This window comes from Carassius carassius, chromosome 9 (genome assembly GCF_963082965.1).
Source record: "Carassius carassius chromosome 9, fCarCar2.1, whole genome shotgun sequence".
NCBI lineage: Eukaryota > Metazoa > Chordata > Actinopteri > Cypriniformes > Cyprinidae > Carassius > Carassius carassius.
The window spans coordinates 35,399,585-35,516,359 of record NC_081763.1 but is presented as its reverse complement, the minus strand read 5'-3'; the positions used below and the strand labels follow the sequence as shown (position 1 = coordinate 35,516,359).

At 41.4% G+C, this 116,775-nt stretch overlaps 1 pseudogene; it reads left to right on the top strand.

Annotated features, from left to right (window-relative positions):
* Window positions 1-14,458: 14,458 nt before the first annotated feature.
* Window positions 14,459-112,575, top strand: LOC132149793 (uncharacterized; annotated as a pseudogene).
* The last annotated feature ends 4,200 nt before the right edge of the window (window positions 112,576-116,775 follow it).

The window sequence follows — 116,775 nt, the reverse complement described above, 5'->3', positions numbered from 1 at the left end:
TTGTGCCAACAACTCCTCCAATCGAAAGTTGACCGTATTTAAGCCTGAGACAAACGCTGATTAATTACGATGCTCCGTCCTCGCGAAGGGTAAGCAAAGTGGATCTGTACAATCAAAGTTATTCATCTCCCAGCAATCAGGCAAACCTCACTCCTAAATCCACTCCAGCAGGACGGCCAATATTTTGAGCAAGCTCGACACCAGTGTCGCTCCGCGGTGCACAAGACCCGGCTTTCCTTAAGTGCTGGGTTGCAGTAGCAGGCGTCCTACGAGCCGGGGCTATTATAATTCGGGTATCAAACTGCCCAGCTACTTAACCCCTTTGCGGTCAAAGATCGTGGACAAACTGTGCATCAATTCAAAGTTTAAAGACTCTAGCTTCGATATTTGACCAATATTTTGATAAAACATTGTTGCAGTGAAAGTTATTTGGTAATTTATGTCAGGAGTGCAAAATAATAAATCCGTATTATGCCAAATTTTGAATAGAAATCCACCACTTATTCATATTCAGTCACGTCTGCAGTGGTCTATTTGTGTTCACATAGATTCACTGAACAGCGTCAAGAAGGATTTATAGACCAAAGATGCATATCTGCGGAGATATATGGATATATTTACTGATGTTTACTTCATATTTCTTCAGACAGAATCATCATTTCTATTCATTTTCCACTGCGCAGTTTAGCGTAGTTATGCTATAACAAGAACAAAGATTCTCTCTTTTGCTCTACCCATGCATGATAATATTATGTATCGTCAATCTCACGGGCTGATGATATGACGATTTGACAGATGACCATATCGCCCAAAACTCATGGATCCAGATTCATGGCACTCATTTGGGGTACAATGGCACAGGAAATTTGATTTTTTTTTATGCTTAACTTACTAATGCAAAGATTTTCTGACATATTATCGGAAGCAGCTCATTGGATTTGTTAAACAGTTACGCAAGTAATCCTCATAGTGTCTACCGTTTTAGACAACCAAATTGTTCTTAGTATTGAACTCCCTGTCAGACGCTGCAAGAGTGCTCCCGGTCGAGCAAACTTTGCCTTTTCTGTTCAACTACCAGCAAAGCTTACCCGTCTGATGCCGCGAGTATTAAACTCCCGTCAGATGCTGCAAGAGCTTTCCTGGTCTAATTAATGTTTTTTTTTCAACTAACAATGTTGCTTCTCCATCTGTGCAGTGAGTATTGAACTCCGGTCGAATGCTGCAGGAGCCCTCCCGGTCAAGCAATCTTGGCCTTTCCATCCGACTACCAATGAAGCTTACTCATTCGTGCCGTGAGTATGGAGTTACCATCTGTTCATCCTATGGTCAACAAGGCTTACCTGTCCGATGCTGTGAGTATTGAGCTCCCATCGGATTCAAACGAGAGCCTCCCGGCCACGCACTTTTACCTTTTCCTCCTACAGTCAGCGAAGCTTACCCGTTGATGCCTTGAGTATTGAGCTCCCATCGGATGCCGACGAGAGCCCCCTCGCAGCACAACTTTACCTTTCCATCTTACATTCGGAGAGACTTACCCGTTCGATGCCTTAAGTATTGAGCTCCCATCGTATGTTGGCGAGAGCCTCCCAGTTAGACAATCTTCCCTTTTCCTTTCTACGGTTGGCGAGGCTTACCCATTTGATGTCTTGAGTATTGAGCTCCCATCGGACATCAGCAAGAGTCTCCCAGCCACATAAACTTTACTTTCTCCATGCTACGGTTGGAGAGGCTTACCCGTTCGATGCCTTGAGTATTGAGCTCCAATCGGACCTCGGCGAGAGTCTCACGGCCACCTAACTTTTCGTTCCTGTTTGACGGGTGATGATGCTTAGCTGTACCACGACAAGAGTCTCTACCTCCCGTCAAATGCTGTCCAAATCTTTTCCCCCTGCCTGGTAAGGCTTACCCATTCGATGTCCTGAGTCCTGATCTTCCATCGGATGCTCTGAGATCCCGCGCAGTCGGGTTTTCCTTTGCTCGCTCCCCGGCCGGCGAGGCTTTCCTGTCTGATGCAGTGAGTATTGAGCTCCCGTCAGATGTCGGCGAGAGTGCTCCCGGTTGGGTTTTCTTTTCTTGCCACCCACAAACAGGTCTTATCCATCTGATGCCATGAGTATTGATCTCCCGTCGGATGTCGCAAGAGTCCTCTTTGTCGGCTGCCCAAAGCCAGTTTATCTGCTCAACTGAGAGGACCTACACCTCCGTCGTCCTGAGTCTTAACCCTCTGGAGTCGATTAACGTGTATACGTTTAATGAGGCATTTGCTCCTGATAACCCTGAAAAGAACTTAAATTACAGTTTCAGTTTTGATCATACAGATAAGAGCAATACATCAATCAAATCTGTAAAGTGTCTACTTTTTTGTATACAGACATAATAACAACAAAACTTTGTGCACTTATAAAATAAAGATAACAAACAAGGAGTGCCGTCTGCAGCCTTGGTCTGCGCTAATCTTCATTGAGAATTGTGTCATTAAAATGAACTGTAACTCAGTGAATACTCAACTAAGAGACATGAGACATATCTATAGAAAGCCTGACATGTCTACCTTTAAACTAAACAAGGTCTGCCGAAAACAAATATTCTGTGATAAAGTAATCCATATGAAAACAACGCGATGTCAGTTTTTCACGTCTCCCTCCATCATCCTCTAATGCGACCACGCGCACGCGCCGAACGCGTTTTTGTTTCAAACTGAAGCGCGCGGCTTGAATACGCCTATACAACAGAAAACAAAGCAGCAAGACTGTTCTTCAAGTTTATTTTTACTGCTTCGCAATGAGGACATAATTCAACCCAACAAGATGTGATGTGGTTGAGGATTTGAGATTTGGATTTCCTCAGCAAAAAAGAATGAAGCACTTTATTCAGCAGAGATCATAAACATGAGTAAGTCTTTTTTTAATTCATTTAAATATTTGTATTAGTTTTCACATAACGTGTAGACATTTTACTAGTTAGACTTTTTCCAAAAACTTTTACCAAACTATAAATCCTGATTAAATGTATAATCAAGTGAAATATTATGAAGTTTCAATAACAATATACACTACTATACCATTCAAAAGCTTGATGTAAATAATATAAATGTTACAAATAAATGTAACTGTAACAAATGTTACAAACAATGCTGTTCTTTCAATTTATATAATTCGGGTATCAAACTGCCCAGCTACTTAACCCCTTTGCGGTCAAAGATCGTGGACAAACTGTGCATCAATTCAAAGTTTAAAGACTCTAGCTTCGATATTTGACCAATATTTTGATAAAACATTGTTGCAGTGAAAGTTATTTGGTAATTTATGTCAGGAGTGCAAAATAATAAATCCGTATTATGCCAAATTTTGAATAGAAATCCACCACTTATTCATATTCAGTCACGTCTGCAGTGGTCTATTTGTGTTCACATAGATTCACTGAACAGCGTCAAGAAGGATTTATAGACCAAAGATGCATATCTGCGGAGATATATGGATATATTTACTGATGTTTACTTCATATTTCTTCAGACAGAATCATCATTTCTATTCATTTTCCACTGCGCAGTTTAGCGTAGTTATGCTATAACAAGAACAAAGATTCTCTCTTTTGCTCTACCCATGCATGATAATATTATGTATCGTCAATCTCACGGGCTGATGATATGACGATTTGACAGATGACCATATCGCCCAAAACTCATGGATCCAGATTCATGGCACTCATTTGGGGTACAATGGCACAGGAAATTTGATTTTTTTTTATGCTTAACTTACTAATGCAAAGATTTTCTGACATATTATCGGAAGCAGCTCATTGGATTTGTTAAACAGTTACGCAAGTAATCCTCATAGTGTCTACCGTTTTAGACAACCAAATTGTTCTTAGTATTGAACTCCCTGTCAGACGCTGCAAGAGTGCTCCCGGTCGAGCAAACTTTGCCTTTTCTGTTCAACTACCAGCAAAGCTTACCCGTCTGATGCCGCGAGTATTAAACTCCCGTCAGATGCTGCAAGAGCTTTCCTGGTCTAATTAATGTTTTTTTTTCAACTAACAATGTTGCTTCTCCATCTGTGCAGTGAGTATTGAACTCCGGTCGAATGCTGCAGGAGCCCTCCCGGTCAAGCAATCTTGGCCTTTCCATCCGACTACCAATGAAGCTTACTCATTCGTGCCGTGAGTATGGAGTTACCATCTGTTCATCCTATGGTCAACAAGGCTTACCTGTCCGATGCTGTGAGTATTGAGCTCCCATCGGACCTCGGCGAGAGTCTCACGGCCACCTAACTTTTCGTTCCTGTTTGACGGGTGATGATGCTTAGCTGTACCACGACAAGAGTCTCTACCTCCCGTCAAATGCTGTCCAAATCTTTTCCCCCTGCCTGGTAAGGCTTACCCATTCGATGTCCTGAGTCCTGATCTTCCATCGGATGCTCTGAGATCCCGCGCAGTCGGGTTTTCCTTTGCTCGCTCCCCGGCCGGCGAGGCTTTCCTGTCTGATGCAGTGAGTATTGAGCTCCCGTCAGATGTCGGCGAGAGTGCTCCCGGTTGGGTTTTCTTTTCTTGCCACCCACAAACAGGTCTTATCCATCTGATGCCATGAGTATTGATCTCCCGTCGGATGTCGCAAGAGTCCTCTTTGTCGGCTGCCCAAAGCCAGTTTATCTGCTCAACTGAGAGGACCTACACCTCCGTCGTCCTGAGTCTTAACCCTCTGGAGTCGATTAACGTGTATACGTTTAATGAGGCATTTGCTCCTGATAACCCTGAAAAGAACTTAAATTACAGTTTCAGTTTTGATCATACAGATAAGAGCAATACATCAATCAAATCTGTAAAGTGTCTACTTTTTTGTATACAGACATAATAACAACAAAACTTTGTGCACTTATAAAATAAAGATAACAAACAAGGAGTGCCGTCTGCAGCCTTGGTCTGCGCTAATCTTCATTGAGAATTGTGTCATTAAAATGAACTGTAACTCAGTGAATACTCAACTAAGAGACATGAGACATATCTATAGAAAGCCTGACATGTCTACCTTTAAACTAAACAAGGTCTGCCGAAAACAAATATTCTGTGATAAAGTAATCCATATGAAAACAACGCGATGTCAGTTTTTCACGTCTCCCTCCATCATCCTCTAATGCGACCACGCGCACGCGCCGAACGCGTTTTTGTTTCAAACTGAAGCGCGCGGCTTGAATACGCCTATACAACAGAAAACAAAGCAGCAAGACTGTTCTTCAAGTTTATTTTTACTGCTTCGCAATGAGGACATAATTCAACCCAACAAGATGTGATGTGGTTGAGGATTTGAGATTTGGATTTCCTCAGCAAAAAAGAATGAAGCACTTTATTCAGCAGAGATCATAAACATGAGTAAGTCTTTTTTTAATTCATTTAAATATTTGTATTAGTTTTCACATAACGTGTAGACATTTTACTAGTTAGACTTTTTCCAAAAACTTTTACCAAACTATAAATCCTGATTAAATGTATAATCAAGTGAAATATTATGAAGTTTCAATAACAATATACACTACTATACCATTCAAAAGCTTGATGTAAATAATATAAATGTTACAAATAAATGTAACTGTAACAAATGTTACAAACAATGCTGTTCTTTCAATTTATCCCCCATAAAAAACCTGAAAAAAATATTCTCAGCTCTTTTCAACATTAATAATATAATATAATATAATATAATATAATATAATATAATATAATATAATATAATATAATATAATATAATATAATATAATATAATATAATATAAAATTAATTTTATTTGTAGAAAATCAGATTGTTAAAAGTATTTCTGAAGGATTGTGTGACTGGAGTAATGATGCAAAAAATTCAGTTTAAAAGTCAGCTTTGATTGTTCCTAATAAACTGTTTAACTGCACTCCCAAGTGGATATTAAATTATGTTGTGGGATAATTAAATATATTCTAAATAAACTACAAAGATAAAATTGTATAGATTTATTTTGTCCTCAGTTGTAAATCACAATGATATTCATGATAGTTGACGCCTACTCACACATGACTTTTACTAACAGAAAGTGTCTTCACATAATTTAGAAAGAAAAATTCTAGGCTACAAGCTCCATTTCTCAAAAGTCCCGGGAGCCTTAGTCTGGTGGCTGTCCTTTCCGCTATTGTTTTTTTGGGGGGTCCTTTAGGTTCGGGCCACTCCCAAGCTCGGAGCCCTTCCCCAGACAGCACGCCAAAGAAGCATTATAAATACTTAAGCTAATTGTATGTAAGTGTGAACTCGTGAACTGAAATTTCATTAACAAGGTTCGGGAAAAGCACGTCAGATACTAAGCCTTAGCCTAATTAGAACAGGTGGAGACCACTTATAATACATCTTAAGATAATCAACACTAGGGTATAAATACAGCTGACTTACCTGTCTCCATTGATGGTTTATCAGCATCCCCCTTTCCACCCCATCTCCTCCACTTAGAGTTAATTTTACACTTTTATATACGGGGGGGGGGGGGGGGGGGGTTCTCTACTGTACTTCTTGAGCTCGGAGCCCTTTCCCGGACAGCACACCAAATATGCATTATACATACTTCAGCTAATTTACGTGTAACTGTGAACTCGTGAAAGGGCAATCTCTGTGCACAAGGACGTTTAGGAACGTTTTTTCATTATTTTGGTGAGTGCCCCTCTCTCGCACCATTTTGGACTCAGCTCTCACAGGACCTATTTTATTTTTTGGATACTGGGATATGTTTGACTCCACACCATTTTTTTCATGAATGACTCTTGGGACCTTATCTTGTCCATCAAACAAAGATGTTTACTGTAAGCTGCTCTCACAGCAACAAAAATGTTGTTCGTCAATGGACAGATGAACCTGGACTGTGTATTTGTTGGACATTATCTTGATGGAACTCTCAAATACTTGTACCCATGGATCTAATGTAATGTAAATTTATGTCTTTCAGTTTTTAATGTTGTGTCATCTTTTCTAAAATCTTTGTAAAAAAATATTTTATTCTTATGCATTAATATTACTTAATTTCTTTTTATTATTATCTATTTATTTATTTATTTTCTTTATTTTGAAGTATACCAGGGGGTGGGACGGGTTGGGATGGGTTCTAAATTTGCACAGTGTGTAATTGTGTAATACTACTTTTCCCAGAAGAAAATTTAAATAAACAGTTGTTAACAAAAAGAATTATGAAAACTCTCACCAGCTCTTTTGTTCCAAATCACCTGAATAATAAGAGCAGGAAGGAGAACAGCTAATGCACCAACACTGCCAACCATCACAATTATAATCACTAATGGAAAGAAAGTCACAGAAGGAGAGAGCACTGAAAAACAAACTAAGTCAGATCACGTTAAAAACTTTCTTCAAATAAACTGTTTGATCATGACATTGTCTACTGGAGAGCAGTTTAACGGACCCATGTGCAGTTAATTTATACAAGAACAAAGTTAACAAAAAAAGAAGAGTGCTTGAAATGGACATGGACCAAACAACAAGATACATAACATCAAAGCTAGACAAGGCATAATGAAAACATGAGGGCTATCTATACAAGGACTAATGACTAAACAAGAAAGTAATCAACATAATTAAACAATCAAAATGTGACATGTAAATTGAGCTATCTTCTGCTTTTTTGTGCATGGATCAATAAATACATAATTACATCAAAATGCGCATTTTGGGGAATATCCTAGTTAACACAGTCGGTTAGGCATGTCTTAACATTAACAATTCAGAAATTAAAAGCATGTGTATATTAAATCTGTGCTTGGTTCTTAAAGTGAAAGCAAACTAATAATAAATCTAATACTGTCAAAGAAAAATACAAGTGCTCACTGCTTCTGAAAAAATAACCTTTGTAACATCAAAAATGATTCATATATATTTAGTTAGTTTTAAACAGTGAAGACTATGCACTTATTTACATTTGATTATTACATTTCTGTAGCTTACCTTTAAATTGATTTTAGACTGAGATGAAAAAACCTGATAGGCAGTTTATTTAACTGTTTTAAAGTTTATTAAACTTGTGTATTTGTTGTATTTTATTTATTTCCTGCTATTGCTTATAATTTGGTTACCTGTAGAAAAGATTTTTTGCACTGAGCCCATAGTACAAGTAGTAGCAACCAGAATTGTAGTTCCAATTGTTTATTTTCTTTATTATATAAAAGATAAAAAAATTGTGTAGGCTTATTTTTTGTTGTTGTGACTCTCCCAATCGAGGTACACAATGTGAAAATTTCAGATAAATGTTCATGTTATATATTTTGGTTGCATTTGGGAGTTAATAAAAATGTAGATGTATAATATCAAAATATCAATATATTAATCGATATACCTCTGTATCAAATCGAATCACAATCATATCGTAGAAATTTCTGAGGTGTTGGCAAATATCGTATCGCTGGGTATGAGAATCGATATTGTATCGTATCGTGACGAACCATCCGATTTACACCCCTACTTAACACTATGGGGAGCCCTTTTATATTACAACTAGGCTTAATGACTTAACCCAAGCTTAAATTTGCCTACTCTTTATTTTTGAATAGTAACACTCAATTAAAAAAAAAATTGTGTGCAAACATGTAAATTGCACATAGTGCAGTTTTTAAATTAACTTATAAATAATACAATTTCTATGCTATTTGTTAAAATATATTCAATTACACACTGGCTGTTTTTTAGCACTTTTCATAACAGATTAATTTAAACTTATATTAAATAATTAAAGCAGCTCAACGCAATTCTTGTCGCTCTAGCGGTTAATAAACAGAACTGCACGCATCATGTGGAAGAACATTCTAGCTGGAGATACTTCTCTATTAAACGTCTATTGCGATTCATGCAGGTATGTGTTATTCCGCAGTGGTGACGACCCAGTCAGGCTACAGTAGTCCAAATATAAACACTTATTATAAGTGTTACATAGTGATAAGACAAATGACATTTGTCAAAAGACATTTGAAGATGAATTCATGGTGTACTCGCCCATTATATACATTTAGCAAATTTTGTACATAGAAAAAGATACATAGTGCTGCTTTAAGTCTAACAGGTTTAGTAAAATATAATGTATGGCAAGTCATTTTACCTTTAAATATTCCCAGTGTTACATCAATGTGGCTTGTCATATGCTCCTCTTTAGACTTCATTTCTCTGGTGAACTAATGAGCTGTAGATACTGGTCAAGTCAAGTCAAGTCACCTTTATTTATATAGCGCTTTAAACAAAATACATTGCGTCAAAGCAACTGAACAACATTCATTAGGAAAATATTGTGTCAATAAATCAGAATGACAGCTAAGGCAGTGCATCATTGAATTCAGTGATGTCATCAGTTCAATTTAAATAGTGTCTGTGCAATCATTTGCAATCAAGTCAACAATATCGCTGTAAATGAAAGTGTCCCCAACTAAGCAAGCCAGAGGCGACAGCGGCAAGGAACCAAAACTCCATCGGTGACAGAAAGGAGAAAAAACCTTGGGAGAAACCAGGCTCAGTCGGGGGTCAGTTCTCCTCTGACCGGACGAAACCAGCAGTTCAATTCCATGCTGCATCAAAGTCAGATTGTGCAGAAGAATCATCTGTTTCCTCTGGTTTTCCCGGTGGTCGTCTGAGACAAGGTTTTTTACAGGGGATCTGTATCTGGGGCTCTAGTTGTCCTGGTCTCCGCTGTCTTTCAAGGCTGTAGAGGTCCTCTCTAGTTGCTGATCCACCATCTGTTCTGGATACATATTGGATCCAGGATGACTGCAGTGACCCTCTGATCTGGATACATACTGGATCTGGTGGCTACGGTGACCTCGGAATAAGAGAGAAACAGACTAATATTAGCGTAGATGCCATTCTTCTAATGATGTAACAAGTACATCGGGTGTTATGGGAAGTGTTCCCCGTTCCGGTTTACCTAATTAATGCAGCCTAAAAATCCTTTAACAGATTTGGATATTAGAAACACATTAGTGTGTTATGTGTAAGCCAGGTTAAAGAGATGGGTCTTTAATCTAGATTTAAACTGCAAGAGTGTGTCTGCCTCCCGAACAATGTTAGGTAGGTTATTCCAGAGTTTAGGCGCCAAATAGCAAAATGATCTGCCGCCCGCAGTTGATTTTGATATTCTAGGTATTACCAAATTGCCAGAGTTTTGTGAACACAGCAGACGTGGAGGATTATAATGTAACAGGAGCTCACTCAAATATTGAGGTGCTAAACCATTCATGGCTTTATAAGTAATAAGCAATGTTTTTAAATCTATACGGTGTTTGATAGGGAGCCAGTGCAGTGTTGACAGGACCGGGCTAATATGGTCATACTTCCTGGTTCTAGTAAGAACTCTTGCTGCTGCATTTTGGACTAGCTGTAGTTTGTTTACTAAGCGTGCAGAACAACCACCCAATAAAGCATTACAATAACCTAACCTTGAGGTCATAAATGCATGGATTAACATTTCTGCATTTGACATTGAGAGCATAGGCCTTAATTTAGATATACTTTTAAGATGAAAAAATGCAGTTTTACAAATGCTAGAAACGTGGCTTTCTAAGGAAAGATTGCTATCAAATAGCACACCTAGGTTCCTAACTGATGACGAAGAATTGACTGAGCAGCAATCAAGTTTTACACAGCGTTCACAGCGTTTAAGACAGCGTTCTAGGTTATTACATGCAGAGTTTTTAGGTCCTATAATTAGCACCTCTGTTTTTTTCAGAATTTAGCAGCAAGAAATTTCTCGTCATCCAGTTTTTATATCGACTATGCATTCCATTAGTTTTTCAAATTGTTGTGTTTCACTGGGCCGCGAAGAAATATAGAGCTGAGTATCATAAGCATAACAGTGAAAGCTAACACCATGTTTCCTGATGATATCTCCCGAGGGTAACATGTAAAGCGTGTATTTATAGACTTCGAGATTGGTCTATAAATAACTAGTTCTTTGGGGTCTAGTTGTGGTTTTTTGATAAGAGGCTTAATAACAGCCCGTTTGAAAGTTTTGGGGACATATCCTAATGACAATGAGGAAATAATAATAGTCAGAAAAGGATCTATGACTTCTGGAAGCACCTCTTTTAGGAGCTTAGATGGAATAGGGTCTAACATACATGTTGTTGGTTTAGATGATTTAACAAGTTTATACAATTCTTCCTCTCCTATAGTAGAGAATGAGTGGAACTGTTCCTCAGGGGATCTATAGTGCACTGTCTGATGCGATACTCTAGCTGACGGCTGAATGGTTACAATTTTATCCCTAATAGTATCGATTTTAGAAGTAAAGTAATTCATGAAGTCATTACTGCTGTGATGTTGACAAATGTCAACACCTGTTGATGCTTTATTTTTAGTTAATTTAGCCACTGTATTGAATAAATACCTGGGGTTATGTTTGTTTTCTTCTAAAAGAGAAGAAAAGTAATCGGATCTAGCAGTTTTTAATGCTTTTTCTGTAGGATAGGTTACTTTCCCGCCAAGCAATACAAAATACCTCTAGTTTTGTTTTTCTCCAGCTGCGCTACATTTTCCAGGCTGCTCTCTTTAGGGTGCGAGTGTGCTCATTATATCATGGTGTCAGACTGTTTTCATTAGCCTTCCTTAAACATAAAGGAGCAACTGTATTTAAAATTCTAGAAAAGAGAGAGTCCATAGTTTTTGTTACAGCATCAAGTTGTTCTGAGGTTTTGGATATGCTAAGGAATTCGGATACATCAGGAAGATAACTTAAAAAGCAGTCTTTTGTGGTAGAAGTGATGGTTCTACCATACTTGTAACAAGAGGTAGAATTTACAATTTTGGCTATATAAATTTTGCACAAAACTAAATAATGATCGGAGATATCATCGCTTAGCTGCATAATTTCTACACCAACAACATCAAGTCCATGTGACAGTATTAAATCTAGAGTATGATTTCGACAATGAGTAGGTCCTGAGACATGTTGTCTAACCCCGATAGAGTTTAGAATGTCTATAAATGCTGATCCCAATGCATTTTTTTTCATTATGAAAAACTGCCTGTATACAGTAGCCAGTACAAACATCACAGGGGATTTATCATTAGCATTTGTTTCTCTGGATAATGTTATATGAAGAACCATTACTTCAAACGAGTTATACTTGAAGCCTGCCCTCTGAGAAATCCTGAAAACATTGTTATAAATTGAAGCAACACCTCCCGCTTTGCCTTTTGGCTGCGGCTCATGATTATAGCAGTAATCTTGGGGGGTGGACCCATTTAAAATAATGTAATCATCATGTTTTAGCCAGGTTTCTGTCAAACAGAGCACATCTAGATTATGATCAGTGATCATATTATTTACAAAAAGTGCTTTTGTAGAAAGGGATCTGATATTCAATAAGCCAAGCTTTATCAATTGTTTATCCATATTGCATCTGTTTTTTATTTGTTGAACCTCAATTAAATTGTTAATCTTAACTTGGTTTGGGCTTTTTTTGTATTTTCTAGTTCGGGGAACAGACACAGTCTCTATAGTGTGATATCTAGGTGAAAGAGTCTCTATGTGCTGAGAAATAACTGACCTCTGTGACGTGAGGCAGCTAGCAGACGGTCGGTTTAGCCAGTCTGTCTGCTTCCTGACCTGGGCCCCAGTTAGTCAAGTATAAACACTAAGACTATTTGCCATATTTCTAGACAGAAGTGTGGCGCCACCCCAGGAGGGATGAAGACCATCTCTTTTAAACAGGTCAGGTCTGCCCCAAAAGCTCGTCCAATTGTCTATGAAACCTATGTTATTCTGTGGGCACCACTTAGACATCCAGCCATTGAGTGATGACAATCTGCTATGCATCTCATCACCACGGTAAGCAGGGAGGGGACCAGAGCATATTACAGTGTCTGACATCGTGCTTGCAAGTCCACACACCTCTTTAATGTTATTTTTAGTGATCTCCGACTGGCGAAGTCGAACATCATTAGCGCCGGCATGAATAACAATCTTACTGTATTTACGTTTAGCATTAGCCAGCACTTTTAAATTTGCCAAGATGTCAGGCGCTCTGGCTCCCAGTAAACATTTGACTATGGTGGCTGGTGTCTCTATATTCATGTTCCGTACAATAGAATCACCAATAACTAGAGCACTTTCATCAGGTTTCTCAGTGGGTGCATCACTGAGTGGGGAGAACCTGTTTAATGTTTTGATCGGAACAGAAGAGCGGTGTTTTGACCCACGACTACGCTGCCTCACCGTCACCCAGTTGCCCTGCTGCTGGGGCTCTGTTTCCGGGAACCGAACAATGTACAGGAATCCCTGAGCTAGACGCATCCAAAGCCGTATCTAGAGCCCTAACATTTTTACTATCCTCAATTAAAGTTTGGATACATGTCTCTAATTCTGAAATCTTCTCTGTCAGCCTAACTATTTCCCTGCATTTATCACATGTGAATCCCTCATCAGCGACAGAGATAGATAAACTGTACATGTGGCAAGAGGTGCAAGAAACAATGATAGGAGAAGCCATTACTCACCGTGCTTGATGAAATTTTTTACTGCGGTTGTTTGATGAACTTGTGAAAAACTGGAGCGAGGGAGAGGAGAAAAGAAAACAGCGATAGGTTCGAATGAAGACGCTAATGACAAGCTAACGAGTGCTAACGCCTTGCAGGTGTACTGCACTCACGGAAATAAAATAAAAGTGAACGATCAAAGTTAATCTGATAAGATTGATCGATAATATCAGAAATATGGTGTGAATTAAGTTATATTTTACCACTTTAAAAAACAGAGAGTGATAGTAAGATAAAGATTCTAGAGAAAAAAATAAAATAAAAACAGCTATACGGAGCTACAATTTGCTACAGAAGGCCAACAGGAAGTAGAGAAAACACTGTCCAACGTAATGATAATTTGTAACTGATACGGAACTTAATAGGTAGCCAGTGCAGAGTAAAATTGTAAAACTGTAAAATTGGGGTAATATGATCATATTTTCTTGACCTGGTAAGGACTCTAGCTGCTGCATTTTGGACGACCTGTAGCTTGTTTATTGACGAAGCAGGACAACCACCTAGAAGTGCATTACAATAGTCCAGTCTAGAGGTCATAAATGCATGAACTAGCTTTTCTGCATCAGAAACAGATAACATGTTTCATAGCTTGGCAATGTTTCTAAGATGGAAGAATGCAGCTTTTGTAACATGGGAAATATGATTTTCAAAAAACAAGTTGGTGTCTAATATAACACCCAGATTTTTGACTGTAGAGGAAGTAACAGTACATCCGTCTAGTTGCAAATTGTAATCTACAAGATTCTGTGTACTGTTTTTTGGTCCAATAATAAATATCTGTTAGCTTAGATAATTTAGAAGTTTAATCTGGTCTCGTTGAGATATACAGCTGAGTATCATCAGCATAACAGTGGAAGCTATTTCCGTATTTGTATGATATATAATAGATAATCATCTGTGTTTTTCCTATATATCTCCTCTGCCTGTCCGCATGTCTAAAGTTCAGCTCTGGCTCAAGTGTGTCTCTGCAGGTAATGGAGCAGAAAGTCTTTACGATCAGTCACAAAAGCTGCCTGTTCCACTTAAAGATGGGCCATAAACTTTAACACTATTGGCCTACAGATTAAACTCAAATCCAGCACAGACAATATCTGTGTACCTTTTAGTGATAATACTATAAAACCAATTCCCTTCTCTCACTGTAAAAAATGCCAAATTTTTATTAAACATAATAAAGCTGAAAGTATCTTTGGATCTTGGATGGGTTACTAATGTCATCACCACTGTGAGTTTGTTTTGGTTTTATAGTGTATCAATAATCAAAATCATAAAATCTAAGAATAGATACATAGATATTTTTTTCATAATATTTTATAATTATTCAGCTTTAGACTCTGAATGAGACCAGTCAATATATAACCATCAACACCTGATCCTAATTTCTCCTGGCGTTACTTACTATAACAAAAGTGTCTTTTATAAATTATCAACATCTAATTCCTTGTTAACCCTCAATAAGAACTATAGTGTAAATGCATTCACTCTGCACTATCCAGTGCATTACGCAACTTTGCCACACACATTTTGATAACCGGACAACGAAATAAAATGTGGGTGCAGACTTTCCCTTGCCCTGTATCTGCTCTCTCATTAGCTGTAGGTCTATTATGACTCCTCCCTCTGAACGTTCATTGGCTGTAGGTCTATGACTCCTCCCAGTGAACTTTCTCTTGAGCTGTATCTGCTCTCTCATTAGCTGAAGGTCTATTATGACTCCTCCCTCTGAACGTTCATTGGCTGTAGGTCTGTGACTCCTCCCAGTGAACTTTCTCTTGCCCTGTATCTGCTCTCTCATTAGCTGTAGGTCTATTATGACTCCTCCCCCTGAACGTTCATTGGCTGTAGGTCTGTGACTCCTCTCAGTGAACTTTCTCTTGCCCTGTATCTCTCATATGTAGGTCATCGCCGATGTAATTTAAATTCAAAACACATTTCACACTCCAGGACTGGAATTCTTGCCGAAGTATATGACAAATGCATAGTGAATTAAATGTTTCTCCAAGCATTAATTTTTAGAACAATATAATGGTAGTCCGGCAATTAAATTTGGTAAAGATGTGAATACTCAAGCGATAATAACTTGTACACTGTTGTTCAGTTGTAGTAAAAGAAGGGTGTTAATTTTTCAGTAAATTTCCAGAAACTTTCAGGACTATTTCAGAAATTTACTGGAAATGTTCACCTTTTTGCAACCCTAGTTATGGTTGGTCAGTATTAGTCCCGCTCTCCTCAGCTCCAATTGGTTGGCTGACTAGAAAGTGGCAGTGATGAGCGCAGCGTTTTACTCAGTTGAACGTCCTTCAACTGGCACCAAGAAAAAACGCCTGAACACTCGGTACATTCGGGAAAAACATTTTGGTGGACATGCGGTGTCGTCCGATTTCCGTATGATTTCAGCCATTTGTTGACAATTTAAAACTGTTGGTGACAGAAAATCAGGGCTAAAATCATGCAGTGTGAACCAAAAGAACATTTACTCTCTCTCTTGCTCTCTCTCTCTCTCTCTCCCTCTCTCTCTCTCTCTCTCTCTCTCTCTCTCTCAATTTCAAGTTTCTTTATTGGCATGACTTTTGTGTTACTAGATGTGTACAATAAAGAATATGATTACACCATTAAAGTAAAAAAGGAGATAAAAAAAGAGTAATATATGAGAGAAAATAAATGAATATTTACAATGAAATAAAAATAACAACAGCATAATAATTACACTTATATACAATGAAGGATGTCAAATAAAGCAAATTAAATAACCATTTCGTATGGTGTATATTTTGCAGCTAGTTTGAGCTAGTCATCCAGAGGAAAAAAATAAACTATTCAATACTTCAAATTGTAGATAGAATATTTGTTTTGTAGTTGTGTATTTGGGGCAGACAAGAAGAAAGTGTTTCTCATCCTCTATTTGATTCAGGTCACAGTGTTAGCATAGTCACTGCTCTCTCTGTATCCAGGGTTTTTTATGTCTTCCTTTTTTCTATTTCGAAGTCATGGTTACGTAAGTCAATATTTTGAAAGGATTTGTCTTTATTTTAATTCTTTGATAATTAATTTGCCTGTTACATTTAAACCGAATAACACTGGAGATTGGCTTGGATGTCCAATTCGTTTTTTAAATGTTTCATCATAATTATACTTAAATTTTGGTCAGTTGGTTTATGAATGTTGGGGTTGTGATTGGAGTCAGACTCCATTGGAGTTTCCTTCATCAGTTGAAGCATGATTGTATTTAGAGGATGATAAACTGCGTTGGCGGGGGGATTCATTGGCAAAAAGGGCTTTATATTGAATAGATTTGAGTGTCAGATTGAGCCAGGTGCCAGAACTGAACAGCTCTTTTTTTGTATTTCCATGTGTAAGCGGTATAAGCCCAGCTCAGCCCTGCAGGCATTATTAGAGGTGACTCTGTTTACCCTTAGAATGTTTTTTGCAAATTCCAATTGTGTTCTTTCTATTAAACTTTTGTCCCAATTTTTTACCTTTATTACTGGTTCCCAAATTTCACTCCCATACAGTAGGATTGGTTTAATAATTGTGTGATATAATTTGATTCATGTTTTAATTGGTAGTTTTAATGGTCCAAACCTTGTAGCTGCTGCTGTGTTCCAGGACTTTTTCTCCATAAATTAAACTGGTATCTGCTTACCTGAGACCTGGCCTTCTTCTGAAACACCATGACTCTGGTTTTGTCCAGGTTTACCGTCAGTGCCCACTCCTCACAGTACTGTTTCAGCAGGGCCAGGCAGGCTGTCTCTCTCTCTCTCTATCTCTCTCTCTCTCTCTCTCTCTCACACACACACAAATTAGTTGGGAGTCCAGAGATTTTTAAGTTAGTGGACATTGGTGAAATTGAGTTGACATCAGTGCTTACTTTCAAACTAAAGTACATCATGTTATAATAGGCTACATAAGATAAAATAAGGATGCAAATTTTGACAGCTAATAATGTCATTATCGATTTTTGACTACAAAACCAGCTGTATTTCACTTTTCTCTTTCCCTTTGGGGAAAACATTGTTTGCAGGGTTTACTGTACTTGGCCTCTCTGGTCCTCTGGTTGCTCCTCTGGGATCCTCCGTGGTTTTGCCCTGTTCTGTTGATGAACTTTTATCAGTGAAGGATCTGGAAGTGGAATGGAGAAGAACAGACTCTGAGACTTTAGTTCATCTGTATCAGGATGGTGAGAGTCGAACAGAATCCCAGGAGCAGGATTATCAGGATAGAGCTCATTTCTTACTGATCAGATTCAACGTGGAAACTTCTCCCTCCGGCTGGATGATCTGAGAGCTGAAGATGAGGGACAGTATAAATGTAAAGTTTACATTCAGCAAGAGTCTGGTGAGACTGTGGTTCAAATAAAGGTTAATGCTGGTGAGTATTGACCACATGAGCTCCTTCCTTCATTTGCATTGTGATTTTACAGAAACTAATTACTGAATGTATATTTACACTAATTGTTCTCTCAGAGCGTTTGAGAGTATCAGGATCAGATCAGCACATATCTGTGTCTGTGGGTGAAGACGTCACTCTGAGCTGCTCTGTAGACTCCCACATCCCACCTGGAGACTTTGAAGAGGTTACATGGACGAAAACAGATGAAGATATTCAGGTTCTACTCTACCAAGACAATGAGACACATTCATCAAATGAGCGATATATAGACAGAGTTGAGCTCTTCCCTGCTGAAATCCACAAAGGAAACTTCTCTCTCAGACTGAAGAGCGTCAGAACTGAAGATAAAGGAGTTTACATGTGTAAGGTGTTTGCTGGAGGACTTTCAGCCAATACGACTGTAGTAGTGGAGAGACTGGGTGAGTAACAGACTTATCATATTTTGTAAAGTGGAACATTTATTGACTGCAGGGTCATGCCGTGTCAAATCAACTAAATTTGGCAGAAAGATGGCAGCATCATTATCTTATTTTAACACAGAGATTGGAAGGTCTGTGTCCTTTAGTAAAATCTGTTGCTTTTAGCAGTCTATGCATTATATGCCAATAGTACGGTGGCTGAGAGAGCACTCTTGGCCTCCTTACAATAATAAAAAAAAAAACAATTTTGACTAAAGTTTGCTTGCCTGTAACTCAAGAATTGTTAAATATATTCCAATATCCTTTTAGATTTAGGATCTTTCTTTGGTTCTGTAGATTTTAGTTCAGGGCAGTCGTGGCCTAGTGATTAAAGAGTCAGAATTGTAAAGGCACTCTCTTCAACACCACGACTGAGATGAGACCCTTGAGCAAGACACCGAACCCCCATCTGATCCAGTGTGTGTTCATGGTTACGTTCCCAATTAGGTTTCTAGAGGCGAAGGGAAGTAACTTTTTAAAGTAAAGGTTTGAGCTGTTCTCAGTCCAAGCACTCAGTACACTTTGTAGGGCCCTATGATTTCTGAGATGCGGAAAACGCGGACGGAATCACGGAATCCAGTCATCAAAACGGAATCCACAGTTTAACGCGGAACGCCACAGAATTTGTCAATCTTTTAATGACTTAATCAAAAGTAGGTCATAACATTTTAATTAAATTGCGATATGGATTAGTATCTGTAAATATTAAGCTGCAAAAGTCGATTTTAGGGATGGGGGCGGGGCCGAGGGACGTGGGAACGAGGAGTGAGGCCGGTGGAGTGATTGGAGATGAGCTACACCTGCGACCCACCACCGGTCTCGAGTCCCACGTAGGAGATGGAAGGATATAAAACTGGAGTGACGACAGTGAAGGACGAGAGAGGACCAGGCCTGGGCTATATTTTATGTTTTGGTTTTATTTTGTGCACATCAGTCGTCCGTGAGGGGCTGATGCGCTGTTTTGTGTTTATTTTGTAATTAAAGTTTCATTTTGATTGTCCGCCGGTTCCCGCCTCCTTCCGGATGTATATGAAGGTTTTATTAATACAGTGTGCCAAAGCCCGGGAGAAGGAGAGACACACTGCTGAAGATCCCTCGCCGCTGTGGTGAATCCGCGGTGCCATCGAGCAGGCGAGGAGTGTGCAGCCATGGACGCTCGAGGCGGTGGGCTGGAGTGAATTGCCGGGGATGGGCGAGATCGCTGCCGGCCGCCCGCGATGTGGAGGGGCGGCTGCCGTCCGTGAGGGAGCGGAGGAGTCGGCGCCGTTCGCCAGAGAGCCGGAGCCTGCTGCTGCCCCCCTGAACGGGGAGGAGCAGGGAACGGGGGACTCCTGCCAGCTGCCCAAAATCGGAGGAGCCGTCGCCGTCCACCCGGCGACAGAGGAGTGTCGTGCTCACGCATTAAACATAATTAGGGATGAGTGCAGAGGTTAAAGCATATTGTAAGTTGTTCAGTTTGTTAATCTCCGCTCTAAACTAATTTGCTGCTACATTGCTGCACATGGATGGAGCATACAAGCTTGCACATAATGTAGCCTACAGATCGGGTGCATACATTCAGGAATGAAGAAAAACTGAAAAGTTACAGCATATTCTCGGTTTCTGAAAGGACTGCCCTCAGCTTTGCCATAGTAGAGAGAGCAGTCAATTAATCATTTAATTTGGACTTGGGCTTATTGTGGTGGACCAAAAACAATGTTAGAACTATTCCTCTAGTATTATGCATGTATTTTTCGTTTAATATAATTTCTGAAAAAAAAAAACTGATTTTTCAAGCATAGTGAAATAATGTAGCTGCGGAGCTGTGTTTCTGATGAGTGGAGTGTGAAGCAGGAGTGGAGTAATGTTTGAACGCTTGAGCGAGGAGGGGAAATTGTTGCTGCTCACATACTCGAGATGCTGCGAGACGTGAATTTAAATGTCTGTGTGTGAAGATACTGAATTAATGTTCCGAAGTGAGGTAAACTTCAACAGAGTAGGGAGCAAGGAACAGTGTGTAGGGACCATGTCAATGTGAATAGTTCATGCACGGAGCTGATGATCTGAATCAGGTGTGTTAACAAAGACATGCAGAGCTGGGGGCTCGAGGACTGGAATTGAAGACAGCTGACCTAAAGGAAGTGTTCTTAATAGCAATGCTGCTGTGACAATGGAGGTTTATTAAGCAATTATAATTTTGACTCATATCTTTTCTTATTTAAAGGCTGAAATGTGAGGTTTACCTTTTTTATTCAACTTTATCAAAACTTTATTTGAACATTTACATTAGATATCTCAATCTTGAAATCTTGAATGCTATTAAACTGTTGTCAGTCAAGTTGTCATTTAAAATCATTGTAATGTTATTGTTTTAGTGATTATGCAAACAAAGTCATTTTATTTGTTGATTTTTAAGTGATTTTTGTGCATGTTCTTTTTTGACATCTCCAGCACAATACCGTGATAATACTGATAAAAGTGATCATTTTGGTCACTATAAACATGATAAGAATACCGTTTCATACCGTTACATCCCTAGTTGATTTATTATGATGCAACAAACCCTTTCTCTTTAAGGCGTTACTCTGAGGGGGTTAGCAGAAAAAAAACAACTGGTACTGAAACAAAAACCACTTCACTCAGCAAATATTCACTAATTCTCAATTTTATTCTACTTGTGCATATAATTACCCCAACAATAAACAACATAAAGAAACCAGCAGTCTTTTTCTCTGTTTTTGTGAAATAATAATAATTGTAACTTAATGTTCAATGTCCAGTCTTTGGATGAGCTGAACAGATGATGTTGATGAAATGAGAATATATCCACAATGGTTATTTGAGAGCGTTGCAATGATTATCCAATAGTCCATATAAGAGTGATGAGTGAATGATAGTCAATGAATAGAACACTACTTCTTGCTTCTAGTTGTCATCCATGTAGTGGATCATGAAATAGTACAACAAAAAATGGTATGGTCCAATAGAGATAAGTACTAGTCAAGACAAATGAATCCTTTATTTGAGCTTAAACTCTATGAGTTCTCAAAAATAGGACAGATTTCAAATTAGTTAGCAGGTAGCATCCAAATCAACCATGTGGTTTCCCTCTACCAAACTGACTGACTTCTTCATGGGCTTTTAGGCTTATATCTGGTAGCCACCATGATCTAGTGCCCTCAAGTGGCTTTTAGTGGTAATACACTTGACTTGACTTAGATAACTCTTAAGAATTAAGGAAAATACAAAATAAAACAAAAGTAACAATAAGACCGTTACATACCCTTCCCCGTGGCCCAAAAATTTGACCCATGGCAAATTTTTAAATTCTGGGTATGATATGTGTCTACCTGAGTAGGATCAGCAAGCATGGTTACCTTGTAGTTTACAAATCCTAGCTTTTTTACTATCTTAGCTGGACCTTTCCATTTTGGTGAGATCTTAGCCATGAAAGCATCATCTGCACTAGAAAGTGGATGGGTTCGTACCCAGACTGGATCACCCTCATTGAAATTTTGAGCTCTTCTCCTGAGGTTGTAGTACTTCCTTTGTTTGGTCTGTGCCTTCTCTACATTCTCCTTTACTGATTCGTACAGACCTTTTTGGCGTTCCAGGGTACTGTAAGCTGGTTGGTCAGGATTTGGTGGATTCTGTAAAGCTCTCTGCAGAAGACCTTTCAGTTGTCGTCCCAGTGCTATCTCTTCAGGTGAATACCCTGTACTTTCGTGCCATGCTGTATTAAGTGCAAATATGAAGTCAAATATCCACTGATCCCAGGTACGGTGGTTTTGTTCGACGTATGTGGCGATCATGGTTTTCCAATTCCGATTGACCCTCTCAGTGAGGTTTGCCTGAGGATGGTATGCAGTGGTTAGTTTTTGGGTTACTTGCCACTGCTTACACACTTGGGCCAAAAGGTTTGATGTGAATTGTGCCCCTCTGTCAGACACTATGAAGGCTGGTGTAATAAGCAAACTCTAAAAGTCGCATAAGAGTTTTAAATTTACCCAAGTGACCACTCAAAGGGCTGTCATGTGCATAAGTTAACATTACTTCCTTCAATTTTGCAGGGACTACAATTTGAAATCTTTGGCCTTCCTTAGAGTCTGGAACACTCCTAAATAAAACCTCATTTTTAAGGACGTAGTGCATTCTCTTCAAGTCTGTGGATTTCTGTTTGTCTGCTTTAACCATCAATTCTTGGCACTCTGGGTCTAGTTTCTGTTCTGTGGTAATTTGTGACAAATCCACTGGCAGATCACACGTGACAGGATTAAAACCATGTTTGGCTGGTGTGTGTAACAACACAGCTGGTGACTCAACTGCATACCTCCTGGACAATACGTCCGGCACTACATTACATTGTCCTCTCTGTACCGTACAGAGAAATGATACCCTTGTAGTCTGATCGTCCATCTTTCTAGTCTGGATGAGGGTTTTGGATGTTGAAAAAGCCAAACTAAGGATGCATGATCAGTGATCACTTCAAAAGCTCTGCCTTCAAGGTAATGGTGCCACTTCTCTACAGCCCATACAACTGCAAGACACTCCTTTTCTGATGTTGAATAAGATTTCTCAGCCCCTCGGAGTAATCGTGACGCATAGGCAATTACTTTCTCCTGGCCATTCACCTCCTGTGTTAACACAGCTCCTAGACCCACATCACTTGCGTCAGTCTGTACTTTAAAAGAAGATTTAAAGTTAGGTGTGTTAAGAACAGGTGCCTTAGTAAGTTCATCTTTAATCAGTTCAAATGAATTTTGGCACTCTTCAGTCCAATTCCACTTTGCATCTTTTTCTTCAGTGCGTGCAATGGTGCCGTTTTACTACAAAAATCAGGGATAAAACGATGGTACCAAGATGCTAGCCCTAGAAAACGCTGAACTTCCTTTAAGTTCTTAGGAGTAGGAAATGTCTTTACTGCATCCACTTTGTCTGCATTCATCTTAACTCCGTCTGCCGTGATAGTGTGTCCCAAATAGTCCAGTGAAGAACAGATGAACTTAAATTTTTTCAGGTTCAGCGTGAGACCTGCGTTGTGTAAACTCTGGAACACTTGCTGGAGATGGTGCATGTGAGACTGGATGTCTGGGGAGTATGTAATGATGTCGTCGATATAGACCATGCAACATTTGTTCTTGTGTTCTCTGAGAACCTGCTCCATCAGCCGTTGGAAAGATGCTGCAGCATATTTAAGGCCAAAGGGAAGACATAAGAATTCATATAGACCTGAAGCTGTGATGAAAGCAGTCTTTTGTACACTTGCAGGGTCCATTTCGACTTGCCAATATCCACTCTTTAAATCCAGCGTGCTGAACACTTTGGCTCCTTGGAAAGAATCAAGAATATCCGTGATCTGAGGCATCGGATACGCGTCGAGGTGAGTTTTTGCGTTAAGGCCACATAATCAACACATAACCGGGACCCTCCATCTTTCTTATCTACGACCACCACAGGTGAAGCCCACGGAGACGTAGAAGGTTTAATGATTTTTAGTTGAAGCAACTCCATAATTTGCTCTTCAATAAAATCATTTTTGACTTTCGATACTCTGTATGGTCTCTTTCTTACAGGAAGTTCATCAACAGTTTTTATCTCATGCTTGATGAGGCTTGTACGTCCAAGATTGGTGGTACATACTGAAGGCCAATCAAACAAAAGAGCTTTCAATTGACTCTTTACCTTGACTGCAGCATGAGAGTGTTCTATGGCTTGGTCGATTAACTTCCAAGGCTTCTCACTGCACATCAACTCGTCTTCTCCTTGGGCAGCATAAAATCGTAAAGCAGGGTGCTTGTGTGTTTTATTAAAACTCATGGGATGACTAGAGTTAGTATCAGGCAGAGATATACGTGAGGCATTAAAATCAATGGTGACCTTGGCTTCTTTAAGGAAATTCAAACCTAAGATGATAGGTACTGCCAAATCCTCATCATTCATCACATAGAATGTGACCACATGTTTTGAGTCATACATCTCACATTCCCAAAGTATTTTCCTTGAGCTTTTTGACTCTGGCCGTTAGCAAGCATGAAAGTCTGTTCGCTTCTGGTCAACAGCTCATCCTTTCTCTTTAGCCTCTGCCATACTTTCTTCTGCATCAAAGAAAAAGTGCTTCCCGTATCAATGACAGCATTGAAGAATGAGTGATTTAAAACCAAGGGTGCTTGCAGAACATTATTACACTGAGAGCCAGGAGCAGGATCCATCAGCATCAAGTGATTAGATTGCTTTTTCTCACCAGCGGAACTCTTCTTCTGTTCCTCACCTTTCTCACGATTCCACCTTCTCTTATTCTCAGTCCAGTCCTTCTCTATTTTAGTACCGAGACGAACCAGCTCATCAATAGTTTTCACCGTCCCTCTCAACAGTGATGCCAACCGTGGATTGCAGTTTTTTAAGGTTGCCTGCACTAATTCGGCTTCAGGCAGCAAAGGGTTAATTTTTAGTGACATCGCTCTATAATTGAAAGCAAAGTCTCTTAGAGATTCGTTGATCCTCTGTCTGTAATTTGCCAAATTCTGTGCAGCAACTTCCTTGTAGTCTTCATTTAAAAATGAAGAGGAATTTTTCTTTAAAAGAGTCCCAATCTCTAATGTACTGTTTCTCTGCTCTCCACCAGCTCTTAGCGGTTCCCTTAAGACTCACTGATAATGCTGCCAACAACTCTTGGTGAGACATAGGTCTCAATTCATTATACTCTTCAAAACGATCTGTAAATTCAATGGGGTCTTCTGAAATCAAATTACTAAAGGTAGGTAAATCCATTTTAACAGAAGGCAGATGAGATGCTGAAGAATGATGTGTTACTTGACTCGTCGAATCTTGTGGTTTTGAAGTAATCTTAGAGGTTGCGTGAGATTGTCTGTGAGATACATCTGTGCTGAAATGAACAGGAGTGGACATGGCTGGCTGGATATTTTTTAACTTCTGCTCCAGCTGTTTGTAACAGTCTTAACAAATGTCACATAAAGAAAATGAAGGGGGATCAATCACCGTTGAATAGCATAATATATTTCTTTAAGGAGCACACAACATTAAATACCATACATGACTAACCCATATATTGTGTAACAAGTATGTCCCTACCTAGAGGCATAACCTTTTAATGTCTGAATATCCGCAAATGTCCTGGGTTCATCACACTCCCAGCTCACAAGTGTCCCTTCTCAAACTTCCTACACCTCTTATTCTCTGATCTAGAGAAACTTTACTGATAATAACTCCCTAATGCCCCCTTATGACTGGGAGTAAAATTACCACTCAAAATAAATAAGAAAGTAAAGTAACAGCTTACTAGATCTGTTACAAACCCCCCCTTTCAGAAGAAGGCCTGACCTGGCCGTAGAACCTTTTCAAATTTTCTACATGGTAGGTCTCAACTTGCTTGGGTTCGGTTGACATCTCAACTCTGTAATTTACATTATTCAACTGTTTCAAAACTTTGGCAGGCCCTTGCCACTTAGGAGCTAACTTGGCGGTAAAGGCATCCCCTGCACGAGACAACGGGTGAGTACGAACCCATAAAAGTTCCCCTTCTCGGAAGGTCTCTAGAATGGGAAGACCGCAATGGGAAGACCTCAACCCACTTACTACAGTAATCCACAGTGACCAACAAATACTCGTTCATCTTCATGCTCCTCGGAAACGGACCCATAAGATCAACGCCAACCATGTATCCAGTTTCTTTCACAGGAGTAGATTGAAGGGTTCCAGAAAGTTTGGATATGCGAGGTTTGTATTGCTGACAAACTTGGCACTGTTTACAGTAATCCCATACATCATGTTGAATTTCTGGCCAATACACCACGTTGAGCAATCGACGTAATGTTTTCATGCGCCCAAGATGCCCATTCAAAGGATTATCGTGGGCAAACTGGAGAAATTGCTGCCGTAGATCTTTTGGGATAACTACCTGCAAAATATGTCCCTTTTGACCATCAGGAATAGATCTAAACAGAAAGTTGTTTTGAGCAACATAGTGGATCCGTTGGGGGTCAATAGGGTAGAGCTTTGCTTCATCCCACAAAAGCTGCAATGATTGGTCACTTTTCTGGCTTTGACCAAGTTCTTCCCAGTTAATTGGTAAACCTCAATTCACATCTTTTGCTTGGCATACTGCAACACAACCGAGTAGCTCTTCTTCAGGAATTGCACGGGACAGTGTATAAGGCACTACATTACATCTCCCTCTCCGATAACTCACAGTAAAGTCAAACCCCTGAAATATGATAGCCCACCTAGTAAGTCTTGATGTTGGACGAGGATGGTTAAAAACCCAAGTGAGAGCGGCATGATCTGTAATTACCACAAAAGGTCTCCCTTCCAGGTACTGTCGCCATTTCTCAACTGCCCAGATCACAGCAAGGCATTCTTTTTCTGACACTGCATATGATTTTTCTGCTCCTTGAAGCAGCCGGGAGGCATAGGCAATGACGTATTCTCCCCTCTCTGACTCTTGAGTTAGTACAGCTCCCAGACCAAGATCACTCGCATCAGTCTGCACCTTGAATGACTTACTTGAGTCTGGGGGCACGAGAACTGGAGCCTTTTGTAGGGCATCTTTCAAATCCTCTAGAGAATGCTGGCACTCTTCAGACCAGTTCCATGGTACATCTTTCTTCTTAATTGCATGGAGTGGTGCAGCACGTTCTGAAAAACACGGAATAAAGCCATGATACCACCCAGCAAGACCTAAGAATCGCTCAACTTCTTTAAAATTTTTTGGGGTAGGAAAATTCGTAACAGCATTCACTTTGGAATCTTTGGTCTTGATCCCTTCTTCTGAAATGACGTGGCCTAGAAAAGTCAGTGATTTTTTTTACCAATTTACACTTTTCCAGATTAAGTGTCAAGCCAGTTGATTCCAATGCAGCAAAGACCTTCTTCAGATCTTGGAAGTGCTGCTGAATGTCTCTGGAGTATACGACAATGTCATCCATGTACACAAAACAGCACTTGCCTATAAGATCTTGCAGAACTTTATTCATCAGCCTTTGGAACGTTGCACCAGCATTTTTTAACCCAAACGGAAGACGAACAAACTCATACTGGTTGTACTTAGTGACAAAGGCAGTTTTCTGGATACTACTCTCGTCCATTGCCACTTGCCAGTATCCACTTTTGAGGTCCAGAGTGCTGAATACCATAGCTCCGTAGACAGACTCCAAGATATCCTGTATCTGAGGCATTGGAAAGCCATCCAGTGGAGTTTTAGCATTCAATGCACGATAATCCACACAGAAACGCATTCCTCCATCCTTCTTGGGTACTAACACTACTGGAGCTTCCCATGGGGAAGTAGATGGACGTATTATACTTTTACCCAGCATGGCCTTGACTTCTTCATCAATGAAATTTTGCTTATTGATGGGAACAGGATAGGCTCTTTTACGTACTGGGATAGAGTCGCTAGTTATGATCTGGTGCTTAATGATAGATGTTTGGCCCAACACATCTGTACAGACAGTCGGCCAGTTTAGCAGCAATCCTTCTAAACGCCTCTTCTCTGTTCAGGAAGCATCAGCGAGATCTACCAAATCCTTGATAACATCCACGACATCTGTGGATACTTGCACTATTGGCAGTGCATAGTATATATTAATTGAGGGTGCCTGATCAAAGCAAGAGAAAGAGTGTAATGCTTCCTTCTGTCCTGGAAATGAATATGTGGAGGTGTCAAAATCCAACTTGACTCTACATGATACAAGGAACTCAAGGCCTAAAATGAGCGGAAAAGCCAAATCCTCATCTTTCATGATGAACAGCCTCAATGGGTTTGTGCATCCTTGCAGGGTACACTTCCAGGTTACTTCACCGAGCCCCCTCTGGACATGTCCATTGGCCAGGGCAAATGTCTGTCCCCGACTGGATTGCCAAGACTCGGTCTCATCTTTCCATCTTTTCCATAGTGACTCCTGGATTAATGAGTAAGAGCTACCTGTATCCACAATGGCTTCACACGGTTGACTACGCAAAGTTACAGTCAAGGTGAGAAGTTTGACATTACCTCTTGTCAACAATGCCATTCTGTGGTGTCTGGGCTTATCTTTGCTGTACTTATCTGGGCCCCCTTTCCTAAAAGTTCTTTCTGCTTGCCGTTGCTTCCAGAAAGCTCTTTCCTCAGAAATATCTCGTTCTACCAAAGTTCCTGTGCGCACCAGGTCATCAAAAGTAGTTGCTGTTCCTCTTAAAATGCTTGCAAGACGGGGATTACAATCTCAAAGTAGCCTGCAGAATCTCTTTTTCAGTCATTGTTGGTTTAAGCCTAAGACATAAGGCTCTGTACTGGAAGGCAAATGTTAGAATATCATCATCAATCTGTTGTTTTCTCTCGCGTATCCTCCTCTCCGCTTCAACCTCGTGATCATCGGGTAGGAAGGACCGCAAAAAGGTAGCCTTGAACTGACTCCATGATCTAACATGTGCTTTTTCGGCCACCCACCAATCTTTGCCTGTATGTGTCAGCACAGATGGTAATGTTGCAAGTATCTCAGCATCACTCATTGGACGTACAGCTAAGTACTCTGCACACTTCTCAAGATTAGCTATTGGGTCTTCATCTACTGCACTGCCAAACTTAGGGAATTCCATTTTTACAGCCATTTTGTAAGGCAATTGGTGTACCATTGGAGGCAATTGATCTGACATTGATGTGGTAGTTAGTGTAGAAGCAGCTCCAGGTGTAAGACACAACAAAGACTTGAGATGGATGTCCCTCCTTTTTATAAAATCCATCACAGCTTTTCCCATCTCTTGCAATTAGTCTTCTAGAGATTTCTTCAGGAGGCTAGTTTTCTTTTCTACAAAATCAGTAAGCTTCTCCTCCAACTCTGTCAGGCTTTGGGTGTCAGGTGATGATTGTGTGGTCATTTGCTTTGCTAAATCTTGAATCTGTGCCTCTACAACAGTCAACCAACGGTCATACTGCTGAAAACAATTATGGATATATCTTTCCACTCCCTGGACACGTTCCACACCATCTTTCTCCATTTTGTCCATTCTGAGTGCAAGTTGACCCACCCTTGTTGCAATGGTCAGACTGATCAAACTTTCCTCACCCTCATCCAGTGGTGGTGGAGGCGGTAGACAACTTGAGTCATTATCCTCTTCTGGAGCAGTCACCTCTCCTTTTGGTTCTATATACAAGCTGCTAAAGGAGTGTATTAGCTCTTGAACTGGCTCACGCCGAGTTGTGAAAGGCTCAGAACTATAATCTGAATCCATTTTGTGAATAGACTCAAATGCTTTAGACTCAAATTTACAAATGCTTCCACAAATCAAATTGTAACCTACCACATGGGCAAACAAATGGGAAAAAGATTGGTGTTACACATAGATATATTGAAAAGACATAGCATATGATTGATTCAAAAAACATGCATTCAATTCACTCTTCAGAAAATTTGCTAAAGCGGTGAAACGGTCCCTGTTCGGGCGCCAAATTATGTAACAGTCTTAACAAATGTCACATAAAGAAAATGAAGGGGGATCAATCACCGTTGAATAGCATAATATATTTCTTTAAGGAGCACACAACATTAAATACCATACATGACTAACCCATATATTGTGTAACAAGTATGTCCCTATCTAGAGGCATAACCTTTTAATGTCTGAATATCCACAAATGTCCTGGGTTCATCACAGTATTGTAGATGTTTAGGCGATTAAAAGGATGAAGTCCAAGATAATCCACAGCGGCAATCCAGAGTAGAGTAGAGATCAATTTAGAAGAAAGTCCAAAGATGAAGCAGATTGTAATTAGAAACCTTGACCAGTTGAGTTGAGATGCCCTCAAAATTAAATGGAAACAAAAACCCTCTAGACAAACAAAAACAATACAACATGAGGTTCTGGAAGCAAAGTATATTGCCAACTATAAAACCTCTGACAATACTAAAGAAACAAAAAGTAACTTACATTGAGATGTAGAACACTAATGTTCCTCAATAAGGGTTTGGTTAAGCATGGGGAGAGCAAACACTCACAACCAGCTCACAAGTGTCCCTTCTCAAACTTCCTACACCTCTTATTCTCTGATCTAGAGAAACTTTACTGATAATGACTCCCTAATGCCCCCTTATGACTGGGAGTAAAATTACCACTCAAAATAAATAAGAAAGTAAAGTAACAGCTTACTAGATCTGTTACATGTTTATCAAGCCGTTTCAAACAATCCACCATGCTCTTAGCAAGGTCATCAATTTTAGCATAGCATTGTTGGTGAACTCGATCTATCGCTCTTTTAAGACCATAATCCATTCTCTCTTCATATGTTCTCAATTTCGTGCTCAATGTCTCTGAGGTAACGAAGTCACTGACTCTGTGTTCCAGATCAGCAAGGGGCTCTTCAATACTACTCAAACGTTGGATATTTTCATTATTGTCAAATTGCAACTCATCTTCTTGGAAATTAGATGGGGGAGGTAAGGGTAAGTCATCAGTTTTGTCATCTTGATCAAATCAATGGTCTGACGGCTCAACTCGACCTTCAATTTCTTCCTTTGAATCTAAGTACAATTCACTAAAAGTATCTATCAAATTTGCCACTGGTTCCCTACGCTGAATGAAAGCTTCCTCAGAATAATCAACGACATGCTCTTTTTCTTCCATTGCAGAGGATTGGATTTAGAAATATTTGCTTGTGAAGGGTCTTCAGTACAGTCAAAATTTATTTTAATACAAGGGAGTCTTCAAAAATTTAAAGACGTCCCTATTCGGGCGCCATTCTGCAACAAACCCTTTCTCTTTAAGGCGTTACTCTGAGGGGGTTAGCAGAAAAAAAAAAACAACTGGTACTGAAACACAAACCACTTCACTCAGCAAATATTCACTAATTCTCAATTTTATTCTACTTGTGCATATAATTACCCCAACAATAAACAATCTAAAGAAACCAGCAGTCTTTTTCTCTGTTTTTGTGAAATAATAATAATTGTAACTTAATGTTCAATGTCCACTCTTTGGATGAGCTGAACAGATGATGTTGATGAAATGAGAATATATCCACAATGGTTATTTGAGAGCGTTGCAATGATTATCCAATAGTCCATATAAGAGTGATGAGTGAATGATAGTCAATGAATAGATCACTACTTCTTGCTTCTAGTTGTCATCCATGTAGTGGATCATGAAATAGTACAACAAAAAATGGTATGGTCCAATAGAGATAAGTACTAGTCAAGAAAAATGAATCCTTTATTTGAGTTTAAACTCTTTGAGTTCTCAAAAATAGGACATATTTCAAATTAGTTAGCAGGTAGCATCCAAATCAACCATGTGGTTTCCCTCTACCAAACTGACTGACTTCTTCATGGGCTTTTAGGCTTATATCTGGTAGCCACCATGATCTAGTGCCCTCAAGTGGCTCTTAGTGGTAATACACTTGACTTGACTTAGATAACTCTTAAGAATTAAGGAAAATACAAAATAAAACAAAAGTAACAATTAGACCGTTACAATGAATCCTGCATGTTCTGAGTGTCTCTGTTAATGAAGGGCGCAGACGCAAGGTTTCATTTATTAGAATCAGAATCAGAATGAGCTTTATTGCCAGGTATGTTTACACATACGAGGAATTTGTTTTCGTGACAGAAGCTCCGCAGTACAACAGAAGTAATCTGCTTTTACATGACTTCATTAATCACGTTATTTTCCTTTAATGACGTCAAAATATATTTCTGTATCTGACTCCGATTATCTCATACGTTTGTCAATTGTGATGTTAAATAACTGCTCTCGGAGCAGTTATAGAGATGTTGTTAATGTTATTATGTCCTCATTTAGTAAGATGACAGAAGCTGAAATCGCAGCGAGTGTCCTCATTTAGTTGAGAATTAGTGAAGAATTTCAGAATTAGTGAATATTTGCTGAGTGAAGTGGTTTGTGTTTCAGTACCAGTTGTTTTTTTTCTGCTAACCCCCTCAGAGTAACGCCTTAAAGAGAAAGGGTTTGTTGCAGAATGGTGCCCGAACATGGACGTCTTTAAATTTTTGAAGACTCCCTTGTATTAAAATAAATTTTGACTGTTCTGAAGACCCTTCACAAGCAAATATTTCTAAATCCAATCCTCTGCAATGGAAGAAAAAGAGGATGTCGTTGATTATTCTGAGGAAGCTTTCATTCAGCGTAGGGAACCAGTGGCAAATTTGATAGATACTTTTAGTGAATTGTACTTTGATTCAGAGGAAGAAATTGAAGGTCGAGTTGAGCCGTCAGACCATAGATTTGATCAAGATGACAAAACTGATGACTTACCCTTACCTCCCCCATCTAATTTCCAACAAGATGAGTTGCAATTTGACAATAATGAAAATATCCAACGTTTGAGTAGTATTGAAGAGCACCTTGCTGATCTGGAACACAGAGTCAGTGACTTTGTTACCTCAGAGACATTGAGCACGAAATTGAGAACATATGAAGAGAGAATGGATTATGGTCTTAAAAGAGAGATAGATGGAGTTAACCAACAATGCTATGCTAAAATTGAGGACCTTGCTAAGAGCATGGTGGATTGTTTGAAACGGCGTGAGAAACAGCTGGAGCAGAAGTTAAAAAATATCCAGCCAGCCATGTCCACTCCTGTTAATTTCAGCAAAGATGTATCTCACAGACAATCTCACGCAACCTCTAAGATTACTTCAAACCACAAGATACGACAAGTCAAGTAACACATCATTCTTCAGCATCTCATCTGCCTACTGTTAAAAGGGATTTACCTACCTTTAGTAATTTGATTTCAGAAGACCCCATTGAATTTACAGATCGTTTTGAAGAGTATAACAAATTGAGACCTATGTCTCACGAAGAGTTGTTGGCAGCATTATCAGTGAGTCTTAAGGGAACCGCTAAGAGCGGGTGGAGAGCAGAGAAACAGTACATTAGAGATTGGGACTCTTTTAAAGAAAAATTCCTCTTTTCATTTTTAAATGAAGACCACAAGGAAGTTGCTGCACAGAATTTGGCTAATTACAGACAGAGGATCAACGAATCTCTAAGAGACTTTGCTTTCAATTATAGAGCGATGTCACTAAAATTAACCCTTTGCTGCCTGAAGCCGAATTAGTGCAGGCAACCTTAAGAAACTGCAATCCACGGTTGGCATCACTGTTGAGAGGGACGGTGAAAACTATTGATGAGCTGGTTATTACACACATACTGAAGCATGCGTGACACTCGCTGCGATTTCAGCTTCTGTCATCTCACTAAATGAGGACATAATAACATTAACAACATCTCTATAACTGCTCCGAGAGCAGTTATTTAACATCACAATTGACAAACGTATGAAATAAGAGTCAGATACAGAAATATATTTTGATGTCATTAAAGGGAAATAACGTGATTAATGAAGTCATGTAAAAGCAGATTACTTGTGTTGTCAGCTTACTGGTGTGCATGTTAATACTACTACTACTACTACTTTGTTTGCCAATCAATAAGTAAAATAAATTAAATTGTTTTATTCCTTCATTTGAGAACCTGAAAAAAAAAAATGCTTCGGTTACTTAATGTAACTTCGGTTCCCTGAGAGGGAACGAGTGTTATGTATGGGAAAACTCCTTTTTTCTTTCTGCTGAAGCCTGATTTGTTCATGTTTGTGTAGATGCACAAACCAATGGAGATTTAGCCCGTCAAAAGGGGCAGGGCCGACCGCTATATAAGTCGGTCAGTAGCGCCATTCATCAGATCATTTGACTGAAGTGACGATCATGGATTCATGCAGCTTGTAGTGTGGCAAGCGACATAACACTCATTCCCTTATCTCAGGGAACCAAGGTTACATTAAGTAACCGAAGCGTTCCCTTTCGAACATTCACTCTGGTTATGTATTAGAACGAATCCAAATCACACGCACTGAGAAACAATGCAGCTCTGTGAGCCCAGTATTAGAACACTAATAAGGGCCCTAAGGGACTTAGGCATTATCTCGGCCGAAGCTTTACAGTTGTTCAGATTGCCTAAACCGTTTAGAATGTTCCACATAGACTCTCAGAGCCCTAACAGCGCAGACAGCATTCCGTCCCTGCTCACTGTCTGCAGCGGGGAGCGCTAATAGGGATATTACTTGTGCTCTAAAGGGAGTAGAGAGCACTTAGGAACATAGCCGTGTCTCGGTTTCAAATGACCGCAGTCATTGAGCCCAAATTCAAGACACAAAGTGTGACCGACAGCGCTTGTAAGTCAGCCACATGCTTAATCGACGCCAAAGCAAAGAGAAGGACCATTTTAAGTGATAAGAGCCACAAGTCAGTCAAAGTGATTGGCTCAAATGGGGGTCTTTTTGGGGCCCCTAGGACCATGGATAAGTCCCAACACGGCACAGTCCGAGGGAGAGGAGGATTCAGTCTCCTCGTGCCCCTCAGAAATTTAACTAACAAGTCATTTCTGCCTATTGAATGGCCAGCCTCGAGAGAATGATTCGCTGTGTTGGCCGCCACATATATACTTTGAGTGTGGATGGGGCGCACCCCTTATCCAGCAACTCTTGCAGAAAAGTCAGCACGCCAGACACGTCACATGAAAATGGGTCTAATTGCCGTGCAGAGCACCAACTGAGAAATACTGACCATTTCTGGCCATAGTGCCATCTCGTGGACAGCGCACTTGCCTCAAGAATGGTGTTGCTTACTCTCGCTGGGATCCTATCAGACTCCCGTCGAGGCACCAGACATGAAGGCACCACAACTCTGGGAGGGGATGCCAAATCATGCCTTTCACCTGCGAGAGAAGGTCCCTGCTCAACGGAATGGGCCATGGGACCATCGTCACCAGCTGCATCAGCGCTGGAAACCAAGCCGGTTTCTTCCAGAGTGGAGCTACTAGGAGGAGGGAACATTTAGTTTCCTTGACTCGCCTGATGATCTGGGGAATCAGGGCGATAGGAGGAAATGCATACAATTGAGTCCTGGCCCAGTCGTTGGCCGGGGCATCTCACCGTATCGAGAAAAATGTTGGATAATGTCAACTCAATCAGTTTTATTTTTTATTTTGGGTTTGTCAGTTGATTGGTCCGTTCGTTAAATTAGGTTGTAAACCTTTAAAAACAGAACAAATGTTACCATTTCAAATAAACATTTTAATTAAACATTTAATTGTTTAAAAGTTTAATTAAGCATTTTATGTATTCTATGATGAATTACTCTTTTAAGCCTTTACATGGAATAAAGAACCCATTTGACAAGTCAATGCTGCAATGTGTTACTTAACCAATCTACACATCAATTAAACATAGCTTCAACATGTTATACAGCATTCCAAACACCATGAAAGTAAATAAAACATTTCACTGACCATTGGCGTCTTCTTCCACAAAAAGTGAAAAAAATAAATACAAATAATACTACTACCTGAAAGAAGGCAATCCAGCTTACCTCGAAGGATAAAACTATGTAAATGAAGATTTAAGATGTTTAATTATTTATTTATTTAATTTATAAAAATACAAATAAACAACATATTTATTACCTATAGCAGAAATGAGGACAAAAGAAAATGGCACCGATATTAAGCTCAAAACACACCACCAAGAGCACCACTCTGGTACTGGCAACACACTCATGAGCTTGGGAGAAGGAACATCTCACTGACTCACGCTTGATCTTCTTTAATACTGGTTCCTATTGACATAGACAAGGAGCACCTGGAAGGTCCAATCACCTAGATTAGGACAGGGAGGAGCACAGAAAACATACAACAAAAACTATAACTCCCAGAAGGCTGTTGATTCCACTGGCATTATACCATGAAAGAGACAGGCCATGATAATAAAACACAAATGCATATGTCCTGGGACGTAACACTACTCACTGATGTGTGTGCACTTGGATAGGTTTAAATGCAGAGCACAAATTCAGAGTATGGGACATCACACTTGGCCACATCCTTTCCTTTTTAAACTCTTCTTTTGGTATCTTCATTTTTATGTGGTATGGAAAAGTGCTGTTCTTTCACTCCTCTACCTACATCTGCTGCTGGTACTGAGAACTGAACCTATGGCTATGGTTATTAGTATGACTCTATAATCATTAGGCTAGATCTGCTCATTTAGAGAGAAACAGCTGAAGAGCTGAGGAACATTCACTTAATCTCACTGGTCTATTCATAATATGTTATGTTTGAATCAGTTTTAGGGAAATTTGGAAATGTTCTTGTCATAAAATCTGAAGCATAGTGATAGATCAAGTATCCATTGCTAAGGGGTGTATTTACCAGATTCACTGATAGTACATCAAACTTGAAAGATTTAAGGGAGTTCACACTTGACATGGTTAAACCTTACATCAGACTCTGCTCCTCTGCAGAGATTTCCTCCATCCTGGATTAAACACATCTACCTGTAACTTTGTAGTGATCATGAAGCCCTTGATGAGCTTGTGCAGATGTGTTTGATCAGAGCTAAACTCTGCAGGAAAGTGGATCTCGAGCTCCAGAGTTGAGGACTGCTGGTATAAATTATACCAGAAGATTCCAAACTGTGTTCCTGGGAACCTCTGGTTGAGTTCACATGGAATGACCCCGCAATTATAATTATACTTTTTTTGTTTTAGTTTATTTGTAGAGCACATTTCACAGTACATATTGTTCCAAAGCATCTTTACAAGTAAAAGTACCTTACAATCTATATATAATTAATTAAAAAGGCTTTATTTGAATCATTCTTCTCCTTTCATTTATTTCCATAACTCAATGAAAAACAGAGAAATCTTTAACAATAATTACTGATCCAGGATATCAAGAGATTTTATTATTGATTAGACATTCAGAGCAGTGACGTTATTACCTGAAGCAAAATGTGAAGAAACAGCAAGGTTATTCTTCAGGTTTATTAAATAGATGAACATTTGACAAAACATCACAACGTCAGTAGAAATGTTTATTTGAAGGATATATACTGGGAACAGTGCTATACACAATACTGTTCCTGTTTGTTCAGTAATTGTCTGTTGTTTTTCAGGTTTCTCTGCTTCACACATAATGATGCTGATTCTCTGTATTTCTGCGTCTGGATCTGCCCTTCTGCTCTTCTGCCTGATCTACTGCAGATCTCCTACTAAAGGTATGTGTATAACAGGAAAATATTCTTATCAGCTGTAATTCACTGGGTTTCAACTGTAAGAGCAGGGTGTCAAACTCAGTTCCTGGAGGGCCGGAGCCCTGCAGAGTTTATATTCAACCCTAATTAAACACACCTTATCAAACTAATCAAGTTCTTCAGGCTTATTTGAAACTACATTGTACATGTGCTGGAGCAGGGTTGGAACAAAACTCTGCAGGGCTCCGGCCCTCCAGGAATTGAGTTTGACACCCCGGCGTAAGAGTATGATCCAATGACAATTATTATGTGTAACAGTTATAAACTCTTTTTGTTGTTTTTCACTCTGTTTAGTCTTCTGGGGTCTCATTTATAAATGTTGTGTAAGCACAAAATAGGCATATAAATTGTGTTTGCAATTTTCCACGCACATATCAGGGATAATAAAAATAAACTTGGCACAAATATGTACACATCTTACGGACATTCTAGACCAGTGTTTCTCAACTCTGGTCCTGAGCGCCCCCAGCACTGCACATTTTGTGTGTTTCCCTAATCAAACACACCTGATTCAACTCATTAGCTCATTAAAAGAAATTAGGTGTGTCAGATAGGCGAGACATACAAAATGTTCAGTTCTGGGGGCGCTCAGGACCAGGGTTGAGAAACACTGGTCTAGACCATGGGTATGAACCCTTACTGTACAAGCATAGCTGCAAGGAGGTATTGATGCTGTGTGAAGGCATCTACATAACATTATGAAAAATATCACTGTATCTGAAGAAACAACTTGGAAGAAAATTTTTATTAGCATGTTTTATTTTTAAAATAGGCTTGTCAGTGACACACTGAGTCAGACAATGTGCACTGCAATAAATATAGGCTAAAAATAGCTAAAAGATGTCTACCTTATCAGCAAAAGTACAAAATTTAAACTTGATTTGAATTGTTTAAAACAATAGAAATACTATTTGGCCAGTGGAAAAGAACGAGACCAACTCTATTCTAACATATTTATCTAAGAAATATTTTAAAAGCAGCTTTTTGTTTTTATGGATTTTTATTTTGAGATATTTATGGCAAAACATAACAAGGATACTGGATGATTTTTAGCAATATAATTGTGTATGGCACAAATAGCATTTATAGTCCGTATCTCATATTTCCTTATTGTCTTGAACCTTAAACAGTGTTGGTGTCACGTGGATGGGAATATACATGGAAATGATATGCAGATGAGGTTATGCACAGTAAAACTAGGTGTTGTAAGCTCCATATATGCTGATTTAGGGGAGGAGTCAGGGTGGAGATGCACGTATGCTCATCTTCCCCTGACTGGGAGTTATAAAGGGGTTTTTGCTCAGGTTCTGGTGTACCATGGTTTTATAAATCTGAAAACTTTTGTGCATACGCAAAATCTATCTTTTGTGTGTATGTACATTTTTAGGATGAGATCTACGAAGAGATTTATAAATGAGACCCCAGGTCTGTTTAGTTCGTCTGTGCTCATATTTCGTTTTGTTCCTGTGCTAGTTTAGTTAACTGATTCAGTAGTTCTCTTTAGTTTATTCCCATCACCTTTTTGTCATCAGCTGCCTGCCTTATGTAAACTCACTCCTTTGTTAGTCTTTGTCCAGAAACTCATAAGAGGAATGTATTAATTTTTTAATGCTTTATTTGAAAATGACTGATCTAGATAAAAGAATGTTGGTGTTAGGGGGTATTCGAATACTGGATGATTTTTAGCAATAAAAATGGGGTGGTGTTGGCGCAGTGGATAAGACACATGCCTTTGGTGTGAGAAACCCGGGTTTGAATCCACTGTGAGACACCAATGTGTCCCTGAGCAAGACACTTAACCCCATAGTTGCTCCAGAGGTGTGCGACCTCTGACATATATAGCAATTGTAAGTTGCTTTGGATAAAAGTGTCAGCTAAGTGAATAAATTAGTAAAATGGTTTTGTGAACTTGACCCTCATTCCCAACCAGCAAGTGGCGATAATGCACCTTGAAGTTGTATGCCAACTGCCATTAAAATCTACAAGAATAAAAAAGTATTTGTCCGGTATTATGTTTGTATTGGTGTGTGTCTACACCTCATCTTTCTGGATTATCTTCTTCCTGGATGCTATTAAAGTACTTATTGATTCTATCATCGTTCTTGTGTGCCTTCCTCGACACAGCTGTGACATTATGATTCTAGTAATAATAATAATAATAATCATTGTTGGGGTAACAAATTATAAGTAATGCAAGTTACGTAATCAGATTTCTTTTTTTAAGTAACTAGTAAAGTAAAGCATTACTTTTTATTCACAAGAAATTTTCAAAAAAGTAATTCCAGTTACTTTGTTTTCCCTATTTACTGACTGACAAGTCTCCTGTCCCCATATTGGGAGAAATCAAAAGTACAGAGACGTTGTGCGCTGTGTGAACATGATGTAGTTATAGACTAAATGTGAATGTGCAACAATTCATCCCACTCGCAAAAATATTTAGTATTAATTAAAATTACTTAAAACAGTGAAATGCAAACTCAGAATATGATGCAAACCTGCAATAATTAAATAACACAAATGTATCTAATAAAATTTGATTAACTAGTTTCTTTGCTGCTGATCTTTGATGATCCAGTTCAACTATACTGATAAGCAAAAATGACTTTAGATAAACTAACAATTGCACATTTTTTTTTTATTGCTGAAGAGTGTTGAACCTTCTCCTGTGTTCTAATCTACAGACGAGAATTTACTGTTCCTTCAGCCTGAGGTTTATTCTTTACACTTTTTGGTGTGAAAGGGCTTTTACATTTGCTATACATATATTTTCTTATATTAAAAACAATCAAGCCCAGCTCATATTTAAAAAGCAACGTGAAAGTATCGCAAAAAGTAACATCTTGGTTACGTATGTGACCCTCGTTCCCTGATGGAGGGAACGGAGACATTATATCGAACGACATATGGGGTCTCACTTGGGAGGCCAATCATATCTGAGTTTAAAACAAAATGCCAATGAAAATTGGCTAGTGGATATAACATACCTGAGCCACTCCCCGTGCCAACGGGTATAAATAGGTGACAGGTGCATCCACTCATTAGGTTTTATGCTGAGGAGCTGAGAACATGTCCCGGCAACAGCGACCGGTTCAAGGTTGTGGCATGGGGACATAACATCTCCATTCCCTCCATCAGGGAACAAGGGTTACGTATGTAACCGAGACGTTCCCTATCTGTCGGTCACTACGAGTTATGTCGAATGACATATGGGTCCTATGGAAAACGCCACAACCTGAACACTGTCACAACCCTGTAGCGCTGCAATTGTCAGCAAGCCGTGGCATGTCACAAAAGCTATGCGTAAGGTCGTGGGAAAGTAACCTTCCCAAAGCCCCAGTGCAAATTCACTGACTTTGGTACCGAAGGGGCCAAAGGGGTGAGTACATCGGTGCTGGTGAAGGCCACGCTGCTGTTACGCCCCCACAAAGTTAGTGGAAGGGATTTCAACCTTCGGAGAAAGATTGCTTCAAATCTTCCCTATTTGTTCTTACAGCTTGGCAAGACAATGGGGAAGCGAGCCTTAGGAAAAGGTCGCTACGGAGACCACATCCTATCTGTAGGGAGGTGACATGTGGCGATACTGATATGGACTGACCCGGGGGGCAGTACTACATATGGAATGGGTCTCTGAGGCAGGTCCTACCTTAGAGTAGGGATTGAACAGCTGCCAGAAGAGACTGACAGAGCGGGTCTGTCAAGGGAAGACACGGGTTTGCCAAGAGGGAAACCTTACCGTGGAAGAATACACATATGGGATTACCCATAGGGAATCAAGCCATATGGACACCTAGCCCTTAACAGGGTCTGACCGGAACTCTGGGCATGCTAACACCAGTACTGGGCCTGGCGACAGACTTCTCCACCAAGTCTGACCACCGAGGGTGCTGGAGGATGCACGTCCAGGGTACGCCATCCCCTTGTTAGGAATGGCACAGCAAGTGTGACAACCAGCCATCCCTTCCTGCCAATTACCTGTTACCCAACACACGGGAAGAAACTGATTCTACACGAAGGTTGTAAAACCTCACAAAGGTGTAAGGTGTCGGCCAGCCCGCAGCTCGACAGATGTCTGCCAGAGAGGCGCCAAGCGCCAGCGCACAGGAGGAGGCCACACTCCGTGTGGAGTGGGCCCTCACCCCCAGGGGGCACGGCTCACCTTGGGAATGGTACGCCAAGGAGATGGCATACACACTCCAGTGGGCCAACCTCTGCCTGGAGACAGCCTTCCCCTTCTGCTGACCTCCAAAGCAGACCAGGAGCTGCTCAGAGCTTCTGAAGCTCTGGGTGCGGTCCACGTATATGCGAAGCGATCTTACGGGACACAGCAATGCCAAGGCTGGATCTGCCTCCTCCAGGGGCAGCGCTTGCAGGTTCACCACCTGGTCTCAGAAGGGAGTGGTGGGAACCTTGGGAATGCATCCCAGCCGAGGTCTCAGGACAGGCCGGCCGGAACAAAAGGCAGTCTTCACTTCCCGAAAATGCTTGGAGGTCCCCAACACTCTTGATGGAAGTGAGCACGACCAGGAGTGCAGTCTTGAGAGACAGGAACTTAAGCTCGACTGATTCCAGCGGCTCAAAGGGACCCCTCTAAAGTCCCGCCAGATCAATAGAGAGGTCCCAGGAGGGAATCAGGGGTGTCCTAGGAGGTTTTAACTTTCTTGCACCCCTCAGGAAACTAACGCTCCAACCTTTCTTGCAGGAATAAAAGCATGACTCTGACCAGACATCACCGTGTTTTCTCTTCGTGGGTGTTCCTGTAGCTCAATTGGTAGAGCATTGCATTAGCAGCGCAAGGCAAGGTTGTGGGTTCGATTCCCAGGGAGCACATGTTAGGTAAAAAAAAAAATGTTAGCCTTAAAGCACTTTAAGTCACTTTGGATAAAAGCGAAACAGCCGCAGTGTTGTCCGTGCAGACCAACACGTGCGTGTCTAGCAACAGCGGCCAAAACCGCCGTAAGGCTAGATGCACTGCCAGCAACTCCAGACAGTTGATGTGCCAAAGCAGTTGAGGTCCTGTCTAGGACCCTGAAGCTGCCTGCCCATTGCATGTCGTGCCCCAGCCGGTGTTGGAGGCATCTGTTGTGACAACAACATACTGGGACACCTGTTCTAACTTGTTCACTTGTCCCGTAGAAATGCAAGGTCCGACCAGGGGCTGACACGATGTGTACCGCGGCGCCATGCCCATCTCGGGAGTGCAACCAGTGCTCTGTCTCCGCCAGCTCCTGAAGAGCAGTCTCCCACATCTCTGAGTAGCCACAGCGGCCAAAACTGCCATAAGGCTAGATGCACTGCCAGCAACTCCAGACAGTTGATGTGCCAAAGCAGTTGAGGTTCTGTCTAGGACCCTGAAGCTGCCTGCCCATTGCATGTCGTGCCCCAGCCGGTGTTGGAGGCATCTGTTGTGACAACAACATACTGGGACACCTGTTCTAACTTGTTCACTTGTCCCGTAGAAAAGCAAGGTCCGACCAGGGGCTGACACGATGTGTATCGCGGCGCCATGCCCATCTCGGGAGTGCAACCAGTGCTCTGTCTCCGCCAGCTCCTGAAGAGCAGTCTCCCACATCTCTGAGTAGCCTGCAACCGTTCTCTCCACCAGGGGAATGTCCACATACCCCCTGGCTGCCCCGCCATGTAGGGTGGTGAGGATGGAAGAGGGAGATGGGCGGCTTCTGGCCATGAAAGGGGTCATCCACGACTTCATCACCTCTTAATGCACCTCCAGGAAGAAAGGAACCAGAGCAGAATGAGGTTGTGAGCCGCGCTCTGTGCCGAGAAACCAATCAATACAGAGGTCCCAGGAGGGAATCAGGGGTGTCCTAGGAGGTTTTAACTTTCTTGCACCCCTCAGGCAACTAACGCTCCAACCTTTCTTGCAGGAATAAAAGCATGACTCTGACCAGACATCACCGGGTCTTCTCTTCGTGGGTGTTCCTGTAGCTCAATTGGTAGAGCATTGCATTAGCAGCGCAAAGCAAGGTTGTGGGTTCGATTCCCAGGGAGCACATGTTAGGTAAAAAAAAAAAAATGTTAGCCTTAAAGCACTGTAAGTCACTTTGGATAAAAGCGAAACAGCCTCAGTGTTGTCCGTGCGGACCAACACGTGCGTGTCTAGCAACAGCGGCCAAAACCGCCGTAAGGCTAGATGCACTGCCAGCAACTCCAGACAGTTGATGTGCCAAAGCAGTTGAGGTCCTGTCTAGGACCCTGAAGCTGCCTGCCCATTGCATGTCGTGCCCCAGCCGGTGTTGGAGGCATCTGTTGTGACAACAACATACTGGGACACCTGTTCTAACTTGTTCACTTGTCCCGTAGAAAAGCAAGGTCCGACCAGGGGCTGACAAGATGTGTATCGCGGCGCCATGCCCATCTCGGGAGTGCAACCAGTGCTCTGTCTCCGCCAGCTCCTGAAGAGCAGTCTCCCACATCTCTGAGTAGCCTGCAACCGTTCTCTCCACCAGGGGAATGTCCACATACCCCCTGGCTGCCCCGCCACTTAGGATGGTGAGGATGGAATAGGGAGATGGGCGGCTTCTGGCCATGAAAGGGGCCATCCACGACTTCATCACCTCTTAATGCACCTCCGGGAAGAAAGGAACCAGAGCAAAATGAGGTTGTGAGCCACGGCCTGTGCCGAGAAACCAATCAATAGAGAGGTCCCAGGAGGGAATCAGGGGTGTCCTAGGAGGTTTTAACTTTCTTGCACCCCTCAGGAAACTAACGCTCCAACCTTTCTTGCAGGAATAAAAGCATGACTCTGACCAGACATCACCGGGTCTTCTCTTCGTGGGTGTTCCTGTAGCTCAATTGGTAGAGCATTGCATTAGCAGCGCAAGGCAAAGTTGTGGGTTCGATTCCCAGGGAGCACATGTTAGGTAAAAAAAAAATTTTAGCCTTAAAGCACTGTAAGTCACTTTGGATAAAAGCGAAACAGCCGCAGTGTTGTCCGTGTGGACCAACACGTGCGTGTCTAGCAACATCGGCCAAAACCGCCGTAAGGCTAGATGCACTGCCAGCAACTCCAGACAGTTGATGTGCCAAAGCAGTTGAGGTCCTGTCTAGGACCCTGAAGCTGCCTGCCCATTGCATGTCGTGCCCCAGCCGGTGTTGGAGGCATCTGTTGTGACAACAACATACTGGGACACCTGTTCTAACTTGTTCACTTGTCCCGTAGAAAAGCAAGGTCCGACCAGTGGCTGACACGATGTGTATCGCGGCGCCATGCCCATCTCGGGAGTGCAACCAGTGCTCTGTCTCCGCCAGCTCCTGAAGAGCAGTCTCCCACATCTCTGAGTAGCCTGTAACCGTTCTCTCCACCAGGGGAATGTCCACATACCCCCTGGCTGCCCCGCCATTTAGGGTGGTGAGGATGGAAGAGGGAGATGGGCGGCTTCTGGCCATGAAAGGGGCCATCCACGACTTCATCACCTCTTAATGCACCTCCGGGAAGAAAGGAACCAGAGCTGAATGAGGTTGTGAGCAGCGCTCTGTGCCGAGAAACCAATTGTCCAGCCGTGAGGGCTCGGGACTGGGCGGTGTAGTCACCTCCAGCCCGATACTCATTAGTTACTTTTTTAGGGAGTAATGCAACATTGTAATGCGTAACTTTTAAAAGTAACTTTCCCCAACACTGATAATACCCTGTATATCAAAATATTCTGTCATAAATATATATTTAACAACTTTGTTATATGGTTTATTAAAAAGTTTAATGTTTTAGGCTGGTAAATACTGGTACAAAAACATATTCTTATTACTATTATTATGGATTTAGGAATTCAGAAATGCACTATATGTACTATCTTGTAGTTTGTGAAGTCTGTGATGGTGAGGGAGCAATATATTTTAAGAGACAAAGAGGGAAAATGTTGAGGTGTCTACAGTAAATTAGGATTGGGACACACAGGATTCAAGTGTAACTCTCAGTTGTGTTTAGGCTTGGAAATGGTGATTGTGGTGTTACAGAAACTACAGAGCATGCTGTGGGAGTGACTATAATGTCCATCATAGCAGCAGTAGTCTGTTTTTATAGAGAGAAGCTCAATAGAACAGTGTTGTGATCTTGATTTATGCATCACGTAGGACTAATCTGAAGTGATGAGAGGCCATTAAAACAGAAGTTATTGTGATATTTGAGATCATTTGCCCTTTCTAGTACAAAGTTGGTCTGAATACTGAAATGATAAAATATATGAAACCATTGTTACTTGTCTTACTAAAAAGGTGTCATGCAAACATTTTTATTTTTATTTTTCAGGTTTATTTGGCCGGCAAACATATGACCATTATTTTAATCTGGGATCTTCAGTGGTTTTGCCCTGTCATGGTGATGAACACTTATTAAAGAAAATACTGAAGGTGGAATGGAGAAGAAAAGACACCAAGAATCTGGTTCATCTGTATGAAGATGGTGCGAGTCGATCAGAGAAACAGCACAAAGATTATCAGGATAGAGCTTATTTCTTTACTGACGATGTTCATCGTGGAAACTTCTCCCTCCGTCTGGACAATCTGAGAGCTGCAGATGCTGGAGAATACATATGTACAGTTCACAGTGACCTTTCTACACTGACCAGGACAGCAGAGACCAGTTTGGAACCACGTAAGTTGATAAATAAAAGAGAAAATCAAACAGAACCTACTGAACTGCTACATAACACATAACTATAGGGATTCACCAATCTTGATTTTTCACGGCCGATTCGACTGCAGATTTTTAGCAGACTCCGATAACAGCTGCCTATTTTTTTTAAATTTTATTAAAAGTTTTATTTTTTAACATTTTTTAAGCAAGAGACAAGAAAGAATCAAATTATGAGTGCATCACAATATTTATTTGCTATATTTCAGGCTGTTCTGTGGCCATTGAAAAAGGCTTATTCCAAATGGAGATGTTATGCAGATTCTGATATCGGCTGCCCTTTTTTTAAATTTTATTTTATTTTTAAGCAAGAGACAAGAAAGAATCAAAATATAAATACATCACGATGTTCATTTGATATATTGCAAGCAGATCTGTGGCAATTGAAAATTAGTGGCAACCAATGCTTTTTAATCAGAATACAAACAAAGATGCTAAATACATTTACATATTTACATATACATATTTAAATTAAATAAACAAAAACAGAATTGTCTGAATTTAGCTTTATGAAACTATGCTACATAAAACATCTGCATGACACAGAAACAGCAGACAGTCTGAATGAGAAGCAGATTCAGTCTCTGACAGCAGGTGGAGCTCATGAAACAACAGATACAGCCTTTTCCCGGTTACAACTGTAAACAAAGCAGCGCTGCGCTTATAAACATTACTATGCATTATAGAGAGGCAAGAATAGAAAATACCATCTAAAATGCTCTGAAGACATCATTCCCCTCAATATATCCTGCAGTTTGATTTTCCTGACCAAATGTTCTTACAAACTGTAAAAGGGTTCTTTAAAAAAGTTGTTGCCTCGTTTTTGCTTTAGTCTATCCTTCTGAGAAACTGAACATGTTATATTAACACTGAAACTTAAAGGTCCCATTCTTCGTGATCCCATGTTTTAAACTTTAGTTAGTGTGTAATATTGTTGTTAGAGTATAAATAATAACTGTAAAATTCTAAAGCTCAAAGTTCAGTGCCAAGCAAGATATTTTATTTAACAGAATTCGCCTACAAAAAACGACCCATTTGGACTACATCCCTTTAGTTCCTGCAGTAATGACGTCACTAAAACTGTTTTTTGACTAACCTCCGCCCACATGAATACACCAAAAGGGGGCGTGGCCTTTTTGCGCTCCGACGGAGAAGGGGAAGAGCTGCGTTTGTGTTTGTCGCCATGTCGTCGAAACGCTGTTATTTTTATCTCGGAGTCCAATCATCTTTGTTTGGCCTTCCCAGGGAAGCTGTACTTGGAGATTAATGGTTACAATTTATGTTTAAATCGGTTCCCGAAAATTATAATCCATGTGTAACCTATGTGCAGCACATTTTGCTGAGGACAGCGATCTTCCTCAATCTCAATCAGTTTAATGCCGGATTCGCACAAAGATTATTCTTGAAAGCTGGAGCTGTTCCCTCTTTGTCTGGAGAAGGCGTTGTTTATGGACCACAACTGGTAAGTGTATTTTATTATTTAAGTTGGTGCGTTCAATTTCTGTAACTTATTACACAAAGGGCAACACAGTTTAGCTTTGTTAACTAGATGTTAGGGCTGTGCAAAAAAAATCGAATGCGATTTTCATGCGCATCTCGTCAGTAAAAACACTCCTGTGATTATAAGTACATCTCAAGCACATGCTCCTGCCCACTTGCTTTGCACTCGCGTTTTGTCACGCGTTTCCAGGAGGGCAGCCTGTGCTCAGCTGCTGTCGAATCACAACACAGGAACCGCTGGCCCAATCAGAACTCGTTACGTATTTCTGAAGGAGGGACTTTATAGAACAAGGAAGTCATCAGCCCCTTTTTTGTGACAGTGAAAACAGCGGTGTACAGATAGGTGAATTGTATGAAAAATACTGTGTTTTTTTACACGCGAAACATGAACACATGTTATATTGCACACTGTAAACACAGTCAAAGCTTCGAAAAAGCACGAAAAACGGGACCTTTAACATATACACAACCTGTCACTGACATAAGATCACAGTAATAGCAAATGACAACAATCCAATCAACCAATCAATTCCAAATTGACAGAATCAAGTCCTGCTCTAAATTTGTTTTCTCATTCAAGAAGCAGTTTCACTTGGATATAGTACATCTCCAAGGGAAAGAAAATGCAAAGATCTGGATGCAATTTATGCTTATCCAAATCTTGTCCACATCTTTGTCTTTTCTCTCCTTTTGTGATATAGGCTATATCTGAGTGAACGGCTTCTTGAACGAAAATAAAAATGTAGAGCAGGACTTTTGGATTTGATTGGTTCACTGGCTTGTTGTCATTTGCTATTGCTGTGATCTAATGGGACAAGTTGCGTGTATGTTAAGTTTCAGTGTTAATATATTACTTGTTCAGTATGTCAGCATATAGACTGTAAAACAAGAGCAAGGCAAATATTTTGTGTACAAGAGGCCCAACAAAATAAGGGTCAAGAGATGGACATCAGAGGGCAGATATGTGATGTTTGTTTGTCATTGTTGGCCATGTGATAAACAGATCACACAAAGGCAGATGCTGCCAGATTACTGTAACCCATCTTCATCTGACAGTTTAGTTACTGTAAGAACATTTATTCAGGAAAATCAAACTGTGCGGTATATAGGCATTATACAGAAATGACATCACTGTAAGTGCAAGTAAAAGTTATGAAGTTAGTTTATATAGTTGATGATATACAAAAGTATACAGAGCCTCAATAATTTAAACTCAAGTCATGTTTAAAGCTTTATCTATTGATTCAGAATGTAACCTGTCCTGGAGCAGGTTAGCTATGGAGCATTACTATGGAGTTACTATGGACTTTAAGCAGCAGCTGTTGATAGAACAGCAACTGCTTCAGGAAGTGAAGTGTTAACTGTTATAGCCAAAGAACACAAAAATCACTAAGCAACAAATAAAGAGGATGCCATAATGCGGGGGTCATCAGACTCGGTCCTGGAGCACCAGTGTCCTGCAGAGTTCAGCTCCGACCCTAATCAAACACACCTGTAGCAGCTCAACAAGCTCTTTCTAGGTATGCTAGGCACTTCCAGGCAGGTGTGTTGAGGCAATGTGGAGCTAATCTCTGCAGGACACTGGCCCTCCAGCACCGAGTTTGGAGAACCCTGCCTTAATGGATCATTTAATCATTTGACAAAGTACAAAACATTACATTTAAAAAAGCAAGACAAGGGTTGATTTTGCCAGTAAATTATATCCAAATACCATTAAACAGTTCATTTACTTAATATGGCACACCAGCTATTCTCCCATAGAATACTTTTACGCCCAGGTCAGGAAGCAGACAGACTGGCTAAAACGACCGTCTGCTAGCTGTCTCACGTCACAGAGGTCAGTTAATTCTCAGTACATAGAGACTCTTTCACATAGATATCACACTATAGAGACTGTGTCTGTTCCCGAACTAGAAAATATAAAAAAAGTCCAAACCAATTTAAGAGTAACAATTTAATTGAGGTTCAACAAACAAAAAACAGGTGCAATACAGATAAACAAATGATAAAGCTTGGCTTATTGAATATCAGATCCCTTTCTACGAAAACACTTTTTGTAAAAAATATGATCACTGATTATGATCTAGATGTGTTCTGTTTGACAGACACCTGGCTAAAACCCGATGATTACATTATTTTAAATGAGTCCACCCCCCAAGATTACTGTTATAAACATGAGCCGCGTCTGAAAGGCAAAGGGGGAGGTGTTGCTTCAATTTATAACAACGTTTTCAGGATTTCTCAGAGGGCAGGCTTCAAGTATAACTCGTTTGAAGTAACAGTGCTTCATATAACATTATCCAGAGAAATAAATGTTAATGATAAATCCCCTGTGATGTTTTTACTGGCTACTGTATACAGGCCACCAGGAAACCATACAGACTTTATTAAAGAGTTTGCTGATTTTACATCTGAGTTAGTTCTGGCTGCAGATAAAGTTTTAATAGTTGGTGATTTTAATATCCATGTTGATAATGAAAAAGATGCATTGGGATCAGCATTTATAGACATTCTGAACTCTATTGGGGTTAGACAACACGTTTCAGGACCTACTCATTGTCGAAATCATACTCTAGATTTAATACTGTCACATGGAATTGATGTTGATGGTGCTGACATTTTTCAGCCAAGTGATGATATCTCAGATCATTATTTAGTTTTGTGCAAACTTCATATAGCCAAAATTGTAAATTCTACTTCTTGTTACAAGTATGGAAGAACCATCACTTCTACCACAAAAGACTGCTTTTTAAGTTATCTTCCTGATGTATCCAAATTCCTTAGCATATCCAAAACCTCAGAACAACTTGATGCAAACAAAAACTACGGACTCTCTCTTTTCTAGCACTTTAAATACAGTTGCTCCTTTACACTTAAGGAAGGTTAAGGAAACCAGTCTGACACCATGGTATATTGAGCATACTCGCACCCTAAAGAGAGCAGCTTGAAAAAATGGAGCGCAGCTGGAGAAAAACAAAACTAGGGGTATTTTGTATTGGAAAGTAACTTATCCTACAGAAAAGCATTAAAAACTGCTAGATCTCTTTACTTTTCTTCTCTTTTGGAAGAAAACAAACATAACCCCAGATATTTATTCAATACAGTGGCTAAATTAACGAAACATAAAGCCTCAAGAAGTGTTGACATTTTCCAACATCACAGCAGTAATGACTTTATGAACTACTTTACTACTAAGATCGATACTATTAGAGATAAAATTGTAACCATTCAGCCGTCAGATAGAGTATCACATCTGCACTATAGACCCCCTGAGGAACAGTTCCACTCATTCTCTTCTATAGGAGAGTAAGAATTGCATAAACTTGTTAAATCATCTAAACCAACAACATGTATGTTAGACTCTATACCATCTAAGCTCTTAAAAGAGGTGCTTCCAAAAGTCATAGATCATTTTTGACTATTATTAATTCCTGGTTGTCATTAGGATATGTCTCCAAAACCTTCAAACTGGCTGTTATTAAGCCTCTCATCAAAAAACACAACGTGACCCCAAAAAACTAGTTAATTATAGACCGATCTCGATTATCCCTTTTCTGTACAAGAAAATAGAAAAGGTGGTATCCTCACAATGGTATCCTCACAAATGGTATATGTGAGGATTTCCAGTCAGGATTTAGACCGTATCATAGTACTGAGACTGCTCTCCTTAGAGTTACAAATGATCTGCTCTTATTATCTGATCGTGGGTGTATCTCTCTATTAGTTTTATTGGATCTGAGTGCTGCGTCTGACACTATTGACCACAACATTCTTTTGCATAGACTTGAACACTTTGTTGGTTTTAATGGAAGTGCATTAGCATGGTTTAAATCGTACATATATAACCGCCATCAATTGGTAGCAGTGAATGAAGAGGTATCATATCGATCACAATTGCAGTATGGAGTACCTCAAGGCTCAGTACTAGGGCCGCTACTCTTCACGCTCTATATGTTACCCTTGGGAGATATCATCAGGAAACATGGTGTTAGCTTTCACTGTTATGCTGATGATACTCAGCTCTATATTTCTTCGTGGTCCGGTGAAACACACCAATATGGAAAACTAATGGAATGCATAGTCGATATAAAAAACTGGATGACGAGTAATTTCTTACTGCTAAATTCTGAAAAAAAAACCAGAGGTGTTAATTATAGGACCTAAAAACTCTGCATGTACAGTATTAACATAGAACACTGTCTAAGACTTGATGGCTGCTCTATCAATTCTTCCTCATCAGTTAGGAACCTAGGTGTGCTATTTGATCGCAATCTTTCTTTTGAAAGCCACGTTTCTAGCATTTGTAAAACTGCAGTATTCCATCTCAAAAATATCTCTAAATTATGGCCTATGCTCTCAATTTCAAATGCAGAAATATTAATCCATGCATTTATGACCTCAAGGTTAGATTATTGTAATGCTTTATTGGGTGGTTGTTCTGCACGCTTAGTAAACAAAGTACAGCTAGTCCAAAATGCAGCAGCAAGATTTTTTACTAGAACCAGGAAGTATGACCAAATTAGCCCGGTCCTGTCAACACTGCACTGGCTCCCTATCAAACATTGTATAGATTTAAATATATTGCTTATTACTTATAAAGCCCTGAATGGCTTAGCGCCTCAGTATTTGAATGAGCTCCTGTTACATTATAATCCTCCACGTCTGCTGCGTTCTCAAAACTCAGGCAGTTTGATAATACCTAGAATATCAAAATCAACTGCGAGTGGCAGATCCTTTTCCTATTTGGCGCCTAAACTCTGGAATAACCTACCTAACATTGTTCGGGAGGCAGACACACTCTTGCAATTTAAATCTAGATTAAAGACCCATCTCTTTAACCTGGCTTGCACATAATACACTAATATGCTTCTAATATCCAAATCCATTAAATAATTTTTAGGCTGCGTTAATTAGGTAAACTGGAACCGGGAACACTTCCCATAACACCTGATGTACTTGCTACATCATTAGAAGAATGGCATCTACGCTAATATTTGTCTGTTTCTCTCTTATTCAGAGGTCACCGTAGCCACCAGATCCAGTCTGTGTCCAGATCAGAGGGTCACTGCAGTAACCCGGATCCAGTACGTATCCAGACCAGATGCTGGATCAGCACCTAGAAAGGACCTCTACATCCCTGAAAGACAGCGGAGACCAGGACAACTAGAGCCCCAGATACAGATCCCCTGTAAAGACCTTGTCTCAGAGGAGCACCAGGACAAGACCACAGGAAACAGATGATTCTTCTGCACAATCTGACTTTGCTGCAGCCTGGAATTGAACTACTGGTTTCGTCTGGTCAGAGGAGAACTGGCCCCCCAACTGAGCCTGGTTTCTCCCAAGGTTTTTTTCTCCATTCTGTCACCGATGGAGTTTTGGTTCCTTGCCGCTGTCGCCTCTGGCTTGCTTAGTTGGGGTCACTTCATCTACAGCGATATCGTTGACTTGATTGCAAATAAATGCACAGACACTATTTAACTGAACAGAGATGACATAACTGAATCCAATGATGAACTGCCTTTAACTGTAATTTTGCATTATTGACACACTGTTTTCCTAATGAATGTTGTTCAGTTGCTTTGACGCAATGTATTTTGTTTAAAGCGCTATATAAATAAAGGTGACTTGACTTGACTTGATGAAGCAACAGTTAAAGTTGCACATGTGCAGTAGAACGCCGTTATAAAGCAGCTGCTGCTTAAAGTCTAAAATTATGGCCATAAACACTGTTAAATGCTAAGTCACGTACATGTTACCCAAGTCCCAGAGATGGTGCAAACTAAACTGAAAAGTACCTGGCTAACCAGCTATACCAGCTTCGTGGTACAGGCTCCGGGACTGGGTTCATATTTTAATCGATTAACTGTATATTACAGACATTATAATTTGTAGGCGAGACTGGTTAGAGAATATTTTGCTGTAAAATGTTTCTTTCAAAAACAAATATCTTGCATTGTTTGCTAAATTGGAAGAAGATCATTCTGTTGTGTTTTGCTGTTCCTAATGAAATCATGAAGGGTAGGTTTTAATGATCAACTATTTGTGTTACTGGTGTGATGTTTTTGGAGTTTTGTACCAAGTTCTTAAATATAGCCAAAAACTGTGAAAATATTGCCAACATTTTTAATAAAGGAGTTTAGAGAACCTCTAATATGAGCTTGTGCTGCTGTAGAGATGTAGTGTGAATGTGTTTGAGAGGAAATCAGAAATACAGTTTGCTCAGACAGCGAGAGTAATTGTCATCAACAGCAATGTAAAGTCTTTTTCAGACATTACACTAGACTGAATACATATCAATTTATTTATCTGTTTGTTTGTAGTTATTTCACATTATAAACTTTGTGTCCGTTCCTGTACAGGATTCAAAGTGAAAGGTTCCTCTGATGATGAGACGGTTCCTCTTGGAGGTTCAGTGGTTTTGCCCTGTGAGGTTGACAGAAGCTTGTTACAGAAAAGTCTGAAGGTGGAATGGAAAAGAACAGACTCAGAGACTCTGGTTCATCTGTATGAAGACGGTGAGAGTCGACCGAAGAAACAGCACACAGATTATCATCACCGAGCTCATTTCATTACTAAGAAGATTAAAGATGGAAACTTCTCCATCCAACTGGAAAAACTGAGAGCAGAAGATGCTGGAAAATACACATGTAAAGTTTACAGTGACCAGGATTGTGTGCATTCAGCCGAAGCAGAACTCGAGATACTGAGTAAGTGAAAATAACCGGACCTGCTGTTTTATACCTGGTCAATATATGATTTTAATTTAGTGGTTGTTACTATATAAATATTGCATTTCCAGATTTAACAAAATAATAATAGTATGATCATTTTAGTTACTTCAGTCATAAATATAATAGTCTGATGTTATGCACCACTGGACTGGTCCTATATGAATTGTTCAGTTTGAAAGTGTACCTCCTACAGGACTGATAAACACTTTTCTGATTGATTTCTGATGATTAATCAGCTCTGCTGTCGGTTTGTGATGCTGGAGATTGAGTGTGTTTCTCGAAGAGTCTGAGAGACATTTCATACAAACTTAAACTTAGATTTAAAAATAATTTTACTTACAGACATTGGCAAAAAAGTGTAAAACTACAATAATAGATCAATGTGGAGTAAAAAAATAAATAAATAACAACTTGGCACAATGTGTCTCCACAAAAGACTGTACAGAAACAAACTGTTTCATATTCAGGATGAATTCCAAACGGCTTTTTTCACCCTTGAAGGGCAGTTTGTGGGGATCTGTAGGGACGTACCAAACAAAAGTGATCAACTGAATCCCTTCATGAAGAGCATTTCCAGAAGTGTGTTACCGTAGGGAACATGTGATGTTCACTTCACTGAAGTGATTTCTGTTTGTGATCATGCAATCTTCATTCAGGAGATCTTGTGATGCTTTTTAAAATAAAGTTGAGATTGATTTAGACTTAGGCAAATTAAATTTGTCTTTTAATGTAAGACAAAATATTTTTCATCAGTGATAGAAATATTAAGATGGTAGTGTAAGCAAGTTTAGTATGAAAAAGTTTAATAGTGAATAAGACACTATTAGACAATATTTGAATAAAATAATAATAGGAATAAATATTTATTTGCAACATCAGATGGAGTGCAGAATGCTGCATGTTGTCAAGGTAACATTTGGTTACACGAGACAGTAATGTCCTATACCCTTCAAAGAACACACTTCAAGTTATCTGCCCTTAGAAGGGAGTACAATAGGGATGTTCACTTCTGTTTGGAATTCACCCACAGTATAGAATTATTCAGTTCTACTCATTAATATCTAGTTTAACTGCTTTTAAGTCTCTCAAATCATGATTTGCATTACAGTAAACAAATAAATAATGAAAAGAATACAAACAACAGGCTCTTGCATTTCCTGTGCACTTAAAAAATGTTTGCTCAAATGAAGAGAGTTTATACACAAAACACAAATCCTTACTGTTCATTTGTCTTAACAGGTATTTCAGATTAACCTCATTATTTGTTTATTTTTTGTGATAGGGTTTAATGTTCAGTGTCACACACTTGCTCCTCTGGGATCTTCAATGGTTTTGCCCTCTTATAAATATAAACCTTTATCAGTTGAGGGTCTGAAAGTGGAATGGAGAAGAAAAAACACTCTGGTTCATCTGTATCAGGAGGGAGAGAGTCGAGCAGAGGAACAAGATGAAGATTATCAGGATAGAGCTAATTTCTTCACTGATCAGATTCAACATGGAGACTTCTCCCTTCATCTGGACAATCTAAAAGCTGGAGATGAAGGAAAATACACATGTACAGTTTACAGTCAGCAGAAATCTGTGTTTTCAGCTTGGACAAATTTGGAACTGAGATTACTAGGTAAGTCAACAGATGAAAATACCTCATCTTGTAGTCTTAATCAATAGGTTGAATAGTTTAGTTTTATGTACTATATCTGTGCTTCCAGTAAACATAAAGTGAGTTTGGATCTTTGTAGAACTTGTAAAGCAAAGCGTAACTCTTACCGTCTCACACTACTTCTGTTTTCCATACATATTTCAACACTGCTATGAATTTTATAATATTTAAGAGACTGGACACATGATGTTCATACAGCAGGCGAAAAAGCGGGTGAAAATCCCACAGACTTTGCAGAGATGGCAAAAGTACACATTCTTCACTCAAGTAGAAGTACAGATACTCGTTTTTAAAAAATATTCTTGTTTAAAAGCTGAAGTACTGACTACACTTTTACACTCAAGTTAAAGTAAAGAAGTATTGGATCTGACATGTACTTAAGTAAAAAGTAGCCATTACTGATATGAACTCATTACTCATGTCATATAAACACCTTAATATGTAGCAACTTACATTTCAGATTTTGATAGTTTTGTTTGTTAGTTAGAAATGTAACTGGAAGCCAGAACCTGTGTAAGGACCTGAGGACTGGTGTGATATGCTCAGATTTTCTGGTTCCAGTCAGAATCCTGGCAGCAGCGTTCTGGATGAGCTGCAGCTGTCTAATGGTCTTTTTGGGAAGGCCGGTGGGGAGCCCATTACAATAGTCCACCCTGCTGGTGATGAAGGCATGAACTAGTTTCTCCAAGTCTTGACTGGAAACAAAACATCTCATTCTTGCAATGTTTTTTAGATGATAGTATGCTGATTTAGTTACTGCTTTGACATGACTATCGCAACTAAGGTCTTTCTCCAGAATCACACCAAGACTTGATTTTTAGTTGTTTGACCCCTAGAGTCAAGGTATGCATTCCCCTTGAAAACTTCATCTTTGTTTCCAAATGCAATAACTTCATTTTTTTCCTTGTTTAACTTAAGAAAGTTCTGGCGCATCCAACTATTAGTTTCACCAATACATTGGCAGAGGGAGTCAATGGGACTGTAGTCATTTGGAGATAAGGCTAGGTAAATCTGTCATGATACAAGAGGCGGAAGCAAAAATGCAAGTAAACTCTTTATTATGAGTAGAATAAGACACAGAGAAGTACTGGAGCTCGGTTGGGCTGGTGGTGCAGGGACTAGATGGTCAGCGTGCTGGTGAAGACAGGTGATGGTGAACATCCAGATGAGACGACAAATACCACAAGGACAGCGAACAGGAACTGGGAACTGGAACATGACTGGAATAGCACACGACGAACACTGTGGATACCAAAACAACGATCTGACAAAGAGAGGAGAGTGCGGTGAGTTTTTGTAGGTGAGTGAATTGGCAGCAGCTGATGTGGTGAATGAGATCTGCTGGCGTGCTGATCAGCAGTAAAGAGCGGTCACGCCCACTCACACATAGAACAACAAATACACGGGACACGAAGAAACCAGTGAATTCATGAACCGTGACAGTACCTCCTCTCCTAAGAACGCCTCCTGGCGTTCCTTACCTGTCGATTGTAATCATCAATAAGGGAGTGATCCAGGATGTCTGTAGCAGGAACCCAACTTCTCTCCTCTGGACCGTAACCCTCCCAGTCAACCAAGTACTGGAATCCGCGTCCCCTCCGCCTTAAGTCCAGAATACGATTAACCGAATATGTAGGTTCTCCTTCTACGAGTCACGGCGGGGGAGGGGGGGGGGGTTGTGGGGGGAGGGGCGTGGTGCTGGGACGGGCGGATTAATATGGGAATGAAACACAGGCTTTATTTTAGAACCATGGAAGGCGGAATGAGGCGGACTGTCACCGGGCTAATGGTCTTGGTGACAGTGAATGAGCCGATAAATTTAGTAGCAAGTTTATTAGAGATGAAACGGAGAGGAATGTTCTTGATAGAAAGCCACACTTTTTGACTAACGACGTATATGGGAGGCCTAGACCTGTGGCGATCGACTTTAGCCTTGGTGCGCGCTCCCGCTTGGAGTAGAGTCTCATGGGCTCTTGTCCAAGTGTGATGACACCTCTGGACGAAGGTGTAAGCGGAGGGAACCGCGACTTCAGATTGCAGACTAGGAAAAATTGGTGGCTGGTAACCTAGACTACACTCAAACGGAGATAGGCCCATGGATGATACTGGTAACGAATTGTGGGAGTACTCCACCATTGACAGTTGTTGACTCCAAGAGGAAGGATTCTTGGAAACCAGACATCGCAACGTTCTCTCTAAATCCTGGTTGGCTCTCTCAGTTCTCTCTGGGGATGAAACCCTGAAGACAGACTAAAAGTTGCGCCCAGTAATCTACAAAACTCTTGCCAAAATTTGGGTCCACAAATTGAGGTCCACTGTCGGAAACCACGTCCGTCAGGAGGCCATGTAACCGAAAGACGTGGTTAACGCCTGTTAATGCTGTCTCCTTGGGTGAGGGTAATTTGGGCAAGGGAATGAAATGGACCGCCTCCGAGAACCGGTCCACCATGGTCAAAACTTCCATGTTACCCTGAGAGGGTGGGAGGGCAGTGACAAAATCTAGTGCGATGTGGTACCAGGGTCTCGAAGGGATCGGCAGCGGTTGAAGGAGCCCATCTGGGGGTCGATTGGAAGTCTTACCAGTGGCACAAACTGAGCAAGCCAAAACAAAACTGTGAACGCCGCGAGCCATATGTGGCCACCAAAATCGTTGCTTGACTAAAGATGTAGTGCGACTGACTCCTGGATGGCAAGCCACATTGGAACAATGCCCCCACTGAATAACGTCAGATCGTAATCCCGCTGGCACAAATAAATGGTTCGGTGGACAGTCGACCGGGGGCGTTACCCCTTGTAAAGCCGTCTTGACCTTCAATTCGACCTCCCATGAGAGTGTGGAGATGATTAGGGTCTCCGGAAAAATGCACTCGGGAGTAGACGTGCGATCGGAACGGTCAAAAATGCGTGATAATGAATCGGGCTTGATGTTCTTGGAGCCCGGGCGGTACGAGAGAGTAAAGTCAAAACGTCCAAAAAAAAGTGCCCACCGAGCCTGCCTGGAGTTCAATCTCTTTAGCAGTTCTAATGTATTCCAAATTCTTATGATTGGTCCAAATGATAAAAGGTACCCCCGACCCTTCTAACCAGTGACGCCATTCTTCCAATGCTAGTTTGGCTGCCAACAACTCTCTGTTACCAATATCATAATTACGTTCGGCAGGGGACAAACGGTGAGACAGTAACGTGCACAGATGCATCCTGTCATCTGCAGGGGAACGTTGGGATAGCACTGCACCTACCCCTACCTCTGACGCATCGACCTCCACCATGAACTGACGTGATGGATCAGGGGTAATTAAGATGGGGGCCGAAACAAAACGGCTCTTCAGTTTGGCAAACGCAGCCTCCGCTGCATCTGACCACCTGAACGTCCTTCTGGGGGAGGTCAAGGCAGTCAGAGGCAAGGCTAGTTGGCTGAAATTGCGAATGAACCGCCGGTAGAAATTGGCGAACCCCCAGAAACCTCTGTAGGGCCTTACGGGAATCTGGACTTGGCCAATCCACCACAGCCTTAACCTTCTCAGGATCCATACGCATTCCCTCAGACAACACGATGTACCCTAAGAAAGGGACAGACTGTGCATGAAAAGTGCATTTCTCCGCCTTGACAAAAAGCCCATTCTCTAGCAGCCTCTGAAGCACTTGTCGAACGTGCTTCACGTGCTCCTGGAGAGAAGAAGAAAAAATCTATATATCATCCTGGTAGACATATTTGAACTAATCGACCATATCTCGCAGCACGTCATTGACGAGTGCCTGGAAGACTGCTGGGGAATTGGACAAGCCGAAGGGCATGACCAAGTATTCAAAGTGCCCTCTGGGGGTGTTAAAAGCAGTCTTCCATTCATCTGCCATCCTGATGCAGACCAAATGATAAGCATTACGTAAGTCCAATTTAGTGAAAATCGACGCTCTCTGCAACCTCTCGAAGGCTGAAGACATCAGCGGCAAAGGATACGTATTCTTTACCATGATGCTGTTCAACCCCCCGGTAGTCGATACAAGGTCGCAGAGATCCGTCCTTCTTCTCCACAAAGAAGAACCCCGCCCACGCTGGAGAAGAGGAAAGGCAAATGAACCCCTCTGCTAGAGAATCAGATATATATTTCTCCGTAACCTCTCTTTCTGGAGCAGAAAGTGAATATAACTTGCCCTTAGGTGGAGACGTACCTGGCAGTAACTCTATGGCACAGTCATAGGGACGATGCGGAGGGAGAGAAGCAGCTCGAGACTTACTGAACACTTCCCTCAGGTCCTGATACTCCGTGGGCATGTTTGACAAATCCACTGCTTTCTCCTGAAACGCAGAAACAGAAACAGAAGAACAGGCAGACACAAGACAGGACTCATGACATTTACTACTCCACTCCAACACTGATCTCTGCTGCCAGTAAATTTTTGGGTTGTGTCTGATGAGCCAAGGGTGTCCTAAAACAATGGGTGCGAGGAGAGAGTCCAGAATGTAGATATAATATGTAGAAATAATGACATGTCTTTGAACCAAAAAAGCATACTGAATAGCACTAACTGAAAAATAATGCATTGCATTAACAGTACTTGCATTTTAATGCCTTGAATTTCCAGGGCTTGCATTGTTAGGTCCTGAAATTTAATATAGTTGTTCATTTAAGCTGTGAATATTTCAATTCAAAATATTTCACACACCTTTTCATAATGAAAAAATCAATAATTCATATTCACGTTCCAGAATTCACTTCCAAAATATTAAATCGGTTAAAAAATACGATGTATATATTTGACAGGCAAATTTCGGTCCATTTTATTTCACTTTCCAAATTCGCTTCCACAAATTCAATGGTTAAAATTCGGCAGATAATTCACCCTTTCACATTCGGGAGCTGCAGGAATAGCAGTAGAGCACAGAGGCATGATCTCCATCTGCTGTCAGTCGCTCACTAGCAGGTGGTGCAAGCGGCTTCTGATGAAGACCAAAGCAACAGGTGGATTAAGTAATACAGTTACAAAAACTGATCTGCAGAAATTAAGCAAGCGCTAAGCAGAAGTTTTGATTATCGGGGCATGTGGAAAAGCTGATTGTGCGTATGTTTATTTCAACATCTTTGCTGTTACCAAGTAAGCAGCATTCAAAGGAGATTATAATGGTGTTTTACCAAACGCTGAAGTACAGAACTAACATTACATCTAAAGAAGACATATAGGCTATTGCTTTCGGGCAGTTGTAAGCGAAATGTAATGCCGTGCCGCAGTAAAGGCAAATGCCCTGGGATCTCCGCCTCTCCTTTTCCTCCCGGGAAAGCCGAGGTCGCCTGACCTGCATGGGCTCATGATCGTAGACGGGGCTGACCGCATCCCCGCCGCTGGATCGCGTGCTCTCAGCTAATCCAGAGAATCGAGTGGGTAATCCAAGACGTTTGACTCGAGAGAGTCGGGAATCCACACGAAGTGCCAGTTTAATCAATCCATTGAGTGTGTTAGGTAAGTCCAGAGCGTAGATCTCTCTCAGGACGTGGTCAGCCAACCCATGCAGGAACATGTCCCACTGCGCCTCCTTGTTCCACTGACACTCTGCCGCCAAAGTCCGGAACTCGATAGCGTAATCCGATACAGATCTTCCTCGTGGCACGGTCCGCGAGGATCCGTGCCGCTTCTCTTCCCGCGACCGAGCGGTCAAACACCCTTCTCATTTCGGTGGCGAGTGTCTGGAACAAGGCACAGCATGGATCTTGGTTCTCCCACACCGCCGTCCCCCATAGTGCTGCCCTCCCAGTCAGTAGCATGAGTACGAATGCCACTTTGCTTTGTTCAGAGGCAAAGGTCCTGGGCTGCAGAGAGAAATGCATCGAACAGCGTGTTAGGAATGCTCTGCAATAGCTCGGACACCTGCACCACAAGAGCTTGAAAAGCCCGACCCGACTCAGTCATGTTCCTCTCCTGGGCATCCATCCGTGAAATGCTGGCTTTGATAAATTCCTCCAGAGGAGAAGAGGATCCGCTTGCTGCTTCCATCGTCTGGTCAGATCGTTCTGTCATGATACAAGAGGCGGAATCAAAAATGCAAGTAAACTCTTTATTATGAGTAGAATAAGACACAGAGAAGTACTGGAGCTCGGGTGGGCTGGTGGTGCAGAGACTAGATGGTCAGCGTGCCGGTGAAGACAGGTGACGGTGAACATCCAGACGAGACGACGAATACCACAAGGACAGTGAACAGGAACTGGGAATTGGAACAGGACTGGAATAGCACACGACGAAAACTCTGGACACCAAAACAACGATCTGACAAAGAGAGGAGAGTGCGGTGAGTTTTTGTAGGTGAGTGAATTGGCAGCAGCTGGTGCGGTGATTGAGATCTACTGGCGTGCTGATCAGCAGTATCAAACGGTCACGCCCACTCACACATAAAACAACAAATACACGGGACACGAAGAAACCAGTGAATTCATGAACCATGACAAAATCTGGGTATCATCTGCATAGCTGTGATTTGGTTCTTTCTTATTATTTGACTCAGTGGGAGCATATACAGGCTAAACAAGAGTGGTGCAAGATTTGAGCCTTGTGGGACTCCACATGTCATGGACGGCCACTTAGACTTATGCTCTCCCAGACTCACATAATAGCCTCTCCCTTCCATGTATGACCTGAACCATGTGAGTACCATCCCAGAAAGCCCGACCCAGTTTTCCAGTCTCTCTGGAAGTATGTTATGATCGACAGTGTCAAACGCAGCACTAAGATCTAGCAATACCAGCACTGATATTTTACCAAAGTCAGAATTTAAGCCAATATCATTTATTATCTTAATGAGTGCTGTCTTTGTGCTGTGATGCGGTCGGAAACCAGATTGAAAATTGTCCAGGTATCCATTTGTTTAGCTGATTTAAAAACTACCTTTTCTATAATTTTGCCTATAAAAGGAAGATTAGATATTGGTCTATCCATTGATGATCTTCTCAGAAAAGAAGGATGCAAACTCATTGCATTTACTGTCTGAGAGCATTTCACTGGGAATCTGACTTGGGGGGGTTGTCAGTCTCTCAACAGTGGCAAAAAGAGTACGAGTGTTGTTTAAGTTACTGTTTATAAGGTCTGAGAAGAAATTCCATCTAGCTGTGGCTAGTTTCACATTAAAAGCATGAAGGCTGTCTTTATAGATGCTATAGTGAATTTCAAGTTTTGTCTTCCGCCACATCCGCTCGGCTTTTCTGCAGTGTCTTTTCAAAGTCTGAACTGCTGTTGATCTTCTCCAAACTGATTTCTGTCTGTTTGTTTTCTTACTGACTATTATTGGAGCAATATCATCAATAACATTCTTAACTTTTGAGTTGAAGGAATCAAGGAGAATATCAATAGTGTCTGCAGAAATGCTTGGTGTTAAAGATATAGCCTCCATAAATAGTACACTTGTGTTCTCGTTTATGCATCTCCTTCTGACAGAGACAGATCTAGATTCAGTGGTAGCAGAGATCAATATATCAAAGAAAATACAGAAGTGATCAGATAGTGCTACGTCCTTAATAACAATGGATGAAATGTTTATGCGGTTTTGCATGCGCTGTAGTTTTAAAACAGTGCCTAATATTGGGGAGGTCTCCCTCACTCCAGTGAAATGTCGGACAAAGTAAGTCTTGAAAAGGAAACAAAAAAAGTAATAACTCAGAAACCTGCCATGTACAAATCCCACCTGCTGTCCATCCGAACAAGAGATACAGCCCCGCCCCCCCCAAATATAGTTATGTCCCAACACTGATCCAGTGTCAACAAGGGAGCAGTTAAACCAAATCAAGCTAACAATTTGTCACGGTTCGCAGGTTCGTCTGCTCATTCTGTGTCGCTGCTCTGATTGTCTATCAGCGTCAGCTGTGTCTTGTTCTGTGGGTCTACTTATAGTCCTATGTTTGTCTTGTCCCATTGTCAGATCATTGTTACTGGTTCTCTGGTTGTCTCACTCTATGCAGTGTCCTCCAGTTCCAGTTTGTTTGGAGTTTCCTGCCATTAGTGCTAGTGCCTGGGACTTTTTACTCGAGTTGGCGTGTCGCCATTTTAGCTTCCTGTTTTCGGTTTGTGTCTTTGAGGATTCTGCCCACTGCAGTCCCTGCTCTGCCAAGAAAGAACTACCGACCAGAGACTTGTACCTACTGTCTGACCTTGTTTGTTCTCTTGAGCATTTAAATAAACACCATTGTTCATTCGCAACTGGATCCAGTGTTTCTGTCCCTGACACAATTAGCTTAATCAGAATACAAATATAGAGCAATAAAATAAATAGGAGACATGTGAATCTCCTGGCATTATTACAGAGTTTTTTCTAAATAAAATATTGATGCCTTAAACCATGTCTTTTTAAATGATTGCTAATGCACTCTTTGGCCAGATCCGTATGCCCCGGAAGATCTCTCACATCCTTTTAACATCATGAATCATGTTTAGAACTCAGAGTCTTTTCTCATCAGGTCTAGATTCTGGCTAGTGTTTGTGCAGATGTCCTCAGACCGGGGGAACTACAAGCGGCCATTGAGCTAGCTCCACTGCTAGCTTCCCATTCACCATCTGGTTCTTTGACTGGGATGAGTCTGATTTGTGCTGAATTCTGCCTTTTTTAATCCTTAGTGTTTGTGTTAGCATGACAAATTTGGATAAAAGCATCTGCTAAATGAATAAATGTAAATTAAAATGTTGTCCTTTAATAAAACATGTAATACACATGATTTTAAATGAATAATGCCAGGAGCTCACAAAGAGTGCTAAAAAGATGAGTCATAACCGCGCCCCATAATAATGTAATTTAATATTTTTCCTCTATATCTGTGCAGTTTTGGGAGGATGTATTGTATTTATTTAAATGTATATACATTTTTATTGAAAGAGTTACACATGCTTCCATTCTACCAATTTAATTCTATTAATCTTTTTTTTTTTTATTTTAGGGATTTTATTTGACAATTTGACATTCATTTCACTGTGGGGTCTCCAGAGACCCCGGATATCCTGAGTGTGATATTTATTATCCTCACTCTATCACGCAACCAGATATCATTCCATATTTGTTTTTGTTTTTTTCTCTCTTTTTAGAGCTAGCAAGTGTTGACAAAAGTCATGAAGTCTCAGGTCAATTAGATGAAGGGAACTTTTGAAAATTTTGTTCAATTTTAGCAAACATCATTTGGGTCTAAAATGACTCTGAACAGTGCACGAGTCTTAAGACACGAAGTATAAAGTGGAACAGTCACACTTTAGTTTGTGGACCAGTTCTCATTGTTAACTAGTAACTATGACTTATGCTCCAATAAACTCCTAATTTACTGCTTCTTAATAGTTATTAAGGGATGTAAAATATGATAATGCAGAATAAGGCATTAATATGTGCTTTATAAGCACTAGTAAACAGCCAATATGCTAGTAATATGCATGCAGATAAGCAGCTAGTCTCCATACTAAAGGGTTACCAGTAGGATGAAAATTTAATTAAATCATAATTTATTATGTGACTGAATGTGAGTTATTGTGTGTTTTCTCTCCAGACACAGTCTTTCGTCTTCAGATGTTTCTCGTCTTCTGTCCAAATGTTCTGATGTTTCTAGCGTTTGTCCTCTGGGGTGTTTCTGAAGGTCAGTGTTTCACTTCTGATTAATCATCAGTGCATTATAATAAATCATTCAAATAGTTGTTTAGATGTTCAGTGATGTCTGGTTTTGTTTCAGGGTCTCTGTTTGAGTGGGTCTCTTGTTGTGCTCTTTATTTTCTGAGGCCTTTCATGTTGCTCTGGACGGCTCCGTATATTAATAACTTCACAGGTGATTCATTATTACCAGTTTATGAGAGGAAATATGCTTCATGAATTATAATACCCAGACTGTTTTCACATTAACTAAACAATATGTCAGGACCTCAATTCATTTACATTAAAACTGATTTAGTGTTTTATTGGCATTCATTTCATTGTGTTGGTGTTGTGAATGATATTGTGATGTAATTACCTCATCTTTTCTGTTTTACAGGCAACATTAAAACATGGGTACGAGTGTTCAGTTTTAGAGCAGAATATATTGTTTTCTCTGCTGTTTTTTATTCAGGTAAATAAATCCAAATATATATATATATATATATCAGCAGTCATTATCATAAATGCATTTAAATGCACATTAACAGTTGAACAATAATTACATATAAATGATTCAATATTCTCAATATTCTGCAGGAACTCTTAAACATGACATGACATCAATAATTGGAAGTGTCTGTTATTGTTTTATTGTTGTCAGTATCATATTCTACACGTTCAGTGTTAAATCTCTGAGGCACTGAACACATGTCGTCACTCTTATAATCTACACCAGTTAATGATGAAGAAATCACATTAATAAACAGACATGATGTTATAGTGACAGACTGAAGCTGAAGCTACTTCTACATCACTTCTCAGCATGTTTTGGGGTCATGTGAGGGTCAGGGGTCATATAATCAGCACAAAGGTCACAGGGTCAGTGTCAGGAACAGTTCAATGAATGAGTCGTAAATAATGTTGCATCTGTTCAGTGAGAAGATAATTTGTAATTTTTGTGATCTGTATTCATTATATTTGGTTCTTCTATTTTAGTAATTGTTGTTTTTCATCTCTTGTTTCTTCCAGTTCTGTTTAAATCTGCCCTGGACAAGAGTCTGAATTACACTGGATTTGAAGGAGTCATGATTATAGCTCTGTTTGTGATTGTGATTCTGTTCACCCTCCTCTATATTATTTTCTGTAAGTATTTCCTTCCCTCAGGAGTCAGTAAAGACACAACACAACATATAAAAACCACAATATCAGACCTGATTTATCGGTTAACTGAAGCATTTCCATTTGACACAAGTTTGTATAGCAAATATAATACTCAGTGTGTTTTAAACAGACATGATAAAGAGAGAAAAAAAAACTGATGAAAGAATAGAAGAAAACACAAAAACAAAGTCAAAATAAAGTGTAAATTTTAAAATGTATTAAATGTATAAAACAGATTGTCACTGTTCCTTAAATGATGGAAACTGAAAAGAGAAGCGAATCAGCAGATGAAGTCTGCAGATTATTTCAATCTCAGGCCATTGAGTATGGAACCCCACACATGACATGCAAGAAAAAATAAATAAATTGTGCACACTAAAACTCATACTAAAACGTGCACACGATTACTAATTCATTCCCTCAATTTGCAAATTTGTTCCCTCGATTTGCCCAATCGCGTGCACAATTTACTATTTTGTTCTCTAGATTTATAAATCTTGTGTACAATTTAACCTACTATTTTTTTCCTGCATGCCATCTGCGGGGCTCCGTAATTGAGTGTTTTAAAGAGTTGAGAAAAGACAGATTCAAATAAGAACAGAGAAAAGACAGATTCTTCTACTACATGCAGAATACCTTGAGGGCCATCTAATCCTGATCAAACTCACCTGCCTCTGATTCTCTAATGATCCTGAAGACACTGATTAACATGTTCAGGTGTGTTTGATTAGAGTTACAGGAGTAAACTCTGCAGGACAGTGGATCTCTGGACAGATTTGAGCATCTCTGATGTAGAGATGTAGTGTGGTGTTACCACTCATCCTCTCTCACACACACTTACATCATAGTTTTCTTTTCATAATTGCACGACCTCTCTGCCCGTTACTCTCATTTAAATGTTTCTGACGTGTCTGATCGTCTCATGATCTGGAAATATCGGGGGAATTCTCAAATTATGATTTCCAGGTCATTCAAAATCAGGGAAATAAATAACATAACATTGAAATATGGAATAGTTTTAGCATTTAGTCAGGGGGCCAATTCTGAAAAGGGCTTCCGTTAAGACTTTTGCGGACATGTTTTGGTACAAGCTGTCACCCTATTTTTTTAGTTAGAAGACACCCATAGGTAAGATATTAGGGTGGTTGTCAAGCTGATTTTTTTTTTTTTTTGTGACTTGTACAAGCAATTTCAGGCCAATTTTTTGGTTTCCTGCTCAACACGGCATGCCAACGGTAAATGTTTAATATCTCCACAACCACAAGGAGCATATTCATAAATTTGGTATCAAATGAAAGCCAACACTCATGGAATGTCTGCTAAAGTGTTAGAGTGAACATTTATTGTACAGTGTAAGAGACAACAGAACCAGAACATGAAAAAAACATCTCCGCCTAAAGAGAACCAGTTTTCAAAGTGAATATCAGCTTGGAAACATAAACTAGTTTCCCAAAACCTCTATCAATCAGTACCCATATCTATGGGAATGAGTCAAGCCAAGTTTAAAGCTTGTAGGGAGAGACAGTGCAATGCTGCACAAGTTATAATACTTTAATGTCAAGGCGGGAAATTTAGAACTGTATGGTGGTCTATGGTGCTATTTGACTTAATTAGTGTACCAAGTTGTAACACAAATTATATTTAAATGACATATCACTATAGTTATTAATTCCATCCTAACAAAACTGCTCTCTCACTTCTTTAGGGTTAGGGGTTAGTAACTAGTTAGTAGTAATAACTATGTAATAGTCATATGGCAAAGGTATGTTTTTCCCCATTGTTACGTTCTCCTCCCAGCCTTGGGGTCAGGAAGTGACATTCAGAGAGTGAGAGAGTGAAGTGACATTCAGCCAAGTATGGTGACCCATACTCAGAATTTGTGCTCTGCATTTAACCCATCCGAAATGCACACACACAGAGCAGTGAACACACACACACACTGTGAGCACACACCCGGAGCAGTGGGCAGCCATTTATGCTGCGGCGCCCGGGGAGCAGTTGGGGGTTCAATGCCTTGCTCAAGGGCACCTAAGTCATGGTATTGAAGGTGGAGAGAGAACTGTACATGCACTCCCCCCACCCACAATTCCTGCCGGCCCGGGACTCGAACTCACAACCTTTCAATTGGGAGTCCGACTCTCTAACCATTAGGCCACGACTTCCCAAAGGGGGGGAAGTAGCAAAGAAACAAAGAAGATATGATAAAAAAGGTAACATAGAGATGTAAAATTACGTGGAGAACACACTTCAGCCTCAGTCCCAGAGTGAAAGCAAACACAACTTCAAGTACAAGCAAAGGTATTTATTTCTGTTATATATCCAAGAGATTAACAAAGGATGGGAATAAGTCGTCAAGAGAGCATGGCCTAAAACAACAAACAAAAACAGACTAACTTTAAGGGAGCTATCTACCCTGTACAAAAACAAAGATGAAAATCAACAACAAAACTTTCCTGAGCTCCCTCTCTTAACCAAAAACAGAAGAAAAAATATATTAAAATAAAAAGGCACCCTCTCCCTAAATTTCCCAGATAATCCAAAAGCTGATGGTAAATAACCTGAGTGAGAGAGAGTGAGGGAGAGAACAACACACCTTTACCTTTACAACACACACTGCCTTGTTGGGCACACAGCACAACACAGGGCACACAAGCATTTTCTCACAACAGATTTTATTAAAGACCCTGGGACATAACACCCATCAAAGCAGTGGCTCTCAGGTTGGCAGCCAACAGACCATGTCCATGTGCTCAGTCTGAGTCCTGGTCAGGGACACAAAAGAAGAATTTACTGTTTTGATAATGAATACCTTTCCAATACAAAACATGCATGCATCTAAGGGCATAATCTAAATCTAATCTACAAAACATAAAAAAATATCATGCCAAATAATCTAAAACAATATAGTTGCATATAATGTGTCAAAGCTCAGTAATGATGATGTGAGTACCTGAGTGTTCTTGCACCAAGCTGCACATGCACACCCACATGCCCCAATGCAAAATAATCCACTTTTGCGACATCTACACTGTCTGGTACTGCACTGACTTCCACTTTCCTTGCACCCACATATCGTCAGCTCCAAGCACCTGGCCTGTACAAGTTCTTTTGTTAGAAGTTGGGGGACAAGCATTCCATCCTTCATGTGCCAACCACAACTGGTTGGTGAGGGCAACTGTGGATGGGTCACTAGTGACTGTTTCCAAACCTTTGTTTGATAGTGGGCCCTCATAAGGTGCAGAGACAAGGCATCCTGAGTCGGTGGTAAAGTATCCACATTGGCTTTTACTTTCCGAAACAGGGCACAGCGAACATCATGGATTGAAGTGCTGGTCGTTTTTGGATCATACAGTTTGCAGACAAACTGTTCTGCTGAGGATAGAATAGCTGGACTTGGCACTTCATCCTCACCAAAGTTGTGGAGAAGATGAGGACACTGCTGGAACACTTTCCACGCCGTCCTTTTTCCTATTCCAGTGAACTGACTGGTAGTGTCACATCCAGTGATGGCATGAAATGCCAACAGACCATCCAGGATCTCATTTGACATTTTAATACCATGCACTTTAATATAGCGTGGTTTCTTGGCAGTTCCTGCTTTCATCCAAATTTCTGGGCTCAGCAGGTGTGCAAACACAAGAAGCAACAACAGTACATCTGTGTCTCTGCACTGAATGATGAGCCTCTCATACCCTTTGGTTGTGGCATCAACAGCATGTAGCAATATGCGGGTATCTGCTTCTTCATGTGCAGCCCGTAGGTGGGAAACATCAATCCCAGCTGCCGTTGTTTCAACAATTTCAAGACCATACTGAATGACATGCTTTTCAAGTTCAACTGAAATTAATTGTGTCAGGTTGGCCTTGTTTTCGTCTATTTCAATGAAACTATTCCAGTTAGCTGGCATCTTTACATCATTACCTACAATGGTATGAATCTTTCGCTGCGTGGTGCTGCGTTTTGCTCTTGTTCCACTCTTTATGGAGTTCTGAAGGTACTGATCAAAGACTAGATCCACTCTAGTAATGTTCCCATGTAGATTGCCAGTCACTTTCTGTATGAATATGTCAGCATAATCCCCAAAGGTTGATGCATTTTGAGGTTTTCCTATTGCTCTTACTAAAGCCATCCCATCAATGATAGTGCATGTTCTCACAAGAGATGGACTTAGCCCCGTCTCTTGTGCACCAGCTTGTATTATGGTGGCTAAGTCAACTTTGCTAGTAGGTCTGAGCACTGACTCTGTTGTGGCAAGTGAAAGGGGGACTGCGAACAGTTCTTCTTGAAGAAGCCCATCTATGTTAACCTCTCTGCCACTGTCCATGGATACAATGATGTGACGGAAAATATCCCTGTCAGGCTTCACACACTTGGATTTGAGTTTTCCAAGTTTGCTGTCTGTTCTGTAAAGATTTGAGAATGTTTTGAGTTTTCTCTTAGTGAGGCTGTTATGGAAGTTTGTATTCATTGTGCTCATTCTTTTTTTCACCAGCTCAGTTACCATTTGTTTCCCAGACTCTGCAGCATTTGTTAGGTCATTCAGTATATCTTCTGAAGCAACATCACCGGTTGTCAAAGACACCAACTCATACATATTCTCCAGTTGGAAGTAATGGTATCTCTGGAATTGGTCTACAAGTTGAATGACATCATCCTTATCCCTTTTGAGTCTTGATGGAAGGCAGTCTTTGTGGTTGTCTTCATCATCTTCTCCATCATGTGTCAGTCCAAACAGGGATCTAGTGTCCTGTGCTAAAGATGCACGTTCATTGTAGGTGATGGACCAACGGTTTCTAGCGGTCTCATTTCGAGTGATGCCTACCAATCCTCCAGCAACCTTTCCGGTTTTGTTGATGTGCTCAAGGCAAAGATCAAATGGCACCTCGTTGAAGCTGTATTTGACCTCTTTGGCTACAAAATCACCATCTAGGAAGCCCTGGTAGACCTGTGGTGCCGTCTGTGCCAGATGTTCCATGTCTGCTATGAATACAGCACCCCATCTTGTGTAGTGGGTGTGATCATATGCAGCAAACCAGGGCATCATGCTCTTGAAGGCCGACATGTAAAGCTTCCAGTCACCACATCTCAGTGCCTGTGTGAATGCCAGGAGAATAGACACAAGGTCCATGTATTGTCGCCAGAAGGTAAATGTTGGTTTGTCTTCATTAGCCTTGTCAAACTCAGCAAGGAGATCTTGAACCTCTCCAACTTTCAGAACAAGATCTTCATAGCATGCTGCAGCTGCCTCAATTTCTCCACATCGTATGTGTTTGGTGAGTGCGTCTGCCAACTCAAAGCAACTGTTGTCTATTGTGTTATCATTGTCATCCACCCATTGCAGAAAGGTTGGCCACAGTATTCTCCAAAGTGCTTCAAAGCCAAGTTTGTGTGCACGGGCTACACGGTTCCATCCCTTTCCCTTCATGATGTTTTCAGCTGTGTTCTTTCCGAACACACCACTTTCCTCAAGAATGTCCCTCAGTCCAGAATCAGCAAGATGCTGTCCAATGACCTTTGAAAAGTTCATCTGCACATGAAAGCCACCCAAGAGAATAATAATATCCTCACAATCTTTTTGGTGGTGCCACTGAAGCATCTTTGCTTTGCAGTAGAGCTGCTCATCAAAGGTTATGATTGTGTACCTTTGGCCCAGTTTTGTAGTCATTTTGTGGCAGTTCTGTAACACTGTCCAGATTGTGTCATAGTAATGTGCTGGAGAATTTATGATAGGCATCATTCCAGCTACTGTTTTTTGGTGATCTGATTTTGACACAAGGTGGTTGAAGCCACTCCAAGATGGAACAACCTGATCATCTGTGTTCTGTAGTCTGCATATAATCCATGCGATATCTTAGTTCTTTGATTGTTTAGTTAGTTGTGTGTCTGAATAATACATCTCAGGTGTAACTGATCCATGAAATATTGGAGGGGGCTTCTGCGATTCCATGTTAGCATCCTTGAGTTCAAACACTCCTGGTGGAACTGAGACTGACTTTGATCTCCCAGGTTTCAGAATTATTTTTGGAATTTCTTCTTCAGGATTACTTCGTCTGAAAGCAGCAGTCTGGGAAGCATGAAAGGTTCCTTTCCCATCAAGGGTCTCCTCATTTATGTCTATGTTGTCATTTGCATACATTATGTATCCAGGGAGACTAGCATTGATAAAGTTCAGTGGAATGTATACTTCACGATTCTCAAAGTACCGCTTCATAGCCTCATTTGCCATGGCAGTATCTGCTCTCAACACTGACTCATAGCTTATGCTGTGCCCAGCAGCATGAAGTAACTGCACTAAGTCTATTGAGCGTGTAGCTTGGTGTAAAGCAACTCCAATTCCAATGTGTTTTGGTATTGGTTTTCGTCCACTAGATGCCAGGAAAACAATGTCTTGAGCAATGCTGAGTAGCTTTGTGTGAAGGGATTGTTCATTCTCATTTTCTGAGTCATCATCATTAACGCAAAGGAGCCGTAAGAGGATGTACAGACTGTCAGGCACAGTTTTTTCTGCATGATGCTGATCTATCCCTCCAATAACATCATGTCTAGGGGACTCCTTGATGTCTGCCTTGACCTTTACCGACACCCGATACAGCCAACTCAGTATCTCAGAGTCCTTGTCTGTTGCACAGCTAGCCATTGTCATCCCTTTAGCATCATCTTGTTTGTCACCCATTAATTTCTTCATGTGAAGCAGAGCAGTTCCAGCTGTCATTTCAGGAAATATCATGATGGAATCAGTTGGTTTTAATGATTGAACAAATAGTGCTTTTCCCTGAAGCAATTTTTCAAGCTTTGTCTTGAAATGCTGACCTTTGTATGTTCCTGGTTACAAATCAAAGTCTCCCAGAAATGTACAGTATCTTTCCCAAACTGTTTTCAATGAGTATATTTCACCTCTGGCAAGTCCTGCTCTAAGCTCATCAGCCACATTGTGTAAGCAAATAGAATATGGATCACCTGCTCTTGATGAAGTGCTCTGATACTTCCTGAGGAACTCCCTGTAGCAGATAAGATGATACTTGCCTTCTGCGGCAATCAAGTCATTGACTCCTGCAAGCCTCAGTCGCAATTCTGTGTCTTGTTGAGCTAGATCAAGAATCTTTTTAGATGTAGTCATGACTTGGATGTTTCGAAGTTTGTCCTCAGGCTTGTAACAGAAAATACATTTTTCCCAAGACACTGAAGGCATCGAACTCCTAGTGGTAATCGGCTGGCAGTTGCTTGCAAGACTTAGTGACTTCTTTTCACTTTCAAAGCGTTTCTTCAGACGGGAAATTAACATCTTGGTATTTCATCCGTTCATTTGCTCTCAATTAATACACTTTAGCCCATTCTCAGAAGGATTTCTTAGGGCTTTATCTTGGCTGTATTTTCCATTTTTGTCTTGACAAATGAAACATTTTTCCCAATCAATATTTCTTCCTATTTGTTTTTCTTTGGTCGCTAGGCTTACAGCTCCCTCTGGATCCATGTTATCTCATCTGAAGGCAAATACATTTTTCACTACACTAGTCTGATTGGTTTCTGAGTGGATCACTACAATGTCCTCTGACATAAGCTGAGGGCTTTGCTATTTAACAAACTGGTTAACATTTTTAGCTAACAGACTGTAAAATAGGCTGCTGAGCAGCAAATAAATTAAAAACATAATATTTCCTATACACATCTGCACAAAACTTAATTTACCTATTAGTAATTAAGCTAGTAATTATGCAAGTAAATTAGCCTAGCTACTGTATATGACTGGTAAGTATAGTTAGTTGGAAAACAGTTTAGCTTACCTGATTCTGGCAATATTTGATGGTAGAATGGTAGAATCTTGAGGTAAATGTTTGTGTAGACAAATAGACCAAGGTTATCTGTTGAGTGATTGTGTGATTCACTCCTTTATAAAGTTTTGTTCAGACTGAACTGTTGACACCTTCTGTGATCATCTTCTCTGAATCTGCTGCCTCAATCTGCTGCCAAATCACAGCTATGCTGACACAACATTGCCCCTTGTGGTGTGATACTCTTGTGGTATTTATTGATTATTATTTTTTAATGATCATGCTTGCACATAAGTTGGATTATATTGCACATTTGCCCAAAAGTACAATAGGTAAGATGGAAGAAAATGGAAGCATTTTAAAAAAAAATCTGCTTTTACCACTTTTAAGTATATAGTGTTAAAATGGACAAAAAAAAAAAAAACATTTTCTAAGCTGACAACCTGGCTAAAACACATGTTGAAGAGTTAAATATTAATACTGGATAGGTTGTATACTTGTACCAAAAAGTGTCCGACAAAGTTTTAATATCAGTTTTGGCCCCCTGACTAATTGCTTTGTTCAGTTATGCTCAGCTCTATAATATTTTATCAGTAGTTTTGCAGTCTTTGTTGTTTTCTAAAACAGCCTGCATGTATAGCTGTGGGGAAGTCGTGGCCTAGTGGTTAGAGACTTTGACTCCTAACCATAAGGTGGTGGGTTCGAGTCTTGGGCTGACAATACCACGACTGATGTGCCCTTGAGGAAGACACTGAATCCCCAACTGCTCCCTGAACACTTAAGTACTGCCCTGAATAAACATATTTCACATAACAATGTTTATATATATATATATATATATATATATATATATATATATATATATATATATATATATATATATATATCCATAAGAAAACGTTATAGCTGCATTTGCATAAATTTAGTAGGTCTATATACCTTTGTTTCTCAATACTGTGTGTTGATACTGGATGATCCACGGCTGGTGGTGACTACAACAACTGAGGGACTCAAACAAACATTCACTGAGGCTCGTGTAAAGTCAGGATGAATGGCTCAATTGTTCTCATTTGTCTTCTCTTTTTTTTTTTTTGCTTAAACCCGTGTCTGATTTCAGCTATTATTCTGTCCTGATGAATACATGTAAACCTCTGTTATGCGAAATATTATTTTAAAATAGCAGTACTAAATCAAAACTAAATGCAATTATTATTATTATCCCTCTTATTTTTACTTTTTTATTATTATTAATAATTTAGCATCGTCTGCAATTCAATCAAAAACATTTGAATGATGAAGTGAATCAAGTCAGATCAACCATTGTAAGATACCACTCACACAATCCTAGAACAGGGCCTAGTTATTTTTGATTTTATATCTTTATGAGAAATATGAGTCTTGGTGCTGTGATGTGATCAGAGAGCAGCGTTAGTGAAATCGCAGCTGGATAAATCCATCATATCAATATCTTTTTACAGTAGCCATGCATTTATTTAAATATTGTCTCTGACCTCTGATAAAACACCAGATATCAGCAGTTCAGTCATGTATAGAGAAAATATATTTGAGAAAAGTATTTGTGCTGCTTTAATATTTTATGTTCAGCTTGTCGGCATATTTTCCTTATCTCAACAAACTCTACATTTTAAGTTGTGATAAATAATCGCAACAATCATTTATTACAGTGTTTAATTACTGAGGTTTATCATGGAGATATTTGTCTTTATTACAATATTGTTAAGTTGAATACACAGTAAACAGTGATTGAATGATTTCCTCATAAACACAGATAGTAGCTCCACACAGTGTAATGATCTGCTGAGAAACTCTCATCGTCTCATATAAACATCACATAAACGCTCAGTGTCGTATCAGATACAGCACTTGCTTCAGCAACAAGAGGACATTTCTTCAGTCCACTTACATACATGAACAACTGAAGTTCACTTGATCATTTTGTGTGGGATTACAGTAATCATTTTTGTTTCATTAACTGAAGTCTAGTTCCCAGCATGCTTTGCACTGGGCTGGATCAGGAGAGTAAATGCTGAAATGAAGCATTATTTTGTGTGTTTCTGAGTGAAGGGAAAAATCAGTTAATGTCTAATGTTCAGTTATGACATTCAGAAGAGGTTATGTTATGTTGATGTGTGTGTGGTCTCACACATAATAATCAGTACAGTAGAGAGAATGGATCATTTGTTCTCCTGTAATGATATTATTTTCATCATATTTCGATCTGACCAGGGATTAATAACCAGAATCATGTTCACAGAAGTTAAATGATGTGTGAAACACTAAAGTCAGGAGAGATGAATCATGATCATGTACAGTCTGATCAGATCACATGATCAACAATCACACAGGATTTATTACATTTACACAAACACACATAATTCATACTGAACTGAGCTTCTGCACATCCACTTACTGTAAAAAGATGTTCATCTTAATATCTTCATAACACTTCTAATGTGTGTGTGATATTGAGTGAACACGAGGCCTGTAAACAGTGTGTGTTGAGGTTTTTGAGAGTACATGATATTTTATATGTTTGTATAGTTTTCAGGAGGGAAATTGTGTATTAGTGAAGTTCTCATACTTCTGTACTTAATTTTTAATAATTATATTAAATCAGCATCAGATCAAACGTTTGTATTGATTTATTAATTGTTGTTGTTTTCTTCTACAGTGTTGCTGAGATTCACTGGTAAAGCAAGTCAGCGGATGATGACTATATTCAATGTTCTGGCTAGTATAAGTTTAGATGTTCTGCCTTCACTTCAGTTCATCCTCCTGTTCATCGCATTTGGATCTGCCAGAGGAGGTGAGTTTACGTTTATGAAGAATTTATGAGGAATAGTTCAAGAAAATTCATTGTTCAACATTATTAAAATCCAATCAAGAAAAATCTGTGGAAACTTTACAGTTATTTACTGCTTCATTCATACTGAAGATGATGATGTACTTACATATCTCAAATTTACAAGACTGTTTAAATCAAAAGAGATAATTAATTTTAATCAGTGTGATGGAGAGTCATTGGCTTCAACTGCATCCATGTTAGCACGTCACGTTCAGTGCCAGCCCGGGCCTCTTGGGGGCCCTAAGCAGAATCTGATTTGGGGGCCCCCCTCCCACCACGCGGAGTCACCTGTGCTTCACGATTATTGACACAAATGTCACGCTATAATGTTACATTATAAATGAATACAGTGAGGTTATGTATTAATACAAAATAAATAAATAAAAATCAATACTTAAATAACATACTTTACTCTTAAACTTCTGAATACAAACGGTCACAAAACATGAAATAAATAATTTGCAAATGTCCAAATGCAAATGTGCATTAAATGTGCAATCTTTTAAATGAAACCAAAAAAAGACAAACATTAATATAATAAACAAATATATTGTTACAAAAAATAGTTAAAAACTTAAATAATGAAAGCAAACATAAGAACAGCTAGGATTCAACAATGACAATTGTACAACAATGGCCTCAAAATTGTTCCTTCCTAGTTTTTCAGGAGGCAAAGTCAATGATGACATCAGGACAGCAGGATTGTATAGTTGTGCCCCCCCCCCTTCCTCAAATATGATGATGGAAAAAAAATCACCTACTATAGGGGTGAAAATAGAACTTTAATCAAATAAAAAAGTAAATTAATAAATTGTATTATTTACTAATTACAATTGTAGCTCTCGACATTTACCTGTGGCTATAACTTTATTATGACTAATTTATTTCATAGTCTTAAGCATTCAGAAATCATGCCAAAGGAAATTAAGCAGTTTTACTATGATAAAACTATGGTTTATTTTTGTAAGGGTTGTGATATGCATCATGTGATAATGCATGTGATATACGTTTTTTTTGTTGAAGAAAATATAAAGGCTGTGTCATATATAGCAAAAATGTAACAGCAGCAATTACATGGCATTTGGCTCCCTGTGCAGGAATTTGTAATAACATGTACATAAATTGTTTATTTTGTATGTGCCTACATTATGTATTTTAACAGTGTTATTATTAACCAATCATTATTGCCTCATAGTTTTTTTTATATAATGCATTTTAAGTCATTTTAAAGGTTATTGACGGCTTAGGTCTGTTTTTATAGCAACAACAACAACAAAAAGATTACAGTATATTAATACTTCTTTGTAAATTATTATTTGAAGTAACAAAACCATGGTTAATTTGCAGTTGCCATGGCTACAAGAACGATGATTTGTGGTGTTATTGATAAAACCATGGCTAATTTTTATAAGGGGACCTGAAAAAAACAAAAAAAAAACTTTCACAGGAATGTGCCTGAAAGTGATAAACGGGCCTCGTGTTTACCTAAATTATTTATAATTTATTTTAATATATATTAAAAATGTATAAGGTGTGCATTGTTGCTGAAACCTAAATGAACACATGACAATTGTTTTATGACTGCAAGTCTTTCTCCTCAAATGCTACTGAGTTTCAAATTTGCCTTTGAGCCCATGTGAAAAAGTAGCATAATTTACATATGATTTACAGTTTATTTTAATAAATATTAAACATTATATTCAATTGTGCATTATAGCTGACACCTAGATGAACAATTACAGTTGTTTTTTATGAATGTAAGTCATTCTCCTCAAATGCTACTGACGTTAGGAAAGTGTATACCAATATCGCATGTAACTTTAGAGACTGTCCCTAAATTTGAGACTCTCGAACGTCCAACGTCAAGCCAACTTTATGTCCTTTTCTTCTTTCTCTTTTCGGCACCAGAGGGATACATCCTTTTTGTGACATGGCATATCATTTATTACGGTGACGCGAACTTGCGCGCTGGCGCGAATTGTCAATGCATGCGAGGTGTCTATGCGCAATTGCGCATGACTCAAACACTAGCAGTATGAAAGCATATGGGTAGCAATATTCAATTTGGGATGTAATATGCAAAATGACAATGCAATATGTAAAATTACAATGCATTTCTGTTTTTACATTTACATTTTCCAATACATTTGTGCAACGTTTGGTGCAAAATGAAAATTAAAATTAAATTACATAATTTTCATTTGCCATTTCATACACCAGTTTTAATATGTAAAATGAATACTAATTTTAACGCTTTATAAGTTGCATAATTAAAATAAATGTATTACAGAAATGATTAGATATGTATAACATGTTCAAGCAAAAACTGTGGCAAAATTATCATTTAAATGCTATTTTTCTTAAATGCATTAACACACACAGTCAAGACACTTACGATTGCATTTTCATTCAATGTCCCGCAATGAATGTAGCAAAATTCAATGTGCACATTGAAAATGCATTCCGAGCCGATCACGTGTCCGCCCCCTCGCGCCATGTCAATCACTGCGTGAACAAGGCGGGGCTTGCAGAAGGTCAAGACTCAAATCTCAAGAAGAGGATTCAAGTGAGAGAACATGGACAAGACCGTTGGTCCGTGTACGTTTTGATCATTTCGGTTTATCAATATTCAATATTTCGGTTTATCAATACTTCAATATTTCATTCGCACTATTTATTATTTTTTTTTCCCTTCAGTAAAAATATTGATTCCAGTAAGCTTCAACAGCCAAAACCTCAAAACGTGGCTTATTTTTGCACATCTGGTGACATAAGTTTGGTATAAAAATAGTAATTTCCTGAAATATCAATATTAGCCACTAGATGGCAGTAGAGCTCACTGGCTGCATGTAGACTGAGCTCTAAACCACTGTTAAACAAACTAAGCCTCTGACATTTTAGATTTAATTACAAGTTAAAATATACAAAAAAAAAAACAAAAAAACCTATGAGTTGGGTGAGACTATATACAAAGTTGCCAAAATATGCTTAAAGAACAAGCATATATTCCGCAAAGGACAAATTATAGATTTTTTTTCAACCACTTAAAGCATTGAGTCAAGTCCAACTTTTTTCGTGTGTTCAGGCGGTAAACTTAAGAAAAGCAGCCAAGTCTTGTACCGCTCAGATAAAATAAACGATATATATAAATGTATGGTTTTTCCCACATTTGTCCTCAAGGATAATTAAGGGTTAATGATATTCTAACATGGATGTGTCTTTACTGAAGTGTGCAGCAGTGTCTCGCAGCAGCCTCCGAGCGAGCGCTCAGAGTAACGTTATACCAGCCCTGTCACAATAACAGCTTTGTTGTGCGACTTATCGCCCCAGAAATAATTGTGATAAGTGATATTATTGTCATTAAAAAAAAAAAAACATTTTATGCCCTTGAACATATAATCAGAATGTAGCAGCATAATGCACGAAGGCCTACACACTTCCAAATGACAACAAACTTTTAATTCTTAAGAATATTTAGATCATGGAAATTATTTATTAAAATATTAGATACATCAAAAACCTGAATAAATAGTAAATAAACATTTTCTAACAAAGTACAAAGTAACAAGCAGAGAAAAAGAAAACGGCACAAAGAACTAGAGATGTGTCCCTGAGCTTGTTTTCTCTGTAAATGAAGGGTGCACACTATTACTGAGAAACACAATCACTGCTCAGCAGTCAGACGTCTGTATGCACAGAGATCATATCTGCAGATGAAACTTGTGTAGAAGTGATGTTTAAATTTGATCTAGCAGCTCAGGACTACTCCACATTGTGTTGAGAAGCTGCTAAAGACACAGGTACAAGTGTAATGTACAAAACATGGTGACAGTAATTGAAGAAAATATAATGGGCGGTCATGTACATATATGAGGTCATGTACACATATTGTGCGATAAGTTGATATATTGATTATTGTGACAGGCCCCCCATTACACCATCATTTTCAGCACACTCAGGTGAATGTAAGATGATAAAACAGCACTGCTTTACCTCACAAACACATGATCTCTCACAGCACTCGCTCTGCTCCGCTTCATACTGCAGCAATAATAATAATAATCTCATCCATGAACATGATTCCTGATCTCTGAGTCCCGTCTGTTTCTTGTCCATCGGCTGTGAGGTCAAGGCAACAACTCCCATGATTCCACACTCATTTTCTGCATCATCAAGCTACACCTTTGTTTCAAATACATGACCAAATACATGAGCGAATAATTACATATTGTGCCTTTAATTCGAATAAACTCACAGAAACGAGACAGTGTGCAACTAAACCACAAACAATATCAGACAAACACTGAAACAAACAGGAACTTAATTCAATACACAGAAATAATGAACAAAATAAAGACAGCTGTGCTCCTTACGTGAATCACCCTGACAACAGATAATGGCGGGAAAACAGAACAAAGGAAACCGTAACAGAGGAATACAAAATAAAAGTTCATGAAAATGAAACTAAAACAAACTAAACTGAATGTAACTGTGACACAAACAAGCTGATTTGATTAGAACAATAAAACCACCAATGTGCAAAATTCACATTGATGTACAAGTCGTCTATTAACTCTTTGAACATTACATTAATTTATTCAGTTTATGAATATGTAGGACATTTCTAAATCTACACATACCACAGAAACACTAAATTACAGACCATAAAACAAGATGTGTAACATCATCATTCATATTGCCAAAGTCTTTACAAAGTTGCTGCATATAAAAGGGCAAAAGGGCAAAATAACGTAAGAAAAGAGGTAAAAAAAAAGGTGTCATGAAGAAGAGAATAAAAGCACAAGTGAGAATGAATAGAAGAGTAATAGAGTATGAAAGAGCACTGCTGGAGCTGATCACTGGTGCTGTGACAGATGAACACATGTTTAGATGTCTGTGTGGACTGTGTCTCTCTGTCATGAGTCTGTTCTGCTCGAGGTGCCTCTCAGTTTGACTTCTGTCACTGCGTACAGAGAGTCTGACATACTCTACTCTTTTAGAGACAGATAACACTGGGTTTGATGTGATGTGTTTCTTTTGTGCTGTGATGTGTTTGTCAGTGTTGTTCTGCTCAGAGTGGATCATCAGGACTGGATCTCTGGATCAGTTCTGCTCAGTGTCACGGTTCATGATTTCACTGACTACGTTTACATGCAGTTAAAATTCGGGTTATGGTCAGGTTAAGGTCACTATTCAGGTTTCTGCAACATTCGGGATAACCCGTTTACATGCGTGAGCAGAGAGAGTTACTCCTGTATGCATGGAATGTGTAATCAGTCGCAAATCCTGATGTAAACGGCGACGCACGGTTAGCGTCTGGACGTACGGACAACAAGACGCAATATGCGTCATTTCCGATTCTTCTTCCTGTATCCAAAGACAACAACAACAGCAGCAGCAGGCGGATAATGAATAGTTTGGGGCAGATAGCGATAGTCTTTGTTTGCATTTTGGCGCTGGTACTGATCCACCAGCAGCACTTGACACTACTGTGCCTCTATACTGCACGCAGGGTTTTTTTATGTGCCGTCTCTACTCAAAAGATCAAGATTCCTTGCGAATAGAACATGCGCAGAACACACATTTTGATGGGGATATGCCGAAACGCGTTTACAAGACCAAATATTCGGGTTAGAAAAGGGGTACCCCAGGTATAATATCCCGGTTTTTAAAAACCGGGATATGAGCATATCCGGGTTTTTGCTGGTGTTTACATGGCCGTGCGCGACAGGGTTATTGCTAATATCCCGGTTTTGAACGGGTTATTGGCTGCATGTAAACGCACTGACTGTCTCACCTTTTCTGTGCGTGCGGTTGTGTTGGAGGCGTGGTTACTGATTACCTATAACCCTGATCACTGCCACCTGGTGCTCTCATCACCAGAGCTATTTAAACCTGTTTCTCACCAAGTTGTGCTGTCAGATCGTTTCAGTGTGTTTGGTGTTCCGGCTGTTCATATGCTTCCTGGAATTTTTCACCTCGTTCCGGATTCCTGGATCCCGCCGGTTTGGTTCGCTCATTGCATCCCTGTGTTGCTTTCCTGAGCGGTGGTATCCTCAGCCTGCCTGCCTGCTTCAGAGCCCGACTTCACTCGTCTGTGCTTCATCCAGTGAAACTGTCTATTGTCATTTTACGAGTACTTGAGTATAATAAACCTCTGTCATTTAGTTGCGATTGGATTCTCTGCCTTTCTTTCCGCACCAGACGTAACACTCAGGGCTTTATGATGCTGTGAGTCCAGGAAACTGAGCTTCAAACGCTGACAGAATTTAATGGTTAAAAAAAAGTCACTTTGGATAAAAGCGTCTGCTAAATGTAAATGATTTTTATTATGTTAAATTGCCAGTGTTTCCAGATGTTTGCTTATTTAATTTAGTTACAGTTTGTGTCTGTTTCTACTATATTAAATGCTGTTTCTAAATGGATTTCCCATATTTCTCCAGTATGAATAGCTAGTTTTTTTTTTCAGGTTTTTCCAGTTGCCCCAGAATTGGTTTGTAATGACTTCTTGATTATTGTCAGCTGTTTTTGGGTTAATTGTGTTTTTGGTTCTGAGTATGTTTGTATTGTTTTAGTGTTTGACAGTAAAGAAGGTGAATCTCTGTTTTGTTTTTGGATCTCTGTGTTTCTGCTTTGACAAACTTTTGAGCTATTTGCAAATTGCAGGACAGTCATAATCAGACCAATTGTTGTCATTTTTTTGTCCAGTTTTTTTTTTCTTTCACAGCTAGATTGACGTCTTCTTTTAGTGTGAGTGAATGCGTTGTACAGAAGCTCATCTAAGAGCAGTTTCTGGTTCTTTGTGCTGTTTTCAGCTCATCTGTGTGGTTTTACACAGTGTGTCTGTTACGACCCAGGCCTCTGTGGCTCTCTCCGGAGGCCACCCTCACCTGAGTACTAACTTCTTCCTGGACTACATTACCCATATGCCCCGTACCTTGGACTAATCACCACCATGTGTTCCTCATTTCACTCCCTACATAAGCAGAAGCCAAGCACTCACTCAGTGCGGAGTCTTGTTGAGCCTGTCTAGCATTTCCGAGAGTTTATCTCTGCCTGATTATCCGTGTATTACCTTGGACTGTTCTGATTCTACCGATCCTCTGCCGCCTGCCCCATTGAACTCGCTGCTTTGTCTTCTACCTACCTGTTGTCTGCCGCCTGCCCTAATTCAAGCCTGGTACTCACCTTGATCTCGATTGTCTCTGATATCCTTGATGCTGTTGTCTGACCTTTGCCTGGTACTTCTACGTTTTCTTAATAAACATTGCACATGGTTTTGAATTTCTCTGACTCCTTGTTACAGTGTGTTAGTGTTAGTTCCTGTTCTTCTGTCTATGATCGGGACAGTGAGGTTATTTCTCTTACAGTGAATGCTCTGAGAGTGAACGATCTGTTATCATATAATCCACCATTGTTTCTGTGGAGGTGAGAAAGATTGTTATTTATACAGGTCAAATCTTACTGTTATTATATGTGCTCGCTTGTGTGTCCGTGAAGTCTGGCTGTAGTGCTGTTCTCAAATGAGCTAATTTCCCGGCCTGAGATCAGCTCGTCTCTTTCTCTAATGTGTCAAACACGTCTTCACTAGTAGATGACTCTGATGAAGGGGTGTTTATGACACACAGGAATCTGTTGTTTTGGGACAGAAGTAGTTATTTGGTTTTTACTGAATTATTTACACACATACATACTTCTGTGGCTCTGTTGTTTAATCAGAATCAGATAGAGCTTTATTGCCAAGTATGCTTGCGCTTACAAGGAATTTGTTATAGTGAGATAAGCTTCCAGTACACAGAGACAACAACACACAGACAAAAAAAAAAAAATTAGGCAAATAAATAAGTGTATAAACAATTGTGCTATAAATGATAATGGAATAGGATTGAGTAAAATGCAGGGATGTACTAGGATGGAGGGGTAACAAATAAATATAAGGATATTGCAAATTTTTTGCATAAGTATAATTGGGGAACATTTAACTGTTCAAGAGGTAGATTGCCTGGGGGAAGAAACTGTTCTTGTGCCTTGCTGTTCTGGTATTTGCAGCTCTGAGGTGCCGGCCAGATGGCAAAAGTTCAAAGATGGGGTGACTTGGATGTGAGGGATCCAGAGTGATTTTCTGAGCCCTTTTCCTCGCTCTAGATGTATACAGTTCTTAAAGGGTGGGCAGGGGAGCACCAATAATCCTTTCAGCTGTCCGAACAGTTCTCTGTAGTCTTCTGATGTCTCATTTTGTTGCTGAACCAAACCAGACAGTTATTGAAGTGCACAGGACAGACTCAATGACGGCTGAGTAGAACTGTTTCAGCAGCTCCTGTGGCAGGTTAAACTTCCTCAGTTGGCGAAGGAAGTACAACCTCTGCTGGGCTTTTTTTCACAATGGAGTCAATGTGATTGTCCCACTTCAGGTCCAGAGAGATGGTGGTTCCCAGGAACCTGAATGACTCCACTGCAGTCACAGTGTTGTTCATGATGGTAAGTGGGGAAAGTGCAGGGGGGTTTTCTCCTAAAGTCCACGATCATCTCCACTGTTTTGAGCGTGTTCAGCTCCAGGTTGTTAAGACTGCACCAGACAGCCAGCTGCTCAACCTCTTGTCTTTAAGCAGACTCATCACCGTCCTGGATGAGGCCGATGACTGTAGTGTCGTCTGCAAACTTCAGGAGCTTGACAGAGGGGTCTTTAGACTTGCAGTCGTTGGTGTACAGGGAGAAGAGCAGAGGGGAGAGAACACATCCCTGAGGGGCACCAGTGTTGGTGGAGCAGCTGTTTGATATGAATTTCCCCAGTCTCACTAACTGTTGCCTATCTGTCAGAAAGCTTGTGATCCACTGACAGATAGAGCTAGGAACAGAGAGCTGGGTCAGTTTGGTCTGGAGGGTTGTTGGGATGATGGGGTTGAAAGCCGAACTAAAGTCCACAAACAGGATCCTCATATAAGTCCCTGTTTTGTCCAGATGTTGCAGGATGAAGTGAAATCCCATGTTGATTGTATCATCCACGAACCTGTTTGCTTGGTAAGCAAACTGCAGGGGGTCCAGTAAGGGTCCAGTGATGTCCTTAAGATAAGCCAGAACCAGTTTTTCAAACGACTTCATGGCGACAGACGTTAAAGCCACAGGTCTGTAGTCGTTAAGTCCTGTTATCTTGGGTTTCTTTGGAATGGGGATTATGGTGGAGCGTTTGAAGCAGGAAGGCACTTCACACAACTCCAGAGATCTGTTGAAGATCTGTGAAAAGATGGGGGCCAGCTGGTCAGCACAGATTTTCAGACAGGCTGGTGTAACGCCATCTGGGCCTGGTGATTTTCTTCTTTTGTTCTTCCTGAAGACCTGGCGCACATCATCTTCACAGATTTGAAGAGAAGGAGGTATGGAGAGGGGGATTGCAGGAGGTGTTAATGGTTGTGTAGGGAGATGGTCAGAATGGGTGTTTCAAATCTACAATAAAACTCATTCAGGTCGTTAGCAAGTCGTTGATTAGCCTCAGTGCAAGGGGATGGTGTCTTGTAGTTTGTGATGGCTCTCAGTCCTCTCCGCACTGAAGTTGAGTCGTTGGAAGTAAACTGGTCTTCCAACTTTTTAGCGTAGGTCTTTTTAGCCGCTCTAATCTCTTTGTCCAGTGTGTTCCTGGCCTGATTGTGCAAGACTCTGTACCCATTTCTGTAGGCATCCTCTTTGGCCTGACGAAGATGTCTGAGTTTTACTGTAAACCAAGGCTTATCATTGTTGAATGTTAAATAAGTCCTGGTAGGAATGCATATATCCTCACAGAAACTAATATAGGATGTTACAGTCTCTGTGAGTTCGTCCAGATCGGTGGTAGCAGCTTCAAAAACACTCCAATCAGTGATGTCAGAACAAGATTGTAAATCTTTTCTGTTTCGCTGGTCCATCTCTTCACAGTCCTTACTAAAGGTTTAGCAGATTTAAGTTTCTGCTTGTAGGATGGTATAAGATGAACCAGACAGTGATCAGAACGTCCCAAAGCTGCTCGTGGAACAGAGTGATATGCATCCTTTATTGTGGTGTAACAGTGATCCAGTGTATTACTGTCTCTGGTGGGACATGTAACATGCTGTCTGTATTTTGGCAGTTCACGGGAGAGATTGGCTTTATTAAAGTCCCCAAGAATGATTAGAACGGCGTCTGGGTGTAGTTGTTCTGTCTCTGTGATCTGATCAGCGAGTTTCTGTAAAGCTGAGCTCACATGCGCTTGTGGAGGAATGTAAACACTCACCAGAATGAACGAGTGAAACTCCCGCGGCGAATAGAACGGCTTGCAGTTGACAAACAGCATTTATAGATCAGGACAGCATAATCTTCTTTAACACAGTTACATCTGTACCCCACCGTTCATTGATGTAAAAGCATGTCCCGCCGCCGCGCGATCTCCCCGTTGATTCTGATTCGCGATCAGCTCTAAACAGCTGAAAGCCCGGCAGATGGAGACCGCTGTCCGGTATGGCTTCATTCAGCCAGTTTTCCATGAAACACAGAGCGTGAGAAATCCTTATTTGTCCGAGAGAGCAGAAGGAGTTCGTCTGTTTTGTTAGGTAGAGAGCGGAGATTTGCCAGATGGATGCTATGCAACGGCGTTCAAAATCCGCGCTTCCTGAGTCTGACGAGCGCTCCCGCTCGCTTTCCCCGTCTGCGCGTCCTGAAGCGCTTGATCAGCGCCGCTGCTCCCCCGAAAACAATGTTCAGTAAAACGTCTGAATAATTTAAATCCAGTAAAATATCTTGTGGTGTGTTCTGCCGAATGTTCAAGAGTTCATCCCTGGTGAAACTGATCGTGTTTGTTAAACAAAAAAACAGGAAAAAGGAACAAAAACAGTACAAACACTGGAGAGCCAAGCACTGAAGCAGCCATGTGCGGCGCCATCGAGTGAGTGTTATGTTAAATGCAATATATCAAATGATCAGGAGTAAATGCAGTATATCACATGAAATGCGCAGACACTATTTAACTGAACAGAGATGACATCACTGAATTCAATGATGAACTGCCTTTAACTATCATTTTGCATTATTGACACACTGTTTTCCTAATGAATGTTGTTCAGTTGCTTTGATGCAATGTATTTTGTTTAAAGTGCTATATAAATAAAGGTGACTTGACTTGACTTGACATGATCTTAATATACTATACTTCCTCAAATAAAAACCGGTAGTCAAATAAACTCCGGGCCTCTTATAGTGGCCGGGGGAATGGTCATTTAATCATTTAGCAGACGCTTTTATCCAAAGCGACTTACAAATGAGAACAATAGAAGCAGTCAGGTCAACAAGCGAACAACAACAGTATACAAGTGCCATGACAAGTCTCAGTTAGTCTAGTACAGAACGCATAGCCAGTTTTTTTTTTTTATATAAATAAATGAAAAGACAAGAAAAGAAGGAAAAGTGCTAGTATTAGTTGGTTAAGTGCTGGCGAAAAAGATGAGTCTTTAGATGTTTTCATGAAAATGAGTAAAGAGCTGTACGAATTGAGATTGGGAGGTCATTCCAGCAGCTGGGCACAGTCCAGGAAAAGGTCCGTGAGAGTGATTTTGAACTTCTTTGGGATGGCACCACAAGGCATCGTTCACTTGCAGAGCGCAAACTTCTGGAGGGCACATAAGATTTAACCAGTGAGTTAAGGTATGTTGGTGCCATGCCAGTGGTCGTTTTGTAGGCAAGGGTCAGTACCTTGAATTTCATGCGAGTGGCTACTGGTAGCCAGTGTAACCTGATGAGGAGAGGAGTAACGTGAGCTTATTTTTGGCTCACTGAAGACAACCCTCGCTGCTGCATTCTGGATCAATTGCAGATCCAGTCAACACGGACAAATAAAGGCCAGTCTTAAATAAAGGCCCAGGGAAAATTTGTGCAGCAGAGCCAGATAACGAATGTACACGCCCACTGCTGGAGCGTTTCTCGTTTTCGAGTCAAGAACCGGTTGCATCGGTTTTCGGATCACCAGTACACTGAATCTCACAGTATCTGCGTTAATATCATCCTAATATAATTTCAATATCCGTGTTAATATAATCTTCAATACCATCCACCTTCAATACCATTACTTAGGTGCCATTTGAGCAAGGCATCGAACCCCCAACTGCTCCCCGGGCGCCGCAGCATAAATGGCTGCCCACTGCTCCGGGTGTGTGCTAACAGTGTGTGTGTGTGTTCACTGCTCTGTGTGTGTGCATTTCGGATGGGTTAAATGCAGAGCACAAATTCTGAGTATGGGTCACCATACTTGGCTGAGTGTCACGTCACTTTCGTCACTTAATATAATCTCAGTATCCACGTTAATATAATCTTAAAATAATCTCAGTATCTGTGTGAATATAATATTAATATAATCTCAGTATCCACGTTGATATAAACTTGATATAATCTCAGTATCTGTATTAATATAATCGTGATATGATCTCAGTATCTGCGTGAATATAATTTTGATATAATCTCAGTATCTGTGTTAATATAATATCAGTGTCCGCATTAATATAATCTTAATATAATCTCAGTATCCGCTTTAATATAATCTTAATATAATTTTAGCATCTGCGTTAATTTATAATCTCAGTATCCGCGTTAATATAATCTTAATATAATCTCAGTATCCGGGTTAATATAATCTTAATATAAACTCAGTATCCGTGTTAATATAATATTAATATAATTTAATTATCCACGTTAATATAATCTTAATATAATCTCAGTATCGATATTAATATAATCTTGATATAATCTCAGTATCTGCATTAATATAGAATTTCAGTGTCCGCGTTAATATAATCTTAACATAATCTCAGTATCCGCGTTAATATAATCTTAATATAATCTCAGTATCTGTGTTAATATTATCTTAATATAATATCAGTATCCACTTTAATATAATCTTAATATAATCTCAGCATCAGCATTAATATAATCTTAATATAATCTCAGCATCAGCTTTAATATATAATCTCAGTATCCATGTTAATATAAATTATAATATATTCTCAGTATCCACGTTAATATAATCTTAATATAATCTCAGTACCTGCGTTAATATAACCTCAGTATCTGTATTAATATAATATTAATATAATCTCAGTATCCGCATGAATATAATCTTAATATAATCTCAGTATCTGTATTGATATGATCTCAGTGTCTGCATTAATATCTCTTCTGTTTGCAGGATTCATCATTGTTGCAGTTTTACCAGTGTTTACCACAGCGACGAGATACGACTGGGATGTTACCTGTGGTCAACAGATGGGCTGTAAGTGTTTGATGAATTCTGATCTGATCCCTGATATAAACACAAATAACTCATGGCATCATAATCTGATCAATATCTAATTCATTAATGCTCTCTGTTAGTCGTCATTTATTTTTTATTAGACGTGCAGTTTTTTAAAATAATATTATATACAGAGCTGGGCAGATTACTCACAAATTGTAATCTGTTATTGATTCCAGATTACACACACAAGTTGTAGTTTGTAAAGTAATCCATTACACATTTTCAGGTAATATAATCAGATTACTTTCTGATTAGTTTTAGATATCTTTTGATTTTACTCACTTATCATATTGTTTTAAACATAATATCTTATCTAAAAAAAAAACATTTGGGAATCCCTGTATTATATGTAAATAAAAAAAAATTATGTGAATTTGTGTGTTTTAATGTGTTTGAAAGACAAATGCCTTCCAAAGATATTAAAAACAGACGGTTAAATAAGATACTGGGTGACAATTCAGATAAATATGAATGTGTTCATCAGTAGTAAGATGGCTTCTGTAAATGCAGTGGTCAAATGCTGTGTGGTCACCTGACTAGTGACTGGACTCTATGTGAACGTCCACAAAACTGAAGACTTTCTGAGTCTAGAGGAAAGAGGAATTAGGCAGAATCAATAAATAAAAGGAACATCATTTGTATTAATAATATGTAAACATGTAATCCATATAAAGTAACTGTAATCTGATTCTGAGTATTTTGCATTTTTAAAGTAAGTGCTTAATTTATGGAATGTGATTACATAACTCAGATTAAATATAATCAGTTACTACCCAGCACTGGTGACATAATATTATAATATTACTGCAGAAACACTAAGGGCCCTATTTTAACGATCTAAATGCAAAGTATAAAGCGCACGGCGCAGGTGCACTCAGGGCGTGTCCAAATCCACTTTTGCTATTTTAACGACAGGAAAACGGTTGTGGCGCCCGGGCACATGGTCTAAACGGGTTGTCCCTATTCTCTTAATGATTAATGGGTGTTTTTTGGGTGTAACATAGATACATAGATAGCCTAATTCTGATACATGTGATGACTATCCATTATGACATGAAGGCATTTTTATATTTATGTAGCCTACACAATAATATAATTTTACATTGTAATCCTTTATATAATTTTTTATAAATCTATAATTTTTTTATATTTAGCATGTTTGTGTGCTGCTGTGTGTCCCTGTGTGTGTAATAAGCAGTGGTTATGCGTGTTGTGGACCCGTCTATACTAACGCGCTCTTTAAATAACAAAGAAAAAACATTGCACCAGACTTTAGACCAGGTTTGAGTTGGTCTATGGCACAGTCTATTTTCAGTTCCTCAAAATAGTAACGCGCCAACAATGCGCCTGAACACACCTCTTTTTTAGACCAGCATGCCCCTGAGTGCATAAATGGGTGAAAATGCATTTGCTATTTAAACAATGCGATGCAGGATTGGAAAATGAGAACTGCGTCGGGCTGAAACTAGCAAAAACACTTGCGCAAAATTGTGCCAGGTGTATGATAGGGCCCCAAATGACAGATATTCTATACTATTATAAAATTGTTCATATGTAGTAATATTAAAGCTGTTTTTCAGGTTCACCTGCGCTCATGAGATCAGTGTGGTTAATTCTCATGATGCTGATCAATGCTGTATTGGTCTATTTCTATATCACAGCTCTGGAAAATGAAAAGGGTATGATAATATGATATATATCATGAACTGAATCATCTTACATGTATGCTACCATGCAGTGTTTGTCAGTGATTAACTTTTGCTGAAGCGGATGTGTTTGTTGGTGTTTAGATCGTGTCGGATGGGTCTGTGTGATTGTGTTTCTCCAGTCTCTCTGGACACTGGTCAACTTCACACGGTCATTTACATACGGTACAGTATAAATAATTTCAGTCATGGGGTACAGTATTAATAATCTGCTCTGATCATCTTCTCACAGTCATGATTTCACTATCAGCTCTCGTTTATTCTCTTCACTCCTCTGAACAGAGATTGAGTCTCTACACTGTAAAATATGATCATGTTTGTAACAGTAAAGGACTGTAATAATGCTACAGTAAAAACACTTAACAGTAATTTCACTTAAAGGGATAGTTCACCCAAAAATGAAAATTATATAATTAATGACTCACCCTCATGTCATTCCAAACCCGTGAGACCTCCGTTCATCTTCAGAACACAGTTTAAGATATTTTAGATTTACTCCGAGAGCTCTCAGTCCCTCCATTGACACTTTGTGCACGGTATACTGTTCATGTCCAGAAAGGTAAGAAAAACATTATCAAAGTAGTCCATGTGACATCAGAGGGTAAGATAGAATTTTTTGAAGTATCGAAAATACATTTTGGTACAAAAATAGCAAAAATATGACTTTATTCAGCATTGTCTTCTCTTCCAGGTCTGATGTAATCGAACATTGCAGTGGTAGTGATATCCGTTGGCAAACAAATCATTCGATGTAACCGGATCTTCTTGAACCAGTTCACCAAATCGAACTGAATCGTTTGAAATGGTTTGCGTCTCCAATACGCATTAATCCATAAATGACTTAAGCTGTTAACTTTTTTAATGTGGCTGACACTCCCTCTAAGTTAAAACAAACCAATATCCCAAAATAATTCATGTACTCAAACAGTACACTGACTGAACTGCTGTGAAGAGAGAACTGAAGATGAACAACGAGCCGAGCCAGATAACGAAAAAAAGATTGACTCGTTCACGAGTCAAGAACCGGTTGCATCGGTTTTTGGATAACCAGTAGTTCTTTTGGACAGTTCGATTCATTAAACTGGTTGAAGAAAACGGTTCACCGGTTCTTTTGTGCTCGAAGTAATGACGTCATTGGCAATGATTGCCCTTGATTCAAACCTTCAGTTTACCCGCGCTCATAAGATTAGCACAGAATCAGTTCAGAATCAATCAACAAAAGAATCAGTTTGGTTCAGACACTCTGTGTGTCAGTCTGCTTCACGCTGAATCACGAATGCGCAGTATCATCAGCTCCTCGGTTCTCGAATTGGACGAGTCTGACAGAAATTGTTCTTGACTCGTGAATGAATCAATCTTTCGTTTGTTATCTGGCTTGACTCAATGTTCATCTTCAGTTCTCTTTTCACAGCAGTTCAGTCAGTGTACTGTTTGAGTAAATGAATTACTACGGGATATTGGTTTATTTTAACTCAGAGGGAGTGTCAGCCACATTAAAAAAGTTAACGCTCGTCTTTGTTAAGTCCAATGTCGAGTAAAAATGAGCCGTGCCTAACCGATCGAGCAACTCGTCAATTCGCAGCATTGGATAAGCATCAAATTTAGATACTGCATTCACCCTGCGATAGTCTACACAAAACCGCACAGAGCCGTCCGTTTTAGGTACCAAAACTATCGGGCTCGCCCAATCACTGTGTGACTCCTCGATTACTCCCATCCCTAGCATGGCCTCTAATTCAGTCTGAACTACTTTTTTTTGTGTTCAGGCAACCTATATGGCCGGCTGCGAACCACGACACCCGGCTCTGTCTCAATGTGGTGCTGAATCAGGTCAGTACGACCAGGTAGGGGCGAAAACACGTCCGCAAATTCCACCTGCAAACACGCAATGTCAGTGAGCTGCGAGGGCGAGAGGTGATCTCCCCCTAGGGCCAGTGCGAGGGATTTCTCTTTAGTACCCGCCTCTAGCCCGAGATCCTCCTCCCCACTCACTGCCGTCGCTAGCAGCACTGACTCCTCCCCGCTCCATTTTTTAAGGAGGTTTAGGTGGTAGATTTGCCGTGAGTCGCCTCTATCTGTTCGTACTACCTCATAATTGAGATCTCCTATCCGCCGTGTGACCTCAAAGGGTCCTTGCCACTTGGCTAGTAATTTGGAGCTAGAGGTTGGTAGTAACACGAGCACTTTATCTCCCGGTGCAAATTCTCACAGCTTAGCCCCCCGGTTATACAGCTGGCTTTGTCTGTCCTGGGCCTGAAGCAAATTCTCCATAGAGAGCCGCCCCAGTGTATGGAGTTTTGCTCGCAGGTCCAGGACATATTGAATTTCATTCTTGCTATCCGAGCGTCCGTCCTATCAAGTTTCTTTCAGGATGTCTAACACCCCTCGGGGCTGACGTCCGTAAAGAAGCTCGAAGGGGGAAAACCCTGTGGAGGCTTGGGGGACCTCGCGCACAGCAAATAAGAGGGGTTTTAGCCACCGGTCCAATTTTTCGCGTCTTCCTTTACGAACTTCCGGATCATTGTTTTCAATGTGCGATTAAACCGTTCGACCAGGCCGTCCGTTTATACATTTATACATTATACATTTATTAACTTAGCTGACGCTTTTATCCAAAGCGACTTGCAATTGCCACATATGTCAGAGGTCGCACACCTCTGGAGCAACTAGGGGTTAAGTGTCTTGCTCAGGGACACATTGGTGTCTCACAGTGGATTCGAACCCGGGTCTCTCACACCAAAGACATGTGTCTTATCCACTGCGCTAGCACCACCCCATAGCGCCATTGCGCCCTATTCCCCTAGTGCAGGTCCCCTTCGAGCGAATTGGTATGGACCTCATCGGGCCGTTAGAACGATCAGCACGGGGACATCGCTTCGCGTTGGTCTTAGTGGACCTCGTTTGTGGGTGATAGACGCTGGTACGCACCGCTTTAATTTTTTTTTTAACAATCCGTACAATTCGGTTAACGTGCGTGACATAAACGCGGTGCCCTGATCCGTGAGAATCTCCTTCGGGATACCCACGCGGGAGATTAAACGAAACAGGGCGTCCGCCACACTCTTTGCCGAGATGTTGCGGAGCGCCACTGCCTCAGGATATCGCGTCGCGTAGTCCACTAAGACCAACGCGAAGCGATGTCCCCGTGCCGATCGTTCTATCGGCCCGATGAGGTCCATACCAATTCGCTCGAAGGGGACCTGCACTAGGGGAATAGGGAGCAATGGCGCTTTTGGGGTGGCCGGTGGGTTTACCAACTGACATTCCCGACAAGACGCGCACCACCTGCGCACGTTCTCGTGAATGCCCGGCCAAAAGAATCGGGTCGTTAGTCGATTCAGTGTTGCCGTTACTCCTAAGTGTCCCGCCATAGGATTACAGTGCGCCGTCTGGAAAAGCATTTCCCGACGGCTCCGAGATACTAATAATTGGGTTGTATCTACTTTTGTCTGAGCGTCGCGGGTCACTCGATATAACCGATCCTTGATAATGGCAAAATATGGATGGGCTAGCGGGCGCTCAGGGTGGAGGACCTGCCCATCGATAGAACGGACCTGCTCGAACGCATGTTTGAGTGTCTCGTCTTGGGATTGTTCCAGGGGAAAGTCATCGCGACTGGAAAGGTTTAGCCTCGCCACGCCGCTCGGATCCCCTGAGACCAGCAGATTTTGGGGTAGGGGGGGAGGGGGAGACAGGGGAAGAGAGAGAGACAGAAGGAAGGGGCTCGCCGACCCCGGAGCACGCCGCTAGCTGGTCTTCCGCCAGTTGGATGGCCAGATCCAACGACGCCGGGCGGTGGCACTGGACCCACTGGGCGGTCTTCTTTGGAAGGCGGGAGATGAACTGCTCCAGCACCACCGCGTTGATGATGGTCTCTGCATCGCTGCCTCCGGCCAGCAGCCACTTGCGGCACGAGTCCCGGAGCTGCTGTGCCAACACAAAGGGCCGGCCCGCTTCGCTCAGCTCCAGCGACCGGAAGCGCTGCCTGTGTTGTTCGGGGCTGAGGCCGACCCTCTGGAGGATGGCTCTTCTCAGGTCGGCAGAGACCAGGAGGTTCGGGACGGGCATTTGTTGTGCCACCTTCTGGGCCTCCCCAGACAGCAGTGGGATCACCCGGACGGGCCAGCTGTCTACCGGCCACCCACACGCCTCGGCTGTCCTCTCAAATAAGTCCAGGAACGCCTCTGGGTCATCTGTGGGCCCCATTTTCGCGAGCGGCATGTGGGGGGCGGGGCCGGCGCTGGGGGAGGCCGCACCCATCCGACCCTCCCAGGCCAGCAAGCTCCGGAACAGTTCGCGGTCCTCCTGTTGGATCTGCATCATGGCCTGGAAGCGATGGTCATGGTCGGCTCGCAGATCCAGCAGGGCCTTATGATGTTCCTGATGCAGGCCCGCGAGCGATATTATAATGTCCGCAAATGGCGTAGGCGATGGTCCTGACGGAGACTGCATGGCGGAGAAGTTCTCCTTCCTCCCGGGTTTCGGCACCAGTGTAGCAAGGTTCAGTGATCAAAGAGGAAGGAGACCGGGGTCGGCTTGCTGAGGCACGAGGAAGATTTTATTATTTTAAAAAGAAAACAAAACAGAAAACAAAGTCGCGCCACCTGCGCATAAACACTCCCGTTAACGTCCTTTGCAGTCTTCGCTAAACCACGGTTCCCCCGCCACAGTTTCCTTGGTCCGGGGAACCTTCAGAGGTCCTTTCAGTCAATACCTGGTTTGAGAACAGCGAAAGAGTGTGGGATCAGGCTCCTCAACATTTCCAGCAAGCTGTAAATCGTCACCAACACTTCGCTGACGCTCACAGGAGACCACATCCTACCTAACAGCCTGGGCAACTGGTATGGCTATCCACCAGAGATATCAGATTGAGACAACCTTGAAAAAACTGAGTCCTAAATGCATTGGACCTTTCACTATAGAGAGACAAATAAATCCCGTCACCTACCGGTTAAGTTTACCTGCTCCGTATCGGATTTATCCAACCTTTCATGTGTCTCTCTTAAAACCACATCATCCCTCTGCAACCATTCCTTCCAAAAACCCAGTCCCTGACGAAGAACCCCGATTGCCACCCATTGAAGCCGAGGCCATCTACACGGTACGAGAGATCCTAGACTCCCGACGTTGTGGCGGTCGATTGGAGTACCTCGTAGACTGCCTCCGGCCAGCAGCCACTTGCGGCACGAGTCCCGGAGCTGCTGTGCCAACACAAAGGGCCGGCCCGCTTCGCTCAGCTCCAGCGACCGGAAGCGCTGCCTGTGTTGTTCGGGGCTGAGGCCGACCCTCTGGAGGATGGCTCTTCTCAGGTCGGCAGAGACCAGGAGGTTCGGGACGGGCATTTGTTGTGCCACCTTCTGGGCCTCCCCAGACAGCAGTGGGATCACCCGGACGGGCCAGCTGTCTACCGGCCACCCACACGCCTCGGCTGTCCTCTCAAATAAGTCCAGGAACGCCTCTGGGTCATCTGTGGGCCCCATTTTCGCGAGCGGCATGTGGGGGGCGGGGCCGGCGCTGGGGGAGGCCGCACCCATCCGACCCTCCCAGGCCAGCAAGCTCCGGAACAGTTCGCGGTCCTCCTGTTGGATCTGCATCATGGCCTGGAAGCGATGGTCATGGTCGGCTCGCAGATCCAGCAGGGCCTTATGATGTTCCTGATGCAGGCCCGCGAGCGATATTATAATGTCCGCAAATGGCGTAGGCGATGGTCCTGACGGAGACTGCATGGCGGAGAAGTTCTCCTTCCTCCCGGGTTTCGGCACCAGTGTAGCAAGGTTCAGTGATCAAAGAGGAAGGAGACCGGGGTCGGCTTGCTGAGGCACGAGGAAGATTTTATTATTTTAAAAAGAAAACAAAACAGAAAACAAAGTCGCGCCACCTGCGCATAAACACTCCCGTTAACGTCCTTTGCAGTCTTCGCTAAACCACGGTTCCCCCGCCACAGTTTCCTTGGTCCGGGGAACCTTCAGAGGTCCTTTCAGTCAATACCTGGTTTGAGAACAGCGAAAGAGTGTGGGATCAGGCTCCTCAACATTTCCAGCAAGCTGTAAATCGTCACCAACACTTCGCTGACGCTCACAGGAGACCACATCCTACCTAACAGCCTGGGCAACTGGTATGGCTATCCACCAGAGATATCAGATTGAGACAACCTTGAAAAAACTGAGTCCTAAATGCATTGGACCTTTCACTATAGAGAGACAAATAAATCCCGTCACCTACCGGTTAAGTTTACCTGCTCCGTATCGGATTTATCCAACCTTTCATGTGTCTCTCTTAAAACCACATCATCCCTCTGCAACCATTCCTTCCAAAAACCCAGTCCCTGACGAAGAACCCCGATTGCCACCCATTGAAGCCGAGGCCATCTACACGGTACGAGAGATCCTAGACTCCCGACGTTGTGGCGGTCGATTGGAGTACCTCGTAGACTGGGAGGATTATGGCCCTGAGGAGAGATCTTGGGTTCCTCGCCAAGATATCCTAGACCCTAATTTGCTCACAGACTTTCAGACTCCGCCCCCAGAAAAACCTGCTCCACGACCCAGAGGTAGACCCCCACGATGTTGGAGAGTTAGTTCCACTGGCACGGACCCATGGAAAGGGGGGTAGTGTCAGGGATTGGGCAGATCCGGCCCCTGCCAATCAGTCACGATACACATCGCCGAGAACTAACCAACCACACCTGCCATGCATCACGTAATCCAATCACTCACAGTATAAGAGCACTCACCCGCACCACAGATCCCCGTCAAGCCTCCGACAGGAACAGTCTCTTCACACTCGTCTCCTGAAGCTCTCCTTGCCAGACGTAGTGTATACTCCCCTTTTGGTGTTACACTAACCTGTGTCTTTGCTCTGCTGCCCTCAGGACCGCTGATCATCAACTCTCCTCCGGTGATTCTATGGTCGCTGAAATCTCCTATGACTCTCCTGTTATAGTTACTGTCTTCGGCATCTAAGGATTGAGAGAACGCCAGTGATCGATCTTAATTGTGGCTTTGACGTTACAAGAACCTAGCAAACTTACCTGCCTGGATATCCCACTCCATGTGACACTCCGAGCACGTATATCTTCAGTGGAGATTCTACGAGCACTTGAGAGCAAGGATTCACCGCACTTGTACATAAATCACTCAATAAATCACTGTTCTGAATTCACCGTGCCTCTGAGTCCTGAGTATATCCTGACATGTAGCTCCCTGAAAGTGATGCACTGCTTCATCTCTGGTCTTTTTCTTTTCTCTGTCAGACTGTGCTGATGTCTTTTCCCAGATATAGCCTAATTGTTCATTAATTAGGATGATCATCTGTATTCAGTCACAAACATGAGTGAGAGCTCCTGGGATGGTGCCCTGCTCAGGCTGTAACTCTGTGTGCTGTTCATCAGTAACTTTCTCTTGTCAGTGTAGGCCTATTATAAATGTACAAAACCGATTTCAGTGCTTCAGGAGGCTGGAATATTAACATTATAGCAGCTAATGAAACACAGGTTTCTGCTGGTAATTTAAGATAAATCCTGAAACGCTACAGATGTATATTTTAAGATGACGTTCTGGCACATCTGGCACATCACATCTGCTGACTTTTTGTACTGTAAAATTTCACAGATGTGTTTTTACAATGTAGTTGAGTTATTCTTTTATTTATTTTTTATCCCAGCAAAGCTTCTATTCTGCTATTGCGATGTTGATATTCATGAAATCAAGCTGATATTACACTGTAATGTTTCTTCAATCAAGCACAAACGTGTCTATGAAAAATGAGGTTGTGTATGAATATTGTGTTATGTTTTATTCAACCATTCAACTTCTATCAATGAGCAAATGAATGATGAAAAACCTTATTATTCTTCAGAATATTGTCTGTATTATTAATTAGTTCTCATTATCTTCATGAAGCAGTTCTGTCCTGATGATAATCAATGCCTCAAATCAAACTCCAAAAAATCAAACAGACCATAACTTTAGAAAGATGTGGATATCAAATACCTTGTGTTATTAAAGTGGTTAAATTGTATGTAATGCTGCTGATATTGAACTCTATGATTTGTTCTTTCAGCTCTTGCTCGTTTCGCAGCTGTGTATGTGTTTGGATCAGTCGGTGTTGTGTTACTGAACTCTGTTGCTCTGATGATTGAACTGATCCTCAAAACAGGTGAATGAACACTTGCTCATCACACACTACACAATTACACTCATACATCTGCATATAAATGCTTATTATAAACTAATACAGCATTTGAATCTGAAATGAGTAAGGGGTAATATTTCACTGAGGCAGAAATCAGCTTCATCTCAAAGTTACTCAGATTATTTTAATTTCCATTCGCATACAATAATATGGAGCAATATACGAAATAATAATCGACTGTCAGGCTGTTTATGAATGTAAATTGTTCTTGAGGACGGATCATGTCCAGTCGGACCGGGTCTGAGCTGAGTCACTGTCTGCAGTCAACAAAGTCAAAGTCACCTTTATTTATATAGCGCTTTAAACAAAATACATTGCGTCAAAGCAACTGAACAACATTCATTAGGAAAACAGTGTCAATAATGAAAAAAATGATAGTTAAAGGCAGTTCATCATTGAATTCAGTTATGTCATCTCTGTTCAATTAAATAGTGTCTGTGCATTTATTTGCAATCAAGTCAACGATATCGCTGTAGATGAAGTGTCCCCAACTAAGCAAGCCAGAGGCGACAGCGGCAAGGAACCGAAACTCCATCGGTGACAGAATGGAGAAAAAAAACCTTGGGAGAAACCAGGCTCAGATGAGGGGCCAGTTCTCCTCTGACCAGACGAAACCAGTTGTTCAATTCCAGGCTGCAGCAAAGTCAGATTGTGCAGAAGAATCATCTGTTTCCTGTGGTCTTGTCCTGGTGCTCCTTTGAGACAAGGTCTTTACAGGGGATCTGTATCTGGGGCTCTAGTTGTCCTGGTCTCCGCTGTCTTTAAGGGATGTAGAGGGCCTTTCTAGGTGCTGATCCAGCATCTGGTCTGGATACGTACTGGATCCGGGTGACTGCAGTGACCCTCTGATCTGGACACAGACTGGATCTGGTGGCCACGGTGACCTCGGAACAAGAGAGAAACAGACAAATATTAGCGTAGATGCCATTCTTCTAATGATGTAGCAAGTACATAGGGTGTTATGGGAAGTGTTTCCGGTTCCGGTTTACCTAATTAATGCAGCCTAAAAATCCTTTAACGGATTTGGATAATAAAAGCATATTAGTATGTTATGTGTATGCCAGGTTAAAGAGATCCTTAATCTAGATTTAAACTGCAAGAGTGTGTCTGCCTCCCGAACAATGTTAGGTAGGTTATTCCAGAGTTTAGGCGCCAAATAGGAAAAGGATCTGCCGCCCGCAGTTGATTTTGATATTCTAGGTATTATCAAATTGCCTGAGTTTTGAGAACGTAGCGGACGTAGAGGATTATAATGTAAAAGGAGCTCATTCAAATACTGAGGTGCTAAACCATTCAGGGCTTTATAAGTAATAAGCAATATTTTAAAATCTATACTATGTTTGATAGGGAGCCAGTGCAGTGTTGACAGGACCGGGCTAATAAGGTCATACTTCCTGGTTCTAGTAAAAACTCTTGCTGCTGCATTTTTGACTAGCTGTAGTTTGTTTACTAAGCGTGCAGAACAACCACCCAATAAAGCATTACAATAATCTAACCTTGAGGTCATAAATGCATGGATTAACATTTCTGCATTTGACATTGAGAGCATAGGCTGTAATTTAGATATATTTTTTAGATGGAAAAATGCAGTTTTACAAATGCTAGAAATGTGGCTTTCTAAGGAAAGATTGCGATCAAATAGCTCACCTAGGTTCCTAACTGATGACGAAGAATTGACAAAGCAGCCATCAAGTCTTAGACATTGTTCAAGGTTATTACATGCAGAGTTTTTACGTCCAATAATTAACACCTCTATTTTTTTTAGAATTTAGCAGTACGAAATTACTCGTCATCCAGTTTTTTATATCAACTATGCATTCCATTAGTTTTTCAAAGGGGTGTGTTTCACCGGGCCGCAAAGAAATATAGAGCTGAGTATCATCATTATAACAGTGAAAGCTAACACCATGTTTCCTGATGATATCTCCCAAGGGTAACATATAAAGCGTGAAGAGTAGCGGCCCTAGTACTGAGCCTTGAGGTACTCCATTCTGCACTTGTGATCAATATGATACATCTTCATTCACTGCTACGAACTGATGGTGGTCATATAAGTACGTTTTAAACCATGCTAATGCACTTCCAACAATGCCAACAAAGTGTTCAAGTCTATGCAAAAGAATGTTGGGGTCAATTTTGTCAAACGCAGCACTAAGATCCAATAAAACTAATAGAGATATACAACCACGATCAGATGATAAGAGCAGGTAATCTGTAACTCTAAGGAGAGCAGTCTCAGTACTATGATACGGTCTAAATCCTGACTGGAAATCCTCACATATACCATTTTTCTCTAAGAAGGAATATAACTGTGAGGATACCACCTTTTCTAGTATCTTGGACAGAAAAGGGAGATTCGAGATTGGTCTATAACTAGTTCTTTGGGGTCAAGTTTTCAACTTTCAACTTTTTCTTCAAAATTGTTATAAAGTTTTTGCTTTTATTTTTAACAAATTAGCTATTCTTCATGACAATTTTTTCCCATAACTAATATAGCTATGAAAATAAATAATTATTGTTCAAAATCAATTTTACATAAAAGACAAAAAATAAAATAAGTTTATATACACAGTTTGATTATATAGTTTTGTAATAATCAGTGTAATCAGCTAATCATGTTGTTTGTGGTGAATATGATAAATAAAACACTTTTTTATTGTCATCTTCAGTTAATGGTGAAGGAGCGATGGGAGACATGAGGATCATCGTCTTCTCCTCTGAATTACTCTTCACTTTAATTCTGATGATTTTACTGGTATTTGAACCCTGTGAGTATAACTGAAAATTAAATACATTCACTTCAGGTGTTTTATTATTTTCATTTAAGAATATGATCTTTAGGATGTGTCACTTCTAGAGATATTTCTACTGTTTTTCTACTGATTGTGACTCAGTGATGCTGTCTGTTCATTCATTTCTGAACTGAACTGAAGTGACACACAGCCAAGTATGGTGACCCACAGTGCTTAATTTGTAAATTGCGAGGTCCCAGAACAAAGCAGGGTAACGGATCCGGCATGTGATTACAAGGGAGAGGTAACGGAGCTTTCGTGCAATCACATTGGTGGACCAGGTTAAGTTATTAAGAGCGTGCATCAGTCACTTTTTTGGGTCTGTAAGGTCATGAATAACCCAGAAATGCCATGCGATTTTAAAACAACAATTTCCAGACTTAAAAAAAAAAAAAGTTTTGAAAAAGTGGAATTTTATTTTACAAATCTCTGTATAATAGAGTTATATTAATCAGGTCCTAAATTTCTGTGGAGGACTATGTAGCTATTGCATGGCTTAATAATTTTTGCAGCTTTCAAGTTCATAATGAGGGAATTCCTGCATTTATTCAACATAGCATGTAGTGTAGAATAATAAAATAAATCAACACAAACTTTTAGATTAAATCAGTAATTTGAAACCAGCCTTCAAATCCATGAACTCTCTCTGAGCGCGTTTCACAACAGCACATCTTGTCTGCACTACAGTGACTGCACGCTGCGATAGACTTTAAATCGCATCTCGGGACAGCTCGGGAACTGTCACTTGACTAATCGGGTCATTTTTGTATTGTCAAAAAAATGTATAATTTGCACTACTTTTCAAGTATTTTAATCAATTGGGACTCACGCGCTCCAAAGGCTGTATTATGTGCCCTCACAGTCACATCCAAAGTTCGCACGTAAATTAGCCACCTCGTGAGTATTATATAAGAATTATTTTTTGTGGTTTGTTGAGTTTAAGCAACCAAATACACACAATATGATGTCTGATGGGTGTTGACAAATAAAACAGTTACATGGCATGTGCACTTCTATACTCTATATGAAAAACAAGCTCAAATGGAGTTAAGGTTCTCTTACGAGAGCTCTCTCGTACTGCGTCTTAGCTAAGACGCTACGGGAAAAGTCTCTTTTCTTCTGAGGACTCGCCTAGCCTTTTTCTCTGAGCTTGCATTCTCCGCTGCGCTGAGGCGCCGTAAAAGCATCGCTTCCAGCGGATTCCTGAACCGTCTTCAGCTCAACCGAGCTCGCCGGTTCGCCCTGCTTCACCGGCCCCCCTGCACCGCTTCCCGGTGGGCAGCGCCCGCTGTTTGCCGGCACTTCGTCCGAGGAAGTCGATCTCAGGGCCGCGTCGGGGGAAGAGGACACGCGCTCTCTGCTAGCTTCGGGCAGTGAGGGCTGGGCGAGCTCCGAGGATCTCGCGCCTTCTGCTCAGAAGCCCAGCAGACGAGCTGACATCGAGAAGGAGCTGGGGCGAATGCTCGCGTTAGCCGCGATGAGTCTCGGCCGCGAGTGGTCTGCACCAGCGCCCCCCCTCTCATTCCCGGCTGGATGGTATTTCCCTTTCGGATGAGCGTACTTCTCAAAGCCCGCCTCATTTCTTCCTGAGCTTCACAAAGAGGTGGCGAAGGCTTGGAACGCTCCATATTCAGCGCGAACTCGTTCGTCTGTCTCACTAGCATTCTCCACACTGATGATGCTAAAAACCGGAACTACCAGTCACTTCCGCCGGTGGAACAGGTGATAGCGACGCACCTTTGTCCGCCCTCTGCTGGACGGCGGCAAAAGAGGTGTTGCCATCTAAAGCCTGCTGTGTGACGCTGCGGCTGCACTACTCGCGATGGCTGCTTCATCGAAGCGTAGGTGTACGAGTTCCGCTGTGGCCGAGCTCTCACCCAAGCGCGCCGCTGTTTCAGTTCCATGAACTGTTTCTATCTCAGCGTTTTCTGCAACGCGCAAGCCTGCACAGTTGCCCGCTTGCCTGCACACAAAAGCTGTTATCACAACAGCTTCAGCAACGCAGCTCGAGACCCCCGTTCTCGCTCTACCAGCCGTCGCCCCGCCCCACGGGGACAGCGGCAGAGGATTACAGTGAGGCCGGGAGCCCCGAAGCCATCCTAGGCAAGCCATCTATGCATGCTGCATGACGCTGCGTCTGCACTACACACGATGGCTGCTTCATCGAAGCGCCGGTGTACGAGTTCCGGCCACGGCCGATGGTGCTATAAATGTAGTGACGATGCCCGCTGCTCAGTGCCCATCTCCACATTTAAGCACAGCCCTTCACACAGGGCTCGCGCCCATAAAAGCGACTCAAGTCGATGACGCGCACTACATAGTAGACGTGCCCACTCCTCAGTGCCCACAATCACTATGTCACACGCGTCATAACCCTTGCACGTTCGTCCGGCCACGGCCGATGGTGCTATAAATGTAGTGACGATGCCCACTCCTCAGTGCCCATCTCCACATGTAAGCACAGCCCTGCACACAGGGCCTGCGCCCATAAAAGCGACTCAAGTCGATCGCGCACACTGCATAGTAAGCGTGCCCACCCCTCAGTGCCCAAAATTACTATGTCACACGCGTCATGTGGTTTCTGTAAAAACAAAACCCATGCACGCTCGTCCGGCCACGGCCGATGGTGCTATAAATGCAGTGACGATGCCCACTCCTCAGTGCCCATCTCCACATGTAAGCACAGCCCTGCACACAGGGCTCGCGCACATAAGATCGACACAGATCGGTCGAGCGCACCGCACAGTAAACGTGCCCACTCCCCAGTGCCCACATACACTATGTCACATACGGCGCATGGCTTCTGTAGAAACGAGGCCTGTGCACGTACGCTCTGCACAGGCAGACAGCGAGTTGAAAGTGGTAAATGTGCACATATGCAGCCCACAGTTACTCACAGACATATCGAGTCCCACGGGACCTGCTCAGCCTTCCCCCAGTCGGTTAAGCGCCGGGACGGGGTCGAGGAGGAGCGATCTGCCCGCTGTGATCAGCGCGCTCCCCGCCTCAAATGCGCAGCACACCCGAGCGCCGCCGTTGCCCAGCCAACAGAGCGCGCTTCGCATCCAGCCCTTAGCCTTTCATGCAGATGCATGGTCAGCGCTTCCAGGGGTTTCGGATTGGGTGCTAGGCATTATAAAGAGAGGCTACTCGCTACAGTTTTTTCGACGCCCTCCACGCTTTTCAGTGCGCGTCGAAACTACGGTCAAAACAGAAGTAGCACACATACTTCGGTCCGAAATATCAAAACTGTTGAGCAAAGGGGCTGTAGAGCCTGTGTCTCAAGCTCAAAGCGAAGGGGGTCTGTACAGCAGATACTTTCTGGTGCCCAAGAGAGGCAGGGGTCTCAGGCCCATACTGGATCTAAGACAGCTGAGCAAGGCATTGATGAAACGCAGTGTCAAAATATTTACGGCCAGGAAACACCTCGCGCAGATTCGCAGAGGGGACTGGTTCATGTCATGTACGTTTACGAGGTGCATGGATGCATCGCTCGCTCCTCTCAGACTCAGAGGCATGCGAGTGCTGGATTATTTGGACGACTGGCCGGTTCTGGCCCGATCACGAGCAGAGCTCGTGGGCCACAGGGCCGTTTTACTCGATCACCTCGAGAAGGTCGGCCTCAGTGTCAATTGGGCGAAGAGTTCGCTGAACCCCAGTCAGACGATTCTGTTTCTGGGTATAGTTCTGAACTCGTGTTCCATGACGGCGCGGCTGTCACCACAGCGCGTGATGGGCATTCATCGCGCAGCGAAGTTCTTTCCGCTGCAGGGCGACCGTGTCGCTCAAACACTGTCAGAAGATGCTGGGCCTCATGGCCTCAGCATCTCCGGCTCTACAGCTGGGCCTGCTCCGCATGCGCCCCCTGCAGTTCTGGTTGAAGACGCGGGTGCCGCGCAGAGCGTGGGCGTCTGGCCGGCTGCATCTCAAGGTCAATCATAGCTGTGTCATAGCTCTGGCACCTTGGACAGCAAACGGCTGGTACCGATCAGGTGTAAGCCTGGGGACTTCCCCGAATGTGAAGATGGTGTCGACGGACGCCTCCACTTCGGGATGGGGAGCGCTGCTCGAGGGCAGACCGTCCTTTGGCCTATGGTCAGAATGGGAAAAGCTCCATCATATCAACTGTCTGGAAATGCTGGCAGTGGAGAACGTGCTGATGCGCTTTTGTCCCCATATCAAGGATCACCACGTCTTAGTCCGTTCGGGCAACATGTCTGTGGTGTCCTACATAAATCGCCAGGGTGGTCTCGGGTCCTGAAACCTGTACAGGCTAGCGGAATGCCTCCTGGTTTGGGCTCAGCGCAACGTGTGTTCGCTGAGGGCAGTGCATGTGCCTGGGCTACAGAATCTGGGTCCAGACAGGCTGTCTAGAGGCAATGTTCCTACGGGCGAATGGTCTCTACACCCGCAAACAGTCCGGCTGTTGTGGGAGAGATTTGGCAGGGCGGAGGTGGACCTCTTCGCGTCCCACGAAAATGGTCACTGCCCTACGTTCTTTTCCAAGAACGAAAGCGCGCTGTCATGGGAATGGCCGTGCTGCCCGCTTTATGCTTTCCCTCCCGTCTCCCTCCTTCCGCAGGTGATAGAACGGGTGAGAGAAACGAGATGTTCAATACTGCTTGTAGCACCTCTTTGGAAGAACCAACCATGGTTCCCAGATTTGATGCAGTTAGCAGATGTTGCCCCGTGGCCAGTACCGTTGAGGAGGGACCTCCTCTCGCAGGCCAGGGGCTCGATTTGGCACCCTCAACCGGAGTTGTGGTCCCTCCATGTGTGGGCGCTCAACGGTTACCCGCTGATCTCGCAGTGGGAGTGCTGAATACCATCACTCAGGCTAGAGCTCCGTCGACACGACGTCTGTATGCCTCGAAGTGGTCGGTGTTCTCCAGCTGGTGCACAGCTCAAGGATATTCACCCCTTAGTTGTGAGGTGACGGAGGTTCCCTCCTTCCTACAGGAGCTGTTGGATAAGGGCAGAGCCCCATCCATGCTCAAAGTTTATGTGGCGGCCATCGCAGCGTTTTCTGAAACAGCGCTCGGTCAGTCAATAGGAAGGAATGATTTGGTCATCCGGTTCCTCAGAGGAGCTAGGAGGCTGAATCCTCCCAGACCTCCGTCAGTGCCTATGTGGGACCTCGCGGCGGTTTTGGAGGCCATGAAGGGTCCCCCTTTTGAGCCTATCCAATCGGTTAGCCTTCAGCATCTGTCGTTCAAGACAGTATTCTTGTTGGCTCTCGCTTCGGTGAAGCGTGTGGGTGATTTGCACGCGCTCTCGGTGAGTCGTGCTTGGAGTTTGGGCCTAATGACTCAAGGGTCATACTCAAACCTAGGCACGGTTATGTGCCAAAATCCCTCAACAAGCCGTTTCGGACTCAGGTTATTGCCCTGTCTGCCCTGCCGGTGTCAGAAGAGGATAGAGACTCGAGTCTTCTTTGCCCTATCTGGGTTTTAAGAGCTTATGTGTCTCGCTCTGCTGCCTTTCAGCAGACGGAGCAGCTGTTTGTCTCGTTCGGTGGACGTTCCAAGGGAATGGCTGTTTCGAGACAGACTCTATCCAGATGGATAGTTGACGCCATAGCGTTAGCTTACGCTTCCAGGGGCCTTCAGTGCCTTTTGGGCGTCAGAGCACACTCCACAAGAGGCGTCGCCTCGTCGTGGGCGTGGTCTACTGGGATCTCCTTGCAGGATATATGTATGGCGGCAGGTTGGGCCTCGCCGTCTACATTTATCAGGTTCTATAACCTGGAGGTTCCCGCCTTGCAAGCAAGGCTGCTGTCGGTATAGTCGAATCAGGGCCCTGAGGGGAATTCTGAGTTCATGAGCGCTATGCGCTGCCGACTGTTATATGGGCAGTATTGCGTAAGACCCGCATTGCCACATTGGTCAGGCTTTGCCGCGGCTGTGTGATGTCATATTGCCGCATCTACGGATGCTGCTAGGTATGGGACAGAGGGCTTTCCCCCTTTTCTGTCCTGGACTCTCTGTGAGTCCCTCAGGTGACTGTGCACTGTAAATCCTGGGCGTTGCTTCAGGTTTATTGGTGTGTGATCCCTGCGCGCACGGCGTTTTGCATTGGGTTCCCGTAGCGTCTTAGCTAAGACGCAGTACGAGAGAGCTCTTGTAAGAGAACGTACTCGGTTACTAAACGTAACCTCGGTTCTCTCTAGAAGAGCGAACGAGTACTGCGTTCTCTGCCGTGCGCACGATTCACTCTGGTTCGCTTCGGCGATGAAATAAATCAGGTGAGTCAGCCTTTTCGAGCTCCTTTCATAGGTTGGGCCACACCCGTTTCGGCGGGAAGTGGCAAGAAGGGCGCGAAGCCCTTCAGACCATTATTGGTCTGATGTTGCATCAGCCTGCGCTCGATAGGCTGTGCAGTTGCCGCAGAACAAGCCAATGAGTGAACGAGCCGTCTCGCCTATGGCTGTGTACTGCTGCAAATGCGCTTTACAAAAATACAAAATTAAGGATAATTTTTTGCTTCAGTATTTCGTGAAAAGACACTTTTCCCGTAGCGTCTTAGCTAAGACGCAGTACTCGTTCGCTCTTCTAGAGAGAACCGAGGTTACGTTTAGTAACCGAGTACGTTTTTTTTTTTTTTTAATGAGGAGATCTGTGTTTTGGCTGTCAATAGAATGTGCAAGTGCATCGCATTATACACTTTGATCAACTTTTACAGGTTATATAACGTTATCATTGATATATGGGTGCTTCTTTTTTAATTTTTATTATTTTAATTTTTTTTCACTTGGCCAAAATCTCATGATATAAATGATTAAGCGTTTATGCATAGGATATTTAAATCGTACAAAAATATATTGGCTATTTAGCAAAAAAATACATATACGGTCTTCAAACACACAAAACATTAGCCTTTATAGGCATTGTTTTTGAGAAAAGAAATGGTGTACTATTCAAAGTTATTTGTCTGCCCTTTAAGCGGAGACCTGTCGCTCCTGGGCTGTGCGTCAATCTGAGTTGAGGCGGGTGAAGTGACAAGGTTTCGCTGATCATTGGTTAAATATTTGTAAAACTTTTTTTTTTTTGTAAAAATTAAGGTTCATTTGTGGCTATGAGGGTCTGCTTTTATTTGTGCGCATTCACAATATCAAATGTTGTGCTTTTGTAGAATGGGGAAAAACAAACATGACAGCCTATGCTTTTTGACTTCTTGACTTTAACCGGAGAAAACAAATTAACCGACACTGCATTTCTATAGAAAGCTTTAAATTACTACTTAACGAAATTAAAAAACTCGAAAACAAAAACTTTTTCATTATATAACCCGTAAAGATGCACTTCTCTAAAGGTGCGTCTAATGAGGAGTCAGGCTCGGCAACTTCATCCTTACGACACAGACTCAGAAAACACTAGTTTATTCACACATTAATGGTAAATACTTTTGCCGGTGCTTTGCAGCTTAAGCCTACTTCGTGTATTTGACCGCAGAACTTCTCAGCTGTGCTGCTAAACAACATCAAGTTTCTCTGGACGATCGCGGTAGCACGGTCTCACGTTGTTTCCACCAGTGCAGCAATTATATAATTTTTTTCATCACTAATTGATGGAAGTCTAAAATATACAAATAAGACGAAGCCTCAAACAGACCCAACCCGCGTCTGAACTGCGGCGTGAAAATTGGCCCGAAGCCGGACGGAGGGGCGTAAAAAATTCAGGCTGAAATGCAGGGCTCTGCTCAGCCATATGGAAACACCGCCCCTGGAGGAGGGGGATCCGCCCAAATGAGGTTCCAGATCCGATTTCGGAGGTGCTGGATCCGGATCCGGCTTGTTCCGGCACAAATTAAGCCCTGGTGACCCATACTCGGAGTTCGTACTCTGCTTTTAACCAACACACACAGCAGTGAACACACACACACACACACTGTGAACACACACCCGGAGCAGTGGGCAGCCATTTTTGCTTGTTAGTTGGGGGTTCGGTGCCTTGCTCAAGGGCACCTCAGTCATGGTATTGAAGGTGGAGAAAGCACTGTATATGCACTCCCCCCACCTACAATTCCTGCCGGCCCGAGACTTGAACTCACAACCCTTCGATTGCGAGTCCAACTCTTTAACCATAAGGCCACGACTTCCCCGATCTTCATCACTCTCTTAACATTAAACTCATTCTCATGTATGCAGACGGACATCTGAGGGTTTATTTGATTCGTTCTGAGACTGGTCTGTTATTGAGTTTGATGTGTTTGAATCTGATCAGATCTGAATGATGCTGTAAATCTCTTTCCTCACAGGGATCACACCATGTCTGCAGTCTTGTACGGTGAGTATCAGAAACCAGATGTGATTCATTCTCCTGCAGTGAGTTAATGGTGCTCTTGGTGATTTAATGTTTCTCTGAGTCTTTAAATACTTCATACAAACACACATCAGTTTCTGCTTACAGACGTCACTGTGGAAATAGACCTGCTCTATTCACATTTCTATTGTCACCTGTGATGAACTGATTACACAAACTCTATAATAATAAAGGGACATATGTGTGAATTAATTCTGCTTCATTACTTAAGGACTGTTTTGGAGAAATTTTACTAGTTTTATTGAAATTTTATTTAATTTTACTCAATTACATTTGCAAGGAAATGACACTTGTACATTTAACTGAGTAAAATTAAGTACAATTTAAATAAATAAAAAGCAACTTGATCAGCTGTCTTGAGAGGGTTCTGAGAGGACTCTAAACCAGTTCAATTGGATTTGTGCGATTCAAATGTGCTATTATTTACGTTAAATATAAACCTTTTTAAATGTGGACAAAGTCACTGACTGCACCTTTAAACAACTGTCTGAAAAGCAGAAGCATGTTTAGTGAAGGTGTGTGTGAATGAACTGTCTTGTCTTGAACACAGAAGGCAATGAAGTCTTGTCGAGCTGCAGATGCTGGATCACACAATCAGGAATCTCAGGTTAGTGTCAGAATCACTGTTCTCCAGAAGCACAGAGATGACTGTAGATCACTGCTTCTGTTTCCTTCATTTATTAATCACTGCTGCTGAAGAACACATGTTAAAGTCTGTCTGATTCTGACTCCAGAATGCAACAGCAGATTCAGCCACTGGATCGAACCAGAACCAGAACCAGAACCAGAACCAGAACCCAGCAGAGTCACATGAGATGAATCCTCTACTGAACACACAAAACCAGGAGAACAGCAGGAGCGACAGGACGGAGGAAGCTCAGCCGGATTCAGTGGTTTCACAATCATAATCCACAGTCAGAGAAAAACACTTGTGAGGGGCTTTCATCTGAGATTTAAGAGTTCAGTCTCATTCTTCATCTGTTATTGAGGCCGTTATTTAATGTGTGCTTGCTCAAGATATAAGCAGGATGTTTAACTGCTATTGCACGTGTTCTTTATATTGATGTAATAGGGATTTTCTCTTATAACTAACTCTAGCTGTAAACTACTTCAGCAGTAGAACTGAGACTGAGACTCCTTTAAGATCAACAGAGAGAAATCAGTGTTATAATATTAACTTTAATAAACACGTCTGTGGATTGATGCTGGAGTCTCAAGATCACAGAGATCACAATTCAGGATCATGATGTCTGTCATACATCAGAAACACTGAGACTGAACATCTACAGCTTCAGATGACCACTCAGATCCTTCATTATGACTCTGTCCTGAAGAGTAAAACATTAGGACACATAGACTGTTATTAATAAAACTAAATTTGACTACTCTTACTATTGCTGCAATATGTGACATTATGTAATATTTCTGTATGCACAGAACATCTGGAAGACCTGCTACATTGACTTAGAGCAGTATACTGTATCCCACAATGCAAAGCGTTTCACTTTATTTTTCATTTCCAGCATGACGAAAGAAGCAGAAGTAATTCAAAGAAAAAATAGAAAAGCACACACTCAACGTCAGCCAATACTTATTTATTAAAACTGTGGGGAAGTCATGACCTGGTGCTTAGAGAGTTTGAACCCTAAGGTTCAATCTCCCCAGGGTGTGTGTGTGTGTTCACTGCTGCCAGATAACGAATAACAGATTGACTCGTTCTCGAGTTCCAGTTTGCATCGTTTTTCGGATCACCGGTACTTCTTTCGGACAGTTTGATTCAATAAACCGGTTGAAGAAAACGGTTCACCGGTTCTTTTGCGCTCGACGTAATGGCGTCATTGGCGATGATTGCCTTGATTCAAGCCTTCAGTTTACCTGGGCTCATAACACTAGCACAGAATCAGTTCTGAATCAATCACCAAAAGAATCAGTTTGGTTCATACGCCCTGTGTGTCAGTCTGCTTCACGCTGAATCACACATGCGCAGTATCATCAGCTCCTCGATTCTTCTTATCTGGCTCGGCTCGGTGTTCATCTTCAGTTCTCTCTTCACAGCAGTTCAGTCAGTGTACTGTTTGAGTAAATGAATTACTCCGGGAAATTGGTTTGTTTGAACTCAGAGGGAGTGTCAGCCAGGAGGCAAATGCGAGTACTGGATATTTATTAGGATGAGTATTGGGTAGGAGATGATGGTGGGTGATGCAGGGACCTCGACGGCAGCACAGACAGGTGAGGAGGAGCTTGAGTGCGCTGGTGGAGGTGGTGGTGGTGGTTAATCCGTGATGATGACTGGTAATCCAAGGTTGACCGAACTGGAACAAGACACAATGAAGCGGAACAGGAGGAAGAACAGACATGAAGCACGGAGGACCTCAAACAACGATCTGACAAACGAGAAGAAAGACAGGGCATTAAGTAGGCTAGGTGGAATGAGCTGCAGATGGTCAGCGGTAACACCCACATGAAACAATCAACATGACGTAACAAGAGACGAGCAGGAGACGCTGCATTCATGAACCGTGACACAGCCACATAAAAAAAGTTAGCTTAACAGCTTAAGTCATTTGTGGATTAATGCTTATTGGAGACACGAACCTTTTAAAACGATTCAGTTTGATTTGGTGAACTGGTTCAAGAAGATCCGGTTACATCGAATGATTCGTTCGCGAACTGGATATCACTACACTGCAGTGAACTCTCTCACAACAGACACAGAAGAGAAGACAATGCTGAATAAAGTCGTAGTTTTTGCTATTTTTGGACCAAAATGTATTTTCGATGCTTCAGAATATTCTAACTGACCCTCTGATGTCACATGGACTACTTTGATGATGTTTTTCTTACCTTTCTGGACATGGACAGTAGACCGTACACACAGCTTCAATGGAGGGACTGAGAGCTCTCGGAGTAAATCTAAAATATCTTAAACTGTGTTTCAAAGATAAACGGAGGTCTTACGGGTTTAGAATGACATGAGGGTTAGTTATTAATGACATCATTTTCATTTTTCTGTGAACTAACTCTTTAAGGTCTAAGGGAATGACTAGTTCTTTAATTTAATTGAACTGAGAATTCAAACAGATTCACTGATGTCTTTCTCTCTCTGTTCTGACCTCACAGAGATCACAAGCTGTCTGAAGTCTTGTCAGATGTGTCATTGATCATGAGATTAAAACTGATCCACAGCATCAGGAGACTTTTTACTTCATGAAAGATAGTTATCCAAAAGTGTGAGGATGTCACATGGATAATGTTTAAATGACATGTCTGTTCTTAAAAACACAGAGCAGAGTGAGATACACAAGTGAAAAGATCACAGGAGAACCAGAGCATAGGAGAACCAGAACACAGGAGAACCAGATAGATTACAGAAGAACCAGATCACAGGAGAACCAGATCACAGAAGAACCAGATCACAGGAGAACCAGATAGATCACAGAAGAACCAGATCACAGAAGAACCAGATCACAGGAGAACCAGATCACAGGAGAACCAGATCACAGAAGAACCAGATCAGAGGAGAACCAGACCACATAAGATCCAGATCACAGGAGAACCAGATCACAGAAGAACCAGATCGTAGAAGAATCAGATCACAGGAGAACCAGAGCACAGGAGAACCAGGGCACAGAAGAATCAGATCACAGAAGAACCAGATCCCAGGAGAACCAGATCACAGGAGAAGCAGAGCACAGGAGAAGCAGAGCACAGGAGAACCAGATCACAGAAGAACAAGATCCCAGGAGAACCAGATCACAGGAGAACCAGACCACATGAGAACCATACCACAGGAGAACCAGACCACAGGAGAACCAGATCACAGGAGAACCAGATCACAGGAGAACCAGATAGATCACAGAAGAACCAGATCACAGGAGAACCAGATCACAGGAGAACCAGATCACAGAAGAACCAGATCAGAGGAGAACCAGACCACATAAGATCCAGATCACAGGAGAACCAGATCACAGAAGAACCAGATCGTAGAAGAATCAGATCACAGGAGAACCAGAGCACAGGAGAACCAGGGCACAGAAGAATCAGATCACAGAAGAACCAGATCCCAGGAGAACCAGATCACAGGAGAAGCAGAGCACAGGAGAACCAGATCACAGAAGAACAAGATCCCAGGAGAACCAGATCACAGGAGAACCAGACCACATGAGAACCATACCACAGGAGAACCAGACCACAGGAGAACCAGATCACAGGAGAACCAGATCACAGAAGAACCAGACCACAGGAGAACCAGAGCGGAGGAGAACCAGATCACAGGAGAACCAGATCACAGAAGAACCAGATCACAGAAGAACCAGATCACAGGAGAACCAGACCACAGAAGAACCAGATCACAGGAGAACCAGATCACAGGCGAACCAGATCACAGGAGAACCAGACCACAGAAGAACCAGATCACAGGAGAAGCAGACCACAGGAGAACCAGACCACAGAAGAACCAGATCACAGGAGAACCAGACCACAGGAGAACCAGATCACAGGAGAAGCAGAAGAGATGAGATCTGTGAAGACTGGAGACTGATTCAGTAGGATCACAATCATGATCAAAAATCACACTCATCACACACAAGATATTAATTAATGTCAGAAAACTGCTTTGAAACAACAGACTGTAAAACATACCAAACAAACGCAATCATGACAAGCCAGGATTTTAATTTTAGGTGGGCCTCCAGAAAACTGTATGGGCCAGTTAAAATAAGCACCCCCCTACCAAAAAACCCCAAAAAAAACAGGTTTCCCTTCATCTCCGTTCCAGCGCTTTTCCGCGGCACTGAGCACTGAGGAGAGCAACTTGTATCGCTGTCCTAAGCTCAGTGCTGAAGCGGACAATTTGCTGAATTTAAAATAAAATAAGCTGCTTTGTTTTTTTTTTATGTTTCATATTAGCAAAACTGTCTGTGTCTGTCTTGAATGAATAACGTCCGCCAACGTCATTCATTTCATTGGATCACTTGCTGGTGATGATCATAGACTATAAAAACAGTGACGATGCAGAGTCCACACGTGGGGTAGAAGCCGCTGATTGGCTGAGAAGCTTTCACTCAAAGCTTTCCTCGGGCTGCTTCTTGGATGAACCACCGCTGATTGTGTGAT